Source organism: Ambystoma mexicanum, chromosome 2q (genome assembly GCF_040938575.1).
Source record: "Ambystoma mexicanum isolate Mex_15411 chromosome 2q, UKY_AmexF1_1, whole genome shotgun sequence".
In the NCBI taxonomy this organism is placed as follows: domain Eukaryota; kingdom Metazoa; phylum Chordata; class Amphibia; order Caudata; family Ambystomatidae; genus Ambystoma; species Ambystoma mexicanum.
The window spans coordinates 565,565,509-565,709,687 of record NC_090924.1 but is presented as its reverse complement, the minus strand read 5'-3'; positions in this window follow the sequence as shown (position 1 = coordinate 565,709,687).

Sequence of the window (144,179 nt, the reverse complement as noted above, 5' to 3'; positions counted from 1 at the left end):
TGCATCTGATATTTCGACTCCCGTCGTTCTCTTTGTTTGGTGGGAACTGCCCGGGCTTCCACAGCCAAAACTGAAGCTTGATGTCGGCCAAGCTTTAGTTGAAGATAATGGGTTTCCTCCATATATGGTGTTTGGAGTTTTAGGGCCCCCAGTGATTAGGTTTACTGGCACTGGTCCTGCCGTAAAAGGTCTCCATGTAACGGTACTGACAGCTCCTTCCTTTTGGTTGTTCGGGTATTTAGTCCTTTTGACTGTATATCTAGCTGGGGGGCTAATCTGAATCCTTAGTTTTGCCCCTTCATGACCTTGAGTCTTTGCCGGCTCCTCCCACAGCCCTTCGTCCTCTGCCATGGGATTAGAATTTTTTTTCTTTTCAGGACGTTTGATTTGTAAAGCTCCCCATTTGTTAGCGGCATCAGTTTGTCTGCCTTGCTAGGTTCCGTCGCTTGACTTTCATTGTTACCGGTCCTCACCTCCTTTGGGCTTTCCCAATGCTCAGTGGTTGGAGTATCCATCGATATTGGGTTCTGTGAGCTGACCAGGTTTTGTGTTTGGTCTTCCGTTTACTTATGTGCAATTGTTTGCTGTGCCTGTTTTGGCAGGTGCTGTACATCTGTCTGTAGACTGCCTGCTACAATTTCTATTTCATCCATTGCTGGCTCCATGTCTCTGGGTATTTCCCCTCTGTTCTGTGCCTCCAGCCGATTGTCTCTATATTGAGCTGTGCTTGCTCCAATTTTTACTTGTATATTAAAAGGTCACAGGGTTTGGTTAACTTGTGGGTCCTGGGCCACCGTCTGTAACTCTGCCTCCGCTGCCCAGGAGGGCGTAGAGCAGGTTAAATCCATGTCCCCTTCAGTTCCCTCCTCCCCTCTGTTCTGTTCTTGATCTCTCCTTAGGAGCATCTTTTCTTTCTACCAGTTTTATTGATCAAGATGACTCTAGCAGATAAATCTGACCTTCTTTTCTCTTCTGAAGTACTTTGACAACGATAGTGTCTGGCACTCCGCTCACCCCCCGCCACCGGACACTCTGACACACTCCGTTACGCTCCGCTTAGCTTCCGGTTTATGAGAGCAAGCGGGCGTAGGGAGGTGGAGCGTCAGTGCTGGCAGAAAGCGAAAGCAGACACCTTTGTCTACTGGCTAAAAGCAGACTCCACGAAGTTCGTAATTTGCAGTAGCAGTTTCCCATAACTTTGGGCAAAATCCAAATCTCTTCTCACAGTCTATGCGGCCACACCGGACACTCTGACACACTCCGCTCCGCTCCGCTTAGCTTCCGGTTTATGAGAGCAAGCGGGCGTAGGGAGGTGGAGCGTCAGTGCTGGCAGAAAGCGAAAGCAGGCTCCTTTGTCTGCTGGCTGAAAGCAGACTCCATGTAGTTCGTAATTTGCAGTAGCAGTTTCCCGTGACTTTGGGCAAAATCCAAATCTCTTCTCACAGTCTATGCGGCCACAATGGACACTCTGACACACTCCTAAAACAGCTATCTTTTGCCAACTTCTTGAGTCTGTTGTAGTAATCTGGCCTACAGATTAGCTGTGAGTGTGAGGTCATCTGTAGTGGAATGTTTGTGTGGAAAGTTTGAGTGGAGGTGTTCTGCTGGTGACGGTTAGAGAGGAGAGTGAAGCTGTGAGCTGAGAAGATGGGTGTGGGGGTGAGCCCGGTGTTTCCTGTGTCATCTTGTGTCCCCTACCATCCCTGTGTCTTGCGTAGGAGTTCAGGACATGGATAATAAAGAACCCTAGAACTTACCTTGATGTACTGGCGGTCCATCATTGTTACATCTGTCTTATTATTGGTTTAAGAGTAAATTATGTATCCCCTTCCACTCCAATAAAGCGTTACCTCATGTAAAAGGGCCTACGGGTTCAAACGATGTCCAGTAAAGAAATGCCACTCATGCCCCTGGATCCCACAGCGCTTAACAGACACATCACAATCAAAGTGATTATGTGTGTATGCAAGGCACTGGGGGCCCCAGGGTATTTATTCAGAGACATTTATCCTAGTGGTCCAATAAAAAATGTCATCCCTGTCCCCTGGGCCCCACAGCGCCTGAGAAGGAGAGCTGATTTTGGCTGGTGGGGAGGGGATTGTGCAACAAAGGCATTTTTAAAATGCATTTTTGTCCAACCCCCCGACCTCCCACGAGCCAGCCCAGGAGCACTCCTTCACCTTGAAAAGCAGATGAGGGAGCTCTCAATGTTTCCCTGGGTTGGCTCCTCAGCTACTCTATTATGTGCTAGGGGGCCGGAGGATTGACACTCCCTCACCCATTATGGGCGAGCCACCCCTGATTTTAACACTATAACCTTGCATAAGAATCCTCCACACTGTCTTCACAATGCACCCAAACACAGCATAATGAGATTAAGCATATAAAATCAATAGGAATGTGTTCTGTTTGCCTGAGTAAAATTACAACATCCGTATCATCTGACAAGATAAAGCCTAAAGAAGGAACAACACAATTACGACCATAACCATATAAAAATCCTGAAAACATCACGGTATAAGCGTACACAATTATAACAGAAGATGATAAACCCAGCCACCACTCGAAAACAAAACACTCCTCTGGTGTCCTATGTACCACTTACAGGCCATCCATTCGAGGCATATGCATCACATATGGAACATTGGGATGTTGAGGATTGGATTTTACTCTGGGAAAATGCCTCCACTACAGGGGTTTGTGACAAAGCAAGTGTGTTATGTATGGGCACTCGTTCCGTTCTAGACTACGGGCTCGTGTCCCTTTAAGAAACGTGAAACCTGGTGCCTGGAAATTGGCATGGCAATGCTGGCGTCTGCTCTACTCCTCCCAGAGATCACGCCGAGTAGCGCGCTGTGTTGTCACGTGACTTGCCTCCTTATTAGCACCTCCTACCTCTAGGTCGGTGCTTCTGATCACGGATTAGTGGCGTTTCGAAATCTGTCTAAAGTTATCTTGTTCTCTCTGTTCCTGTCCTTGTTTCCCTGTTTTTTCCCCACAGTTTATGATCACCTTGGTTCCTCGACGCGGATTGTTTATTGGATTGCCCTTCTTATCGCCTTGCCTTGAATTGCCTCGTCTGGTATCTTGATCACGGACCGCTACTGGACTTCTCTTGCCTGCTCCTTGGATGCCACGTTACTTCAGGTCAGACCTCGTCTGCATACGCTTTTCCACCTTCGGATTGTTGTTCTTGGAACTTCTGGTTTTCTTTACCTGGAACTTTGGAGTTTAGAATTGGTACACGGACTAGAGACTCCCTGGGTGTACTACCGTCCTCGTGCCGTCGGGTTAGGGTGTTATTAGGCGTCCTCGTGCCGTCGGGCTAGGTTGGACTGCTACTATGTGGATTGCTTGGATCTTGCCTACCTGTGAATTTCCTCTCCTGGTACGAAACCACCGGTAAGCGGTTAACCTTTTCTGATAAGCCTGGGTGGAAGAAGGGGGGTGGATTGTGTATCTTTCTCTTACTATTACTGGTGGGGTACATTTACTTAAACTCCCTTTTTGCCTTGCATGGTAAATCTTAGGTATAACGCAACTCAAATCTTGCTGCTGTGGTGTGTTGTTATATCTCACCTTTGCAGGTCCGGCTTCGAATTGCTGTTGTATTATTCATCTTCAGTCCTCCTTTGACATCCCGCGTCTCGACCTGAGTTGTTCCATTGATACTCCGGGACTTCCATCGGCATCCATTCTTTTCTCCAATAGATCGCTCTGGTTCTTTCTAAACCAAAACCAGAGGGGCACATTGGGAAGAAGAACTCATCGGCTACACTACGAGGGCAACTCTGGTATCTGACAAAGTGGGCTGAAAAGGAGGAGCAGCAACATTCAATGTACCAACACATACTTGAACTGCACTAAAATGTTACTGAACAACTGTTTAGCAAGACGGCACACTAGATGTGAAGTACTTTGAGTCATTTTATGAACTGGCACAAATGCACAATGGCTCAAGCTCATCTTCTGAAAGTGATTCACTGATATCAAAAGCTGCCTAAGTTTTTGCCCTAAGGTGTTATCTAACAACACGTTTTGGACTTGTACTTTGCTACTTTATTAGTTTTAGTTATATTCACTTCAGTTTGCATTTCCTTTCTCTTTTTCTGCTTTGTATTTGATGCCACTTACAGAAGGTTATACTTGTCACACCTATTAGAATCCAGAGTGCAGGGTAAACATGATGGCTGAGTTAAAGAAGTAGGTTCAGCATTATTACCAGACATAAACTCATCTTTATTACATCACTGATACTTGCTATTTAAGTCACAAGAAGAGTCAGGATTCTCAACATGCAATGCTATAAAGGTTGTTCTGTGTCTCTTTTCCCACCCACCCACAAATCCTAGGGTGGAGGGTACCCCACTCTGGCACTTCTCCCTCTACCCCCTTCACCATGCACGTATCACTCTTTTCATGCACTTGCATGGTAGGATTGCCACAAGGCCAACATAACTGTTTTCTGTTGTTCTACTTTTTTATTGCCATGCCACTACCCCCTTCTTGTCTTGTGGCGCCTGGAAACAACCGTGTATAGGTGCCATACACTTAATAACATATCCAGTCATCTCCCTATTTGACCATACCTCTCTGGGATTGTCCTTTCTCATCTCATCCTCTACCCTTGTTAGCCTCGCTCAACATTATCCTACTAACTCAATTCAACGATATGTTTCTTCTCATACTCCTCTCTTATTGCATTCATCTCACTCTTCTCTCTTCATCCTCCATCATGACTAAAAACCCCTTTCTGTCTTCCTCTTCTCCCATTCTCACTTTACCTCATCACATGCCACCTCTCCAACTTCATATCTCATTTCTCCCTACAGTCTCTCTTTCTCTTTACCTTTTTTCTCTCATTGTTTTACTCAGAACTCGGCTCTCATATATATCTCTTATATTGTAATTGTCTGGCTTCACCATTTCTCCCCACCTTTGTCATTGCGATATACACCTATTCTATCCCTCTCCTCTCTTCACACTCCCCATCACACTATTATTCCACTGTATCCCCTTCTGTAGGGATCCCCGTCTGTCATTATCCCTCTTCATTAACACTTGCATCGTTTGACAGTCTTCTCATGTATCCCACTCCATCCCACTTCTTTTTCTCTGAGACACATTTGCCTTGTAGGAGAACACAAGACTCCAAAATAGATGTTTAGGCACAGAAGGCAGTGCGATGTGTAATAATTTAAAAAATGCAAATTATTACAGACTATAATCTAAAATAAGTGTATTAGCAGAAATGTTTTAGTATGTTCAGCAATTCAAAGACACTATTTATAATTTATTTAGATGTATAAAATATTTGTTTTTCTCCAAAATTCAACCGAGTTAAATAAATGGCAACAAAATCACATGATAGCAAAGGCCAATCGACATGAATTTCTAAATTACTATTAAGGGGAGGATATATGAAATACTTTGAGAGAAGAGCGAAGATAATGCAGAGGGTGTGAAGAATTCAAAAACAGAGCTAGAGTGAAAGTTTCACAGTTGAGGAGCACAGAGAGAAAATGAGTAGAAACCGGACAGAGCTTAGGCAGGTCTATCATTCATATTCTTAACATACTGCAAGCAGATATTCTCCTGAACCCTACATTAAACTTGGGGTTCGTCATACAACTTCTTTCAACGCCAGGCTGAATTTGGGATTTAAATATAGCCCCATTGTGGTGCTCAGAAAGTCACTTCTAAATGCTGGTGAAATGCCAGAGCTAATGGTAGTCTACAAGGAGAAAAGACCAACTAGTGAATAGTCCACAGGGCCTGGCGGGTACGACAATAACCCTGTACTATTGATACACCGCGTGTACTTTCTTTCATATCCATGACATCATATACTTGAGGTAACAGTCACATTAAGGTGCTCATAACATTGACTTGATACAAACACTGTTCGACAAACCCGATGACACCGTTTAGAAATTGAACATTCATGTTAGTGTTTGAGTTATTGTATAAAAAGGCACACATGACCCTCAGCAGCATTCTAATTGAATCTGTTGTTTTAGGTTTGCAAACGCTGTGATTTGCCGTGTACCCTTTTTCAGAGAAGAAAAAACGCTCTAATCATACAGGACACATTCATGACATTAAAAGCTTTCCAAACAGAGGCATTTGATTTTTTCTAATGCAAATGATGAGGTAGGTAGCGACAGATGTCTGATTGCATCGTTCATGTTAATAAAGAACACTGTTGTAAACACGAGGGCAATTTGCATCTGAATGACTTAGATATGAAAAAAGATATTACATGTTTTTCAAACACAAAAAAAGATCAGATTACATATAGATATAAACTGTTCCTCAATATCAGAACCTCTTTGGCTCACTGTCGCAACTAATGCATGCATACCATTTACGCGATTAGTAGAAATAGTGCTGAATCAAAGAGATTATTAATGTGCTAAACAATTTAATGGCAACTACGAGACATATTTATTCTTCTGCGGATGTGCAGCCAAAAATCTATTACTCATTCTCAGTGCAGACTGTTGGCCACATCATAAAACAAGCCAAGAGTCATTAGCAGCAACTCGTTCCACAGTCTCCTTTGTAGGCAAAATAAACGGTTATGACAACATCTACCTATATTTTATTTAATAGCCCCGATGTATAGGCAATAATCACATTGTGGGATATTTTGAAATAAATGAAAACTCTGCGGAAAACACAACAAACAGACAAAGCCAACTCACAGATATTTGTTAACCCAACAAGGATCATATCCGGGTCACTGGGCTGTGCAATCTCAGAGAGATGAACAGAGGACTCAAACCCCAAGTTAACGATTTCTACTTCCTGTATTACTGTCACCACATGGGTTATGGTTGACTACTGATCAACAGTCATTACGGAGGACTGACCAAAGGTGATAGGATTGCAGAAGGTACCTCTGGTATCCAAACAGACATTCTCTTCCTTGTAAACTCCGGTCCTCTGAGTTTCCCTCTCCACCTTAGATCAAGGCCACCTCAGCCATAGTCATTCACACACGCTAATATGTCATGGTCTCCCACACTTCCATCTTGATTCTGTGTCTTTCTTGGATGGAGTAGGGCCACCAGGCTCTCATGTGTTTGCTCACAGACTCCTCTGGCAACCACAACTTTCTCTCCCTTCTCCTAATTTGATTTCTCTCCCTTCCACTGCTCAGCTCTCTGTCAAATCTCCTCACCATGTCTCACTCTCCTTTCTTTTCAACTGACTCCCAATACCTACGTCTTCCATTTGACGGTGTCTATAGTTGTTCTTGTAAGTGGAAGATGTTTATCAGCTGTGCACTGTTTAGAGGATGCAAAACAACTTGTCTGGTGGACCACTCGCAGCTCACTGAGGCAATGTAATGGCATTATGTCATCTTGAAGTCAGGCAGCACTTTTCTTCCAGCAGTCAGACTGGATGATGACATCTCTGTGGAGTGCAGAACAATCCTCCTAGGTGGAGCCTCTTGTTTTCCCTGAAATAGAACAAACTTCCAGGATTTGATGCCGAAAGGGTTTGCAGTGGCTTATTCAAGCTGCATTAATGAACCCGCTTCCTGCTGTCAGGCGACATTCACTACTGATACAATTCTGGGCATGGAATCCTCTAACTTAGGGCCCATAGACAACATGATCTAGAGTTCTCATGCGTTTCATTTCCAACCCTAGGTTATATTTTCTGCACCACAATGGGGGTCTCAGGAAACTATCAGTTGTTGGACCTATGAAGCTAGGCATGGGATGGACGCCCTGTGGTGGTGGGGCTCAGAGATGTTCCCTTATACTGCCTCCAATTCCAGAATTGTGGCGTGTGTGGAGGTCCCTGACACAAAGGGCTTCCCAGTTCCATCTGCTAACCTCTTCTACATACTTCCGCCACATTCTGTGGAACACATGTGGACCTATTCTTGTAAATCATAGCAATAGCAATTTAGAAAATGTACATTAGCCTACAAATGTCCTATGTCAATATATAATTGTGAAAGTGTAAGGATTGTAAGGATATTTGGTGTGTTACAGCACAGAGTACAGCACTACTGCACAGGTAGCAATTTTTTTTGATGCAGCACCACCACATGGGTGTGGTGCATTGCTATATGTGTTGCCAGAGTAACATGGACATATAAGTAAAGACAGGCTATTCAGTCAAAAACGATTTTTACATATAAGATGCAAATCTATTTTTACAGTTAAAAGCACACGTGCACATTCAAAATGCACACTATTTTTCACCTGAAATGCCTATGTTGCAGGAGACACATTTGAAAATTAATAACTAACCTTATTAATAACTAACCTGACTAATAAAACTTCATTTAACATAACCCACTAATAAAAATGTGTCTCCACTGCAGAATTAGGTCTACTCTGAAAGTGAACTTTTAAACGCACATTCATTTTTTTTTCTCTGCTGCTCTGTCCACATAACTACAGGAAGCAAAGAGCTCGAAGGAACAGGAAATCAGTTTGTTACAATTTTTACTGTAGAAATGAGCCATTGTGTAGTGAGGGAGGAGATGACATGATTGATTCTGATTGGAGCAGCGTCATAGCAAGTATCATGCTAGAGGCTGTGATTAGAGTTTTGCTGGGGAAGCTTGAGGAGAGGGGGAGAGAATCGAGATCTTGCAGAGCTGGGAGAAGGACCTGTTTCCTGGCTGAGACATTCCTGCTGCAAAAGCTGAGAATTCCAGGCAATAACCCCGGTTTGAGAACGGCAGACGCTTGTTTTCACTGGGGTTAATCTTCAAGGGAGCCAAATTCAGAAAGAAAATAGCCGGAGAAAACTCATGCTGAACAGATAAGGTAATTACAGAAGCATGTGGGAGCTGTGCGAAAGTGTGCGAAACTGTTTAGTCAGTGTATTTGTGGGAGTCCCAGTCCCTTATCAGCATATTTAATGTTACCAATTTAATATATTCTCGCAGCACTCTGTTCATTTTATCACAAATAATGTTGTACCATTTCATTTATTTCTGTAAAAAAAAGTTAAACTGTGTTTAAAAGAAATTTCTATAATACAAAAATATCTGAAAACAGATAGCTAGTGTGTATTATTTCTCTCTTTCATTTTGCATGGGAAAAGGTTTAAACGTGGGTAGATTTTTAAACAGTGCAATTGTCATTTTAAAACAGATGTGTGCATGATTATATTCAGTATGGACAGTTGTGAGTGACTGTTTGTAGCATAGCTTGTTGGAGGTACATGAGCCAACGGGAAGAGAGAATCTCTGGACATAGTTCCATACCGTATCTAAGGTAGTGGAAATTACCACAAAATACCACAATAGCCCATGGTGGCACACAACACTAACACTGAAAATGTGGTATCCCTAAAATGTAGGCCTGAGGTCTCTCTAGTGATCAAGAACAATCTAGATAAAAAACAAGGGATGTTGGATATTAGGGCCAAAAATTAAACCAACCAAGCAAATTAACCCGCACATCATCTAAATAGGTTATGAATTCTGAAATAATGCAATGTATTATTGTTATGTGTGACCCAATATGAATACAGAGAGTGATTATTGCTAAAGGTATTTTGGCGGTAAGAAAATACCGCAAAGCCCCAAATATCCACAAAATACCCAACATATTTATGGTGCGTTGCAGGCCGGGAAAGTGATCATAGAGTACCTACTGGGCGTGGCAAGCGTGTCTCACACTGCCATTTGCACATTAAAGGGAACCCATTTTACAATAGCAGTGTGCCACTAAAAACGAATTTCAGAATGTCACGAAGGGAAACCACATTTTCAGACCTAGTGCAATATTTAGAGGCAAAGTTGTTTGCACATGGGACATGGTCGTCGAACAGCACCTTAGAATGGCGCGACCGCATTCAGGATGAGGTGCAGAAAGAAAAACTAGACAATATTTTTGCAGAAGGCAGCATAATTCAGGTCTGCCTTGCAAGATTATTGAATGCAGCCGATAAAAAGTGCAGAGAAAGACTGTTTAATACGGCTATGCGGCAAAATATGGTTTATTTTGAATAAGTCTCTGCGAATGCAGGAGAATGATACCCAGCTCATTAACAGGTTAAAGAATGAATTAGATGGGGCAAGTAAAAATCAGGAAATATTAAAAGCAGAATTGGATGTATGCCAAAAAGACATGCAATTAAAATGCAGAGACTTTGATGCTCAGTTATCCAAAAGCAAGAAACAATTTGAGGATAGTGAGCAAGAATTGGTACACTTAAAAGCCTTCGTGGACCACATTAGACAGGATAAAGATGAGGTTGTTTCAGAAATGCAGATTTTACAAAAAGAACATTGTGAAAAAGAAAGTGATCTCCAGAGTGCAGAACAAGAAATGATTAAAATGATTCAAGAAAGACAAGAGAAATAAAGAGTTCAATGAATGCCAAATGCAAATGTGCGACATGCAGGAGGTGATTAATAAGATGAGTGATGAAAACAACTATTTGCAAAATGAAGCAAACAGACTCCTTAAAAAGTGTAAGGACTTAGAACAGCAAATGTGCATTCCCAGTTCCCAGGAGAGGCGGCAGGGTACCACTTTCAATGGAGTTGAGGTGAATTCTAGCTCTGCCCAAAGAGCTAGTGCTCCAGTGACTGGGCCGGTGACTGAACTTGGTTGCAGCGCCATTGGGGGATTTGATACTCCCATTGGGGGCAGCCACCAATCTCATACACCTGAAAACAGGATTGAATCACAAAAAAGTGCAATTCCATGCATTGCAACAAGTAGCCCCATAAAAATATTGAAATCCATTAAAGCCCTGATCAAACCATTTAAAAAGGGAGGTGAATGCTGCATTGAGGATCACTTAGAAGCGGTGCATGACATTTTTAAAGCACTCCAGATACCTAAGGAACAGTACAGACAATATTTTCATTTAACTTTAGATGCCCTGACGTCCAGCATGATAAGGGGATTAAATGAACAGCAGAATATGACCTGGTTGGAGTTTGAAAAAGAAATTAGGCGTCATTTTTCTCCTTTTCAGTCATTGCAGGAGGCAAAGAAAGTCGCTTACACAATTACTCTGGACCTAATACATCCCCTCGCCAATTTTTACAAGACTTAAAAAGAGCATTTTCTCGCTTTGATGTATCTTTTGACCCAAATTCCAATGAGTTTAAAACTGCATACTTCTATGGGCTACAGAAATACATCATATCCCAATTGGTCCATGAATTTGACCGTGACAAGTCCCTTGAATGGATTGTACATCAAAGCACAAAACTATATGAGGTACTCTATTGTCAGGGTAGAGAAAGTGATAAAATGAAAGATACTAGACCTAAATCTAAAGAACCCTCAGCCACAGTAATGGAAATCAGGTCAGCCAAAATGTCCCTTGAGTCTGCTCAAAGCCAAGGTAAAAATATTGTGACACCTGAACAAAGGGGTAATCAACAAAGATCGCCATTTCCTGTGCCAATGTTCCAATCACATGATCCTAGTAATAGAGAGAGCTACATCAGCCCTAGGTATTTAGGGGACAGACCCTGGGTAGGATATCGGCCTGATATGGCAGGTATGAACAATAACCAGAGACAAAATCAAGATCAAAGAAATGATGGTCCCTACCAGTCATTGGGACACAGAGCAGATTTGATCCCAACACCATGATATATGGTAATCAGGATAGACCCCGATATGTGGATCGATTTACTGATAATGGAAATCAACATAGGGGCCAGTACCCACAATCTGAGAGACAGGACATGAGACAAAACGTGAACTACAATCCACGTCAGTACAATGATTCCCCACCAGGGGACTATAATCAAAGGATGGGTGCAACCCGCTCCCCTCCACAAATGAATCAAGAGTTCAGAAACCATCCCAACCGACATCAATCACCTGAGAGGTATCAGAATAGATCCAATCAGGGGGAAAACAACCAATATCGACCTAGGCCACAGAAAGAGGATTCTAGAGAGATGGAAAGGTTCCAGTGCCTTGAGGCCCAAGTGAAAATGTTAGCTGAGCAAATAGGAAAGCTCTATACAGCGCAAAAACAACCTTCCAAAGAGGGGGCTGATGGCCATAGCAATGACCGGGGGGCTTCCGAAAAGTGACTAAGTACTCATGATAACTGCAGTGCCAAAATGACAGATTGCTCTGATATAATTTTGCATAACGACTCTGAGATGCCTAATGGATTAAAAATGAAAGTGCCAGTAAATGAACTTGTGACAGAAAATGCAAATACTTCTAAAAAAGAGGTACCGTTTAACCTAGAGCTAAATAAAACAGTAAAGATTTGCACAAATGAAAAAAAGAAACATTAGGAATTCCAAAAGAACAAAGGGACAGATTTAAGAAAAATGACTCATGCATGGGGAATACCAGTGAACAGGGAGTAAGTGGGGATGCTATAGCTCCTTCCCTGGGCAAGCAAAACAATGACCAAACACAGACAGAAAAAGAAAAAATACTCAAAAGGAGGGTACAAGTCAATCACCTGAAGAATTATTTGAGCCACATATTTTTGAAGAGGCTGAAAGGGCTGGCATCACACTAAATGATCACAAATGCACAGAATTAAAAAATGACAAATTGCTGAATGATGTTGTTACACATGTTCAGTTGGAAGGTTGTAATGTGGTCTCTGATGTTACCCAGATGGATGGGCGAACAGTGGCCACACTCCAAAAAACCTCTGATCATGGAGAAATGAATAAAGTCTCTCGCGCAGAAATGGGTAAAAAGGAGGGAAAAATGTCTTTACATTTACCAATGTGCTTAGCCAAAAGTGAAAAAGACCTCAGAAAGGTGAGCCCTGAAATCAGTAAGAATTCACACTTCTTATGTGTATTAGAGGAAGTTGAGGACAGATATTATGCACCCATCACTGTAGAAGAAAAATGCCACACCTTTGCTATGATTGACACTGGCGCACATGCCACAATTATGTCCAAGGAGCTGGTAAAGAGTATCAATGAAGGGAGACCCCCACAGAGTCAGATCACAGTGAAGGAAAATCAAGGTCCAGTGCAAAACTTTAATGGGGAGGAGGTGCCCATCATAGGTGTAACTGAGGTTGACATAAAAATAGGAAAGCACAGAATGAAACAAGAGGTATTGATCACATCTATTTGTGAAATTCCATTTCTGATGGGGACAGATTGCCTGAAAAGATTGTCTCCTCTCATAGATGGGGTGAATGGAGTGCTGTGGTCCTTAACCAAAAAACCATTGAGGCCTAAGAAACTAAAATCACAAAACAGCAATATAAATGAATGTCACACCGTTGCCAAAACAAATGATGCTGTGGAGGTATATCTCCAGAATAGCTGCATACCTAGAGTCACTGTTATATTAATGTGTCAAGACAAAATGCAGAGCGACAAAGAAAAACTACCTGTACAAATATACTTGGACCCAAGGAAAAATTGGCAGACTGCCATAGATGAGCACACATTACGTTTTTATTTAAAAGAGAAAACATGCAAACAGAATATTGCTCCTAAAACAGAGTCAGAAAAACACATTACCTCTCTGGCAGAAATACACATGGAAGATGAGCAACCATGGGTTCATGTTGGTATAAATGACTATTTTAAAACTATAAAAGCCACTTTAGCGCTTGGACATGAAAGGAGTTTCATTAATGAGAAATTGTTGCAAAAAATAATGGAGAGGGAAGAAATCCCGAAATTTAGGATTAAAAACCAATATGTTTCTGGGTTGGACAGTCCAGACTTTGAAAACCGAATTGCAGGCAGATGCATGCTTAAAATTAGCATTGGGCAGAAAACAATTTACCATAATGTATGGATAGTGAGTGGAGCACAAAATGAATTTTACATGGGCAATGACATCATGCACAGAATGTGTATGGTGTTAGATTTCCTTAATCAAAAAATATGGTCACGCCTAGGTGGTCCGGCACCTGAAATTGAAGACAAAAGAAGGGCTTATCATTGTGCACAACTGGTTCCTTATGCAATTGAATTACAAATGAGGAAAGATACTATTATTCCTGCATTTACAAAACAGTTTGCAATAACACTGAAATGCAAAAATGGACAGCAGATGAAAGGCTCTGATGCATTTGTATGCCTGAATGAATCCATAAAACAGCAAGGCCTGTATTATGAATACATTCCATTGGTAGACATTGGTGAAGGATCTGTAAAAATTATGGTAAATAATAAAGGTTGTCAGGATATTCATTTAGAGGAAAACTCCCCATTAGGAATGGCCATACAAAAATCACATTATACGGCAGATTTAAATAACATGGTGATTGGAAATATCTCTGAAAAGTATGTAGATGCCAAGGGTGAGTTGCCAGAACACCTGGACTCTCAGCCCAAAGGAATATTTAAAATTCATTCCGTGTATCCTTATGATTCAAATGAGACAGTGTGCTGCCATCAAGAGGATTGCATAATATTTAATTTAAATGAAAATGAAACAGAAAATCAGCCCATTGAAGTGGAAGCTGATATGCCAAAATATTTAAAAGTGGCAGCTTTACAAAAAGACACAGCCACACAGTTAGAGGAAAGCACCGAGATTCCCTTACCAGAAGATTTTCCAGAATTCTCCAAAATGGTAGAAGAGCAGATCTCCTAAGCGGATACGTGTGAAAGCAATGAGGATAGGGACAATCTGAGGGAGATATTTATGGAGTTTAAGGATGTATTTGCAAAAGATGCTTATGATTGTGGTTTAACTGATTTACATGTGGCCACACTACCAGAAGGGTGTAGCAGAAATCCAGTGTTTGTACGCCAGTATAGACTACCGCTGGCATGTCGAATCATTGGCAGAGATTATTAAAAATTTGGAATCGCCGGGAATCATCAGGCCCATTCTTAGCACATTCAATACACCTATTTTAGGTGTGTTAAAGCCAAATGGTCAATGGCGGCTATATGCAGACTTGAGAGAGTTAAATAAAAGAGTACCAGTATATAGATGGCCACTGCCATTCATTGATCAGGGCCTAGCTCAGGTACATGGTTCAAATGTATTTACCACATTAGATCTCACCTCTGGATATTGGTGCGTGCCATTGGCAGAGGAGATACAGAATTTATTTTCCTTTACATTTGACAGGACTCAATACGCCTGGCTTAGAGCTCCATTCGGGTACATCAATAGTGGGAGTGAATTTGGCATATTTTTGAGAAAGGCCATGCCGGATGCAGCGGAAAGAGGAACAATAGTTTACGTGGACGATGTCCTGATAAAAAATGAAAGCCTGAAAAGCCATTTTGATGAAATAAGACATGTGCTTGGCCAATTGCAGAAAGCAGGCGCCAAAGTATCTTTGCAAAAAGCACAATGGTGCAAGAAAAAAGTGAACTTTCTAGGGCATTAAGTGACTGAACATGGGCTAAATCCACAAAAGAAGAAAATAGAGGCCATACAAAGATTAAAAGATCCTAAAAATGTGAAAGGAGTAAAAAGTTTATTAGGGAAACAATTAGTGGCAGGAATAGGAAATGTCTGGTTGAAATGTGAAGGCGTCCCCAGTATAGGGATGAGGATTGGAGCTAGGAGCAGTCAGGTGGGGGAATTGGCAGCCATTTATAAAGCAATTGCTACTGCAGTTGATAAAAAGTTCAGTGAAATTGTCCTGGTGACTGATTCTGACTATGCACGGAATAGCTTTGTGGAGTATTTGTCTGGTTGGAAAGCAAGAGGCATGGTTACATACAACAAAAAGCCACTTAAACATGGAAAAATTATACAAGCCATAGACAAATTGGTGTCAGAGAATAATTTAACAATATACTGGAGAAAAATTTGTGGGCATTTAAAAACACCAGGAGAGGATAAGGAGGGAAATGATAAGGCAGACCACCTGGCTAAGATTGGGGCTGTGATGGGAGAATTGCTACCTATTGATTATTTAATGGGTGAAATACAAATTGATGCAGTGACACGTTCTAAAGCACCAAAGGAGGTAGATCAACCAGTGGTACAGTGGAGTCATGACACGCCAGACCAAGATTTGATTGAGGCACAAAAGAATGATCGAATTTTGGGAATCTATTATAATCATTTGATAGATCCTGAACAACATCCTTTAACAGAAAATGATTGCATGGTAAAAGAAGAGTTGAGGGTTCTATTAAAGAACAAAACACAAATTAGATTACAGGATGGACTCATGATTAGAGAGTCCATAACAGGACAAATACATTGGGTGGTACCCCTTTCATTCAGAGGGCTAATGCTACACCATGCACATAACTGCAGGCTAGAGGTTCACAAAAAACATTAGAAATACTAAAAGATTATGCTTACTGACCACATATGTCCCAAGATGTGGAATTATATACTAGAGGATGTCTAGTATGCGCCCAATTTAAACCTGCTTCACCAATGCATAGAGCACCATTGATGAAAAGAGGCCTAACTCTCCCATGGTCAGATTTGCAAATAGACTATGTAGGTCCTTTAGAAAGGTCGAGCAGGGGAAACCGTTATATTTTAAGTGTGGTATGTTTGATGTCGAAGTGGATTGAATGCATTCCTGCACCAGATTGTAGTGCGCAAACAGCAGCCACATTGCTGGTGAACCATGTGTTCTCAAGGTTTGGGTTGCCACAAAGAATTGAGTCAGACAGAGGAAGTCATTTCACAAGTACTCTAATGAGTAAGGTATGGCAAATACTAGGTGTGAAAAGGAAACTACATATTGCATATCGGGCAGCGTCTTCAGGTACAGTTGAAAGGAGCAATAGGTCTGTTGTGGATATTTTAAAGAAATGTGTGGCAGAAGCAGGTTCCAGCTGGGATTTACGTTTACCGTTGGTTTTGATGGCAATCAGATCAACTCCTGCCGAAGCAACAGGTGTTAGCCCCCATGAGGTCTTGACAGGTAGGAAAATGGTGTTACCACAACACCTACTATACAGAACACATGAGCAGACACTTGTGAGTGCATCCACAGTTCATGAGTACATTGATGAACTGAGGAAGCATTTGCAACATGCATTTGCTTTTGTGCAGAGAAATCTGGAAAGGGCTGCTGACAGTGCTAAAACATACTATGATAAAAGAACATCAGTGAGAGAATACAGTGTTGGGGATCAGGTGTACAAGTTTCATTTTGGAAAAAGTAAACAGAAAAATTCTAAATTTCTAGCAGCCTGGCAGGGGCCATTTCGAATTATAGATAAGTCTCTCCTGTAGTTTATAAAATTTTGAAAAATGAAGGTGAAACAGCAATAGAGCAGTTCGTCCATGTAAATCAAATCAAACCATGCCATCCCAGACATGAGATCAGGCAGCTTGAGCATGTAGAAACAGATAAAGTCCCTTGAACACAAAAAGAGAAAATGAATGGGCACAATCAGGAGGTAGTGACAGAGAAGTTAAAGAGTTGATTGTTATAATGGCACATAAACACTGTAATATATGTAAAAATATATAATATAAAATAAGTAAATAAATAAATATATAAATATATATATAATGGAAGCTCATGGTTGGTGTGCAGAGAGAAAATGTATTAAATATTGAATGCTGTTTTATATAGGCTTGTTTTCTTTTTAACTTGTGTTTAATTTCAGAAAAGAAAAAACGAAATGTTTTTACCAAGCATGTTTTATTTTTGGCAAAAGGGTGAAGTTAGTATTGTGCTATGTACTTAATTTGTTTCTTTTCTATTTGATTTAGAAAATTAACATTATTTGGTCAGAGGTTCCGGGATCAGAGGCCACGGGAGACGATGGAGTCCTGGAGTCCCCTGGATGAAGACCAAAAGATGCCTGCCTCCAGGTGGAGGTGAAGACAAGATAACCAGAATGCCAAAAAAGAGGACTCCTATGGATCCAAGATTGCCAGGATGAAAGTGTACTCGAATGAACCAAATAACATCGCTGGTCGGGACATATCAGAGGCAGACAAGAGTCCTGACATATGGAGTTCCACGTATTTATTATTTTAATTATTTATTTTAATTTGTTATATTAATTATTTGTTTTAGTTAGTTGTTTTATTTTATTGTTTTTAATTGACTTGTAAAATCGAAACTTAGAGTAATGCCACTTCCACTGAGAAGGCAAATGTAGAACATTTTGTAAACTAATGAACTCAGATGAATACTGTGTTGATTGCAACTTTTTCATTGATGCACATGAATATTCATTTTGTTGGATTGCTATATTGTGAAAAGAAAAAAAGAACAAGTTGTTTTTAGGAATTGGCTTGGATCGTAGCCAAGTTCTAAAAACAAAAGGAGGGTATGTAAGGATATTTGGCGTGTTACAGCACAGAGTACAGCACTACTGCACAGGTAGAAATTTTTTTTTGATGCAGCACCACCACATGGGTGTGGTGCATTGCTATATGTGTTGCCAGAGTAACATGGACATATAAGTAAAGACAGGCTATTCAGTCAAAAACGTTTTTTACATATAAGATGCAAATCTATTTTTACAGTTAAAAGCACACATGTGCACATTCAAAATGCACACTATTTTTCACCTGAAATGCCTATGTTGCAAGAGACAGATGTGAAAATTAATAACTAACCTTATTAATAACTAACCTGACTAATAAAACTTCATTTAATATAACCCACTAATAAAAATGTGTCTTCACTGCAGAATTAGGTCTACTCTGAAAGTGAACTTTTAAACGCACATTCATTTTTTTTTCTCTGCTGCTCTGTCCACATAACTACAGGAAGCAAAGAGCTCGAAGGAACAGGAAATCAGTTTGTTACAATTTTTACTCTAGAAATGAGCCATTGTGTAGTGAGGGAGGAGATGACATGATTGATTCTGATTGGAGCAGCGTCATAACAAGTATCATGCTAGAGGCTGTGATTAGAGTTTTGCTGGGGAAGCTTGAGGAGAGGGGGAGAGAATCGAGATCTTGCAGAGCTTGGAGAAGGACCTGTTTCCTGGCTGAGACATTCCTGCTGCAAAAGATGAGAATTCCAGGCAATAACCCCGGTTTGAGAACGGCAGACGCTTGTTTTCACTGGGGTTAATCTTCAAGGGAGCCAAATTCAGAAAGAGAATAGCCGGAGAAAACTCATGCTGAACAGATAAGGTAATTACAGAAGCATGTGGGAGCTGTGTGAAAGTGTGCGAAGCTGTTTAGTCAGTGTATTCGAGGGAGTCCCAGTCCCTTATCAGCATATTTAATGTTACCAATTGAATATATTCTCGCAGCTCTCTGTTCATTTTATCACAAATAATGTTGTACCATTTCATTTATTTCTGTAAAAAAAAGTTAAAATGTGTTTAAAAGAAATTTCTATAATACAAAAATATCTGAAAACAGATAGCTAGTGTGTATTATTTCTCTCTTTCATTTTGCATGGGAAAAGGTTTCAACGTGGGTAGATTTTTAAACAGTGCAATTGTCATTTTAAACAGATGTGTGCATGATTATATTCAGTATGAACAGTTGTGAGTGACTGTTTGTAGCATAGCTTGTTGGAGGTACATGAGCCAACGAGAAGAGAGACTCTCTGGACATAGTTCCATACCGTATATAAGGTAGTGGAAATTACCACAAAAATACCACAATAGCCCATGGTGGCACACAACACTAACACTGAAAATGTGGTATCCCTACTTCCGCCACATTCTGTCGAACACATGTGGACCTATTCTTGTAAATCATAGCAATAGCAATTTAGAAAATGTACATTAGCCTACAAATGTCCTATGTCAATATATAATTGTGAAAGTGTAAGGATGTAATGCCCAAAAACACCTTTGCATACCTGGGGTTGCCTCTTTATACCTGGCCTGCCAGGTCAAAGTGACATAGTCAGTGATCACCTGGATAGTGAAGCAATGTCTCAAGGCCTCGATTGGCCACTTAATGGCTGGACAATCTAATTCATTTCTTTCTCTTGGGAATATGAAAATAATGTCTTTTAAAGAGTAATGACCACAGACCTACCTATGAGCTACATGTTAGGAGAATGGGACATTGTAATGTTGCGTAGGGATGGCTGGAATATACAAATATGAATTTTATTGAAGGACCCCTAACTATGTCTTGTCCACCATTGTTGTTTGGGTTGGACATTTTTTGTTGGTCTATCAGGTGTCCACCTATCAATGACAATCTGGGAATTCATTGTTGATAATAACAAAACACTCTTGGAAAGAAATTAATGTCCTGCCTGTTTGTTAGAAAATAGATTTCCTGTACACCTTTGAAATCCTCTTGCTGAGGTGGCAACATTATGTTTCTGACCAGGGAACAACAATGGTTGACAGCAGGACAGGTCAGATGACACTTTGCATCATTGTTTTTTTTTTAATTTTTTTTTAATTTTTTATTTATAGTTACGAAGTAACTTTTTGTGACTGTGTAAGCTGCTGAACCCCTTCTTCTTCCCGTCCCTCCACACTCTCCTCACCTGAATCTTCAGAGTTGCCTGCGTTCCGTAGATTCCGCCGGCTCAGGTAGTCCCGTTCTTTTTTAGGTAGCACTTGCCTGTCTCGGTGAGAAGCCACAGTGACAACTGAATAGACAGCCGTCCTGGGGCCCCGTTACCGGGAACAGGCCGGAATAAAGGGAAAAAACCCACACGTGGGAAAAACCCTAGGGATACTTCTGGCAATGAGGTAGGTGAAGATCCAAGCTTGTAACCAGTAGGACTGGAAGCAGATGCGAGGTCCACAGGGTTGAACACAGGTGAGAAGTCCAAAGCGACACCAATGAGAGGTGAAGGGAGCCGAAGTCACCACCGGCCCAAGGACCTACCAGGCGCGGTAAGAAAGAGAGAAAATACAGGAGAGAAAACAATGGACAGAGAAAACAAGGGAAAACTGGAGAGCCGCGAGAGAAAAGAGCGGCAAAGAGGAGAGAAAAAACACGCCTGCCGCCGGAGCGGCGAGACTAGAAGGAAAAAGCGAAGTAGCGCCGAGGGATCGGCAAGGAAGAGGCTGCAGAAAAGAAGGCCACCGCAGAAAACTGAAATGGCCGTCAGGTAAGTAGAAGGAACTTATCCCAAGCAGAAGGGAAAAGCAAACAGAGAAAACCCGCCACACGCCGAGGCGAGCAGAGGGCAAACGCGGGGAGCACAAAAAACCAGAGCCGCTGGTGAAAGATCCAGCAATGGGTTGAAACGCAGCGACTGCCGGGCTAGAAGGGCAGATAAACACCCGGCAGTGCTGTGATTGGCCATGACTTGTTACCAGACACAAAAAAGGGACTAAAACCTATCTACCTGCCGGTTAGCCTCCAACGTGGAAGGAGCCGCCACCCGCGGTAGCGATTGCGGATGACAGTATGACCCCCTCCCCTCCTAACCGCCCCAGGCTTCCCTGGATAGCGGCGGTGAGAAGTAGCCAACAACCTTGGTGCATGAACCTGAGAAGCCGGTCCCCATGAGTCCTCCGACTCGGGGTATCCATTCTAAGACAGCAGGTACTCCAGACGTCCGCGATAATACCTGGAATCACGGACCTTAGATACCTCATACTCATCAGGCTCCGAGGACCGTGCTAGGATAGATCTGGGAATGATTCTATGGTGAAGATCGGGACAGTAAGGTTTGAGAAGAGAGGAATGAAAAACCGGATGAATGCGGCGAAGAGAGGAGGGAAGCCGAAGGCGAAAAACTACAGGATTGACTTTAGAGAGAATAGTGAAAGGTCCAAGAAAACGAGGAGACAGTTTAGAAGGCCTTGTCCATCTGGGCAGAAACCGGGTGGACAACCACACCTGATCTCCTGGCTTCCATACTGGACATTCTTTCCGATGTTGATCGGCACAGGATTTTGTCCGTCTTCTGCTGACCTCTAGACTCCGCATGGCTGAAGTCTGGGCTTCCTTAATATTCCCTAATACCTCTTCTACCGTCGGGGATTTGGTGTAGCTGGAAACCTCCGGAAACACGGCACGAGGGTGAACCCCGTAAGTGCAGAAGAAAGGAGAGAGTCCTGTAGCGGAATGCCTGGTATTGTTGTACGAGTACTCCGCCGTGGGAAGCAGCGAGACCCAGTTGTCTTGATGTTGGGATATATAACACCTTAGGTATTGTTCCAGGGTCGCATTCAGGCGTTCCGTTTGACCATTGGTCTCCGGGTGAAACCCTGAAGACAGAGCTCTTTCAATGCCCAAACGGTTGCAGAAGGCAGTCCAAAACTTCGAGATGTACTGACTTCCCCGATCCGAGATTATCTTATCGGGGAGACCGTGTAGCTTGAATATATCTCGAGAGAAGACCTCCGCCATCTTAGCCGCAGTGGGCAGACCTGGAAGAGGAGAAAAATGTGCCAACTTAGAAAAGGCGTCTACCGTGACCATAATGCAGGTACAGGATTCCGATACCGGCAGATCGACTATGAAATCGGTAGATATGAGACCCCAGGGGCGCGTTGGGAGTTCGACCTGAGTGAGAAGACCCAACGGTTTTCCCAGGCGATACTTGGCTCTGGCACAAATTGGACAAGCCTTGACATACTCGTATGTCTCCTTTCTAGCGTTTGGCCAAAGAAACGTTCTAGAGAGGAGCTCAAAGGTATTCTCAGCCCCTCTATGTCCGGCCGAGCGAGAGTCGTGACTCCACTTCAGGATTCTAGAACGAAGAGGACCCTTGGGAATGTACATTTTCTGTTTGTAGAAAAGCCAGCCACCTCTTTGTTGAAAAGGAGAGGTAATACGTAGGGATAGTTGGGGCTTTTCCTGAATGAGGGCAGTTTTCACCTCTTTAAGGAAAGAGCCAACCAAGGCTAGGATTTGGTTGCGTTTGAACATGGACTCCCTCTTGATTTCCGGATGTTCCTTGGTGGAATCTTTGCGGGATAAGGCATCCGCTAGACTGTTCTGTGATCCCGGGATATACGAGACTTGGAATTCAAACTGTGCAAAATGATGGGCCCATCTGGCCTGCCTGGAATTTTAACACTCCAAATCTTGTAGTACCTTGAGGTTCTTATGGTCGGTCCTAATCAGAAATGGATGTCTGGCTCCTAGTAGGAGATGGCGCCACTCTTCACAGGCAAGTTTCATGGCCAGGAGTTCTTTCTCCAGTACCGAATAGTTGAGCTGGCTAGGAGAAAGAGTTTTTGACATGTATGCCACGGGGTGTTCCACTCCTAGGATGATCTGGAGCAATACCGCTCCTACAGCTACCGCAGAAGCGTCGGTCTCCAAAACAAATGGTTGTGATTGATCAGGATGCTGGAGAATGGGGGCAGTACAGAACAATCTCTTGAGAGAATCGAAACTCTTCTCTGCCTCCTCAGACCAAAAAAATGGAACGGCCTCCTTCTTGAGTAGGCGCGTAATCGGGTATACTACCTCCGAAAAGTTTGAGATAAATCTGCGGTAGTAATTCGCTAATCCCAAGAATCTCTGGACTTCTCGGACCGAAGTAGGAGCTGGCCAATCAAGGATAGCATCAACCTTGGTTTGGTCCATGGCCACCCCTTCTTCGGAAAGAATGAATCCGAGATAGTGAACCGAGGGTACTGCAAATTTGCACTTCCCGCCCTTGACCAGCAACTGATTTTCCTGAAGACGAGACAGAACCTGTGTGACGTGTTGAATATGTTCCTCCATGTGAGGGGAGAAAATCAGAATGTCGTCGAGGTATATTATCACCGAGACCGACAGCAGATCTGAAAATAGCCTGTCCATGAATCTCTGGAATGCAGCCGGTGCGTTCACTAAACCGAAAGGCATCACTCTGTACTCAAAAAGACCGTATGGAGTTCGAAAAGCCGTCTTCCATTCGTCCCCATCAGTGATGCGAAGCAGATGATATGCGTTCCTGAGATCCAATTTGGTGAAGATTCGAGCCCCTTGTACCGCCTCAATAATGTCGGTTATGAGTGGCATGGGATACCGATCACGGATGGTAACCTTATTGAGGCCCCGGTAATCGATACATGGTCTGAGATCAGTCGTGTCTTTTTTCTTGGTGAAGAACAGGGAGGCGCCAGCTGGTGACTTCGAAGGTCGAATAAGACCATTCTCCAAGTTGGTATCCAGGTAGACTCTTAATACCTTCTTTTCGGCCTGAGAGAGAGAGAACATGCGCCCAAATGGAACCAGTGCATTAGGTTCGAGATCGATTGAGCAGTCTTCTGGCCGATGAGGAGGTAGCTGAGCGTGAAGATTCTCTTGGAATACCCTGGAGAATCGTGCACAAAAATGAGGAAGCGCGTGAATACCTACAAGATCTTTGGAGAGAACCCTAACTGACTGTTGATCTTCCCTGGTATTGGGAGGAAGACAATTGACCGAACAGTACGTAGAACAAAAACTTAGTCGATTTTCCGTCCAGTTGATATACGGGTTATGCCTGCGCAGCCAAGGAATGCCTAGGATTATGGGGAAATGTGCGGCTCTAATAATGTCAAACTGCAGGGCCTCTGTGTGTTGGTTGATGACCACAGAGAGTTGTTCGGTGGTATGTGTGATTAGTCCAGACGACAAAGGTGTACCGTCCACTCCTTCCACTTTCTGACCCACCTTCCTCTCTATCCGAGGGAGCCCCATCTTGTCAGCCCACAGAGTGTCCACAAAATTCCCTGCCGCTCCACAATCCAATAAGGCTAAAGTTTCCACCAGTCTTCCGTTTAGATTCAAGGTAACCGATAGTACCATCTGTCTGGAATCCTCTTGGGATTCTGAAGCCGACACCGAAAGTGTGACATAGGGACGCTGAAAAAGATCGGAGTACCCTCGGCTGCCCGTCCCTATTGACGCCGAGGGTATTCGTTTCCCGCCTTCCTCTCCGGAACCTCAGAGCAATCCTTCAGTACATGTTGATCGGAACCACAATAGGCGCACAATCCTCTTTCTCTTCTTCGCCTTCTCTCTGCTGATGACAGAGGTGCTCTGGTAGCTCCGATTTGCATCGGTTCTTTGCTCTGAGTAGAAGAGAAACGTCCAGAGGGAGAGTGTGAAGGAGGGTTCATGGGATTTCCTGATCCTCTTTGCTTTCTGCGTTCTGTCCTTCTCTCTTGGAGACGGTACTCGATGTGGAGAGCGGCAGCAAGTAAGTCCGGAAATGTGGGAGAGCGTGGGGATCTGGCTAGCTCATCCTTGATCTCATCTCTCAACCCTCTCCGGAATACCGCATATTGTGCTTGTTCAGACCATCCCGCTCCTGATGCCAGTGTCTTAAAGGAGGAGATGTATGACAGCACATCTAGAGCACCCTGTCGTGCATCCAGCAGTTCCTCACCTGCAGTAAAAGATAGTTCGGGTCGTACGTTCTGAAAACCCGAGAAATCTTGTAGAACGGCATTACTGTTAGTAACTAGCGGAGTAGCCCAGGCTAAAGCATTCCCTGTCATATTTGAGACCATAAACCCTACTCTGGCTTGGTCCGTGGAGAAGGTGTGTGGTCTGAAGGTAAAGTACACATTGCAGGCCTCCAGGAATTCCTTTACCCTCTTAGGTGAGCCATCAAATCTTCCTGACGAAAGAGCCATAGGAGGCAATTCCGGGGGATGTGAGGGTTCCCGGACCGCTACCATCTGTTTTAGCAGGGCATTCTCCGTCTTGACCCCCTGTAATTCCAGTGACATGGCCTGAAAAGCCTTCCATAACTCCTGAACTTGATCTTCGGCTGACATCTTGGTCCTTAATGGCGTTTCAATCTGTGACTGTGTAAGCTGCTGAACCCCTTCTTCTTCCCGTCCCTCCACACTCTCCTCACCTGAATCTTCAGAGTTGCCTGCGTTCTGTAGATTCCGCCGGCTCAGGTAGTCCCGTTCTTTTTTAGGTAGCACTTGCCTGTCTCGGTGAGAAGCCACAGTGACAACTGAATAGACAGCCGTCCTGGGGCCCCGTTACCGGGAACAGGCCGGAATAAAGGGAAAAAACCCACACGTGGGAAAAACCCTAGGGATACTTCTGGCAATGAGGTAGGTGAAGATCCAAGCTTGTAACCAGTAGGACTGGAAGCAGATGCGAGGTCCACAGGGTTGAACACAGGTGAGAAGTCCAAAGCGACACCAATGAGAGGTGAAGGGAGCCGAAGTCACCACCGGCCCAAGGACCTACATGGCGCGGTAAGAAAGAGAGAAAATACAGGAGAGAAAACAATGGACAGAGAAAACAAGGGAAAACTGGAGAGCCGCGAGAGAAAAGAGCAGCAAAGAGGAGAGAAAAAACACGCCTGCCGCCGGAGCGGCGAACTAGAAGGAAAAAGCGAAGTAGCGCCGAGGGATCGGCAAGGAAGAGGCTGCAGAAAAGAAGGCCACCGCAGAAAACTGAAACGGCCGTCAGGTAAGTAGAAGGAACTTATCCCAAGGAGAAGGGAAAAGCAAACAGAGAAAACCTGCCACACGCCGAGGCGAGCAGAGGGCAAACGCGGGGAGCGCAAAAAACCAGAGCCGCTGGTGAAAGATCCAGCAATGGGTTGAAACGCAGCGACTGCCGGGCTAGAAGGGCATATAAACATCCGGCAGTGCTGTGATTGGCCATGACTTGTTACCAGACACAAAAAAGGGACTAAAACCTATCTACCTGCCGGTTAGCCTCCAACGTGGAAGGAGCCGCCACCCGCGGTAGCGATTGCGGATGACACTTTTACAAAAACATCTTTAGGTTCCAACTAAAACAGTACCAGCCTAAGCTTGGTATGAACATTCATTACATTTTAGACGTGACATACAAAGACAATATTGACATTATTTTCCAACCTTTGCTTAATAACAATATATCAACATTCATTACATTTTAGGCGTGACATACAGAGACAATATTGACATTATTTTCCAACCTTTGCTTAATAACAATATATCAACATATTTAAAATATAAAAATGATGCGATTCTTCATCATGATAAAACCATTTTAGAAGTATAAAAGATACTTAAATTCCTATGAATAATGATATTTATCTGCCCTTCATCTCGGCTCATTATTTCAAATTATTCCCCAAAACCTGGATTTCCCAGAAGATTAGTTCAGGAATATATCATATTGGAGTGCCAGATAGTTTTGTGATATTACTCACGTCACAACACACTTTCAGGAACCTAACAACCGCAATCTGTAGAGTCACTCTTTCCCCATGTAACATGTCACACCACAGTAGCTCCAAGTCAACTCGCTCAGTATTGGGCACAAACTTACTAAAATACCCAATACGCTCTTCTCTGAGCCCATCACATGTCGTCAGCCAATGGCACCATGATTCCACCTTGTCCTTTTGTTTACAAAACTTACAAAAGGAGTGACCTTTATGAGTACCGTTCCTGATGTCCAAAATTTCTCCTGTTTCTAAGACATTAAATCTAAACCTCATAAAGGCTTGCCTCCAATCTCTGTTTGGAAATTTGAATAAGTATGGAGCAGGTTCGCCCATCTTTTTATGGACATTTATGATTTGAGGATAGAGCTTGGTCTTCTGAATCTCATCGACAGTAAGATTCCAATCTGCATATGCTAATAATAATTTTACTTTCATAGGATTAATGATTAGGAGGTCTCTTGAGACTCCCAGGTTGTCAAGTATGTTGTTAACTTCCTCCATCAAATCCTTCAGATAGATTGAGGAGGGAGCGCCTTTCTTGATGTTCCTTCCCAAGATATAATAAAGTGTACATTCGTGGCTCGTCATCAGTTTCCGATATAAACATAATCTTCTCCATTCAAGAGTACTCCTCAAGAAGTGAAGGCCTAGCTCGTACCTAATTGCCCCGAAAGGGATGCCTTTAGGAAGGCAACTTACCATGGATCTAACCAGCTTAGATTCATATTTCCCAACCTCGTTTCTACACCAGGACGGTACCAACTCCAGTCCATAACATAACTGTGCTACGATTTTGCTGTTATATAACCGAATGATAGGTAGGAGGGAAAACTTGCCGTATTTCAGATCAATTTTACAGAGTTGAACAATCATATTTCTAGTCTTGGTTTCCAAGTGCTCTCTTAAATTTGCTTTTTTTTATTTCCAAATATGGGATAACCAAGATATTTGAAAGAAGAACACCTTAAAAGTTTTTCGTGGTTTAGAAACCACGAGAAGTATTTGGAATTCTTCTTACTCGACAAGCATATTATTACCGTCTTAGTGAGATTGATTTTTAAGGCATTTTGGTGGATGTATTTACTAAAAGCTGAAAAGAGTCGCTGTAGACCAATCGGGGTGTGATCATATAAGGTAACGTCGTCGGCACAAGCCGTCCACATTAGCTTACACCCTTCTATTTTGGGTGAAAAGACATTAAGATTTACAAAGTTGTTGCCTAGATCTGAAAAGTATAGATTAAAAAGGGTAGGGGCATATATGCACCCTTGCCTAAGGCCATTTGTAACCTGAATCTCCTGGGTTAGGGTTCCCTCAGCACTAAGTCTCTTACTTTCAATCTGGAGTTTACATGTATGTAGTAAAGAATCGATAGCAACTGAGGCAGCATTCCCAAAAGGTCCAGTTTAGCCCACAAAATTGACCTGTCTACAAGGTCAAATGCAGTGGTCAGGTCAATGGATGCGGCATAAATTGGACTGTTGCCAGGAGTCCATGCAGTATTTTGTAGAATGTTAATTATTAGGCCTCCTGCATCAGTGCCTTCATTCTTCCTGAATCCAAATTGATATGGTGATAAAATTTTAAATTTGTCAATCCATGTCTGGATATGTTCAAGGACAATTCCTGCAAAGATTTTCGAGTCGACATCTAAAAGGGCTATAGGCCTATAGCTACCTGGTACAGTCCTGTCCCCTTTTTTATATATGGGAATAATATAAGACATTTTCCAACTGGATGGCAGAGTCCTTGTGCGAATGACGTCTTTATATAACAGAAATAACATTTTAGCCCATAGTCTAGGGTTGTCTTTCATGACATTGTTACTAAGCCGATTCGGCTCCGGCGCCCTAGAGGATGCGCATCTGGTGATTCTATTTTCAACATCTTTAACCCCAAATGTGATGTTCCATGGGGTATTTACAATGTAAGATGGGGGATTCCAGGTTCCGGTTGGAGTGGAGTATAATACTTCAAAATGTCCTACCCATTTCTCTTCACTTACGCAAGTTGTTAGGGCTTTGCTCTGTGAATACCTAGGCTTATTAATTAATGTCCAGAACTTGCGGGAATTCACTTCCTTAAGTGAAGTCAACATATCTATAGCGTCCTCCTGATATAATTGAGCACGTAAGCATTAAGCTTTTGTTTTCCATTTATTTTTTGCACGATTTAGATCCCTCCAATCTATATTCGCTAGGCCTTGTTTGTGGGCACTTAGTATGCCCCGTATTTCGCGATTTTGTTTTTTTTAAGGCATTGCATCTCTTCAGAGAACGCATGTTTATGAGGCTCTTGTCTCCTCAAAACTATTTTATTATTTTTGTTCTTTAGTTTTGAGTGAATTGCAGAAGAGACGTACCCCGAAAAAGAGTTGTGGGTATACAATGATTTTTTGTGCCCAAAAGTAGAGCAATCAAAATCCTCCTGAAAATATCTATTTATTTTGGCTATATTAGCCTTGTGCCACACAACTCTATTGTGTTGGGCGTTAAGGAGTACCTGAACATCATAAACGGGGTCCTCACCCACGCTTTCCATCATTGCCATTGTAACAGTCAGCATCTTGTGATCACTTTCCATGGAGTCAATCAGGGTGAATCCCTCAATAAGAGCGAAGGTTTTTGTACAGACGAAAATATAGCCTATAGTGGAGCTCCACTTCCCACTTGACCATGTAGTAGTGTCTCCCAATCCCTCCATCAAATCATTTGCACATCTCATCCCCCAGCCTCCAAGAAACTGTGCCCATAGATTCCCTTGAGCGGATTTTCTCGCAACCCACCCTTTATTTTTGCACATACTCCCCAGGTCAATACCACATTCCTCTTCAATACAAATTTCTGAATTGAAATCTCCACATAGGATGTAATATAGCTCATTATCCAATTCAAGGCATTCATCAATAATAGAGCCAAACAAGTCAATAGAAGACTTTAGGTCCCTTCCTGGTTGCCAATATATATTGATGATTAGTAGGTGCTTCCCTGCGCCCTTCCCGTCTACCTTTACAAGGACCCCTATGCAGCCACTATTTATCCGAAAATTCTTAATAATATTAAGATTAATGATGTTCTTAATGGCTATTAATAGGTCCCCCACAGGTCTCCCCAATGGTTGTTTAAGGGCTAGTTCTTGGAAAATAGTATATCCATCTAGTGATATGTTATTTAATGCCCATGTTTCCTGGATAGCTAATATGGAGTAATTGAGCAGGTCCGTACAGACCTTACCCAAATATAGTAGCGGACGGGATCCTCAAGAATTCCACAACAGCAAGTCCAACCTAGTAGTGCTTTAGTTGGAATTTTTCAATACCTGTATCTTCCCCAGGGCTTCCTTTACGGACTCTGCCAACATTTTGAGTTCTGCCACTTCATTTAGAACTTTCCCCGGAAAAGTATTACACTCATCTGTGTTATTCTCGTATGGCCTTAAGGGATGACCCAATTTTTCCCGGGCCCCATCGGATTCTGTACCTTTACTGAAATCAACTATATCATACCCAAATCGTTGTAGGGCTGCCCCTTCTACCAAGACAAGTTCATAGGTTACCCTTGAATGAAATACAATCCTCACACAATCATATCTTGTGGGGTGAATAAAATCTATAAGCTTGATGTCCCCCGAAGTTATTAAAGAGAGATGTGGAATTTCGTTGAACAAGGAGAGAATTCTCCCTCGATGTAGAGATGGCGGCCCCCCAACTGTAAGTACAAAGTTCAGCATCACGCTGCGATCTTCAGTGAACTTTGGTTCCCTCCAGTCTCTATTGTTTTTGAACCCTACCCCTTGAGACATAATGTTAGGTTCTTCCCACTTCATTTGTCTACCATGTCCCCCCCTACTGCCGACCCCCCCTCGAATCACAGGCGGGCTGTCGGGCTCATTATTGGAGTCTCTTACTCTTTCCCTGTCTTTATCCTGATTCCACAAGTCAAATTTTTCTCTGATTCTGTCCTCAAAATCCTTATCTCCAAAACCAAAGGTACCTCCCCCGTGACCGTTCTTATCCGGCTTGGGCGCTGACACCGGAGTCCTTTCTGGCTTCGCGTCCTGTTTTGTTACTATATCAGTTACAGTTTCCATTTCCCCAGATGTTTTTTCCTGGGTGGTTTGAGGTTTAATTGCTTCTCTATCCATAACAGGATTAACTGTTATTATCAGCTGTGGCAACATGCTCGATAAAGAAGTACCATGATTAGATGTATGCTGGAGAAGTTTGACAAGAGCTTCCTGCACCAGGTTTTTTATATCCTCACTAGGAGCCAGGGGATGCACCTTTACATTTATCTCTCTCCCATCAGTTGCACTTACATCTTCACTCCCCTCTGTCATATCCAAGGTACAGGGAGTCTCTATCTCCATAACCAAAGCCGGTTTTACACTTTCCCCTTTACCAGTTGTTTCATTTACACTCGGGGTCCTATCTTTAATTTTAGTATTAAAGAATTGTTGAATACTTTGCTTGTCTTTACTTATTTCCGTTTTATTCGAATTTGCTGTTATTATTATTTCGTTCTTATTCTTTTTAAAAACATCACTTTTTTGATTTTTTTTGCGGATTTGGTGATTTTCCCTTTATGATTCATAGCCTCTGATAGGGTGTTTGTAGCTTCCCCAAACTCAGGCCTCAAAGAGTCTACCATGATTGATTTCAAATGGTTTCCCTCCCTCCCAATCGGCGGGGTCCCTAAGACTACCTTTACTTCGAGGGCCAACTTGCTTTCTTCATTTAGTTGAGCAAAGTCAAGGATTCCGTCTTCCCCCGAGAGGGCACAGATGTCTTTGATGTTTGAGGTGGAGTTTTTTATTTTTGTAGCCGGTTGGTTTTGAGTTTTCTTAATTTGCATTTCTTTCACTACTCCCTCGCTCTTTGCCCTTCTTTTGAGTGCCCTTGCTCTCATTTTCTTTTCTCTACGAGATATAACATGCACATATGGGTAGTCTATCTCCTGATTTGGTTCTTTGTTCTGGGCCACCTCCTTCTCCATTACATTCAATAGTGTGGAGGGGCTATCAGGTTTATTCCCGGGGCTTGAATCAGGAGTATTTGTAACTGTGTTTCCATTAGATTGCGGTGTACAGGCCCTAGAGGCTTCCACCGATTTGATTTTTTCTGAATTAATTAATATGAGTCTTAACAATTCCTGTGTTTCTCCCCCCTTATTTGCCAACCATGGGTAGCTTTCCCTAGAGTCAGGGATAATTTTAGTCCGATCTAAGTTCTCCTTGGGCAATTTACAGTTTAGCCAGGGGTTTAGGGAGTATCTCATTTCCATATTCCCACCATTTGTTACCATCTCCTCTGTTTGAGACCCTACTTCATTTTTCGATGTTTGGACTATTGAGTGTTGTGGGGTAGGGTAGATGCTTTGGGCATGTACAAATCCTTCCAGTCTACTAAGTTTCCCAGAACACTCAGACAACATATGTCTCAGTTCTTGTATGTCACCATGGGTTCTTTCATGCCCTTTGTCCAAGAGGTTCAAAATCCTAGTAAGGACAGGAAAGGATTCCATTTGTGATTCATACTCCTCCGCCAAAAGTTCCTTTTCCATCTCATTTGAGGACGATTCCCTAAAATCATGTTTTTGGGAGAGAGCGGATATGGTAGGGCTTGAGCATGCATGGGAGCCTGGCGTGGTCACCCCTGTGTTATTAGGACTAAACGTGCAGCTTTCTCCTTTCAATGAATGCTCATCTGAGCACATTTCCTCCTCTGGGCTACACATCTGGGGTTTGTGAAGATGTACGTTGTCAAGCCCTGCCCCCCTTGTCCTTACCGGTGTTGAGGGGGCAATTGAAAGTCTTACCCTACTATCCAGTTCAGCTGAAATCACTGGGGCAAGGAGGGATGTATCCTGGTGTGATATACCTGGTAGGGAGTTGTCCAGATTTAACACAGACGGTCTTACTGGGGGGTCGAGGCCATTCATATACTTAAGAGCCTCAGAGTCGGCTTGGTTAATAGCGTCTTCCCTATAGACTCTTGGAGGGGTTCCCCCCGGATTTGGAAGCAGGGGGAAATCGATGTTGCTCAGATCCCACTTTGCAGCCGCCTCCTCTCTCAATTTTTCTTTTAGTTCAACGGTACTCATTGTCCCATCAAATAATACGGTTATCGAGGGATTAGGGGTATCTGGTTGGTTTGGGAATACGAAGGTTCCGCAAGCTATAGGGGTGGGTTTTTTCCCTTGTTTATTGTTTTTTTTTTTAAGTCCCCACCCAGCATAGGAATTGACCCACTCCGTAGGATTCCTACCATGCTCTGCTGTGTGTAATACAGAACAGGCTTGGGAGTAGCACTTGCTACCACTAACTATTTACAGTATTATTCCTTTCCCCTTATAATTCACAACAGGTTTCCAGCATAGGCATCAACACATACGTGCCTTTCGAACAACCCAGTTGCATATACTGTAGCTTTAGCAATGTGCAAAAATAGAACGCCCCTACTGCTAACTGTAGATCACCACAGCCGGGTGAGAGTATAACCGGACAGTAAGTCAAAATTAAAGTGGATCCAAACTACTCAGGACAACAATTCAATACATTTTACCTTTTTACACAAGTCCCAGCGCCCCGCGCCGCGCACCGCGAACAGCAAACAGTACTTGCAGTGCTTGATAGGTGCGCGCGCGGGTGCGCTGGTGCCTGTGTTTTTATGCTCCTCCTCTCAGGGTGAGCACGCACGGGGGGGGCGGAGTCCCCACACTCTGGTCGCCCTTAAACAAATTAGAGAAAAAATGAATCAGCACGATGCTAAGTAAGTTACAGCACAATGTGCGCTATAGGCACAACGTGCACAACGAGCACAACTCTTGAAAGCTGCACAACGTGCACAACGGTCACCTTCTTTTGTTTCTGCAGGTCAGGCAAGCTGGTGTAACTGAAATAGACGTCCTCTCCTCTCACTCAAGACGGCTCGGCAATGTGAGCTTGCAGTCAGTGACCCAGTCCAAGTCCAAACCCAGACAACAAGTCTTCCAAAACACGGCGGCACACGACGAGAATGCTTCCCCAGCAAACAGTACTTGCAGTGCTTGATCAGTGCGCGCGCGGGTGCGCTGGTGCCTGTGTTTTTATGCTCCTCCTCTCAGGGTGAGCACGCACGGGGGGGTGGAGTCCCCACACTCTGGTCGCCCTTAAACAAATTAGAGAAAAAAAGAATCAGCACGATGCTAAGTAAGTTACAGCACAACGTGCGCAATAGGCACAACGTGCACAACGAGCACAACTCTTGAAAGCTGCACAACGTGCACAACGGTCACCTTCTTTTGTTTCTGCAGGTCAGGCAAGCTGGTGTAACTGAAATAGACGTCCTCTCCTCTCACTCAAGACGGCTCGGCAATGAAAGCTTGCAGTCAGTGACCCAGTCCAAGTCCAAACCCAGACAACAAGTCTTCCAAAACACGGCGGCACACGACGAGAATGCTTCTCCAGCAAACAGTACTTGCAGTGCTTGATCGGTGCATCATTGTCCCTTAAACCTGTGACAATGTCCCCTGAATGACCTTACTGGTGGATGATCGGATCACTTGGGGGCATAGAGTCCACCACAAGACAGGAGGGTAGCATTTGAAGGATCGGTTGCCTATTCTACTATGCCACTTGGAGGGAGCAGGGGCCCATCACATAACACCTTATACACTTCAGACATGTTAAGAGAATCAAGAAGTGGTAGGTACTTCGTGTTGTGCATGCTTGGCTCTACTCATACAGATGCATTCTTCTGATATAAAACCACAGGGAGAAATAATGGGACCTGTGCCAGGAGAGAGAACACAAGCAGTGCATCAGACACCTCCCGACGGCTCATCACTCATAATGGTAAGACTGATTAAGATAAGGGTGCCCACCCGAGGGTATAACCAACTTGTTAGGCAAAGTGAGCACTGCCCAACAAGAGGGATGAGCCAACTCCAATTCCCTCATTAGAGCTGTAAGCAATCGTGAGATGTGGCTCCCATCAGCCAATCCCTATGCCATCTACCCCATTAAACACAACCAAAAGCCCTTACATGTGAGAGAGACTGGAAGGCAGGAACAAAGCCCAACAAAAAGCACAGCATGTGCAAGAATGCCATAAGCTGGACAGGTGAACAGAAACAGTTGGAGAACGGGCAAGAGAGCGAATATGGAAAAGCATCTGATCTGGAGCAAGAGCAGGAAATAAGAGACTTCAGGAAAGGCTCAGAAGGCTGGTAAAACAGGCTCTGTAGGTGGGGAATTACATACTCAGAGGGAATTGTACAGAAAGATGCAGGGACCTGTGAAGGGAATCACACAGACATTTTGGATGAGATTGATTAAGAAGGGCTGCTAGAAGGAAAACCCACACTACCTGGAAGAGAGTGGGTCAGAAGGCTGGGAAAAGTTATCAGACCAGAAGAGTTGGACATGAAAGGAGAAGGAAATAGAAGAAAGGGATAAGAAAGGGATCATCAGTTGTTAAAAGAGTTGATGAAAGAGTTGGAGAAGCAGAGCAACATCTGGAGTGCTCCATTGCTTCCCAGATAGGTTTTATAAATCCCATACACACATTAATAAAGAAAGAGGGGGTGATGGTGAGAAGTAGAGTGGAAATGTGGAGGAACACTCACAAGGTAAAACAGAAATCTGTAGAAGGAAATGAAGAGGAGAAGGGGGAAGGTAGTGTCATCAAAACGCAGAAGGTGATAGTGAGAAGTACAGCGAATAAGTGGAATACTGCTAGGAAGGAGGGAGACTTTACATCAGCAGACAGAAAATCGGAAGACCAGTAGTGAGAAGAGGTAGTAGACCCTGAGACACAAAGGGCTTCACCTTGAAGTGGTGTAGTAATGAGCTTGTGGTGAAACATCCAGGAGGTGCAGGTGAAACCCAGAAGGGAGAGAGAGTAAACGAAACAGACAGAGAAACAGCAAGAGTGAGCTAGAGAGAGTGAGTGATAGAGAGAGCGAAAGGGAGAAAGAGAGAGAGAAAGAGACAGAGAGAGAGAGAGAGAGAGAGACAGAGGGAGAGAGAGAGAGAGAGAGAGAGAGAGAGAGAGAGAGAGAGAGAGAGACTTGGGGAAAGACACAGAGGTTTAGAGAATAACGGGCTTATTTAGAGTATGGTAGGTGCTGAAATCTGCCAGATTTCTGCTGGCATAATGAAGGTCATTTAAACATAGCACTACACCAGCTGCACACTGGTTAGCTATTGGTGGAGAGCTGCCGGAAGATTCATCAATCCCGATTGCAATGCATTGGGTCTGTTGCATTTTCCACTAGCTTTCGGCCGGTTGAAGGCCAGTGTACACCTGTTAAAGTGCTATGTTTGAATATCCGTCCTTTCGCTGGCATCCGCCACACTTTAATAAAGCACCTAAGGTAGGTACCTGGTAAACATGGACCCTGAGAGAAAGGAATGAAATAACGTAACAAGTACCCTGTTAAGACCTCAGTGAAGTGTCCAGTCTCCCTGCAGAACTAAGATCCAGAATCAGTCGCCTAGTTCTGAAAGGGATAGGAAGTGTGCAGGTATCCCTGAAACTCGAGATTCAGAATATACGGGATAACTCAAGAAGAAGAAAAATAAAGGCACATGAATCCCTAAACCTAAGATTTAAAACAAAGCGAAGAGCCCTTCTGAAAGCTAGATGAAGGTCAAAGGAAACGCTAACATTCACTATGAAGAACACTGGGGGAGATGCCTCCTGAAAACAAGAAGTAGGGTGGCGTAACTCCATAAACCCAAGATTGAGCACACAGGAAAACACCTTGAGCTGCTGGCAAGAGAAGAAGTGTGCGGGAACCTTTTACCAATTAGATAATAGGACCACTAGTTATTGTGTTAATCTGCTTACAAAGACATGGGGCCTCATTCCAAGTTCTGCGGTAAACAAGCCGGAACAAACAGCAGGTTCCTGCCTGTTAGGCAGAATCATATGCAGTACACTTTGGGAACACCACACACAATTAAGACTACAAGTGACAGTACAAATTCTCCTTTGGTACAAGCCTGTAATACACAGTAAAGTGGTGGCGATGGCTGAGCAGCCAGACTTATCTCAAGAGTAAAGTGAGCAGTATCAACAGTTACACAAAGGACAGCAAATTACTGTGGTTCAATCAAACACTGACTGACTCAAGGTTTCTGGGTAAAATGATATACATTTATTTACACATCATTTGTAAAACAGATCACTAAAGCAAAGCAGCAGAAAATCTCAATCTTAATATACTACACAATACCCAATGAATTCTGGACAAGTTAAGCTCAAAATGAAGTGTGAGCGAAATGGCACTCCAGCAATTTAAAAGGGAGGGAAAGACAGAGTTATTCACAATTAAGCAGCACCAGCAAGTAAGTAGGCAGGGCAATCTAGGAAAGGCTTGCTACAATGAGGATTCTAATCAATAGGCCTGGGCCAATTTCTATGGTTCAGAGTCTTTGCAGAGGATCACACAGTTCAGAGTAGTTCACGGTTAAGTCTTTGCCAAGAATTTGAAACAAAGTTGGTCGGATTGGCGAAAGATTTCAAACACTTTCACTGCGATCATACGGAACGAACAACCGGGTTTGCACAGTACCTTTAGAGCAGAAGAATGCTGTAGCTGAGGCAGATGTTCCTGGCAGATCCTGCAGGCTCACGGTTCCTGAGCCACTGTCAGACTGACATGAAGGCGGAAGACTAGAGTGTCCTGCACTGCCCAGGGAAGAAACCAGCAGCAGAGCAAAGCAACGAATAAAAGGTGCGCTCCTTAAAACCCAAGCAGGGTCCTGTCCTCCTGGCTATCCAGTTCACTGTAGCTATGCACAGCAAATTCGACCAAAGGAAGGAGGCCTGGCTTGGAGTTTGGCAAACTGGTTGGTCCCACCAGCTCAAGGGAAGAAGATTCCTTGCAGATCTCCCCTGTCATCGAAGTTTGGAGATTCGTACCCGCAGCAGGGCTTCACCGGGAGGTTCAGCCATGGTAGTGGTCCTCTTCTTTCAGCTTCTCTTCGGTTCTCTCAATCCAGTGATGACTCTGCCTTCCTAGTCCCAGAGACCTGCTTTTTATGCAGTTTTCACCCATTCACACAGCCTGGCTGTCAATCACACAGCAAGGTGGCTGTCCTGGCGGGACAATCACCACAGCCAATCATACAGAGTGCAACATGGGTCTCCAATGAGACCCTGTGCAGGGAGTCTCAAACCCCTCCTTCACATCCTGTCCCCTTCAGACATTCAGGCGCCTAAGGACAGCGAACAAAGGAACCAAACCTGGTTTGGTGCACAGAGTAAAACACGTGAAAGACCTTTACAAAAAGAAATAGCGAATAAACCCAGCCGGAACCAAAATAAAATAAAAGGGGTCCAGAGTATTAAAGGTTGTGGCTACTAACCTAGCCTAAAACAGTACCAAGGCTATTATCATAGACCGCGGTAGGGAAAAAATGGTAGATACCACTGCCACCAACCAAATCTTGAAGAAAGGGGAACAAAATAATGTTCCGTGAGAAACAGACAAAAAGTGATAACTATTAACCCTTTCCAGTACTCTATGTAAGATAGGTTGTACTGGGTCTGTGAATTTAACCAGACTAATAAAGTCAATGGCAATTTTACATGTTCTGAGATACAGTAGTCAGTCTCAGAAAATGGAGTACAGAGTGGGAAGTCTGAAAAAGACAAACCTGTGTCACTGCACTAAAGGTGCTGTGTGACACACAGTAAAAAGATGATGCCTATGGAGTAGGTGAGATTCCATAGTCTATGAACACAAAAATGTAAAACACATGTAAGAGCGGGGAAAAAAAAGGTTCACACTTTTACCAGGTGAAAAATAAATCCTAGAAATCTGCTCCCTAACACTGCTGGACTTGGAATGAATTACCGCCTCCGTGATTGCCGGAATCACCGAGACATTACAGCCCGGTGACCCGGTAATTCCGGAGGTGGAATCACGTAAATCTCCATTCCCGTGCAGTCCCACAGGACTACTTAGGGATGGGGACAATGGAATGACCGGTTCCATCTATTACGGAGCCAGTGTTTTCATTTCTGTCTGCAGGTGGATGGCGTTACTCCTGCCAGGTCAGACCTGGTGGGAGTGACACCTCCTGCCTGCAGAACTTGTAATCTGCCAGTCCGGAAACAACGGTGGCAGCGGATTTACCACCACCATTGTTTCCAGACATGTCAGGGTCATAATGAGGCCCATGGACTCAAACGTACTGCTTACCTGAAGGACCTTTTGTTCGATAATTATTGAATTCCTATAGAAGCACTTTCTTTAGTTAAGTTGTCCCGAAGCATTACTCATGTGCTGAAAAATAACAATCCTGGCACATTTAGTTTAGTTCAGAACCTACCAATTTCATATGTTTCCTCAATTTGAACACAGACCCTAACATATTGCTAAGCATATTCTTTTATCTGGATTTTCATGTGCTGATCAATTTCAAACATTTGACACCACCTTTCTCAGGAATTGCGCTTTGAATTACAAATGCCTCACAAATTCAATCCACATTTAGTTGTGCAAGTAAACGCATAGGCCTGGTGAAGACATACGACTTAATCCATCAGCCAGCCCTTATGTTTTTATTCCAATCAAGGTTATACTTTCTGTGACCCAAAGGGGTTTTGAGGGTGCTAAAAGCTGTTTTACATATGACAGAATTCAATGGATCCTAGGAGATGTCATCGTTTACCACCTCCAAAGGCAGTATTGTGGAGTGGGCCCCGTTCCCGAGCTCCCAGGGTCTCCCAGTCCCATCCTGTAACCTTTCTCCTGTGGACTTGTCTCTGATGCTACAAAGCACAGCTTTCTAGTCACTCTGTCCATTGGTGCCAAACTATATATCTTGACACAATGTGAGATGGATATAATGCCCTCTGCTGCTCACACATGGAAATGTGTTTCCCCTGACCTTGTTGACCATAACATTTTATGTGCACACTTGCACATTCTCTACATAGAGTTCACCTCCTCCCAGCCATTCACTAGAAACAGAAGAGGATGAGGTCCCTGGTGATCAGCGGCTCAGACTGCCAAATGCATCAATGTCATCTGATTTCCCTCCATGGAGGATCTGATTTTGTCTACCCTAACTAACATCCGTCTCAAGTGTCTAGCTCTGATCTGAGAGTTCTTGCTGGAACTGGCAACAATTAAAATACCAAAAAAGCACCCAACCCACAGCAAATATATTTCTGTGATTAGCAAGTATTCAGTTTAGGGTTCTTAAAGGTTTTCTTAAGCAACTATGCATGTCATCAATCTAACATAATATTGGATGGTATTCTACTTCATTAGTCAATAAGAAGGATAGACTTTGATTGGTTGGTCGTTTGCTCATCTGACCTTGAAAACCTTTAAGCAGTGCCAAATGACATGGTGAGTAAGGAGAGATGGGCAAACGGCTATCCTGTTTAAAGAAGCTACTACGCTCTGTTTCCAGGCATTGAGGTCTTCACTGCCAGTATTGTTCGTGGCCTTGGAGTGCTGCCTCTGTGTCTGGATGTGCTAGGAAAGTGGCATGTGCACTTTTTAATTGGCCCTGGAATAAATGGGCACTGTTTAAGTCACATGGTAAAGTACCACTGTTCAGAGCTCAATTTCATGTATTTGTTGGATTTTCTACTGTTTTAACACGTGTGTGCTTTTTCGCGGTTTCCACTTGTGGAGATTTATATTCATTCATCATGGGATCAATTGGCACAGCTTTTTGCACATGGCATTCTGGGATATGTTTAATTCTCACTGATACTAACTTTATCTAATGTAGTTTCAGCTTGATAAGCCAAAATCCCCTCAGCACACTGACCTTCGTGTCTGGAGCTCGTCTGAGCATCGTGATGCCTGAAAACCTGTTTTAAGAAATTCTTTGTCAGGATACAGTATTTCAGAATTGAGGCCTAGCAGAGTTTGTTCTGAGTAATGGCTATACTTCTGTTCCTTCTGTACCATATTGTGTTCTTCATGTCTTTCATGTTAATGTTCTCCGTGTCTATATGTACCTGTTTTTCATGTCTATGTGTGAGTGTTATTCATATCTACTTGTGAGTGTTCTTCATGCCTGTCCTGCTCATCGTGTCTGTTGCATGTGCTTTATGTGTATGCCTATTGCCATTTAATGATTCCCTGCATGTATATTTAATAAAACGAGCTACCTATCACCCTACTTGTGTCACACAATCTATTCTACTCATAATGGCAACTACATGGCCCTTAGTGCTTTGCTAATGGTTTACTGAACCTTAATCAGTGTATACATCTGTTCCCAATTGTAAACAAGAGGGGGAACTAGGGGCCTGGCCAACACTGTTGCAAATCTCATCTCCATTACCACACCCCCCCTCTGGTCAATTTACTGACCCTCCCTACGTTTTGCTCCATCATGCCATATTCATACTTAGGTATCCATATCTTGCACCTCCCTCATGTTGTCTCCTTGTTATATGTACACTTCTGCCCCACATGTCAATGACGCAGTGAAGCAGTAATCCCCATCTCCTTCAGAGTCCATCCAGTGCTCTGCGTCGAGAGGGGGCTCAGACATAGTGCCTGGGTTCCTCATTGGACTTTCAATGACATGCATTTCAGTTTGGGTGTGTATGTGCTACACGTTATCTGTACCCAGTATTACTGTCATCATGTACTGCTCTACGGGAATTTTCCCAGTGTTTCTACACTGCAACAATATTATTTGCACAATGCAGAGGCCAGTCAATATGAATAGCAAGACTGCTACTGGTATGTTACATTTGTTACCCAGCCAGTAAGGTAACCATGAAAACAGAGTTGTAAACCAGTCTCAATTTGCAGCTTCACTGGTTTCTTGGACCATTTGTTTGTGCAGTTTTTGCAGAGACATTCTTACTTCTGTCAAGCTCCTGTTCTGCTCATCATGTGCAGGTTCAAATGTGCAGCATCTTCAGGCAATTCTTGCACATACACCTCCCTCCATGGAAGTAACGAGGTTGAGGACATACCTGTTCTGGAGAGTCATCAATCTGATGACTCTCAGCTCTTTAATTGCATTAAATCCCTTTTCTGTGGCATTAATGGCCTAAAGTAACTTCCATCTGGTTATATGCAATCATTTGGCATATGCTGACATTTGCAAGCCAGGGGCAAGAAGAGATGCAAAGAATATATATGCCCTGCTGAACAGTCTGTTTTCAGTTGTGATATTGTCTAATGCATTGAATGATTCCTTCGATAAATAATGATCTTATTTTGTGCATTGTGATCCTTTTTCCCTCTGTCCACCTTTTACAATGGGGTTTTCTACTAAATTCACCACAACACTGTGTGCAACTACCAGTGCCGGTGCATTTAACTCTGCTAGTGAGCAGATGCCTCCCCAATTTGGCGTGAGCTGCATATAGGCTTGCAGACTACAGGCCCAATAGTGATCTCTGGAGCCACTAACAACACAGCTGAACTCCTTTAAATCTGCAAGGAACTTGCCAGTACTACCGCAGTCTCCTTTTCTCCCCCGCCCCTCCCAGGCCTTATGCTCTGCATTGGCCTCCCACTTTTCCTCCAAAACTCTTGACATCCTGTCCTCTCTGTCATCTGATCCCTCATCAAACCCCTATCCTTCTTGCATCTCCTCTGGCACCCCTCCCCCATACTCACCTCCCTCTATCCCATTGCACCAGATGGGATCTCTGGAGTCATCCATGCTATGAATGTCTCCTCTAAGCAGTTGCTACTCTGCTCCTGCAGAACCATCAAGGACAACATCTGCATTCTTGCTGCCACCCTAGCTGACCTCTGCAACTACTCTTTTGCCACAGACCTTTTCCCTCAACTTATCAGGCACTGCCTTGTGCACCCTCCCCTAAAACATTTATCTGCTGATCCCTCTTACCTGGCTAACTATCATCCTATTTCTATCACCCCTTTCTTGGGCAAACACATGGAGAATCTGGTAATCCCCCAACTGCCCCGCCACACTGAACTGGATGGCTAGCTCTATAACCACAATCCAGTTTCAGGATAGCCAGAGGCACTGAAACCACTCTCCTGAATACCCAAGAAGACCTACTCTCTAATCTGGACTCTATCTGTCCATCGGTGCTGATGCTCCTCAATCTCACCTATGCCTTTGACACTGTCAACCACACCATCCTCATAAACTGTCTCTGTGATACCCTAGGTATCACAGACAGGATACTGGCTTGGCTTACCTCTTTCCTCTCAAACTGACCCTCCCAAGTTCAAATGGGTCATTTTCTGACCTCCACCTCACTCTCTATATATGGGGTCCCTCAGGGCTCTAACCTATCGCCATGACTCTTTAACATCTACCTGGCCCCTTTGGCCCACCTGATCTCCACCTACTCCCCTCACTTCCAGTGTTATGCAGATGACACACAACTCTCTTTCCAGTTGCCTTCCCCTACTGCTTCCTCGTCCTCTTCCTGCCTTATACCTGACTGCCTGACAGCTATTCAGGCGTGGGGCTCTGCCAATGATCTCTGTCTCAATGCCAGCAAGACTGAGATCCACCTCATCGAGATGCCTGCTCCCAGCTTCCCCCTCACTCTCGACTCGTTGGGTGCCCTCCCCTCACCCACTTGTGAGACAAAAACCTTAGAATCATCTTTAACTCCTGTCTCTCCTTCTCTCCACACATCACATACCTGCGTAGAAGTCCAATTTACAGCTCTATCTCATAAGGGGCATTCTACCTTTACTCAACTTTCCCCAGGGGTTCAATGTCTCCAGAGTCCTGGTTCTCTCTAAGCTTGACTACTGCAACAGCCTCTTCCTCAACCTTCCTCTTTCCTCCCTTTGCCCACTCCAAATAATCCAGAATAGGGCTGTGCGACTAATCCTTGGCCTCAAACCCAGTGGAACACATATCTCCAGCCCTAAAGTCTCTACACTGGCCCCTCTTCATCATCCACAAGGCTGTCTGAGCCCTGGGACAGTTAGGGGTTTTGTCAGAGGGCTATTACATAACTTGTGTGGTATTTTAGTATCGTGGTAAAATAGTGGTAATGTGGTAACACAGCGTTTTTATAGTAGTGCCCTATATGATGGGACAGGACTCCCCCTCTAATATTTGTATTCCTTTTAGGGTTGACTGTAAGTGCACAATAATGAACTTAGCACTCACAGGGTCAAAACAGCACTAACTGTCATTCCAGTCACTTATTTATGAAACTGGACTACCGTCTTTAACGGATTGTTCATAACACTCTTCATTATGTTCAATGATCCACAATACACACACATCATACGTTTTCTAGCTTGCTAGCTGGTTCCCAAACTTTACCTCCCACTTTTGAACATGTGGTAAAATATTTTACTGCTTTTGGTCCCACTGGGCGCTTCCCTGTGGTTTCCCCTCATGGTCAATGAATTCACATAGGCACAGAAAACACAACCCCACTGATTAAGTTTTTTTTTTTTTTTAATAATTGCTTAATACACATTAACATGTCTCCATCAGATGTATGATTAGCCTGTGTTCATAATAATGCATTCACTTCACATCGCTTACCCAGATCTTAAACTCAAAGACAGTAGGCAGAGTTTACTATCTAAAAGGAAAGACAAAAACAAACAACATAGCAACAAGACAACTTTTTCATTTTCTGTTATGTCAGAGTGTTCTCAATTACAAATGTGAGAAAGAAAAATAACATTTCTGTTAAAAAATAACAGTCTAATTCTGACTGACTGACTGATAGGTAACACACTCTCCGCACGCTCCTCAATTCTATAGATACTCACATTCAATTGTGAAGATTCGGCACTATTATCAGGAAAGACCCCTCTCTGAAGTGGATTATCTGCAAGCGGGAGTGTTGCAAATTCTGCAGGCTTGGCAGCCCAGTTAGAAGACGTCAACCTCTCTGCGACCCATCCTCTTACAATGCTGCCTGGGAGCGAATCACATCTTTCAGCACAGCCTGGCTCTTCCCTCTCTGCTCAGCTGCTCTACTGGTCTCCTCTCTTTGAAAAATAAAATAATCAATCTCCACCCCTCCTTCCAGCTAGATTTATACCCTAGACCTGTCAATCTTACTGAACCTGCCCTTTTCCCTGACGTCTCACATCATCACCCCTGCAGATTTTTCTAGAATCATGGCATTTCTCTATCCCAACACCACCTCCCAAGTATTTGTATCCATTGCTTCCTGGGTCGCATAATAGAGCCTTCTGAATGGAAGCACAGCCCATGCATTATGCATGCACGTTTAAACTTCCACTGAACAAAAACAGAATCTGTCATCTGAATCACTTTGCACTGTTTTGTTAAAGGGAAAATTAATTATTGGGTGTTATTTGATAGGAAAGTGTTAGTTAATTAATCTAGGTTAGCATATGTATTCAGTGCAAACCGTACAGATGGCCCATTCACCATAAAATGGATTATTTAAATTATGCGCAGTGTGCATGTCTATTTGCTGTCTTTATTTTTGCATTCAGCTTATTGCTTCCACTGAAAGTAATGTCATGTACTACAGCATCCTGTTTACTGCCACCACAAAAATAAATGCATTATCTTTCCCTACAGGACCACTCTACATCCAGCTTTCCATCCCTTTATAACGTTTAGCCACAACCCTCCGGTCCACTGGCTCCAACTCTTTGCAGGTCAAACATCTCTCCAATTAGAAAGGTGGAGGTAGATCCCTCTCCTACGCTGTCGCCTCCCTCTGGAACAGCCTCCCTCTCCCCATCAGACTTGACCCGGATCTTCTTAGGTTCTGGATACTGCTCAAGACCTTCCTTTTCTCATCTGCCTTCCATCTCCCCTTCCCTTGCTAAACTCTACACCTGCCGCTGCAACTGGGGCCTGGTCCCTTTTGAGTCATACAGGGACCAAACCAGCCCCCTGCCAGTCTCTCCCAGCATCCTTTGCCAGCACTTGCCATTGGGCCCCCTTTCACGGACTATCCCTACCCAGTCTGCCTGCCCACTGCACTTTGCCTCCCCTTCTCCCTCTTTCCACTGGCGCTTGCTGCCTTGGTCTGTCTAGCACCCCCAACCCAACCCCACTGTGAGGTCTCCCCATATTGCATTTCCCCTTTACACATACCCACTTGCAGTTATCTCCTGAAGCACTTGCATGGTAGGATTGTCACAAGGCCAATATAAACATCTCTTTGTTTTTCATGTTCTGTTTTTCGTATGATATCCCATTCCCTTCCGCCTTCTTGTCTTGTAGCGCTTGGAAACACATGTGTATAGGCACCATACACATGTGCAATAACTACATTATTGAATGAGTTCCCTAGATGGGGAACTCCCATCCCCTGCACACTATCATGGGCTAGTCTGCAAAATATTAAGACTTTCTTATTTCAATAAATGGAGTCTTTCTTCAAAAATGCACTTAATAGGTTTTAAGGAACTGATTCACATTGTTAAGAAAAAAGCAAACATATCCATACATCCCACCAAATGAGTCAATACAGTAGTGATTTTTAAAAAGTAGATAAACATAATCAATCATAAAATAGGGGAGGGGATTAGTCCCAGCGTGTTTCGAGAGATCCTCTCTTCATCAGGGGGTTTCTTATAATATTCCTCTGAAAACTCAGTGCTCCTCTGGCATATAGAGCATGTTGCGTATTCCACAAACAAACACTAGTGCTATTCAATTTCCTGGAAGATAGAGAGTAACCCTAATAAGTAAAGTGCATTCATGTGATCCAGTCATATTGTAGCTCAGAATGAGCATATCGATTCTCATCTGCCTTATCTGCTAGAGTGGCTTCAAAGGTCACTAAACTGATGACCTGTATTTCTTGATAACCTGTGGAGAAAAGGATTCCTAAATATATGTAGTACATCACAACTTCTCTATATCTATCACATATATAGTCTGCCAATTGTAGCTTATGATGCTATTGAGCACTCACCCGGATAGTTGGTCAGGATTGTGTGTAGATCATTCAGGGAAATTATTCTGCTGTTTTCTGCTCTATTAGGGAAACATGTGCTCTATAAACAATTACAGTCATAATTTGTTATACCTAATATCCTTGTTTTTATTATGTAAAAAATATTTAGTGGCCAGGATAATTAATAAACTAGTCACGCTCATCCCATTTCAATTTTGCATGTGTTCAGCTGGTATAGAGTGCAATGTCCTTTTTACTTGTTCCTTATAATCTGTTAGTGTAAATGTAGATAGCGTTGTATTAATATTGAATTCATGTAAAAGTGCCAGGGTCCAAGCTCTCATGTCCCCTTCGAATTCCTTAAGATGATTAACTATCTTAACAGGATTTAGTTAAAACTATTTTTATTCCTCAACTTACCTATGAAACGAGTGGAGGGAGTTCCTACAACTGTCTCTGTAGATTGCAGGATCGCAGCCCTACAAAATGGCTGCTATTTATTATTGCCTTCCATCCTTGGCAACGTCATTGCGTTGTGACGCTTGTGATGTCGATAATGTCAATAGTTCCATTGTTTATTCTGCGTCCATATCACAGGCATATGTTAGAACCGTAGGGTTCACGTATTTCCAGAAAAGCCTAAGTACACTCTTTTTTATGTAAAAATAGAAATAAAGCAAGGGCTGTAACATTTAGTTCCGCACATGCCCGCACACCGAACTTGCCACAGCTGAAAGCGTTGCATCGTGGTCTGCCAAATTTGCCCCGGGTCTGGAGCTCCCACAGCGAGGGCAAGAACTTCTCATGTTCCAGTTCCCTTTTTTCCCACTGGAGAAGTTAGGCTTCTTCCTTTGGTCTACAGCACATCAGGGTCATCTAGGCATGGGGGGCACGAAAAGACATATTAGGCAATCCTTTTGGTGGCCAGGAATCGATAGTGAGGTTGAGAGATATGTGAGGGGTTGCAGAGAATGTGAAAAGAGTGACAAGAGTAAAGTTATTAGGGAGACCCCCATGAGACCTTTGAGTGTTCCAAATGAGCCTTGGAAAAAGGTTGCAGTGGATTTGATGGGTCCCCTGCAAGATTTAGGAAATGATTTCAAGTACTTAATTGTTCTTGTGGATTATCATTCAAATTGGGTTGAGTGTAAGGCGATAAGAGAGGCCATCACTACAAAATGATTGCATTCTTCGAAGAAGTATTTTATAGGGATGGTTTCCCCACAGAGCTAGTATCAGACAATGGGGTGCAGTTCTGTTCTGACAGAATGGTGGAGTTCTTTAAGAGGTTTGGTATCAGACATTACAGAACGGCCCTCTACCAACCTAGGGCAAATGGTTTGGTAGAAAGGGCAAACAGATTTATAAAAGGAGGGCTACAGTTAGCCATGGTGTCAGGCCTAAATTGGCAGACTACTTTAAGGGAAATGGTGTGGAACTACTGCACGACCCCGCATTCAGTTACCAGGGTTTCTCCGTTTATGTCCCTCAAAGGCAGGCAACCAGGGACCAAATTGTGTCTGGGATGGTTGGACTTGGCAAAGAGTACTTATGTGGACAGAACTAAGGTTATGTCACTTTTAAGAGAGGCTCAGGATGAGTACATGGAGAGGGCGAATGCTGAAAGGAAGTCCAAAGCTATATAAAAAAAAAACAGATTGTCTCCTAAGTGTATCGAAAGCAAATTCATTGTGCCAAAAATAATTTCTGTAGTTAGAGGAAATGTAGCTATCATGGTGGGAGGTGAATGCTGGTCCATGTCAAGATTGGTGAAATGTAACAACAGTGGTTCAGTCGAGGATTGTGAAAGTGCGGAGGGTGACAATGATGATGATTTGTCATCTGGTTCAAATGCAAACAAGAGTGTAGACAATAATGCATTGAAGGATAACAATGTGAATGTGAATTTGGAGAGAGTGAGGAGCAAGCCCCTTTGGTTAAGAGATTATTATCTTGAATGAATTCGACATTGTAGGGGAGGAGATGTGTTGAGATATTACTTCTTTTATGTGTATTAAGCATCAGTTCATCAGAGTTTTACATGTGTCCATACATTCAATATTTTGTACATTGCTTCATCACTAATATGCACCATTGTGAGGTAATATATTCTTTCCAGAATGTTGTGCTTTGAGAGTGTTCTATATGTGGTCAGTTGGTGCCTGCTCCTGGAGGCAGTGCCTGCTGTCACCTTCTGTTTAGCTGAATAAACTTCCTAAAGTGTATACTTTTGGTTTGGCCCCATATTCTTAACACTATCCCTGAGCAAGTTCTACCCGACCTGCATGTGTAGAAAAAATCAATTGCATTGTTGGAGTGCTTTTGTGAGTCTTGTTCTGCTGATCTAATTGCCTCGCTGCTCTCGCCAAAGTACTCAAAACTAGTGTAATGATATCTCTCATAGGAATATATAAAGCGTGTGCAATTTCTAATGGCATATGCTTGACATTTTCCCTGTCTGATGGCAGCACATTGCCGCAGCGACCGCTTCACTAATATTGCAGAAATAGTGTCCATCCTGTGTTTCTTTTCTGATGAGTACATACATGATGTGTTGCAGAAGACATGTTTCTGTGTGCTGTGGCTTCTGAAATAATGCAATATCCTGTGCGTTTGACTTGTTAGATAATTCCTTCCAAAGATTGTATTGACAAATACAAATGTATGTCCCATATTTTTTACAATGTTCTAGGTGAGGCAACTACCCCACAATGCCAAGCTGGCCAGATGAGATGAATGAAGTGAAATGATGAGTTTACTACTCATAAGTATTGTATCATATTTAGGTTTATTGTAAGGAAGTCCCCAGGAGGGCCAACCTTCAACAGCCATTCATCTTTGTGTATGATTCTGGAATTCTAGATTCCAGAACCATACACGAGAGCATGACGCGGTTAAGGAACTATGTACATCATAGTTAACTTATAGAGTTAACTACATCATAACAAACAATATGCATATGAATGAATATTTCAATTAAAGAGCACATAAGACAATTAAATGAATATACTCAATTGATCAACATGACATTACTATAAAATTATTTTAAAGGATATAGAAAGGTGTGCTGACACTACATCAGATGGTTGGTTCACTCTAACTCAATCAATGCACAAATACGCCATATAAGTTCAATAATATATAAATTCCTGTTTGCAATTTCGCACAATTCTCCTGGATCTCAAAGACCTATACTTATTTCCCATTATCTCTCCAAATGACTTTTGACTTGTATCAACATCACTTGCAGGTACAATGTCATCTCTGACATCTCTTGAAAACATATGGTTGTCCTTTGACATCTCTCCTGTGGAACTTTGGCTTGCTTCATTTCTCATTACTTCTCCCTTCCTTGCCAGTACAACATCATCGCAAGACAACTTCTTGACATCATCTAAAAATACTGATTTCCTTGAACATTCTGTCACTCTTTGGGGAGAACGAAACTTCGAGTCTCCTTTCATTACTTTCTTGGGTTCTCTTACCCTAATCCAATCTCCTCTCTCAATCCTGCTTTCCAACACATGTTTTTGCTTATCATAATAATTCTTGTATTCATTTTGTCTTTTCTTTATCTTCCTCACAATCTCTTCCAAATTAATTTCCTTATTTTTTTTAGTACAAGCCAAGCAGGTCTAAGTCTATTGGTAGCAATTCTCCCTCTCGTAAGGGTGAACGGTTCTTCCTCCATCACAGAGTGTGGAGTGACTCCATGGCCCTCATTACAACACCAGCGGTAACCAATGGCGCTATTAGCACCATGGTTGCTGCCGGTATTGTAATGAATCCGCCAATGGTAAATGGGGAAATACCGCCCCATTCCAAGGTTGGCGGGGCGGTAATTCCCCATTTACCATTGGCCCTTCCCCATTCCCATTTTTGCCCCATTGGGCTCAATGGGACTGGGGAAGGCGGTAATTACGGTACCGCAAATTGCAGTACCATAATTACCTCGGAAGTCCCTTTGCGGGTCCCTACTTTAACGGCTGGTCCAGACCAGCTGTTAAGGTCGGGAGCCGCAAAGGGACCTCGTAATCAGGCGTTAAGGGTTTAACAGCGGCGACACCTTTTACAGCGCCGTTAAACCATTAACGACAGGGTCGTAATGACACCCCATATGTGTTGAGTGCCTCTTTGAGCGTCTCCCTTCATGGCAATTTATTAGCAATGGGCAATTGAATGATTCCCTTTATAAACCGGTTCATCCTTTCTACTAACCCATTTCCCATGGGATGATACAACGCTGTTGTACTGTGTTTGATAGCTAGCTCCTTCAAAAAATATTGAACTTCCAATGATAAGAATTGGACCCCATTATCAGATACAAGTTCTTGAGGGTCTCCTTCCCTACTAAATACCTCCTCTAAAAACTTCATGACTTTCATAGCCATCACAGATCCTTCAATCACACCACACTCCAGCTATTTGGAAGTATAATCTACCAACACGATGAAATAAACCTTCTGGGGTTCGAGCATCTCAAAGGGACCAGTTATGTCAATGGCTAACTTTGTCCAAACTGAACTAGGCACTTCTACAGGTTGTTACAGTGTATTGCGAGTCATTTTTCTTTTATCGCTTACTGTGCACGCAGTACACTCCTTGACCAAAGCTTCTAACTCACCCCACATATTCGGCCACCAGTAGGCTTCTCTCACTCTTCTCTTCATTAAACTTCTCCCCACATGGCCTTCATGGGCAATTTCCATAATTCTGTCTCTCAAAACCACTGGTGGAATTATGTGATCACCTCGGTAAATACTTGTGTTGTCACATGATATCTCATCCTTTATCTTCTCCCACGATCCAACCTTTCCTAGTTGCCATCCTCAGATGTTCTTGTTCCACATCTTCCTTCATGGCCTTGATCCATTCTTCATTTGAGAAACTGGGATGTATATGTGCTATGATACATTCCGCTCCTTGATCTTCTGTTAATTCATCAATGTTATTATGTTCCTCAGCTTCATTATCATATGGTAACCCGGAAAAACAGTTAGCCACCACATTTGATCTACCTGGGACATACTTTATTCTGACATTGTATTGCATCATTGTATTGCATGATGATTAAAGTCCATCTCCTGATTCGTGGAAATGTCAAATGCGGGTTTTTGGAATTCAATACACGTATGAGTGGTTTATGGTCCGTCTTGGGATCTATCGTTATACCCCAAATGAGTCCTTTGAAATGTTCCAAAATCCATTTCACTCCCAAGGCCTCCTTTTCAATGGTTGAATAATTCCTTTCTGCTCCTTACAGAGTTCTGGAGGCAAAGACAATAGGAACCACAAATCCTCCCTGTACTTGCTCCAAGACACCTCCCAAAACAATATTGCTAGCATCTACAGATATCATAGTTTTTGTGCTATGGTCAAACATACTAAGTGTTGGTGCTTTATTCATCAATTATTTAATCATGTTAAATTCTTTCTTGCACTCTTCGGACCAGGAAAATCTTGCATCTTTGCACATCAAGTCTCTCATCTGATTTGTCTTGTCTGAGTAGTGATCCACAAAATTGGAATAGTATTCTGTTAGACCCAAAAAACTCTGAAGCTGGTCTTTATTGATCGGATCAGGAATTCTAAGGATGGTGTCCACTAATGCTTCCTTAAGTTTTATGCCATTGGCATTAATACAATGGCCCAGGTAAATTACCTCTTTTTTCTTTATCTTGCATTTTTCAATCTTGAGTGTGAGACCCTTCTGTTGAATAACTTGTAGCACACCTAGCAATTTCGCATCATGTTCATCTTCAGACATAGCAGATACGAGTATATCGTCTTGGAAATAGTGCACTCCTTGAAGGCCATTAAACAGATAATGCATCAATCTTCGAAAAACAGCGGCTGCTGAAGCCAACCCGAAAGACCTCCTTTTGTACCTAAAAGCTCCTAATGGAGTAATAAATTATGTTAGATGTCTGGATTCTTCGTCCAGCACCACCTGATGATATGCGGAAGATAGGTCTAATGTTGTGAAGAACTTCGACGGCTTCATTGTGGTAAGCATTTCCCCAATGTTTGGTAGAGGATGGGGTTCAACCCATATGCTGTTGTTAAAGGTCGGTCAAATCAACGCACATCCTGATCGACCCATCCGGTTTTTGCACAATAACAATTGGGGATAGCCATTCAGAGCTCTCAATTGGTTCTATTATGTCTTGTTTACATAATTTTTCTAACTCATTTTGTAGTGCCTCTCTAGTGTCAATTGGTATATTCCTTACCTTATGGACAACTGGTTTTGCCCCTCTTTTAGTACAATGCGATGTTTAAATCCTTTTAAAGTGCCAATATTATCATTGAATACTTTGGGGAAGCTCTTAGCCAAATCTTCAGAGGTGTCGCAACTGTTTTCCGTTATGCTCAAAATCAGTTTATTTTCTCCAGGATGTATCCTGATTCTCAACGATGCTTGTTCTCACCAGCCAACGAGGTAGAACCCATTTTCTGCCACATATAACTTACAATAATTTTTCCTTCCTTCAAAATCCAGATGTACCCATGTGTACCCTATAATGTTGATGGGCGTCTTGCCATAACCCATTGCTTTCACTCTGGCCAAATGTAAATCCTCCATCTTCCCCTTCAAAACATTTAGAAAAGTCTCCATGTCCACCATCGTATATGGTGAACCAGTGTCAACCATAACTTGTAAAGTTATGCTGTTTATGGACATAGGTACCCATGGGCCAACAGCACCTTCACCCGACGTAAATGCCAGTATTTGTACTTCCTCTTCAAATCCATTGGTGATTGCCAGTAAACTACTCGGACCACCCAGCTCTTCCAACGCCCTTATGCTTGTCATGTTGCCTCTTCCAAAGCGACCAGGATTCCTCTGCACATTGTTCATGTAACTTGAGTTAAATCTGCCTCTCCCTCTGCTGTTTCGACAGACTGTACCAAAATGACCCATCTTGCCACACCTGTAACATTCCACAGATAGCGCACATTCTTTTTCCAAATTTGCATGTTTAAACCAACCACACTTGAAGCATCTGCCTTATGACCTATTTGTTGTATATCTATCTTGTCTAGACATCATACCAAAGTCAGATTTGACTTATTTTTTTTACAATAGCAATCAAAGCCTCTTCTTCTTTATAGTGACTTCCATCATGGGCATCTTGGCAGATTTCACTTCACAGCACTCTGTTCTGTTCTGAATCTCCCTCATACATTTCTCACCCAGTTCCATTGTGCTGGCAATTTCAAGTGCTTGTTCGAACATTGGATCTTTCGCCTGCCATAGGTGCTGTTGAATTCGGGAATCTGCTACATGTAAAACAAGCTGATCCCTTAAATATTCATCTGCTACACCTGTAAAGTTACATGACGAGATAAGACCCATTAAGGCAGCCATATAATTGTCAACACTTTCACTTTTAGATTGTTTCCTAGAAAAGAACCTGTTACTTTCCAGAACAATGTTGGTTTTATTGCCAAAGTGTTTGCTTAGTTTAGTCAATGCAGTATCATATTTTTGGCCACTACTTGCCGAGTCACCAAAACCTTCTTCAGCATCTGTTAATTCAGGTAATGTTCTAAAAATCCTCAATGCTTCTGCCCCCACACAATTTAGCAATGTGGCTTCTTTCAAATTGTCAATATATTTAGCCCCTCCAATTGCTCTTAAGTATACTTGAAAGCTGCCCTGCCATTGTTACCATGTGCAGACAGGATTACCAGGATGCGCCAAAAATGGAACTGAGGCTGCAATGTTCTGCATTTTGTAGTATGAATGTCTTGTGCATATATATTCACTAACTTCTGGTGTGACTTAACTTTTATCACGTTATTGTATATTCCCCAGGCACATCCAGGGCTGAATTGTGCTTTGCGACTTGTATATTTGTTTTTCTTCTCCAAAGTTCATATAAACTGTATCACCTCTTGTGACTCGTTGAGCAGTGCGTCTTCATTCAAGTGTTGTTTGTGATTTTTGAACTCATCAATACTTTTATTATTGCATCTGTGTCACTTTCATTCCACTTTCCTTTATTTATATAACATTGTACGAAATGCGTGACTTATTTGTGTTCTGTGCCTTTATTTCTGCCGGCCGTGTACAATCGATCCACAATATCTTTATTTGTACTCGCGTATAGCAGATCATAATACGCAACGGATCTTTGTATATGCTGTAGTCACGGCAACGCTTCCTCATTTACAAAATGGTGGCATGTAATCGACGTCGCATAGGTGCTTTACTCTAATCGCCACCATCAACGCACACATTGTCTTTAGGCAGCATCACGCAATTCACGCTGTCAGGTGCTTTATTCTAATCCTCACCCGTTGGCCCTCGTATCTCGTGCACAATCCGTAAGACGCACTTTGTATTTAAATCCTTATTAAATTTACCTTGTGTTAATTTATGATGCCGATAAGCACCGTCTTGCCATATCTTTCATTCTTTTGTTGGATACACGCGTGATGTCCAATTCACAGTTAATCTCCTTCACTCCTTCACCGTTAACCCCTTCATGGAAACTCGATCCTTAAGCAAGGCTAGGGACTTCCAAAGGTACAACTCCTCGTTGCTAATTGAAGTGAAATGATGAGTTCACTACTCATGAGTATTATATCATATTTAGGTTTATTATAAGGAAGTCCCCAGGAGGGCCAACCTTCAACAGCCGTTCTTCTTCGTGTATGATTCTGGAATTGTAGATTCCAGAACCCTACATGAGAGCATGACACAGTTAAGGAATTATGTACATCATAGTTAACTTATAAAGTTAACTACATTATAACAATGAATCAAATTAATGGAACTGAGGGTTGGGGCATTTTGCAGGCTTCTTAATTTAGCTCACTTGCTAAAATACAGAATAGTTATGTAAGCTTCATCTGTTTAATAAATTAACCAGCCACCAGTTCAATCCTCTCCAACAATCAGCAGGGCACCCTGCTAGAGGTGAGGTTCTGGGTTTTATTCTATGAGCACAAAAGTGGCCACCTAAGGGCAAGCAATGGCGGCATGTTTACTGTATTCATTGTGTGTCTTATGGGTGAGGTAGTGACAATCGCAGCTCTTTTTTTAGGGGTGACACAAAACAATAGGATCCTCCTAACAGCAGCCAACCTTCAAGGTTTTTAGTCAACATGGATTGAAGCACCCCCGTACCTCTTGCCCCCCGCAATGGCTAACACTCTGGTGTGCGTTATGTGGTGTGGATGCTAGTTTGGCATGGCAGTAAGTATCCCTGATGTGTACGTGATTACCTGATGTGCACTGTGATTTATGCACAGCAATGGCCTGCAGATCCCATGGCACGGCACATAGAGGCCTTGGCGGGTTGCTGGATGATTCCGCCATTGTGTTCCAGTACCACTGTGCTAATAATAGACTGTGCATGCAGTTAAAAGACCGAATAATAAATATATACTTATCACGTGCAGGCAGAACATTGCACAGGAGGACATTGCTCAAAGGCAACCTGCTAGTGACTACTTTTGCTCACAAGCATTACCAAAGTAAATACCGTTGGCTTTTGTTTGGGGAAATGCTTCTCTGTTTATCGGCTAAGGGGTAAGTGACGTGGAGGGAAAGAGCAGAAGTAGAAGGAATGGAATATAGGGAAGGGGTCAGGGAGAGTAGCACAAGATTTAGACATGCACTAGCAAGAATGCAAGGGAGAAGTAGAGGCTAGTGGGTCAGGGAGAATGTGGGCTCACGGGGCTAGGAGCAGCCTCATACATATCGGCACAAATGCTCCAATTAAATGATCAGGACAGGCAGACAAACAACGTTTCTAGTTACTCACACAATTAAACATTTATTGCTACCATATGCCCAGGTACTCATCTGGTGCATGTCCTGCTTGCAGTGGTCCGTCTCAATGAAAGTGCCGTCTGCATCCCTACCACCAGTCCCCTGGTATGACCATCGTCATATGTCACATCACTGCTTTTCAATTTCAATTGCTTTGTGGTTCTGTTTCTTTTGTTCAAAGGTACTACATTAATATAGAATTGTAATTGTGGAGTGTATTCATAATTGCCCTGATTTTTATTTTAAGTTTTATGGGCTCCCCGCATCCGGTCCCCATGTGAGTTAGATGTTGGCACCATTTGGACTGCTCAAGCGGCAGTATGATTTTGTAACTTCTCATTGGAAACAAGTAACTCCGGACTTTCCTTTCCCATGGTTTGTGTGTGTGCGATGTGCCCTCTTGGCTTCTTGCTCTGACACCATGATCCTGTCTAAATAATGGGTCTTCTAAGTGCGTATAAATGTATGATCTCATTGCTTGAAATGTTTCTACAATTCATTGATGAGTCATAATTGATGTACAACCTTTATTGCATCTCCAACAAATGTCATACAAGTAGTACCATTTATACTCAAAACTTGTTTTTATTGACGTGTAACACTCAAAAGTTAACATGCAATTCTATTGGTTAGGAAAAGGTAACTTTAATATAGGTACTATAGCTGTACATGGTAACGGAGTGTGGGGATTGGGTAAACACTGTCAGGTGGGCGTCTAAGCCCTTCCTTCAAATATGACTACTGTAGACATCACTAAAAGTATGACGTCCCATTGGTTCTACTAACTATAGGACCCTAGATTATTTGGTCCATTGTGATTGGGTTGGCACCAACCCCATGCATAAATTTCCACTATGCTTAGCAGCACGCAGAATGTTCAGCCAGGTGCAGGGTGCCCCTCAGCTACCCGGCCTTTCTCCAATTAAGGTTACAATCAATCATCGCTTTATCAACAATGTGTCAATTATTTTGTGGTTGGCCTCGAATCTGCATCTTCGTTCTGGAAAAGTGCTGATATCTCTGCCTGGACGGATGCCAAGCGTAGATGTGAACCCGTGCTCCTTCTCGCTCGGCTGGTCATGTGATACCCACACTGTGAATTTGTCTTGTTTCCCTCAATTTGTGTATTTGAGTCCTATTTAGATCAGCCACCTTCCTACGCTTCCTTATCTCGACCTTTCAGAGACAGGATATTCTGTTCTTACGATTCAATTAGATGTAGCTACTGTTCATTCCTTCTATTGGTATGACCTTGGCTCTCCTGGCATGAGTTGCATCTGCCGAGTTCCAATTCAGCCGTCTCTTCTCATTTTGCTAGAATATGAATCTCTGCTCATGCGGTCTTTAATAAACTGGGCTGATTCTGCTTCGTTTGCAAAGTGGAAGTGCACTTATAATACTGTGCTTTGTTTGAGGTAGATTATGTATAATGGCATTTGCTGTGCTATTCTTCTACTTAGCATAGCAAGCCACACTGTTTTCTTAGCATTCTTGCGGTTCCAAGCATATGTACAGGTGTAAACTGATCGGCTGTTATCATTTTGCTTACAGCTTAACTCTATTACGTTTTGATAGCTTTCTATCAATTTAAGCTCACAATCTCTTTTCTCGGGGCACTTCGTCTCTTTGTGTCATTCTTGGTTCGTCATTTTTTCTATCTGTGAGTCCGTCCGAGTCCTTGTGACGTCACCATTCGTCTTCCATTAAGACCTTTTTGGTTTCTTCCGGGACGGTACTTAGGCAATCTTCGTTTCGTCTCATTTGCTGGTAGGGTTTTCTAAATGGATACCTTACTGTACATGGTTTTCTGGGTATTGGTACTTCAATAGGCGTTGTTCTTCTGATAGTTACTGGGCAGAGTCCTACTGCGGCTCTCTGCTGATTTATCTGCTCATCATACGTCACATATTTTGGTGTGAATGTTCCTGGTATTTCAAAATGGGCGACTGGAGTGCAGGCTTTATTTGGGACTTCCTCTACACTTGTTATGACTGACACTCTCTCTAGATAGCCATGTTTGATCATCTTCTCTGTGCACCACCAGGGACACTGCTGACCCTGGCAGGGGCCAATCCGAGGACCTCATTGAACCATCCAATCGGTAGTTGAAACAGGCAGTTTGTACAAAGTGCATGAACTTCATCAACACAAGATTATTACCCGCCCTTGCTGGGAATTCCTAGTTCGTGTGAGTAGATTGCTATCCCCAATCCCTATCATACGCAGGGTTCAGCAGGTTTCCTGCAAGTGTCAGCAAAGGGTAGACACACAGCAATCCATTCAGTGTGGCACATGTGCATGCACAGACATCTAAGGGCTTCACAGCCCTGCTCTTGCTTGAACGTGTGTGGCTGAACACGACTTGTCCCTCTAAGAAGTTGAACACCAACCACTGGCAGTCACATGACTAGTGGGCATGGTGGAGTCTTGTTCATTATCAGAATTGACCACACAAATTGCTATGGCCAACTATGAATGGCCATGCACCTACACCCACAAAATAGACACAGAGACATCAATATGACAATCCTTTCTGGGTGAGGTTTCCCATGTTGAGTCAATTCCAGCCACAGGCTCCACTCCTTGGGTGCCTTTCCATCGATTCCTTTATGTTTCTGCTTTGCAAATATACTCAGCCCAGAACACTGAGACTATGCTTTCCCAGAAGCCCCTCAGTGGGTAATGGGAATAGCGCCACCAGATAGCTAGTCAGCATCATTTATGGTCGGACCTGTGACGGTATCTGACCGTCTTCAAACTTCAGACTTTCATTCTGGTTTGATAAATACATTCTTGGCAAATTATAAATTATACATTATACATGTTTGCACTTTGGATCATCTTGCCCCATTCCAAGAGTTACAACTCTAGAAGCACATTTTGAAGGCCCCCAACTGTCCCTCTTCATCATGGAAACCCTTCCACCAACCAAGACAATAGAAGCAGAGTCATATTCAATTAATCCGGACTTAGTTATTCAGGTGATTTAGTAAACGCTTTGGACCCCAGGATACTCAGTGAAGTGAATCAAGGGGACACTGAGAGGCTGGGTGGGGATAAACAGTTGCTCACTTCACAGAACACCCCCAGCTTGATCCCAAGATCCAACTCCATGTATTTATTTCAAATGCAGCATGTTTAAGATATGCTATTTGAACTGAAATTATGGCAAATACTGACACCAGACTTGCCCTCCGATGGATCCTTGTTAATGGATTTATTGCACACTCATTCCAATTACTGTATTGTTATTTGTGTCACAATCTCCCACAGTCAGGAGTGGGTAATGTATGCATCTGCTGCCTTCCTTGGACTTGGTAGCTGCTTCTCAGGTGCCCTCTACAGTTTTTAACCCCGATTCCCCATTACCTGTGGTTACCATTGTCGGGACAGACACTGGAATTCAAAGTTGATAGGGCAGACATCCAACTGTATGGTTGCCATCACAGGGATGCACAATCACCCTCAGGTTGTCTACAGTCACAATAGCAGCCAGGTGACCGCTGATTGGTCTTGGTCTGATTGATGCATTCATCCCAGGAAGTCAACGCTCATGGGCATGTATTGTCCCTGCAAATACCTCAGTTTTCCAAGTGACAGATGGGGTGAACTAAGGAACCATTACTGATTTGATTGTCCATTCGCAGTTTCACAGTGCCATTCATGTATACATACATGTCCATGACTTGATCCTTGAGACAGGAATGTGCTACTGGCAGGATCAACCAGGTATAACCAAAAAAGTGATGGGTGGAAGGTTTTGAATTATTCTGAACCAGTGGCATTTCTCTGGGCAACCTTCCACACCACCTTTTTATTAACCTATCTGCGCAATTGCAAAAGGGGTCCAGCCATATGCAAATCAGTCTGCACTGCCACCAATGGGAGCAGCTCTGCCCGAACTGCAAGGCCAGGTCCACTCTGCACGGAAACACAAGCGACCCCAGGCATGTTTCAGCCTTATTGGGCCTCCTCAGTGAGGTGCAGCTGCTTTCCCTATGGCGCAGTGAACACAGGGCCCACAACTATGTATATACCCTTTCTAACATAGGGAGAAAAAATGAAACCCAAATAGTCATGGGTGGAAGGCTTCAATTGAATCTGAACCACTGGCATTGCTCTGGGCACCATTCCACACCACTGTGTTTTAGCCCGTCTGTGCCATTGAAAACGGGGTCCAGCCATATGCAAATCAGTCAGGTACTGCCACCGATGGGAGCAGACCTGCCCAAACTAATAGGCCAAATCCCCTCTGCACAGAATCACAAGCAACCCCAGACATGTTTCAGCCTTATTGCGTCTCTTCAATGGGAACTGCCCTGCGCGAACTACTAGGCCACATCCCCTCTGCATGGACACAAAAGCAACACCAGACATGTTTCGGCCTTATTGGGCCTCCTCAGTGAGGTGCAGCTTGGTTCCCTATGGCACAGCGAGCAATCTACCCACATCTGGGCATACCCACTCTCACATAGGCAGACAAACTATAACCAAAAAAGTGATGTGTGGAAGTTTGTTTTCAAATGAATCTGAACCACTGGCATTGCTCTGGGCAAACTTCCACACAACCATCTGCGCCATTGCAAAAGGGGTCCAGCCATATGCAAATCAGTCAGGTACTGCCACTGATGGGATCGGCCCTGCCCAAACTGCTAGGCCAGGTCACCTCTGCACGGAAACACAAGCAGCCCCAGACATGTTTCATCCTTATTGGGCCTCCTCAGTGAGGTGCAGCTTGGTTCCCTAAGGCGGAGCGAGCAAGGGACCTATGTCTGGGGACTCTCTCACATAGGGAGACAAACTAAAATGTTTGTTTTGCGTAAGGATCAACCAGGTAGCCACACATGCTGGAGGATGGCAAAACGGGAGCTACACAACCACCATGTGCATACCTTCACACCCTCTGGGGCCATCTGTGGGACCCAAGCATCAGTGCATGCCTCAATGCATGCGGGTCGGGTGGACAGGTCAGCCACACAGTGGCTGGCAGTGCAGCCTGCTCCACCACAGAGGGGTGGGAGGTAGAAGCTGGAGCAGCTAGCACTAGCTAGCCAGACATCTGGTAGTGCAATGCATTCCAATGGGCCTGGCCATAAAGGATCCTGGCTAAGAACGAGCAGACACCATTGGGCAGGGGAATGATCAACCCACATGGGAGACAGGCACTCAAAGCCAGGGGCAGCACCCAAGGCTATCCTGGTGCTCTCATGCGATGGAGCTTTTCCCCATTAGAGAGGCACAGGGAGGCGAGAGTCAATTCTCACTGGCGGTGAGTGCAAATTTTGCACCCTGTCTTTACTAGTGATGAATGTGGCCTGACTGTTCCACATTATTGGCTCAGTGAGGGGTTTCTGTCTTGTATTCCTGTTGCATAAGGAATTGTGGTACATTGAGTAGAGTCCCTGTTCTGGTGTCTGCTGTGAGTTATGTGTTTGGAGCACGCACATATTGTAGTTTGGCAGGCCAATAGTCATGTCCCTGTCTGAAAGTGAACAGTAGATAACATACAATCAACAGTTGTCAAGATAGCTGTCTTGTATGGTGCTCTTAGAGTGTAGGTGTCCTACTGATGTACATCTGAGTTAGGTTTATTGCAAGGGTGATGTAATTTTTGGAAGGGGAGTGGCTCATGTCATGGTGATTTGAGGTGCATCTTGGTGGTGCATGTACTGTGAGGACGAGTGGTTGCAGAGTCATGGGGAATTGGAATGCACCTTGGTGGTGCATGTGGTGTGATTAGGGAGAGTAGCTGTGGAGCCATGTGCATATTGGTGGAAGTACAGGGGCTAGAAATAGTGGGTGTAGGTGCATTTTACATTTTGTAGTGCACAGATTGGCTGAAGTTCAGGGACTAGGAATAGTGGGTGTAGGTGCATTGTACATGTGATATTGGCAGGAGTAGATGGACTAGGAATAGTTGGTGTAGGTGGGAGTAATGCTATTTACATGTGTGTAATCATTGATTACTGTTTGAACTTTGGCGTGTCCGATGACACGGTTGTCATTGTGCACCTTTCTTTGACAGTGTGACCTTGGTGTTGTGGGCAAATCTGACGCAAAACTATTTTCTTTGCACTGCACATTTCAGCATGTTCATATTTCTTTGAATCAGCTCCTCGCTCTGTGCACTTGCGCCGCAAATTCTTACCTCACGTGCTCACAATACAGCACGCACTTTGCAGATTATTTTGTAAATAAGTCCCAATGAGGGTCATTACGAGGTTGACGGTCCAGAAACAATGGTGCCGGTAAGCTTGCTGGTACTGTTGTTTCCGGACCAGCAAACTATGAGTTCTGTGAGCGGGTGCTTTCCTGGCAGGTGGAAAGGCACCCGATCGCAGACCTTGATGGATGCACCAGCACCATTCATGAATGGTGCATCCATCCTCCCCATTCCCATTGAGTCCAATTGGACTCAAATGGGAATGGGGAATAATATTTTCCAGTGGCTGGCAATGGGTAATTACCGGGACGACCAGGACCAGGGCTGCAATGCCCCTGAAAGTCCCCATTGCCGGGTGCTGGAAAAAAATTACTCTGGCGGCAGCCGTGACATTTTTACTGCCACGGCTACTGCTGGACTCATAATGAGGCCCAATGTCTTTTTGCACAAGCAGAAGGTTTGCCCTAGTACTAATTCCGTTCTATTACCAGTACAGCGGAGGTTGTCCTAGTTCAAAAAAGCATTGAAAAAATGTATTTGTCCTATGGCAGACCTTGCCCTAGTGCTAACACCGTGCAAAATTGCACGTGAAATAGTGCAAGGTTCCTGTAATGTATCCTCTCATGTACTGGTGAGGGAGAAATATGGGATAGCAAATAGAAGAAGAGGCTGGTATACAGCATGGGACACAGGCGGACTGCCTGCCTGGAGCCAGATTACAGCAACTTTGCACTGGTGCAAGAGAACGTTTGCACAGTACAAACATGATTTCAGTGGGACTTTCCCATGTTAACAATCTTTAGTAAATCTATTGTTTTAGTGAAATGTTGCACCAGGGCAGAGATTGCCCTAGTGCTAATACCATTGCGTATTAGTACTAAGGCAACCTTTGCAGTGGCACGAAAATGTAATAACAAAATAGATTTTTGTCTCAGGGGAATCTTTGCCTTTGTGTTGATACTGTGCAAAGTTGCACTTGCAAAGGTGCAACCTTTCTGGTATCTGGCCGCTGGTGCTCACTTATGTCCAAACTTCTAATAGCATGTAGTGAGTGAGCCATTAAAGAGTATTGTTGCCAAACACATTCTTAATGCTCTCAAATTAACTCGTCATTGCAATCGGTTGAACTCATGTTTTTCAGTATTCATGCATTGGTAGAAACGGTTCTAATTCATGATATTTGGGGCTCCTAATTAAGCCCTGTTTCACAGTTTAAAACATATTCTGGTTGTTTTGACAGCGGTCTGCGTAGTTTATGCTTAACTGATTCACTCGGAGGGAGGGAAGGCACCGAATGGGATTTGAAATATTGTCCGTTCCCTTACGTCACTGGCGTTCTGAATAGCTTATAATGCTTAATAAATCAATCATACACGAAGTATGGCATGGTGACTCACATCGGCTTTTAGCAGCCTTTCATGTTTGGCAGGCAGAGGGCATAAAACCTTAATTTGTGTCATGCTTCAGTCAAATGGGCCGATAGAGACTGGTTCATAACATTACTTCGTTTCATAGATAGATGTAGAGATCTGTTTGTACATCACAGGTAACTGTTGTGACGCACAGAGTTTTAACTCAGCCTTTCATACTTCTAATTTTGAAAACAGTCATAATCTTATTTTAGGAAATATTTCCAGCTGTTAGAATGTTGAAGACAATTAGCCTGTTCTATGCTATATAAATTGCATTATTGTTTCTTCTTGTTTAATTTAGTGAAAAACGTGCAGTTCGTTCCCATTTTCACTCTTCTACCCTGTACATGTTTGCAAATTGCCATTGTTCCTTTTGTGTTTAAGCCTGGTAGGATAGGGGATGGGCTATAGAATTGTTCTTAGCTTTTACTCAGGTATGAGAGCACAACCTTACCCTATACAAAGAACTTCCTGTAAACTTTTGCTGGCCTAACAACCAATAGCTCGGCTCGAGCAGTCAAAGCCAACTCCTAGGAGGAACTTGGAGTACACACATATATGCTGTAACACAACATGTATTTGACTAAGGCATGGTGCACACTAAGATGTTCATGAAAGGTACGTAGTGTTTCAAATGTTTCAGGAAAAGGCAGATGCTGGTGGATACAATGGCAAGATGGTCAGAAAGGCTTTAGGACTATCTTTTGCACATATGCACAAAGTCATAGTTCTCTCTATTGGCAGCTCTGTTAACTTGCTGATGGCCCAGTGATGTCCTTGTTAGAGATGCATGTGAGTTGCGGGTACCAATCAGGATGTCTTGCCTAGATCATTTCGGAATGTCCTTCATAGCTGCTTTCTGCATGCAAGGAGAATTGCCAAGTGGCTCTGTGTAGGCAGTCTTGGATTGCTGCAGACCTTATTTCAGCCAAACGGAATTCTCCGAATATAGTCAATAATTAGACTAAATAAAGCCTGTAGTGGCATGCCACAGCTGGTGGATTTACCTGCCAACCAAAAGTAATGACCCCAGGGAAATTAAGAGGGCAAAATCAGAGAGCTAAGGGTTGTTACTGGCTAGTACGGTCAACTAAAAAAGAATGTATCACCTATCACCATTGCATTCCTGGTAAACATTTGGGATGCTAAGGCCCATAAACCAAAAAGCTGCCAACGTGGTGTGTGGTATTTGTAGGGTGGTGGTTGCGAGGGGACAGGGGCCCTGTTAAACCACCTCTACCATGCTGAGACCCCTTGGGAAAAAACATAACATGTATGCGAACTACATTGGCTTCGACTCCAAGCCAGCATACTGTTCAAGACTGCATGTATCATCTTCAAAGCACTCGCGATTAGCAAACCAGCGTACCTGTTGGCTAAGCTCCACATAAATGGCGGTACACACTCTACCAACTAGCTTGAATAACAACTCCTCTCCAAGGAAGGGCCCGCAAACAATCCTTCTTTTGTCATACACCCACCCTCTGGAACTTGATTCCGGTGTTGGCTCAGAATGCCCCCACAATTCTCCAATTACGCAAATCTCTTAAAACATGTCTCTTTTAACAACACATAACTAAGTACTAATTCCAACGGATGGGAAAGGGGAAGTCACTAATTACTGACCCGCGAATAGCATGCCCGTAATTAGCTCCCTGGTCCCTTAGCGGGACCCGTAAAGGACATGTGGTCAGACCACACGTTCTTTGCGACTCCCGCTAAGGGACCTCAGAATTGGGTGGTAAGGGTTTAACGGCACCGGTCTCCTTACCGGTGACAGTTATCCCTTACCGCCCAAGTCGGAATGAGGCCCATAGTGTCTGAATGTGCACAGATCACTCAATCTAAGGGGTGCATGGTCACTGGCAGTTATCTCCCACCTCCTGCGATGTCTGTAACTTTCTCTCACCTCAAGTGCCGTCACTGTCTCAACACTAAAAAACTTGAGTTGCGCTAAGGGGTTATCTGTTTCTCCGTGCACCTCTGTGTCACCCTACAACATTTGCACAATTCAAGACATGTTATCTGGTGTCATGACTACCTAAATGTCTGCACCTGAGTTTTGAACTACGGCACTTTCGAAGTGCAATTATTCACCTGTAGAGCCTGTATGTCTAGCCTCCCTGCTGGTGTGTGACTTTACCCTGCCAAGTGTGACTGTTATTTTCTTTAGGCCCCAAATAAGTCCAACAAAAAAATAACTCTTGTGCAAGTCTCCCACATGGCCCAGATCCAAAGATGATCTCACAATGGTTTCCACACATGTTTGCTCTGCCACCTGAGCTTGACAACTTCTTTAGTCAATTGTCTTTTCTTATACATTGTTGCCAGTCCCTCCCTGGCGGATTTTCAAAATCCTTGTTTCTTTTGACACCTTGATCTTTATGCCTCGTATGGGCTGCCTTGTACCCGTATCAGTACTAGCACAGTCAGTAATCTTCAAGTCTTCTGTACTCTTCTTTGTCCTAGTACTTTCAGTTTTGGCTGTATCCCATGCACTACAGTAATACAATGGTCTACTTTCCAGGAAGGGGCTTGGAATTGTTAGGCAGAAACCTGTGCAGTTCCCTCTGGGACCACTGCAAAAGATTTAAGACTACAGGTGTTTGGCAGTAAACCCACTTGGTAGCAGTCTGTACCACCCAGATTTACCTGGTAGCTGTGGCTGAGCAGTCAGACTTCCCTCAAGAAGAGTTAGGCAGTATATAGAGCATACATAATAGGTACAGAGGCACAGTAGTACAAGCAAACACTGACCAGAGCTAGGTGTAAAAGTATATAATTATTTATTTAAAAGGCACAAGCATAAATTACACTAGCACAGAAAAGGTAAGTAAGTCAAAACACAGTCACTATTACTTATATGTACATCCCTAGTTATTTGTTGGACAAGTCTAAGTTAACACCACTTATTTCCAAACAGAGGTGAGCGCTTAACGTTAGATGGCACTCCAACAAGTTAGTTAAAAAGGGAGGGAAAAGGCAGAAGTGATGAAAACAGCAAGGTAAAACACTTTTCAGAGATTCACAGTAAGTTTAGAAAGGCAGTCTATTGCGGAGCAAGGAAGTTCGGTTGCCAGGCCCACTCTAGGGAAAGCCAGGCGAAAAGATGTCCAAGATCACACAATGTCACAAGTCTTTACAGGTGAGTAGGAAAGGTTTAACTAAGTTTAGAAAAGTTTAGTTAGGGTGTCCCAGGTTTACCCAGGTTCGAGAGCCGAGGGCTAAATCTACCCCGTACAATCGGTGGCAAGGGAAGCAGGGCGGAACACGGTACCTTTAAAATGGAAAGGATCCTCCAGCGGTGGCAGTTGTTCCTGGTAGTGGGTGCAAGTCGCGGCGTCGTCCAGAGGAAGAGAAGATCTCGACGTGGAGGAAAGCTGAAGGTTGTTGCACTACCATGGAAGAAACCAGCCGTGGAGTTTTCTGGTTAAAAGGATGTTACCCCTCTTTCACGGTTGAGGTAAAAAGTGGTATCCCGGTTGCCAGGGTGCTTGGCACAGGCAAGGCGGCCACGAGATGCTTCAGGGAGGCGAAAAGAAGGCAGAAACTGGTTGTCCCCACCAGTCAAGGGAAGAAGACTCTCCCGGTGGGAGATCTCCTCTGTCGTTGGGAAAAGTGGTGAGAAGGTTCCGCAGGGCTCCACTGGTGATGTCGTCTTGGCAGGTCAGCTCGGCTTTTCCCTCTTCGGCTTCTTAGGTCCTGTGGCGACTTCTGAAGAACCAGTCCCAAAAACCCTGCTTTTATGCAGCAAACCCCCATTCATACAGCCTAGCTGTCACTCAAACATGCTAAGTGGTGAGCGGGGCGGCTCACCACTTGGGCCAATCACACCAGAGTGCGACATGAGTTGGCAAGGCAACTCAGTCCAGGGTGCCTAAACCCCCTCCCACACCCCCTGTGGTACCCAGACAGAATGGCACCACTTTGGAGGGCTTCTGTGCAGAAGCCCGCCAAAAGTGGAACAAAGGCTCGACTCGGGTTCAGGGTTACTGAAGTGAACCTAGACGCCATTTTGGCAGCGAGTTCTGGTAAAAAATCCCAACCGGTGAATTTATATTAAATAAATAAACTGGCGGTATCTTTAACATTGCACCAAAAAGTGGTGCATTAAAATCAATGGGAAATCCCATTGGGAAATATTCCGGTGGAATATTTCCGTGGTATCCACTGCCACCAGCCAGAACTCAGTGAGGGGGGACGGGACAGTACCCCCTCGACAACAGACCCAGGGGCAATCTAATTGCCCCTACCAGTACTTCCACAGTATGATGGTTTGTACTGGTTAAGTTCCTAAGTTAAGACTAGTAAAGTCAATGGTGACTTTACAGACCCAGGGAGACAGTAGTCAGTCCCAGGGTGTGGAGTCTATGTTTGGGGGTCACTATGATACCCCTGTGTTACTGCACTGAGATTGCTGTGTAACACACATTCAAAAACCAATGATAGCCTATGGGGAAAAATTACCCCATAGCCCATAAGCACATAGCAAGTCACAGAAACACTCTCAAGTCATGTCCAAGAGTGAGGGTAAAAGAGTCTCACTCTTGGCAGGAGTAAAAAATAAACCCCAAAAATCCAGCAAAGCTGCTGGGGGACTAACTAGGTTAGGAAATTCAGCCTAAACAGAGAATTCTCCCTAACACTCGCCCCCCCAGACTAAGGGACAGGAGGATTTAATCCACTCCTGGATGAACCTCATACCTCTAGTCGATGACATACATCCTAGAGAGTCCATCAGCATTTTGATGGTGACACCCTGACCTGTGCTCAATGGTGAAATCAAACCCTTGGAGGCAGATTGACCATCTCAATAGTTTTGGATTTTCCCCTTTCATTTGCATTAACCATCTCAAGGGTTGGTGGTCAGTCTGAATGACAAAAGTAGAACCACACAAGTATGGCCTAAACTTCTTCAGTGCCCACACAATAGCAACGCATTCTCTTTCTATTGTTGCCCACCTTGTTTCAGGATCCTTCAGTTTTCTACTGATGAAGCAAATGGAGTGTTCCCTACCCTTCTCATCCAGTTGGCTAAGAACTGCACCTATACCTACATTGGAAGCATCAGTTTGTACAATTAAAGTTTGGTGGTAGTCAGGAGCTCGGAGTACTGGAGCTTGGCAAAGAGCTTTCTTCAGGTTTTCAAAGGCCTGATTGCATTCCTCATTCCATTTGACCTTCTTAGGGAATTTTGGAGAGGAGATCACATTCAGAGGAGAAGCTATGGTCCCATAGTTCTCAATGAAATTCCTGTAATACCAAGTGAGGCCTAAGAAGGCTCTCACCTGGGTCTGAGTAGTAGGTGTTGTCCAATTTTGCACAGCTTCAATCTTGCTGAGCAAAGGCCTTATCTCTCCACCTCCTACCTCATGTTCAAGGTAGACCACTTTACTCTGTCCAATTTGGAATTTGCTTGCCTTTATGGTCAGATTGGCCTGCTCAAGAGCCTGCAAAACATGTCCTAAGTGGGTCACATGTTCCTCCCAGGAGTGGCTGAAGACTGCAATGTCATCCAAGTATGCCATGCAGAAGTCCTCCATCCCAGCTAGAACTTGGTTCACCATCCTTTGGAATGTTGCAGGTGCATTTTTTAGTCCAAAAGGCATAACCTTGAATTGGTATAGGCCAACTGGGGTAGAAAATGCAGTTTTCTCCTTGGCATGGTCTGTCAGGCCTATTTGCAAATAGCCAGACGTAAGGTCCAGTGTGCTGAGGTACTTGGCTGCACCAAGTTTATCCACCAACTCATCTGTCCTTGGCAAAGGGTGGGCATCAGTCTTGGAGACTGCATTAAGAGCTCTATAGTCCACACAGAATGTCAACTCTTTGGATCCTGCCTTTGGTACTGACACCACTGGGCTAGACCATGGACTAGTAGAGGGCTCTATTACCCCGAGATCAAGCATCTTCTTGACCTCACCTTTGATGTGGGTTCTGACATGTTCGGACATTCTGTATCCTCTGCTTTTGACTGGCAGACAGTCACCAGTGAGTATATCATGCTGTCCCCAAGGGGTCAAGCCTGGTGAAAGTGAGAACAGAGGGGCAAACTGATTCAACATAGCTTTGCACTACTCCTGTTGCTCAGGGGTCAGATCTGAAGAGAGATTAACTCCTTCAACCTTTTCGTCCAAATGTAAGCCTCTCAGGAGGTCAGGTAGAGCTTCACTCTCCTCCTCCTCTTCTGATGAAGCTAGAAGCAATGCTCCTACTTCAGGTCTAGAGACATAGGCTTTGAGGCGGTTGGTGTGGAAGACTCTGGGAGCTTCCCTGGGTTTGCCCAGATCCACCAGATAGTTGACCTCTCCAAGTTTTCCCACAACCTTGAAGAGTCCCATCCATTTGTCTTGCAAGGCCCTCTGCCTTGTTGGAAGCATAACTAGAACTAGCTGGTCTTGAGTAAACTCAACCATGTTAGCCTTCTGATCATGCCAATGTTTGATCAGAGCTTGTCCAGCTTTCAAGTTGTCACTTGCTTCTGCCATCATGTGTGACATTCTCCTTCGGAGACCTATCACATAGTCAGTCACTATGACTGGCTTGGGGGAAGGAGCACTCTCCAACCCCTCCTTAATCAGGGCCAAGGGGCCTCTGACTGGATGGCCATAGAGTAGTTCAAAGGGAGAATAAACTACTCCCTCCTGAGGGACTTCTCTATAAGCAAAGAGAAGGCATGGCAGTAGAAGGTCACACTTCTTTTTAAGGGGTTCTTCTAAAGCACCTATCATGCTTGCTCTTCATGGTTCTGTTAAACCTTTCTACCAACCCGTTTGTCTGAGGGTGGTATGTGGTTGAGAACTTGTAGGTAACTCCGCAGGTTTTCCACATGGCTTTCATGTAGTGGGACATAAAATTTGACCCCCTGTCAGAGATCACCTCCTTAGGAAACCCAACCCTGGTAAAAATACCAAGGAGGGCCTTAGCTACAGCCGGAGCTGTAACAGTCCTCATAGGAATTGCCTCAGGGTACCTAGTAGCATGGTCTACTACAACAAGGATAAACCTGTTGCCTGAGGAGGTTGGAGGATCAAGGGGACCAACAATGTCAATCCATACCCTCTCAAATGGGACTCCCATAACTGGAAGAGGCACTAAAGGTGCCACATTCTTGGAACCAACCTTACCAGAAGTCTGGCAGGTATGGCAGCTCCTGCAATATCTATCTACTTCAGCCCCCATCTTTGGCCAATAACAGTAGAGAGAGAGCCTTTCCTTGGTCTTCTTGAAACTCAAGTGACCAGCCAAAGGAATCTCGTGGGCTAGTTGCAAGAACTGTTGTCTGTTCTCTTGGGGCACTACCAGGCGTTGGTAGGCTCCAGGTTCAGATCCAGTTGGTTCACTGTAGAAGAGGCCATCTTCCCAGTGTAACCTATACTTCCCAGGCTCTTGCCCATCAGCCTGAGAAGCTGCCTGTTGGCGAAGGCCCTCCAGAGTTGGACATTCTCTTTGTCCCTTACGAAAAGCTGACCTGCTGAGTCCACCTTCTGCCAGTAAAGACTGCAGCTCAGGATGGTCAGCCGGGTCCAGGTGTCCAATAAGTTCTGGGCCTCCTACTAGCTCTTCTTCAGAGTCTAGTTCAACCAGACAGGGTTGTACCTCCCTCTCAGCCTCAGCTGGAGGTGGAGTTACAGGTGTAACTTTGGACAACCTCGGGGAAGTCCTTTTTGGAAGCACTGGAGTGCTTGCTGTAGGCTTTTTCCTAGGAGTCTTGGGTTGCCCCTTTGCTCCTAATCTGGTAGTCACTGCAGTAAGTTGCTCCAGTGGAAGAGGAGTGATTTATGTCATCATCTCCTGAGATAAACCTCGCAGGGTTTTCTCTCTTGCAGGTTTTGTGAGCTCCTGTAACCTTTTACTAGGAGGTTTAGGGGTATGTGACACAACTCCAAGAGCTTTCAGGTCATTACCCAACAGAACCCTTCCTGGTACTTCACATTGTATACTGACAGGTATCTTCACAGCCATATCATTACACTGGATGAGAATGGTAACTGGGGACACATCTGCACAGGCCCTCCAGCTAACTTGGTGAGGCATTTGGGTGCCTTAGCAACATCCTCTGCCTTGAAAAATGATTCATCCACCACAGTTATGCTGGCCCCAGTGTCCCTGATGGCAGGAGTCTCCTGACCATTCACGTAGACACTGTCCTTATAATACTCTTTAGTATTATCTGGGATAGAATTATAGACATCTAAATTATGTTGTTCCCACAACCCCATAGACACTAAAGAAACACTGGCTGAGACTCCAGTGGGTTCATCAGCCAGTAGTAGAAAGTTTCCACTTGCCATAGTGACTTCCTCCTCTGGAGCGAAGGCTAAGGAGACAAGCTGGATCCCTGAAGGTTTACCCTTACATCTGGGATCTCCTTTCACATGGTCAGTAGCCTTACAAACATAACAGGATCCAAAGGTCCTTTGGAATGGAGGCTTGTTCTGACCTACTTCTGGTTTGGCACCAGAAGGTAGACCACTCTGCTGTGGTTTCCCAGGTGGCTTACCCTTATGGTGTGGTTTGGGGCCCTCTTTGGAATTGGAATTATTAGAATTCTCTTTGGAGTCTTTCTTAAGCTGTCTCCCCTCATCCTTCTTCTGAGTTACCCCAGAATCCTTGTGAGTAGCCCTGTTGGCAACCCACAAGTCAACAGCCTTAGCTAGCTTTCTAGGATCTAATTCCTGTGAATCAGCCAAGTGCTGTCTGAGCTCAGGAGAGCAGGCATCATAAATTGACTCCATCATTACAAGATTTCTCATTCCTTCATAAGTGTTCACTTTGTAACCCTTAATCCATCCCTCTAAGTTTTTCAACCCTTCACACACCCAGGTAGCCCAAGGGGTACCATCATGCTTTTTGAGGCTTCTAAACCTCCTAAGATACTGGGAAGGGGTCTTCCCAAACCTAGCTATCAAAGCTAGTTTCACACATTCATACTCTTTCCTATCCTCCTCCCCCAACTCCATTACTGCATCAGTTGCAACAGGGGGGAGCCTAGAGAACAACCAGGTGAGTAACTCATTACCTGTGAGGTTCTGGAGCCCATGATTATACTCAAACATAGACAACCAATCCAACACATCCAACTTAGGCTCATACATACCAATCAATTCTTTAGGCATCCGGGGTCTTTTAAGACTGGAACTTCTAGAGGAGCCAGAGAGAGAAGCATTCTCAACAGACAATTTCTTCATTTCTAGCTCATACTTGAGCTCCATTTTTCTTAGCCTTAGTTCTTTGTCAGTTTGAGTATTAAGTTTCTTGTACTCTAATTCCAGTTTCATTTTCTCCAGTTCATAGTACTGAGGACTAAATGTGGGACCTGGCAAAGGTCCAGTAGGTACAGCTGGTAAGACAGAGAGAGGCCTAGAGGGAACATCTACAGCAGTTTCATCTTCCTCTTCTGGTTCTGACCCAAGATCATCAATACTTTGTTCAATATCAATATCATTGCTGTTCTCTACATTTGCTGGAGTGGTAGGTTCCTCTGAACCATCATCCAGACTTTGGTTTTCTAACAACCTTTCTATTAGCTCCATTTTCTTGCCTTTAGTCATGAGATTCTTATGCTTACAGAGAACTCTTTAACAATCAGCAGTTTTTGTAGCAAGGGACTCTTGACTATAACTTTCCATAGCAGACATGTTAGAAAATGACTTTTTCTTTTTGTGCTTAAGCTCTGTGGTTAGTTGCACTAAGGTATCTCAAAAGTACACTCAATACAAATCCCACCGCTGTACACCAGTGTTAGGCAGAAACCTGTGCAGTTCCCTCTGGGACCACTGCAAAAGATTTAAGACTACAGGTGTTTGGCAGTAAACCCACTTGGTAGCAGTCTGTACCACCCAGATTTACCTGGTAGCTGTGGCTGAGCAGTCAGACTTCCCTCAAGAAGAGTTAGGCAGTATATAGAGCGTACATAATAGGTACAGAGGCACAGTAGTACAAGCAAACACTGACCAGAGCTAGGTGTAAAAGTATATAATTATTTATTTAAAAGGCACACGCATAAATTACACTAGCACAGAAAAGGTAAGTAAGTCAAAACACAGTCACTATTACTTATATGTACATCCCTAGTTATTTGTTGGACAAGTCTAAGTTAACACCACTTATTTCCAAACAGATGTGAGCGCTTAACGTTAGATGGCACTCCAACAAGTTAGTTAAAAAGGGAGGGAAAAGGCAGAAGTAATGAAAACAGCAAGGTAAAACACTTTTCAGAGATTCACAGTAAGTTTAGAAAGGCAGTCTATTGCGGAGCAAGGAAGTTCGGTTGCCAGGCCCACTCTAGGGAAAGCCAGGAGAAAAAGATGTCCAAGATCACACAATGTCACAAGTCTTTACAGGTGAGTAGGAAAGGTTTTACTAAGTTTAGAAAAGTTTAGTTAGGGTGTCCCAGGCTTACCCAGGTTCGAGAGCCGAGGGCTAAATCTACCCCGTACAATCGGTGGCAAGGGAAGCCGGGTGGAACACGGTACCTTTAAAATGGAAAGGATCCTCCAGTGGTGGCAGTTGTTCCTGGTAGTGGGTGCAAGTCATGGCGTCGTCCAGAGGAAGAGAAGATTTCGACGTGGAGGAATGCTGAAGGTCGTTGCACTACCAGGGAAGAAACCAGCCGTGGAGTTTTCCGGTTAAAAGGATGTTACCCCTCTTTCGCGGTTGAGGTAAAAAGTGGTATCCCGGTTGCCGGGGTGCTTGGCACAGGCAAGGCGGCCACGAGATGCTTCAGGGAGGGGAAAAGAAGGCAGAAACTGGTTGTCCCCACCAGTCAAGGGAAGAAGACTCTCCCGGTGGGAGATCTCCTCTGTCGTTGGGAAAAGTGGAGAGACGGTTCCGCAGGGCTCCACTGGTGGTGTCGTCTTGGCAGGTCGGCTTGGCTTTTCCCTCTTCGGCTTCTTAGGTCCTGTGGCGACTTCTGAAGAACCAGTCCCAAAAACCCTGCTTTTATGCAGCAAACCCCCATTCATACAGCCTAGCTGTCACTCAAACATGCTAAGTGGTGAGTGGGGCGGCTCACCACTTGGGCCAATCACACCAGAGTGCGACATGAGTTGGCAAGGCAACTCAGTCCAGGGTGCCTAAACCCCCTCCCACACCCCCTGTGGTACCCAGACAGAATGGCACCACTTTGGAGGGCTTCTGTGCAGAAGCCCGCCAAAAGTGGAACAAAGGCTCGACTCGGGTTCAGGGTTACTGAAGTGAACCTAGACGCCATTTTTGCAGCGAGTTCTGTCAAAAAATCCCAACCGGTGAATTTATATTAAATAAATAAACTGGCGGTATCTTTAACATTGCACCAAAAAGTGGTGCATTAAAATCAATGGGAAATCCCATTGGGAAATATTCTGGTGGAATATTTCCGTGGTATCCACTGCCACCAGCCAGAACTCGGCGAGGGGGGGACGGGGCAGTACCCCCTCGACAACAGACCCAGGGGCAATCTAATTGCCCCTACCAGTACTTCCACAGTATGATGGTTTGTACTGGTTAAGTTCCTAAATTAAGACTAGTAAAGTCAATGGTGACTTTACAGACCCAGGGATACAGTAGTCAGTCCCAGGGTGTGGAGTCTATGTTTGGGGGTCACTATGACACCCCTGTGTTACTGCACTGAGGGTGCTGTGTAACACACATTCAAAAACCAATGATAGCCTATGGGGAAACATTACCCCATAGCCCATAAGCACATAGCAAGTCACAGAAACACTCTCAAGTCATGTCCAAGAGTGAGGGTAAAAGAGTCTCACTCTTGGCAGGAGAAAAAAATAAACCCCAAAAATCCAGCAAAGCTGCTGGGGGACTCACTAGGTTAGGAAATTCAGCCTAAACAGAGAATTCTCCCTAACAGAATGGAGGGAGGGGCTAGGGAATGTTGCATTGTGATGTAGTTCAACTAGCTGAATCCCAGGTAGTTGTCTTGTTGCATTCCCCATGCAGACCTCCCACATTAAACCACCCTATTGGTACAATTGAGCAGCGGCCGCATCTCACTACCCTCAGGGGAAAGGGCTAACCCATGGGGAGAAGTGATGATACCTTGTGAATCATCAGAATAGGCACATTCATATGCCACACAGACTGCAGGCAAGGCAAGAGTGTCCAAGGAATTCTGAGGATTTTCCCACGGAGCATATTCAATGCAACCGGAAACATTAGTATTCCATAAATGTGCAAGTGATCTGTGGTGCCAAGGCACACATCATGCATGTCAATGCCTACTACCAGGATGCATGCATGATTGCCACATCTTTCGCCATTCCCCCAGATATCAGGCTCTAGAATTGGGAACTTTTGGACACACTTGGCTTGTGGGTGAGTATCAACTATTACGCACACAAAAGTAGTCACACAACACACAGAATTACAAGAAATGACAATACATTCAATTAACAACCATATACTCCTTTGCAGGGGACAGTGCCTACCTGCTGTCACCTTTCCTGTTGACACCCATCAGGAATCTAGACATGTCAGGTGAGGAGCTCTACAACACAGCACACATAGTCAGGAGGGGCATAGTGGAGCACACATTTGGAGTGCTTAAGTCACGCTTCCGCTCCCTTGAACACTCAGATATTGTAATGCTATATGTACCCCCTGTAGTATGCCAAATCATTGTGGGATGTTGTGTCCTGCATAATATCACCACACATTGAGGCATAGCAGTAGAGGTGCAGGAGGGCATAGGGACAAAACATAACAACATCTGTGGAACACACAGATTAAAGCCACACGCCTGATGGCCTTCATTGATGCAATTGGGCTAATCCAGCTTGCCCATAAAAACACCCTGGGAATGTGCCTCTGGGATTGCCAAACTGTGTGCCCCATAACTTTAAAAATACACTGCAACACCATTGATATGATTGACATAAAGTGCACAAACAACATCCACACTCAAGTCACATTTGAAGAAAATGGTCCATGTCACACAAGAAAAATATCTGATATCACAAAGCCAGGCCCTGACTTGATGGCTCCATTAAATGTGTTGCCCTGAGTCCTATGCATAAAGGGCAAAATAAGTCTCACCTGACTGCTACTTTGAAGCTGGATCCCTCTGCACCATTACAGCTGGTCGTGTTCACCATCACTCACTACTGCCATGTACGTGCTCCTCCAATGGCCTACCCACCCTCTCCTCATGCATGTCTCTGATACCCTTAACATGTTGCTTGTCCCATCATAAAGATGCACAACACATCTCCCAGAAAGCTATCTAGCCACTCACAGGATACAAAAACATAATAACTATGCAAGGTTGCATACCCCTCACTATCAACAGTGTTTGATCATATCAATGGGTACACAGATCTCCCAGAAAGCCATCTATCCACTCACAGGATACAAAAACACATAACAACTATGCAAGGTTGCACACCCCTCACTATCGACAGTCTTTGATCATATCAATGGGTACACAGCAACAACATTACACATGGCACCCACACCTCACCAGCAATGCACTACACACTTCACTCACCATCCACATGCATACTTGTCACCTGGATCATCCACCCACATGGATTGTGAGATTCAGGTGTTTTGCATGCTGTACATCATGGATAGGGGTGGACTGGTAACCAAAAGAGGCACTGGACATAATTCTCAAAGTAGCCCCATATCACACTTCTGCAACAAGCCCAACCCTTTTCCAATGAGAAAATGTGCAAATACCACACAAAGGATGCCCAGGGTGCAAAGACCTGTTGGGAAATTCCCAGACTTCCATATAGACCAGTCCACCCCTAATCATGAAGTGGCTACTTGACATGACACATGTCAGGACATGGCATACAAGGCTGACATGACAAGAGTGCATATGTAATGCCACACCAAAAAGAACCTGCTTCATCAACCCTCACCAAACACATGTGCCCTGGAGCATCCTGAGACTGACTCTAAGCAGAACGTTGTGGAGGTGTAACCAGTAAGGCAAACCACATGTATAGCTGATACAGGAGACATGTACACACACAATTATATAGGACAACTCACATCTTCAGTGACAGTGACTGACCATTACCCAATCATCACCATATTACGTTATTCATGCAAACCCTTTGTGTGCCACTATTGGGATGAATATGTCACCAGCCATTACCTGGTGGTACAGCTGTTGTGCTGTGGATCTTTCATCACCTCCACCTAACACTGGGCATTGGTGGTAGGAGGTTAGTGTCCAGCAGAGGGAATGGGGACTCAGGTGGAAAAAGAGTGCTGGGGAGTTGTCTCAGGGAGTTTGGGCATTGGATGAGACAAGATACCTGACGTGACATTGGACATTTGCTTGGACCAAGGAAAGCAGTCTGTCTGACTCTCTGCACATATCCACAGAGGAGAGTGGTGCAAGGAGTGGTCTGCCATGGGGGACTACTGTTACCTGGATCTATGATTGAGGAGGAGGAGCCATGATAAGGGCCACCTGAAGCAAAACACATTTAACATCAGTTGTCGCACGGAGCGTGGTGCAGACAGGGGTGCGAGGAGTGGTCTGCTATGGTGTTCTGGGGTGCTTTTGGGGGTCTACAGATGCTGCTCCTCTTCCCGACTGTGGTCTCTCCTTCCCCCAGGAGCCTGACTGCAGTAAACGACTTGCATCCCTGCTGGATATCTGTACCCGTTCCATCGGTGAGTGCATTTTTAAGCTGAGTAATTTGTTAAACTTTGCATTGTATTTGGACATATCAAAGGTGCCAGGGGACGGAAATACGTTTTGTGCAGTGCATGTGTACGCATTGGCAGAAAATCCTGTAGCCAGCTTACTTATTGTATCAAGGAATCCATCTCTTGGAGGTGAATGTCCCTTGTGGCAAACATTTCATCATGCAAAGTTTGCCTCAAGGAATCCTTGTCTTGACGTTGGGATTCCAATGAGGCCAATAACTCATCATGCAGGGATAGCCCCAAAGCCGAACCATCATCGCGGATCACCTGCCTCAGTTGTTGCATGTCCATTTTCTTCTCCTGACACAATAGTCGAAGTGGAGCAGTGTGTGCTGCAATTGAGGATATGCCATTTTCTGCCAGGCAATGGATGTCCCTGGCCAACTCCTACAGGACCTTGCCCTGTTGGGCACTTGCACGCAGCAACTCCTCCTCCTCCCGCTCGAAGTGTCCGGTAGGCACACATCCACCACGTGTGTGGAGCCAACCAAGCCGGGATTCCGAAGCCCAGGCCCATTGCAGTTAGTGCACTGTCATTAGCTGGCAGTCTACAACCCTCCAACTGACAACAGCCTCAGGTGCTGCTCCATGATGGGCGAAGGCAATCTTGCAGACACTGCGGCCACCATTGATGCAGGGCTTCCCACTGCCAGGCTCAGGATCGCCAGGCTCCCCTCCGACTCAGCAGCCTCAAGCAACTCAAGGAGCTCCATGGCACCCATACTACTCAGTGGAGTACTCTCCATGTCCCTCAGTATACCCTCCACATCAGATTCAGTATTCAGCAGCTTCATTGGAAGAGTCTGCAGACAGGCTGATGATGGCCTACAATGCAAGGGGATTCTCACCAGGCACAGTACCCTGGGCTGCACTGGTGAATGGTTGTGCCTCATCTGCATCCTCCTGCTCCTTATAATCATCATCTTCTGTTTCCTCGCCTGCACAAAGTCAGACAACAATATTCAGAGGCCCAGCTACCGGCTGAAAATGCATACAGACACAATTAATCCAACCACACATACATCACACATTGAAACTGGGCATTCTGAAAAGTAAAAGGCACAGGTGACTTACATTCAATGCTCTGTGCAATATTAGGCCACCATACATATATACATGCATGTAGAGTGTGAAAGGTCTAACAGTAGACTGATGGAAGTCCGTGTTTCATTACTGAGCCTCTTCTCTACTTCAAGCATGCCTACTTGCAACATATGGAAGTATCACGTTTTCTCCTGCTGACCAAACCTGCATGCAGGCATCTGTGCTGCCAAAATTCCCATTATCCTCTTTGCCACATTGGCCAAGACCAGATTTGTGGATACTCACGTTTGCATGCATCTAAACTATGTGTTAGGGGAGAGCAACATGGATATGACCAGCATGTACTTGAATGACCACTGAATAATTGACACTCCAAATGTAGAATGAACAGCACTCAAACATCTTTTGGCCGACCACTGCAACACCTGCCTCAAATACATCCTCAAGTGTTTTCTCACTGACATTGTTGCTCACCAATGGGCCATGGTCAGTGAATTGATAACTGACATCTTACACTGCTTGGTGTTATTCCATCTAATTGAACATTTCTGTTCACAATGCACTATTCACAAGCATGACACTGTGAGTGTGTCCAATGACATGGCTTGCAGGACATTGCCACTTAGAGATGTATTAGTGTGGCTATAGAACTCTGTATACAGTAATATGCCCTATGATATCAATGTCAACCACAAACAGAGTGCAAGCATCCACCTTCTAGGATGCACAACATGTAATGGAAGTGACCATAGATTCATTATTGTACTACTCATGGATGGGTGAGAAAACCCCAACCAACTGTACCACACCATTTGATAGCATTTCATGTTTAGATGAAAGCATATATAACATGCACACATGGCACTACCTGATGAGGCTGCATTGGTGTCCATAACTCCCATGCCAATCACCTGCTCACTGCTGATGAGGCCACTAGCAACCTCTTCAAATGTTGTGATCCACCTGCAATAGGCTGGGCATAGGCTACATTGCTGCCAAGCTTCTCCTTGATCTGTCACATGAGGTCCACCACCCTTTTGTGGACATCATATGCAGTGAGCCTCTCCACCCCACTAGCATTTATGTTATCTGTGACCTCCTGACACATCCTCCACTGTTGAGTCACTGGAAGGGTACTGCCAGCCCAAGGGTATAGGTCAACCTGGTCTTTGTTGATGTAATCAGTAAGAATTGTTAGCTCCTTATCTGTAAAGCGCCTCTTCCTTGGTGGCCCCTTCTCCTTTAACTGTGCCTCTTCATGAAGTGCTACCTGTTCCTGCTCTGCAGGCTGGCCCCTCTTGGCTCTACTGGGCCTTGTAGGTTCAGGGGCACCTGTATGCTCACCACCACATTTGGCAGGTGGACCCTTCTTCTGCCCTCTTCCCCTTCCTCGTCCTCTCCCTCTCCACAGAACCCTCTCACTCATGGTGCAAGTGGCATTCAAACACAAATCTCAGTACCTCCAAATCTCTGCGGTACCTCCTCAGTAACTCTGCCTCCATGCATGGTAGGAAATCTGTGTGCTAACCCCTAACTCTTGCCACGTCCAAATCTGCATGATAAACCCTAACTCTTGCTGCCTCCAAATCTGTTCGGTAATGGTGCACATTCAGCACTGCCAAGGGGGGGCCTACCTACCAGTTGTGTGACTGATGGGGAGGAGGTTGAAGGGGCATTTATAGAGGTAGGGACATCATAGACAGATGCACATTGTAATATATGTGCTATGTGCACAGGTGCAGCTAGCAATGTCTGTGGGTGAGAGTGGGATTGGTGACACCAAGAGGGGCATGGGGCAAAGGGGCACATGGGGGATAGGGATCAGTGCAGGGGTAATAGGTAGAAGTGGCAGTGTTGTACCATCTGAACCAAAGCACAACCATTTCGTATCATAGGCCACAGGTAAGTACATTTGTTTCTTCACAGCCACCGGTCATGTTCCTTGGGCAGACATGAATTTCTCGAGCGCTCTGATACAGCGTGTGCTGGAGAAATGTTGCACGCAGGCCATTCCAAGGGGATTGTAGCCTTGGGAAATGGGACCAGCATATACTTTTGAAGTCAACGAGCCAGTCATCTGCACGATCACTGGTAAATGTAAGGATTCAACAAATAGATGCAGAAAAATAGAAGTAAAATCACAGTGGGGTAAGATGTTTCAAATTGCCCCTTGGCAGATGGGCCTGGGAAGAGAGCTGAGGGACGAGGGGGTAAACCAGGATGGGACCAATCAGAGGGAGAGTTCCAGTTTCCCTAGGATGCAACAGTATTTTTCGTCCTTGCTAATGTCCGCAGGGCATCTCATTGGTTGGATGCCATGTGAATGTCTCCCCTTAGGAAGCTCAGGTTGTCTTGTGTGACTCATGAGAACTAACTAATGGCAGGTTAAAAAAGTTCCAATGGTCAGCAAATTCACGTAATGTTAATAAATGTAATTATTGGGCAGTGTGGGAAGATTTGTGATGTCGCAAGAGGTGGCGTTGGACAGCCGGGGTCAGGATGGCCTGCTCCAATCATGAGTAGGTGCAATATGCTTAGCTACAGAGGACTGACATAGTCCCATTAATAAGCTTTGTATTATGATTTAACAACTGCTACAATTTTTGTTTATTCTGTTAGGAATGTGTAGATGGTTTGCCCTGAGTAGGCGGCATCGACAGATCTCTTCTCTCAGTTCTGTTCCACCGTGATGTTTGAACCATGCTCTCCCACCTGTGTCTGGGCCTGTAATAAACTGTGTTGCATCCTGCATTACTTCCTGCTTGGTGTATGCTCCTTTTTAGATTACTCTAGTATTCCAGTCATTACTTGACTTTGAAGGACGCCTAATACATTTGTGTGCTAAGCCCTAACTATCTCTGCATCCACACACAGAAGGGAAGACAAATTGAGGTTAGTGGCACATGTGAGCTTGTTTTTACAGAATCACATGCATATGCGCTCTGCGCGCGATGCAAAATGTACATGCATAGCACAATTCCTCTGAAGTCTAGGCGCCTGTGCCTTGCTGTAGCTCCTGCCTTGTGCCACATCTTGCCTCAGCCAGCCTTATTTTGCCTTCATACCTCAACATCTCCTGCTACATGGCAGTGTTTCACTGGCTGCTGACCACTAGCACTGTCTTACAGTGCCTGATCTTCTGTGCTGCTCCTGTCAGGGTCTGTGACCACCTTATCTGCCATATAATGACTTCCAATTCTGTCTACTATCACCACAGCTCCACAGTACGCATAGTCAAGGCCTTGCTTGACCCACCAGCCTCAGGTGCACGCTGCCTGCAACATCGACAAGCATCTCCAAGGCAAGGCTGAGGGAGGTCAAAGTCTCAGAGTGGGAAGTTGGCATCCTGGGTGATCAGGCCCTGGCTAATTATGATGATATCTTCGTTCCACAGAAGCAACTTGGAATGTGTGGCCATCAACAGATCTGGGTGGACATCCCTGCTGCAATGAACATGGAGGGGGTGGCATTCTGTACAGTGGACCATGTAAAGAAGCCCTGGTACAACCTTAGGATCTGGAGCCAGGTGAAGACAAAGGCACCCCTTGAGGCAGGTGCATCCATGGAGTGCACCGTGCAAACTGTCATCGGCTGTCACCCCTTCACCTCCGAATCCTGGAGGGGATCAACCCAGCAGTCCATGCCCAATTCCTATCAATGTTGCTGTACAAGCAACTCATGAGCTGCTTGTACAGCCTCATGGGCAGATGGGTCGTCTCCTGTCACATATCGCAGCAGCACTGCTTTCAAGTCGCCACTTTGCACAGGCCACTGCAATGGACCCCTCCTCCTCCTCCTCCTCCTCATTGGTATCCCAGTCAACCTCAACTGAGGCCTCCATGCTAGCTCCCACCATTGCCTCCTGTGCCCATATCCTGCAAATGGTCAATCTGGATGTGCAATTGGGGTGTGTAGTTATACTGCGCAAACAGACTTGGAATTATAGTAGTCAATACTTCTAAAATAAATTTCTAGTCCCATAACATGATCAAGAAATATGGATGAAGCCATCCGATATGTGAAAGGTGATTTATTCTGTGTACAGCCGACACATGTTTCGACCAGTCGGTTGTTTTCAAGGCTGTTAATGATATAGTTGCAACAGTTCAATCATCATTAAAAAAAAATATAAAATATATATAAAATTGTTAGCGTGTGATGAATCATAACCAACAAAGCATAAGTGAAACAATAATAATATACAACTACGCAAGTAAGAAGATTGTTCAGGGCAGGTATACATTGTAAATAACATCAAAACGGGTGTACATACCCATAATAAGGCACGGACAATCATGAAGGATGCGAGCAGAAGTGGGGAAATAAGACGTAAAATTCCTTAGCACATAATCAAAGTTCTATTAACATTGCATTAGTGAAATTCTCACTTTGTTAGAATAGATCAGTATCAATAATTAGTGTTACTGCATGGTTCAATCTAAACAGATTAATCCAAGTGGTGATTAGTGGGGAAATGCCATTGTATTAGAGTGTTGATGAGACCCATTACCAAGCATAAGTGTACCTATTGTGTATGTTACAGATCATGCAATATGATAATGCTGATCTCTCTCCAAATAGTTCTGGGGATGATTTCTACATATTGAGACATGGAATGAAGGAATACATTCTAAGTATACAAAAAGACTCAGATATTCATTAGGTAATGCAGAACTGTTAGATCTGGATTGGTTGTCTCTTAGTACAAGGGCGAAAGATTCTTACCATAGCTGGTCTTTTGAAAAACTTTTTAGGTGAATTGAGTTGTTAAAAAGTTGTTGCAACGTGATGCCTCTTTCATAAACCAATAATCTAGACCATCTTGGTTCGGGGCTTAAATGCCTGAAAAGATATATATTACACGGCCACAGAAGTGGCCGTGTAGTTATGGTTAAGTTGCTGTTTCCATAGGAAGAGCACTTTTTGGGCGGCTTATAACTTCGCCCCCACTGGACGAATTGTCACCAAGCATTGCAAAAACAGTATATGGGCCACTTGAATTTTTTTGCAAAGTTTGAAGATGTTTGGTCCAGGGGGGCAAAAGTTATAGGGGGGGGTCCCAAAACGTCTTTTTTTCCCATAGACTGAATGGGGGGAAAAACTTTGCGCACGGCTACAGTTAAGACCGCTGGATGGATTTTCACAAAATCTGCGGCAGGTACAGGGGCTTTGTCCAGAAAGCGTGCTTTTGTAAATTTGGTGACCTTCCGTGCAGCACTTTTCTTTAAATTTATCAAAAGGAAGTTCTGAAAAAATTAGTGATATCTATGTCCGCTTCGCGGTCACACTTCCCTGTTCGATCCACGGACAAGATACCGATTGGCTAAAGGGCTGGCGTCATGACCGCGGACATGGAAACGTCTCTGCCCATTGGCTGCTGCGAGACGTGTTCTGCGTCAGATTGTTTGTATGCGCCCGACATCTTGGATCCGCCGAAAGCGGAGCAACAACCAGCATACATATGCTCTATTTATAAAACTCTTTTGCTGTGTCACAGACAGTTGGGAAAGGTTCAGACAGTAAGACATGGGTGATCAATGCATTTGTTCTGGGGGGTCGGTCTTCATGATGTACTTTCCATGGACAGCTTGTACGCACAGACAATGAGGAGTGTAATAACGATAGCAATTCAGTCCATGCAGTGGACAGGAAACTTCTAACTGTTGAAGGCACACGCGTAGTGGTAGCCCACATTGAAATTGACAACATGCCGTGATTGCATTACTTTTCCCGATGGATATTCTTATATTCATTAGTACGCCGCCATGGGTGTCACATGCTACAGTGGTTGTGGCCAGGACCTAGAGTCTTGGATGCATGGCCGTCAGCCGAAGGCCGAAGGCCTTACTTCCAAGACTGTAGGCCCTGGCCACAACCACCGCAGCATGTCACACCCATGGATACACCCGTGGTATTGCGTTTCCATTGGCAATTTGTGAGGAGGGCGTGCAGTCTTAAGTGCATGGCCAAAGGCCATGCACCCAAGAACAAAGTTATAAGCACTAGACGTGGAAGCCACTGCTCACCCATCCCGTGTAAGATCTATGGACATACAGCTAGGAGTGAAGCCTCTGGCCAGAAGCACTGAAGGATACCACACCTATAGAAAAATCCCCACTAACACACATCACTGAGGTGGTTGTGGGAGACTCTGTAGTCTAGGGTGCATGGCCGAAGGGCATGCGCCCAATAACACACTTCTACCTTCTTCATGATGTATTTTCTATGGCCTCCTTGTACGCACAGAAAATGAGGGGTCCAATAAGGGCAGTATTTCAGTCTGTGCAGTGCACAGGGAAATTGTAACAGTTGTAAGGACACGTGTGGTGTTAGGGAACATTAAAATTGACACCATGCTGTAATTGCAATACTTTTTCCTATGGTTATTGTATTCCTCAGTACGTCACCATGGGTGGCACATGCTACGGTGGTTGCTACGGTGGATGCATGGCCGTGGGCCGAAGGTCTTACTTCCAAAACTCTAAGCCCTGGCCACCAACACTTCAGCATGTCACACCCATGGACACCCCCTTACTAATGCGTATCAATTGCCTGGTTGTGGGGAGTGTGTGTATTCTTGGGTGCAAGGCTGAAGGCCATGCCCCCAACAACAAAGCTATAACCTCTTCACTTACAAGCCCACATGGGTTTCATGCAGTGCGGTGGTTGTGGACAAGATGTGTACTTTTGGGTGCATGGTTGCAGGCTGTATGCCATACACCCAAGCATGCACCTAACAGGAAACTTGTAAGCACTGGAGTTATAAGACACTTCACAACCATATATTGAAATGTATGGCCATACACCTAAAATGTTAGGCCCTCCGGACAAACAGTGCAGCATTTCAGAGCTACAGAGACACCCCTAGTATTGAACTTCAGTCAGGTGGCTGTGGGGAGAGTCTACAGTCATGAGTGCATGGCGGCAGGCCATGCACCCAACAGCACAGTTACATGTGGTGTACTTACAAGGCACAATGGGTACAATATGGTGTGGTAGTGCATCACTCTGGCGGCTGTGGGGAGGGGCTGCAATCATGGGTGCATGGCCAAAGGCCATGCCCCCAAAAGTACATTTGTTCGTAGTGTACTTATATGTCACAATGGATGTCATATGGTGTGGTAGTAGTGGCCAGGATGCAGAGTATTTGAACAAAGTAATAAGCACTGCAGTTGTAAGTAACTATGCATTTTAAATACTGTATACCCATACATTCATAATGCTATGGCCTCAAACTCACCTCTGTAGCCTGTGGCTACACACTACTGCACCATATCACAGCTATTGGTATACTTGTACTATGCAACATCATTAAGAGGGTTGTACGGAGGACGTAGCGTTCTGGGAGCATGGCCAAAGGCGATGCTCCCAAAACCAAGTTTGTACATAGTAAAATGACAAGGCACAATGGTCCGATATGCTATGGTGTTTCTAGCCAGGACCCAGACTCTTGACTGCATGCCCAAAGGCCATGCACCCAAGACTGAAGTCATAAGCAGTGAGATACAAGTGAATATGGGTGTGGTGTAATGCGCTAGTTGTGTGGACGCCCTAGTGTCTTGCCTGCATGGCTGCAGACGGTGGTCCAAAAAGTAAATTTCTAAGTACCTTATTTACAAGGACCATGGTTATGATATGCAGCGATGGTGTGGCTACGACCTATACTCCTTGTACCTTGGTGTAAGGCGTAGATAGTAGGTTACACACCGAAGATGCAAGGGCCAGCCTACAGGCACTGCAGCATATTTGTGCCATAGATTAGACATGTAGATTCACATGTGTGGAAAATGACTGCCAATATACTTACTCCTTACTTTGTTCAGAATCCACATACAATTGTTAAATGGTTATCGTACTTGGCGGAAGTATCCCTTTTTCCATTTCTGTGATAAAAGAAACAGGTATGTTAGTCTTTGCATTTTTTGAAAATTTACTACATTGCTTTACTACAGTTTACCTTTTTTTTTTTACCCTCATATTTAGTTTACAAACCAGTGTACTGTGCATTGCGTTCAGTTTCTGTGTTTGCTTTTCTAATCCTTGGGTCTGGGAAAAAAAAAATCCTTGTTGGATTAAAAAAAACCTTCATTTACGATGGTACTAACTGCTTCCTTGTTTCCTTTGAGTGTTTCCTTCATCTTCCTGATTAATGTTATGTTTGTTGCCTTCCTGCTGATTTTTACCAACAGTTAGATACCTGTAGGCGTATTCTAACTGTGCATTTGTTCCTACAGCTTTGTGATATTCATTCATTTGTGTCGTTGTTATATCCTGTTTCCTTCATGTTTCCCATAAATGTTATGTTTGTTGCCTTCCTGCATATTTTTAACAACAGTTAGATACCTGTAGGCGTATTCTACCTGTGCATTTGTTCTCAACGATCTGTGATATTCATTTATTTGTGTCATTCTTACATCCTCTTGGGTAGTTAGATACCTGTTGGCGTATTCTAACTTTTTGTAGTCTTTCACATATATTTTTTTTTTAAATCTTGAAATAAACATTATTTTGTAAATTTTGGCTTTAAGAACATTAAATACGCATTTGTAAGATTAGCTGGCAATCTTTGTTTTAGAGTAATGGTGCTATCATTACATTCGAACCATATTTTGCAGCACTTTCATTTTACTTTTGTCTTTACCTTTTACATATTTATTGGGGAACTGATGTAAAGATTTGAACGCTTTGTTTGGAATGGTACACATTGATGTGCATGGCCATTTGTATACTGGACGGTGTGGTTCTGCTGAATCGAGAGGTAATTCTGAGTTTTCAGGGAATACATTTGTAAGCTGTGTTTCTTGTTCCATGATGGTAGTATTGATTTTCTCATACCCTCGTCCACTGCTATGGATGGCGATTGTGTTTGTTTGATTTTGTTGTATGCTTCTTCATTAAAATATGGTTCTGTGGTTGTTGTGTGACTCCATTCACCACCACAGACATGTAAGAAATTATTTTTGTTCACATTCCGTTTATTGCTGAGCTTCTTTTGTAGTTCAGTACTTAGTTTTGTTAGTGCTTTCATCCTATTTAACACTAATATAAACAACTTCCTTTTGAGAAGGATTGCACTGGCCACGAGAGCTTGTAGGATTAACTTTCTACGGTAGGTTTTAAGGGGTGAGGATGATTTCGGTCCTCTTCTTATTAGATTTTAAAGGACTCTGTGACGAAACATTTTTGATAAAATACTTTTTTTACTATGTGTTCTTGTTACACTATCAGGATTATTAGGAGCATTGTTAGCTGTACTGGTAGTAGTTTTTTTGACAACATTTTTGTGTTTTGTGAAACATTTTGATGGAGGAGGTAAAGTTTCATTATTTGAGACTTCTTTTGTTTTGCTAACCAACTGCATTAGCTGGTTTGTTCCAACATTCTCTACAAACTCTAAAACAGTTGGATGCTTACATTGGGCACTTTTATTTTTATTTGCTCTACTTTTGCGTTCCTTTCTACAGAGTTGCTTTTTGGTAGGCATTATTTGGTGTCTGTTGAAAAAAAAAGGTATACTTTGGTCTGTTGTCCAATGTCTGTGTGCTGTGTGCATGTGTGCATAAGTCTGATGGGGAAGCTCTTTGTCATGGTGAGTCTGTGTGCATTGGACTCTAGCAATGATTTGGTAAGGCTACTTTATTGTTTGTATACTACTACAATGTGCTTCAGATGAGAGTACAAAGTTGGCTACTTGTGATGAGAACCATTATTAATAAACAAAATGCCATAAACTTGGAACAGCAACTTCTTTTCTAAATCTAACCTTCTAAGGATCACGTATGTTATTTGAGTTCCAAACACACAGGGATTTGTGAGCCATTCTACCTGTTATTCTTTGTTAAATAAATGGATATTTGTAGGTAGAATGGTTTAGAAATCAATGTTTGCTTTGGGACCCAAAATAAACAAATAACCCACGCAGCCTCTTTGAGGAGTAATTATAATATAAAGGTAGTACTGTAGTTACTTTTTTTTTTGAAAATTAACCAGGTTTCTTTGGATATGTCGTCTGCAGTGTAGATGCTGTTGATTCTCAGGAGAGTAGTCTTCACTGCAGTGCAAAAAAACAAAATCAATTACTTTTTGTGTTTACAGCAGTGATGATACTGCACACATTAATTGTGCTTCTTTCATCACAGCATTCTACTTTCATATTTCAACCGAGTGCATGTGTGCATTTCACTTCACTCTGTGCAGTCTTTGCATGGTATTTGCAATATGGTACTTTAAAGTCCTTCAAAATTGCTAACTATTTTAAGTTCATGGAAATGCCTTGTTTGTTACACGGTGTATTATGTACAGGAGAGAGGTTTTTAAGCGATAGGGCACAGTAGTACATGGGAAAAAATATTCTACTTGCAAATTAAAAGAACGATGCTGAGAAATCGGGAGACCCTCAGAGGGAGATGTCACCACAGCAATCGGGAGCGCTTACTTTTCTCATACGATTACATTGCAAGTAGCATTACTGTAGCCCGTACACAGTACACAACTCCGACATTTTCACATACAAAATTGAGTTCCGCCCTAAATAGGCATGCTTGCAACGTATGTATAGGTTATGCGGAAGACAGTAAGCAGTTGTGCGGTTTGTCAATGATAAATCGGACATCTTGCACTTAAAAGGGGAAGAATTCTGGGAGACATACAGGCGACATACAAGAAACAGATAGGACATCACAAACATCATTGATGACATCACTCATGACATCACATGTCTGCCTCACTTATTTTTGTGCATTGAAAAATGTAGGCCGGGTGGTTTTATTCACTGACAATCACAATATTAAAAATGAAAAGGTGCTGTATATCTAAACGTTACCCTTTTTGTGTCTTCTTAAAGTACTTTCCTTAGGGTCTGGTCTCAGCTCCTGATGCACATGCATGGGGCAATGGCAGGCCTCAAACACACAATTAATTTGTCTACAGGAAGACAAACTTTCTCATGATGCTGTTTCTTTCTTCCTTACTTCAGTTTCCCTGTATGTGCCTCTCATTTATATGCATTGGGTCTTCATATGTATTGTTTGTACTAGCTCAAGTGTGTATTAAGTCATGATTTGTTAGCTAGTTATTACATGTTTAACATTACACAATCACCCCTGACATCTTGCTCACAACATAATAGAAAGCACCCCTTGTAGGTAGGGACTTTTCATCAACATTCTTTTCACATGTAATGTCATCAGTGATGTCATAAATGATGTTTGTGATGTCATCTTTGATGTCCTGGGTGTTTGTCTTAGCAATGCGCGTAGATGGTGCGAGTTATGGTTGCTTAGCTTACCATAATGGGGGAATGAGCAGTGTTTTTTGGTTTCGCTGTGAAGTATAACATTCCTTTAACAAAGTTTTTTTCTGAATGTACATATATATATATGGCAGGGAACGAAAACAAAGGGACTAAACATGTGATGTCGTCAGTGATGTCATCAGTGACATTTGAGATGACATCTTTCATGGTCTGGGTGTTAGTGTTAGCAGTGCACAGGGGTGGCGGCAGGTTTGGGGGCTTAGGTTACCATAACTGTCGAATTTCAGGGGTTTTTCGGTTTTAATTTGAACCATAAAGGGGAGGTTGAAATTCTTTTTTTAGTGAACTGCACAGGTTTTTGGTAGGGCAACTTAACCATAACGATCCCTCAACAACGTTTTTTTTTGTAGTGAATATGTATCTAAATTTAGTACCCAATTGGCAATAGAATACCAAAAGTAAGTAGTAATATAGAGAGAGCTGGTGGTTAAGCAGTACATCAAATCAGTTACCGTTTCTCTCACCTTAAATATTTTTATAATGTTGCACATTGGCCTGCCTGTTACAATAAATCTCCATTGAAATATTGAGGTCCCAATGCCTAAAAGAACAAAATGATGGGAAGTAAGTTAGCCCCAAAGTTATGTCCATGGTAAATTAGCCCCAAAGTTATATCCACGGTATGTTAATGAACATCTAGGTTGGTTTAGCCATACCTCAGAATCTGTATCTCAGGGATATATCCCTGCAGGATGCCTGCAAGAAATGATGACCGCGCTCGGTCGGGCGAGTAATGTTTACATCTCGCCAGCTTCTGACTTCACGCATAAACGTGTGACATCACGTGCATGTGCATTGGTGGACAATGACGTCACACGCATGCGCAAACATGAACGTTACCGCCGAGAAAAGCAAAACTAAATGGGAAAACCTGATTAGGTAAAAAGGTAAATAATTTGAATTATGTTCAGTATTTAAGTACTTAAGGATATATCTTGGAGTTGATTCTTAAACAGTATATTGAAGCAAATAAGAAGAAGGAAAATATAATGGACATTATGACAAGGAAGATTGTAGGATTTCCAAAGATCCCTAGATGTGGAATGAATAGCAAACCTTTGCAATAGGTTGTTGATGGTCTTAGGTATAAAAGAAATAGAGAAAGAATAGCAATCTCGAGCCAGTAAGCTCATATAGAGTATGCAGTGCAAGGTAACCAATGTTAGTGTCATGAATAATTATATAATTGTGACAGCTAATAGATTAAGATCAAGAATTGTAAGTGTCACATATGTTACTTATAGACCTGGGGTGATGTTTGGAGGCATCTCAACAAGGCATTAACAGGGTAAAGGATTGCAAATAATTGATTGTCAGGTCACACATTATAGATAAGGAATACATATCTAAATCATTTCTGGATGTGCCTGTGTCCCTGGTGGAGGTTGACGTCCATACCATTGCAGATGAGGTGGTCATTGAGCCTGCCAAGGAACATATTGGGGAAAAGGCTGTGGAGGAACTGCAGGCACTTGATGGCAGGGCAACTGCTGTAGTGTAAGTGATTTCAACCCGCCACTCCACCTAAGTCAATGCCTAGCACGTGATGCACAGCTGGAACCCTTAATTATTTATTTATGTCTATAAGTTATTTTATTTCTGAATGATGTACCCTTATATCACGCCCTCTCTTTGAATCCCCCCGGTCTCACTAAACCAGGCTGTTTTGCAAAGTTAAAAGATTTATTTTATGGATTTGAACAATATATATATATATATATATATATATATATATATATATATATATATATATATATATATATATATCACACTATTTACTATCACACTATTTAATACACTATTTATACATTGAACACCAATGGGGTGATGTTACAATCAACAATCTCTTTAATCAGAAAGAGTATGGATAGGAAAAATAATGCCACATAGAATAATACTTTGTGTGGGTTCAGTCAAGTGCAATGTCACTCTTTCCCCCTGCACACTACTCAATCCCCCCAATATGCAAGATAAAGAGATGGAAGGAGAGAAAACAGGTTTCAGGAATACACACTCAACAAATACAGTTTCAATCCCAATTTTGCCCAGCAAACTCAGAGAGAAACAGGAATGATTGCAAACAGGTCAACGTGCTTTGGAATGTGGCTTTGAATGAATGGGGAAATAAACACTGAAAAATGGATTTAATTCACTAAATTGGATTCAAAACTAGTGGGAGCTGCTTTGTATAGTTTCAGATAAACACTAGCAATGATTATTGAGTCACTAGCAGATTGAAAACTGAATTCTGAGATCGGATGCGGTTTTGGATTTGTTGGAAAGCTGAGGATGTTAGCTTCAATTTGACACTTAAAGTCAGTTTCTAGCATGCATGGTACGGAGGTTATGAAGGTTTTAGTAGAGGTCGGGTTTTCTCAGAAAGAGTCAAGATTTTCAAATGAAAGATGCGCTTTTGAATGTACAACCAAGATTTTCTTTACACTAGAGAGTCTATGAAGATACAAGATACCCAACGGTACAGCCACCAGATCAGTGACTCCTCTGTCTGGCTTTTGCCCGCCGAGACACTTGTCTTTCTTCAGCAAATATATTAGCGCAAAGATGATATTATCACTACCATTACCAAAGGACTATAGGAATGAAAGAAAGATTCAGGAAAGGCAAAAGATTTTCTACAATGCAGTTCTGGATATGGTAGAATGGGTTTGGATAGGATTACTTATGATAGGGACAATTCTATGCTATAGATACTCACTACTACTGTTTGGAATGGACACGTCAGGGATCTGGTCAAAGATTTCTGGACAGGAATTCTGCTAGCCCACCGGACAGGATTCAGGGCGCTCGGGTTCTGCCTCGGCACGGCACTCTGGACACTGCACGGCACTCTGGACTGGATCTGACAGGTTGGTTCTGGTTCACAGCTATCTGGTTACAGCTCTGCTCTACTGGTTTGGATCTCTGGATTCTAGCAAGTGTTATTGGCAAGAAAGTAGAAACAGCACAGCCAGGCTGTTCTTTTGGTGCCCCTTGGAGGTCTGGGGTAAAATCTGGTTTCAGGATTTTAAAAGGCCAAGCTGAGAAGGGTTCAGCTTTGGAATGGGGCCTCTCTGCTTTCAAAGTTCTGGAGTCTTGGTTTCTCCTGCAGAGTACTTCACCAGCAATCAGTTGATGGGTGAATCTGTGTGTCTGTTTCTAGGTCCTAAGCTGTCTCTATTTATGTATTTCCCAAAGGGGTGGGTAGGCTGAATTATACTAGGCACACCCTCTAGGAATACTATTGGTTAGGGTCTGTCCTCTCCCCTGATTTGAGAAGGAAATCTGGTGCCATGATGATGCTGTATTTTACAATGCAAGGAGACCCTCCCCTTTGTTTATGCACAGTAAATCTATTTTTCATATAAGGAATATTCACAATATTACCAACTTGATAGCAATAACATATTTACATCACAGATTTAGTGGAGCAAGTATCCGTCCAAGTTCCATCTCGGTGAGAGCTTGGGTTCAGATTTGACAGTTTTTCGCACTTTTGGTTGGGTGCCCAATGTCAGATTTGTCCACATTGTTATACATATATGCGCATGACATCTGGGCATAATCTTGTGAAGTTTGATATTTCTAGCATCATCATAACTGCTACAAAATCACAATTTCTGTAATCATGTCTCTGAACATACCACAGAGTTCTGAGTAGTTTCAAAAGTTGACCGTAATGTTCATGTTAACAACCCTATATTTTACAGATTTTTACAATTTTGCAGTTCTCTATGAGTCTTTTTTCGAAAAGAAACTTTTTGTAGTTTATGGATACACATATCTGTCTCTCCAGCCCCCAAAGTTTTGCTGGGCCAAGAGCAATCCAGGCCTCTCTTCCTGCTGGCAGGGGTTTCTGTTGACACTTGAATTTGCATACCCTCTCATCCAGGAAGTCTATTGTCTCTCCCCAGAGCAGCAGAGCAAATCTCCTCCCCCTCCATTAACATCCAACTGAGAGTTCCTGGCTTTGCTGAGAAGCAGGAGAGCTGCCTTTGTTGGAGCAAACTGTGGAATGTGCTTTGAAGTCCTCTGGCTGGTATCAGTTCACTTTAAAACCCAACTTGTTTAAATTTGTCTTTGATAAAATAAACTTACATTTCAAAATAGGCAAACAGATCTTTAATTCCATTCTTTTTAAAACATAGAGATTAAATAGTGGCAACCTATATTGCTTTTGATGGCAAGTCACTTCTTTTCAACAGTTTGTTTTTAATGCACAAGTTTTAAACTGCCAGTGTACTTTAATGGCAGCTTTGATACAGGTGGCCAGCAGTACTGCGCCCATATTCTGACAGGTTTCAACAAGCAAGCACACTTTTTAATGTGGATATTCTCTGATAGATTCTGCTTTTCCTGACATAGTGCGCTTATGTGGATTCCTTAAATAAGGTGATGATTAACACCCATCAAGGATGTTGGATCTTTTCTGATGTTTGGGAACCATTATTTTGCCATTTCAACTGCCAAGGAAAAATGGATTTTAGAGCACTTCTGGGGTTCCTTGCAATGAAGCACTGCCTTTTCAAGTAGTTCCATTTCCCTCTGTGGGCAGCCCAATGACAGGTTTCGGGAGTGTAGCCTCCTGTTCCCCACTGACACAGGCAAAGTAGATTGGCATCCAATTGTTCCGGTTTCACTGCGCACAGGGCTTTTTGTGGCCATTCTGTTGGTTCTGGTGAAAGCAGCGCACAGTGATGTTGCAGGGCAGAGCCTAGTGGGTCACTGCATCCCACAGTAGTCTCCTGATGCAGACGGTCATCCAGTTAAAGGCAGTACCTGCACCACAGACACATTGCCAGGCAGCAGGAGATGTTGTCAGTGAGGAGGCAAATCCCAGAAGAGATTGAAAGCATGAGAAGGTAAGGAGGTGCACACATTGTGCAAGTGAGGCATGAGGCATGACAGCATTTGCAGAGACTGCTGTCATCCAATGGTGACATGTGTGAGGCATTAGGATAAAGAGGCAGGGGCACACAAGGCGGCAATTGCCAGGGCCAAGGTCTTGGTTGAGGAACGGTGGATGCATACGCAGGCTACCTTACTGGAGGATTACTGTAGGGCAGCAGATGAGATTGAGTCTCGGATGAGGAGGCCCTACAAGCCCTCCTTCAAACGGAGGGCTTCCCACAAGAAGTGGATGTGGAAGGAGTATTGACCTTGGCTGAGGTGTTGTCTATGATACACATGAACTAGCCCGCTGACTCTTGTGTATAATTTACTAATTGTAGGTTTACTTTTGTTTTATTTATTTATTCAAGGGAACTCTTTCTGTTACCCTCATTGTACTTAGTTTTGTGTCAATGCATTCATATTTCATTGTTCAACAGCACCATTTGCCATCTCTTTGTGCCATGTCTTTTCTTGTTGGTGTATGTATGCTTTTGTGCTTATTTCTCCAAGTGCTCTTTTTTTTTTAAACACTCTTTATTGGCATTTCATAATAACAACCTAAGTAACCAGCACACCGCCCCCGTCCCCGCTTCCCCCAAACCCTTCCCCTACACACATCGAATGACTTTAAGTAAACAACATTAATAACTCCCTAACCCAACCCAAAACCCTCCACCCCGTCCCCCCCTTCCAATGTCCAGATTAACCCTTTGGGCCTGCAGTCCTTCCATCGATCACAGCATACAGATCTACAACAACCATGGTTTCCCTGAGGGTCCAACTTGTCCTTGCCAGTTCAGTCGTGCCTAACTCCACAATACCCCCTTAGCCTCTCATCCTCCCATCCCTATCTGTATATCTTCACGGCGGTCATAAATCGTTGTCCTTTGACAGGTCATTTAGCAGTTGGGCCCATTGAACCATAACATCTTCCCCTTCCATTTCTGAGTCAACCTTCTACAGAACCGTCAATTCCACCAAACCCCACCTCCGCACATGCTTACATCAGAGATTGACCGCCGGGCCCTGAGGGCACTTCCACGCTATCGCCATGCGGCACTTAGCCAGTATAAGCAGAAACCGGCCATTCTGTTGCGCACTTTATGCCTCTTACCCCCTGGGAGCTTGCCCCATAGAAACGTTTCCGGACAACGTTCCAGTCTAGCTCCCAACAAACCATTCACTCCTTTTAGAACCTCATCCCAATATGCCAATATTACCGTACAATCCCATGCCATATGCCAGAACTCTGCCTGCGCCGCCCCGAATCTTGGACATTCATCCGATAGATCCCTGTTCATTGCCCGGAGTACGGGGTCACATACAGGGGAGTTGCTAGGTCTGGAAAAGACCCGGGGCTAAGCTGATGTCAGAACTGTTGGGACTGGGGGCTAGCTAGTCTTTTGGCTGTAGTTCCTGAGATTCTATCCGGGGCTACAACCAAAAGATCAGGGGCTATAGCCCCCTTAGCCCCCCCCTAGCAACTCCCCTGGTCACATACGTCCTATGTAAAATATTGAATTGAACCAGTTGAAAACAGGTGTTCCTTGATGTCTGCCGGACCAGCCCCCACACATTCACCCATTCTGCACTCAGTACTGGGCGACCCATGTCCACCTCCCATCTCCCGATTAACCCTCAATTCCCCCTCTTCCCTCCCCTCGAGAAGGGTCTTTTAGATCTGTGAAATGTGGGCCCTACCCCCGTCTGGTCTAGCAGTACTCGGAGTACCGATCACGACTCCGGCTCCTCCAGAATTTCTACCCACAGCTCCACCAGCCTACAGACCACTGCCCCATATGCTAGAGAAAACCCCTGGGATAGGTCAAATTTCTGGCACCAATCTTCACAAGTAAGTAACTTCCCATCTTCAAAAAGATCCCCCAACGTTTCACAGCCTTTCTCCCTAAGCCTCTGTATCCCTACCCTCCCAATCGCCTGATGGAGCTTCTGATCAGCACCCCAGGGGAGACTGTCCTCATACCGCCCTCCGACCCCTCTACCACCAACATACTTCCTCCACGTCTCCCTTACTGCCTCAAACACTACCATTCTCCCTTTATCCCCCAATGGATACCAAATAAGCTCCACCGGCCTACAGTTTGGTGTCAGACTCCCTATCAATCCCTTAAGGGCCTCCCCCCGGTTGATCCCACACCAACACTGCCTGCAATTGTGCCGACCCAAAGTATCTCTCCCTCCGCAGTGTCTCCAAGGAATCTTCCTCCTCCCTGTATCCCATAATAACTCCCTAATCTTGACGTCTAGCATTTTAAAGAATACTCTCTTTGCCACATATGGTATTTTAGTAAAGAAATAGAGCAACCGTGGCAGGATCACCATTTTACATAGGGCCACCCAACCCATCAGGGAAAGGAGTAATACCTTCCAGAATTGGACGGAGTCCCCTATCCTGGACAATGCCCTCCCCGTATTGTGTACAAACGTGTCTTCTAGTTCGTGGAATACCCGTGTCCCCAGATATCGAAATGACTCAGTCTCCCTTTTTATCCCCAGCTCCGGCAGCTCCCCCAGTGGGCGACCCCGTAGCCCCCCTAACGGGAACAGCACAGACTTCTCCAGATTGATCCGGAAACCCGACATGTACCGAAAGTTCTGCAGTATCTCTAGCAACTGCGGGAGATATACCTTGGGCTCTACTACATACAACAACAAGTCGTCGGTGTAAAGGGACACTATGGGCCTCATTACAGGGACGGCGGTAAGGGTTAACGGTCACCGTTAATGGTACCGGTGACCGTTAACCGTTACCGCCTGATTACGAGGTCCTTTGCGGGTTGGAGACTTTAACGCCTGCTTTTTGCAGGCTTTAAAAACCAACCCGCAAAGGGACCAGGGAGCTAATTACGGTACCACAATTTGCGGTGCCGTAATTAGCACCTTCCCCATTCCCATTGTGCCCTATAGGGAAAAAATGGGAATGGGGAAGGGCAATGGGGGAAGAGGGAATTACCGCCCCACCAACCTTGGAATAGGGCGGTAATTCCCCTTTCCTCCAAGGCGGTGCCGGTATTTTGTCCATATAATGAGGCCCTATGTGTTTTTGACCCCCCACATTAATCCCAGCCTCCATCATTTCTTGCCTCAGGAACGCCACCAATAGTTCCAGGGCCAGGGCAAACAAAATTGAGGAAGCTGCTGCACATCCTTGCCACGTCCCCCTTCCCACTCCCATGTCCCATGTCTCAGACACCCAATTGTTTGTCCTAACCATCGCCTGCAATTTTTCATATAGAAGGGCCAACCATTTACAGATATTTTCACCAAACCCAAATTCACGCAGTACCCGAAACAACCATTTCCACTCCAGGGAATCAAACGCTTTCATGGTGTCGAACTAAGCTAGCACCATGTCTTGACTCTGCGATTTCACTAGGTCCATAACATGATGCAGACGAGAGATGTTGCCCGGTTTATTCCTTCCTCCGATAAACCCACATTGGTCCGGATGGACCAAGCTTGGAGCTACTCCAGCCAGCGTAGCAGCCAGGATCTTCCCTAAAATTTTCCCATCCACATTCAAGAAGGAAATGGGTCAATACGCTGCCCAATCCCCTCCTTTAAGATCACCGTAATCACAGCTTCTCTCATCGATTACGGGAGACAGCCTCTCTGGAAAGCCTCCTCATATACTTTCTGAAGCTGTGGTACCAGGAGATCAGCAAACATGGTGTAAAACTCCACCGGGAGCCCATCACTACCCGGCGCTCTGTCCCTCCTCATTGCACGGATCGCCCGGCGAATGTCCCCCTCCTCAATCGGGGCCTACAATTCTTCCCGACTGTCCTCCCCCAATTTCGGTAACTGCAGCAGCTCCATGAGATCCTCGACATCCTTATCTACGTAGCCTCACTCACTCGTATGTAAAGTGTCATTGATCCCCTTGTGGGTCCCAAATATCTCCCTCGTGTTTGATCCTAGCTGGGTTATAGCCTGACTCCGATTTTCCCTACCAAGCAACCAAGCCAACAGCCTGCCCGCATTGTCCCCTTCCCCGTGCAATCTGACATGCCACCTACTGTTATCAAAGTGCGACAACTCTGTCAGGGTTCCCTGATAGAGTTCCAGCTGCCGCGCCAGGGTCTCTCCCACCTCTACACCCCTTGCTGCTTCTCTATCCAGCTCCACCACCTGTTCCTCCATTCGTTGTACGAGGATAGGAGTGTCTTCCGCATTCCTAGTGTCATGGATAGGCACTTCCCTCTCACAGTCGCCTTGAAGGCTTCCCACAACACGCCCCTAGATTCCACCGAGGCCTCATTTAACTCAAAGTACGATCTAATCCCTTATCGGGGTTCATCCACAAATGCCCTGTCCTGCAACACTTCCTTCTGAAAACGCCACACCCGCCGCGGGGGTCTCTCTGTGGACCCAAATAGTGTTGCCACTAAGAGAGAATGGTCTGATAGAGTGCGCCCTAAATATCTTGTTTCCCCAAAATGATGACAATGCTCCCTCCCCGTTATAATGTAATCTAAACGTGAATATGAGCGGTGCACACACGAATAGTAGGAATATGCCCTTTCCTCACCATGCTTCTCCCTCCACACGGCCACCAGATCAAGCTGCTGCATTATCCCATGAAGAGACCCCGCCATATACTTCTTAGGCACCCCTCTGCTCCCCAACCCATCCAACCACTCATCCAGATGACAATTAAAATCTCCTCCCCATATTATCATGTCCCCCCTATATGCCCCATCACACGAAGCACTGAGGGGAAATACTCCTTATCATCTATGTTCGGTGCATATGAATTAACCAAACAGATTGTCCTACCCTCCCATGAACACTGCACAAGCACCGTTCTGCCAACCTCATCCTTTGATACGGCCTCCACCTTAATGGTGTCCCCCTTGCCATCCAAATGAGTAACCCCCTATTCTGGGTTGAATATGTCGTACCAATCACTTCCCCCCACAGGTTTTCCCCAGTTTCTCCAGCACCTCTGTACCTGCATGTGTCTCCTGTAGCAAGGCCACGTGTATCCCCGGCCTTTTCAAAACCTCCCCCACTCTCCGCCTCTTCTGGTAGTTCCCAATCCCTGGACATTCCATGTCCCGATTGTCAAGCTTCCTAGCCTACCCATCTAAGCGATTGATGACTTCACTCATGTTATCCATCCATCTCTCCCAGACCCCTTGATATCTATCCTCAGGTCTACCCTACCTTCCCCTCACACCATATTACATCTGTGTCAAATCGTGCCTCCGCTCCTTGTCCCCAACCCCCTGTCTTGCACCTGTCCCCAACTTGGTGCTTTAACCTCCAAAACCCCCCCACCCTCCTTCTCCAACCCCCCTCCCTGTCTCCTCCCCTCATCCTCCCCCCTGCTCCCATCACCCCCTCCACCCCTCGATCCCCCAACCATCATAAGTAGACACACCCCCCTGAACTGCAATCCACCACTCCCTCCTTCTCCGTAACTGTAGATCCATTGACCTACTCAACCCCAATATCCTCTCCTCCCACAGGGTTAGCGGCCAATAGCGTCATTTGAACTGGGGGTTCCATCACCTCCCCCATACCACCCCTCCAATATCATACCCCTCTATTTCACTACCTCTTCACTCCCAAATAACCCGCCTCTGTAGTGCTGTCCCTTCTCATTCAGCGTTCAACATTACCCACATTCTTCCGAGTCTGGTCCCACGTCTCCTTAGACCCCCCAGGCTGGGGATTTATCCTATGCAACCTCGTATCCAACCAGTCCCAGACCTCTCTTGGGGATGCAAAGAACCAAGACTCCCCCCCCCAGCCAAAACCTTTAGCTTTGCCGGAAAAAACATCATATATTTTAAATTGAATTCCCACAGATGGCTCCTCACAGCATCGTAGGATCTCCTCTGATGCTGCACCTCCAATGTAAAATCCAGGAAAATCTTCAACTTTGCATTACCAATCGCGTAGTTGCCCTCTAAGCGGGAGTCCTGTAGGATGGTGCCCCGGTCCCGAAAGTTCATAATTTTGCCCACCATCACCCTCGGTGGGGTACCCGGCAGGGGGGTCTCCCCGGGACCCTATGAGCTCTCTCCGCAGTGAATAGATTGGATAAGCCTTTGATCCCCAGTACTTTTAGGATCAAATTTTCCACAAATAGTTCTGCACTGGGGCCCTCCACTCGCTCCGGAATCCCGACCCAACATATGTTGCACCGCCTTGAGCGGCCCACCGCATCCTCCGCTCTAGCTTCCAGAACTCAGCCTGCCCCCACTAGGCCGATTTTTGAGCTTTTGGACTTCATCCTCCACCGTACTGCCCCTCTGGTCCACTTCAGTTACTCTCTTGCACACTTTGCAAAGGTCAAACATCCACTGCCACCTCTTTGAAGCTTTCTTGAAGGGTGCTTCTGGAGACCTGTATCGCCTCCATTAGCGAGTCCAAAGTCACTATGCTTCCTTCCCCTCCTGAAGATGTCTTCCCTGCCTGCCGATCTAATCCATCCTGTCCACGTGGCCTATCCTTTGCTGCTGCATATTTTTCGATTTGTTGCTGGCTTTTGCCCATGTTGGACTCAATTACCGCAGCTCTGTATCCTGCTGGCGATCCAGCGGCCGACGCTGCTTGCCGCATGCTGTACCCCCCCGCGGTGCCTCAGCTCCCTGACAGGCCTCCCCTGTACTCAAGATTCCACTCTCCACCACACATCTCCCCCTCACCAAGACCACGGCTCCAGGGGGGCCTCCAACTCCAGTTCTTGTGAAAGTTACTGCTGTAATCCGTGTCGGCGGGCCACTCAGCTGCCTCCCAGCCCGGTCTCTTGCCTCCACCAACCCCGATGGGGATATCTTCCACCTCCTCTTCTTCTCCTCCTCTACTATACCACTGCCTCAGTCCCTGGGGGCAGCTACTGCGTCCACCCTTAATGTCTGTTCAACAGGTGCCACTTCCATGCACCATCTGCTCTTAGCTGCGGGACAGTTCTAATGGCAGGGACACCATGAAACGTAACACTTAGGTTTCTACTGCCCTGGCTGTTCTCCTCAGCCCCTCCACCGCCTCCAGGGTTCCAGCCCTGTGTTACATGTATTCCTCCACTCCCGCGGGCTCCTCTGCCACACACGGCTTCAAGGCCACCTTCCCGCACCGTCCGTACCGCTGCACTCTTCTTCACCACCGCCACTGCAGTTCTCTCCTGCCTTGCAAGGGACGGCCGTTCCTGCCTTGCAAGGGACGGCCGTCTCCACCCCGGAGGACGGAAAGGCTCCTTTTGTTTGAACATGATCTCCAACTAAGTGTGTCCTATATCTGTCATGCATGTTCGGCCACTCTCTGTGAGTCTTATTGGTACTGGTCTACTTGCTGTGGGACATGTGTGCATCCTTCAAGTGAGTATGATGTTTAGTGTGCTGCCTTCATGGCCAATGCCCATATTTGGACAATGGTAGATGTGGGGAGATGATATGTTTGGAGTTGTATGTGTTTCATGTGGTTGTCAAAGGTGCAGAGGGCAGGAGCCTCCACCATCCCAATTTGGGTGCTACCACCATCACCACTAAAACCATGCAGCATCCTCCGTAAAATCACTGCTACCTGCAACCCGCCCAGATCAGAATACGAGATCGCCTTGCTGCATTGAATTTAGTTGAGTCCTCACTCCAACTGAGCCACCTGTTTAATTTTATCAGCTTGATTACCTTTATTCGGCTCAATCAGCTCTCTGTGCGTGGAGCTTGGCCCTCACTCCTTGCTACAGCAATATTCGCCTGCTCCAAAGATGGCGGGTGTGATACAGCGCCAGAACAAGGTTGGCTTCGCCTCATTGCTTAGCTACTAGGGTTTCCATTATTTTTCCAGTTCCGACGGCAGGCGGAAAACCGGCTACAGTAAAAGGCCCTGTTACACCCTGTTCACCACAGGACACAGCGGACCACCCGACAAATTATTTTAATCCTCTCCTCTTCACGTCCAACCTATAACCTTAAACTGGCCAAGCTTAACACTGCGCATCAGGAATTGTTACTCCTCAAGCAATCGTACCATGCCTCAGAAGTCTGGGTTTACCCAGACAAGATGGTCCCATGAGTGAGACGCCTTGTGAGTAAGTGGGTGAAATTCAAATCTTCGGCCATTGTGCCCATTGTACCCTATTATTGTTTGCGGCGTCGAACAGCTTCAAGCCATCCTGAGAAAGCTACTTTCACCCATTCTACCAATTGTGCCTCATTATTGTTTGTGGTTTTTAGCAACGCTCCTGTGAAAGTTGCTTTTTGTCCATTTTGTTACAATTGTGCTTTAATAGTGTTTGTGGTTTCTAACCCACTCATGCTGCACCTGTGATAGTCACTTTTTGCCCATCTTCCCAATTGTGCCTCATTACTGTTTGTGGTTTTTAGCACCGCTCCTGTGAAAGTTGCTTTTTGCCAATTTGTTTTCCAATTGTGCTTTATTAGTGCTTGTGGTTTCTAACCCACTCATGCTGCAACTGTGATAGTTACTTTTTTGCCCATTTTCCCAATTGTGCCTTATTACTGTTTGTGGTTTTTAGCACCGCTCCTGTGAAAGTTGCTCTCTAACCACTTTCCCAATTGTGCTTTATTAGTGTTAGTGGTTTTTAGCCCACTCTTGCTGCCTCTGTGAAAGTTGCCTTTTTGCCAATTTTTCCATTTGGCCCGTATCATGATTAGTAGCCTCGAGCCCACGCACAGTCATGTACCGTGTCCCAGCTAAGTTTCTCACCATTTTAGCGTTCAGTATCATAGCCAACACTCCCACCTTCTTTATGTCCATTTTGCCTTACTTCACTGTGCCATCTTCCGCCCTAGCGGCTCTCACCACTATGGCCTTCTCAAACATGACGTCCAAGCTCCTGTCTATGCAGATACCTCTACCACCACCCGACTAGATCAGGCCAACATACTTTCTACCACCCATCACTCCTACACCACAACAAACACTCTCAGTCAGCAAACACACCCAACACATATCAGAGATATTATCACCAGCTCAATGGATCCATCGCTTTGCACGTAACCCAAACCAAACTGACCTTGTCCTACTAAATGGTGAAATCATAGACTAGGTTCTAGGCTTATCAAAATGACTACAGAGCCAATGTCTTGCACCATCAAACAGAACTCCAAACTTAGTAAGGCACGCGATCACTTATCACCCCCCACTCAACTCAAACCAACAAAAAGACTAAGGAATCCCACGAAATTAGAGGAGCACTCATCAATGCCAGATCACTCGTAGCCCATACCACTGAAATCGCTGACATCATTACTACCAATCAGCTTGATTTCCTAGCTGTCACTGAGACCTGGCTCCACAAAGCAGCTGGCCCTGCCCTCTCCCTAGCTGTCTCAGACAACTTCACCATTATCAGACAAGACAGAGAAACCTCTAAAGGAAGAGGCATAGCATTAATACGCAAAACCAGCCTTGACACGAGAGCAACAGACTCCACCCCTATGCTCTCCACTGAATTACTCTCAGTCAAACTATAACTATCTGCCTCTCGCACTGTCTCCATAAACCTGGTTTACAGCCCCCCAGGTTCACTAGGGACCCTCAAAGAAGACATAAGAACTCTCCTTAATACTAACACCAAACCTGGTTCCCAAACCATTTTACTTAGAGACTTCAACCTAGGCTTGAACGACCCCAAGGACACCAATGCTACCATCCTATCTAATACCTTCACAGAAGCAGGCCCCAATGGACCAAAACACACAAAAGGTTGCACCCTGGATCGGATCGCAGACATCAACTGCTTATCCTGCATAACAAATACCAAACCATGTGTTTGGACAGATCATCACTTGATCTCATTCACCATCCAAGACAGCCCTCAAACTAACTCGGCCAAACCCATGGCCCCACCCGCCCTAACTAGAAATAGGAAAAACATTACAGTCCCCAACCTACTACCCCTACTACACGCTATCACCAACCCTGTGAACCTACCCACCAATCCTACAGATCTGGTTGACTTGTACAACAATACCATTAACTCTGCTGTTGAATCCATTGCACCCATTAATTTAAACTCAGCAAAGATAAACCTACAGCTCACCTTAACTTGAGGTTTACTCCCAGCCTAAAAACTTTATGCATTGAGAAAAGACACACTGAGACCAGATCGAAGAATAACCCAAAAGATCTGAACAAGCAGCACCTTCACACCTCCCTGGCTAATAGGTTCGAAAAAGAAATAATTCAAACTAAAAAAGACACATTTAATGACAGGATAAAAAAAGCTATCTCTAGCACTAGAGAAATCTTCTCCATCCAAAGGCAACTGAAATCTCTGATCACCCCCAGGGATACTTGTATCAAAAATAAATCTTGGTGTACAGACATCCAAAACACCCTCAACTCCTCCTTCTAATCATGTTCAGTTCCCACCAATCTCAAAGATGCCTGGGTACTACCCCTACTAAAAAAACCTAACCTAGACCCCAACACTCCCACCAATTACAGGCCAATCACAACCTTCTTTTCTTCTCAAAATCCTTGATAAAGCTGCCTATCTCCAGATTCAAGCTTATTCTGAGATTAACAACCGACTGGGCACTCGCCAATCTGGCTTCAGACCAAGACATAGACCAGAGACAGCGCTCACCGACCTTAAGAATCAAATAGATGATCGGAAAGACAAAGGAGAAGCCTCCATTCTTCTCCTGTTGGATTTATCTGCTGCGTTCGAACTAGTTGACCATAATGTCGCGTGCAATCACCTTAAACCAGCTGCCCATTTCTCCAAGGAAGCTAACACTTGTATAAACTCATTCTTGGATAACAGATCCATGAGGGTCTTCTCACCCTCCTCCGCTGCAGACCCAGTTCCTATTACTTGCAAAGTATCACAGGGCTCCTGTGTCTCCCCTACCCTATACAATATATATACTAAGCCCCTCTTCGACATACTAGACAATCTCGGTGTCTCATGCACCAACTATGCTGACAACACCCAGGTTCTCATCCCCATCATCGGAGACTACGACAAAGATGTAACCATGATCCATAAAATCTATTTAATTATAGAAACATGGATGGCCACCCATGGTTTGTGCCTCAGTGATGAAAAGACAGAGCTTTTAATCGTGGGGTCCCCCAATAGATTGACTAAACTCTCTTCCCAATACAACTTCGTCCTCATTGATGGAATTAAGATTAAAGTAGGTAAGGAGGTTAAGACCCTAGGCTTCTATCTGGATTTGGCTCTCAACCTCAATAAACAAATCAACACCACAGCTTCGGCCACCAACTATACATGCAAACTGATTCATGCATGTAAGCAATTTCTGTCCACAGAAAGCTGTATTACAATTGCAAGGGCCTTAATCCTTTCCAAAGTTGATTACTGCAATGCCCTATTGTTAGGCACCAGAAAACGCAACACCAACAAACTTCAGAGAATCAAAAACAATGCCCTAAGAGCAGCTCTAGGCATACCCAAAACCCAGCACATATCTCACATGAGACGCAACACCAATTGGCTCTCCATAAACAACAGAATCAAGTTCAAATCTCTTAACCTTACCCACAAATGTCTGTCCAACAAGGCTCCCCTATACCTCACTGACAGATTCACCAAATACACCTCTGCACAACCAATCAGAAAAGCATAATCCAATAGCCTCACAATACACAAGTTCAGACTCAAAAAAACAGGAGGCACTAGTTTTCCAGTTCTGGCTTTGCAATTATGGAACTCTGTCCCTGATTCATTAAGAGCCATATCTCCCTTCTAATGCTTTAAAACCAACCTCAAGCTGTGGCTGCATTACCGAGATCTATGACCTTTACTCCTAAGTAAGAAACCACATCCCAAGAAATCTATCTGTTGTAAATATGTAAATATGTACAAAATATATCTGTATCTGTAGCTGTATTTATCTGTATCTGATGTCCATGTCTTGTACAACTGTGTAACTTTGTAACCTGCACTGCGCCCAGATGCCTAAGGGCCCGGTGCGCACTATAAATAAATAATTACAAATGAACAATTACAATATGCATTTATTGCTTGGCAACTTCAATGCTTTGAAGAACAGGCATGTTTGTCATTAATGTGCATGTGTCCGTGGGTGTGTAAACCGTGTATGCTGTGGGTTGCATGACACTTCCTATGCACATGTGTTCATTGGTGTTGAGTCATGTTGGGGGTTGTTTGAGGTAGGCATGGTGGCATTTCTTTGATTGACTTGGCCATATAGCCTTATGGACATGTGTTTCACATGTAGGGAAGGGACCATCTCAAGAGTGTGGGTAGCAAGCAATGGTTGCCTGATGTGATTCCTTGTGCAGTGGCATTGCATATTTTCTTTCAGTGTATCAGTGTTGGTTGAGTAGGTTTTGTATTGTGTGTATGATGGTGGCGACGTGGGGATACATTTGGAGAGGAGAGGTATATTTCATGATGATGTTTTGTGTCCCTTTTTGAGGATGGGTACTAATTCATGTAGGTGTCCGTCCAGATTTTCCATAGAGCAGGGATGTTTGGAGTATCTGTTTGCAGATCATTCATCTCTGCCCACTTTCTCCTCAAGGTGTTATTTTCTTGTACATCGAGTTCCTTCATGCTACAACAGCTGTTTAGGGATCCCTTTGGCATTGCTCTTTGGCACTTGCTTTTGCATGTGGATGTGCTCAAATTTACCAAACAGGTATAACTTATTGGTATTGGGGATGATCAGAAAGGATGTGGTCTTAATCTGATTCACTAGACTAAAGACCTCACATTTGGAAAATGTCACCTGAACATCAAGATACCAAAGTGTAGAAGCATTGTGCTTCAAGGGGAAGCTATGGAAAGGTGGCTGTCCTGGATTGAACAGCACTGATTCCAAGTGATCATGTTGGGGAGGATGTCTGCCAGGTGTACTTCATGGGAGACAGAGCCCAGAAGAGTTGAGTTGGGTAAGTGCTCCACAGTGAACTGGGCCATGGTTGTTCATGATGCATAGCTGGCAAGTGTTGTTGCAGTTACAACAATAGTTTGTTTAACTGCAACATCATACAGAACAATGCCTGCAAGCCTGTTTGTTGCACTGAAGGGACAGTGAAAGGCTATGGTATTCACTCCTGTTGGTTATGAGACTGCACCCTTTTCCCAACAGATCATGAGTGTGTCTCAGTACACAGTTTTGTCTGTTCAGCAGGCAACATCTGTGGGTGTCTGATTGTTGTGTCACTACGTGCAAGGGGTATAGGGCGAACATCCAGTGAGTTGTTGTCAGGCAGGTGTTGTGGCCAAATAATGTGGGAATGTATGTGATCTACTTAGGTGGGCTGGGTATTTATCATGGTTCTCTGCAAGCAAGATGGTGCATTGGATATTCAGTCAGATATTTCGCATTTCATCCAACTCCTGGTTTCAGTAATGTGCAATGTAAGAGTAAGAGTGGGCTTTGGGGTGTTGTGTATTTGGGGAGCATTATTGTGATGTGGCACGTTGTTGGGGCAAGTACTGAATGTGAGAGGAGTGAGTATTGAGTGATGAAGATTTTGGGGTGCAGATTATTGGGGGTACTGAGACAAGGGCAGATTTGTGGGTTCTGTCTTGATGTGGGGGGCTGGGGCACAGGTTAGGGGATCTACTGGAATGAGGGTGTGTGTTTGTTTGTTTGTTTATTTATTTATATGGCGCACCTTACCCAGGGGCAACAGGGCGCAGGCAGAAGATAATTCGAAGCTTACAATGTTGCAGAAATATACACATTGAGGTAGTGATAGAGATAACCAAAATTACAGAATAAGAAATGTACAAATCTTCATACATACAAAGTCAATATCTATGCAGGGGTAAATATACAAATATACAAATATGTACAGGGCTGTTAGAGGCGGGTACTCCTGAGAAAAAAATATTCAGGATTACAGGATTACAGGAATAGGAGGTATGGAAATGTATACAAATCTTCATACATAAAAGGTCAATATCTATACAGGAGGAAAGTGTACAGATGTGTGCTGTAAGGGCTGTTAGAGGCGAGGGCGAGGTCGCGAGCAAGGTATCACTATCTATACCTAGGTATAGAAAGTGCAGCTACAAACAAGGGTTATTGGAGTTAAGGTGACTGATGAGGTGTTTTCTAAAGTGTAAGTATGGTTGGTCAGCTCTTAGGTTGTGTGGCAGCGAATTCCAGAGCATGGCAGCTTTCACCGGGAAACTGTTCCCACCAATGGTGGAGAGTTTGAATCTGGGAATTATCAGGCGGTTGGAATTGATAGTTCTTGTTTGTCGGATGGAGGACTTTCTCTTTACCTTGTCCATCAGGTAGCTGGGGGCGGCATTGTTGAGGGCTTTATGGGTTAGGGAGGCCAACTTTAATTTGATTTTGTTGTCTGTGGAGAGCCATTTCTGTTGGCGTCTGGTGGTAGAGATATGATCTCTCTTATTAATGCCGAGGGCAGCTCTCAAGGCATTATTTTGAAGGATTTGAAGCCTGTGGATAATGGATTTGTTAGCGCCACTATAGAGGGCATTACAATAATCGAGCCTAGATAGGTTGTACTTGTGGGTGCCATTTTAATGTAGGGAACTGGAGCGCAGAATAGTGAGGATACTGGAGCGAGGGCGGACTTGGAGTGCTGCCTTAATATAGGGGTTTGGGACTGGGGTGGAATTGTGCATGCTGGCTTAATGTAGGGGGATGGGGCGCAGATTCATGTACTGGGCAGGGGTGATGCTAGGTCTAGAAAAGATCTGGGGCTTTGCTCATTTTGGGACTGTCGGGACTGGGGTCTAGCTAGCCTTTTTTGGTTGTAACCTCTGAGCTTCTTTCCAGGGCGACAACTAAAAGACCTGGGGCTATAGCCCCCTCAGCCCCCCCAACCCCCTAGCAATGCCTCTGGTACAGGAAGAAGACTTGTCAGCCATAGGAGAGGAGCAGAAGTAATGGTGATTGCTGGTAAGGAAGCCTTGATTACTTTTTTCCATGGGTCCTGAGCAAAGGTTTTTCCGACAGCACTATGTTCTTTTTGCCATGGGGACGTGCTGTGGGTGTTCCAGGAGCTTTTTTGGTCAATTAGGTAAATGTTGTCTTGAGTAAATAATGAAAACAGGAATGATTATGAAGGAATTCAGCATAAGAGAAAAAAAAAGAATTGAGGATAGTAAAAGCATGGTAGAAGAAATCATTGACCCACACTAGAATAATGAAATATTATGGAATATTTGGAATATGCAGGCACATGGGTGCAAACAGAGGCAAACAGGGAGTTGTGATGCTCTTAGAACTCCTGCCCTTTGAACAGGCCATCTGGTCGAGGGGCACCCAGGGAAACCTTGCTACAAAGAGAGAGGAGGACAAAGTGATGATGTCACGGCAGTACCCACGACACGGTGGAGGCAGTAGTGTAAGCATAATATATGTCATAACATCAGTCTTATGTGATATTCTGTATAATCTGAATTTTCCACTCTCAACAGGAAATAATGTGAAATTTCGACATATTGGACACTCAATCACCATTTTGAAATGGGATTGATTTTAACAGAGATCCTTCTATTGGACCAATTTCTTTTTCAAAAGAGTCCCGATCTTATATTGGGACAATATTCCTACATATGCTATTTTACCATAAATTCACACTTTGTATAGTATCACTACAATATTTTAAAAGTCCATACATTTTGATCAACAACTCCACTATAACCATTTGTTCACAAGAATTAATACTGTACATGTGTTATCTACACATTAATGATCCGACTCTGAGATGTTTTCCTCTTATTTGCCCCTATTAGTCCATTTGGCTATTCAGCTGTCTTGCAGTGTTAAATTAACACTACCTTACGGTTTAGATCCATGGGCCTTAAAGTCTTCTTCAATGGATATTATTCTAGGCAATTACATGCTCTGATGTATTTTGAAGTAGCAGAATTTCCCAATCAACTGTCTCATTCAAGCCTCCAAGATGTGAATGTAGGTGCACTCAGGTAAAGCCTCTGAATAGTGATTGCCTGCTACCAACCAACTCTGTGATTTTCATCTCCCTAATAGTCATGGAGAAAATAATTGCACATGCGTGCTATGCAAGGTATTAATTGTGACTCTCTCCAACCTAACAGTTACCAAAAGATGGAACACTCAGTTATAGTCACTCAATAGGAATCTCCTTCCTCCAAACAGCTCTGGAATGTTCTCCTCAAAAGTAATGCTTTCAGTCTTTTGTAAAAAAAAAATTGGCAACGACAATTGGAGTCACGTTATTACATCTACTGCCTCCAACCAACTCTGGCCTTTTCTACTCCCCATTAGTCACTGCCAAGAAATGTCATGCCTGTGTTTGCCGCGGAAAGGGTTCACCGTGGATTTCTCATTCTCGAGAGTCACAAAACAAGGCATACCATACTATAGTCATTGAATAGTAATCTTCTGCCTCCAAACAACTGTGGTATTTTCGACTCTGAAGTATTCTCTCTGCCCTTGTAGTCTTCTCCATAATAGTCGTTGACAACTGCCATGCGCATGAATGTTATTGAATCATGTCATTAGCATTCTTTGCTCCCTTCTAGCCACAAAAAGTGTGCCTGTGCGTTAATATTGTGCCGGTATTAGCGTATACTGGCACATTACCCCACCAGAACACTCTAGGTTTGCCGGTAGGGTGGTTGATTTAGCTCCAGCTGTGAGCTGAAGGTATATCGGCCACTCTACCCTCAATAAACTGCCGGTATTACCAGCCCAGTAATACCAGTGCTGGTTATACCGGCAAACCCTCACATGGAGGCCTATCGGACTCCATGAAATGGGGATTTACCAGATTTTCTGCCACTTGGAATATGCCTGTAACTCCGGCAGACCAAGTGCTGGAAACAGTATTACAGTTTGCCGGTAACCAGTGGGAAACCAGCAAACATGTAATGAGGCCATTAGAGACACACAGAGTAATCTGCCTCCAACAAAATCTGGGATTAAAACAAATGATCAACCCATCCTAAGGCTCCTCCCCCAACTACCTTAAGAAAACTCAAGGTAAACTGCCATCCCTACCTTCCAACACTATCCAAGCACCGTGCAAACTCTAGGCTCTGCCTCCAAAACTGATCACATACTCCAACCAATCATGCCTTTTATAAACATGTGGGGCTGAAACCGGGCTAATCATTTGCCTTAACCTTGGGGAAGTTTGGTAAAGGACGACCTGTCCGATTATTTAGCCATTCAGGTGTATCTGTGTTACCTGAATACATTCACCTGGGATTACCAAAAACACATACAATCTTAAGAGAAACTAAATTATGATCATAAGAGCATGCATTTAATAGACGTGAAACACATTTTGTCATAACATTAATAAAACATAAAAAGTAGGATCTGAGCAATGATTAACAGGACATTTCTTGAGGTTCCTAAAGTAAACAAAAATGTAACATAATGATACATTTTGCATTTAATGAAGAGAATGCCTTGGGGATAGTTGTATGTACTTCGGTTCCTGCTGGGGGTTTATATGTTTGGTTAGCCCCAATCAATGGGTCATCATTTTACAGCACAATATGTTCTTGGTCTTCCCTTCCTCCCTGTATGTTTGATACAAGAATAGACTGGAAGAGGATGTTTTTCAAGCAATTTTAACAAAGTCTAATGTATACATGTTTCAAAAAATTCAAGTGCAATTGTATTGTTAACAACCAAGTGTAATTGATGAGCAAAATAGATGTTTGTACGCCCTGAGGACGACCTTGGAAGGTTGAAACACGTGTTGGCGTAGTCGTAGTCCATTTTGATGTTTATAACATAGCCCATATTGATGTACAAAGGAGTTTACAACACTCCATACAAAAGTACAAGGGTGTATACAATACTTGCATTGATATATGTGATTTACATATGCTACAGTTGAATCATCAATAAATTAAGCACTCACCTAGTGCCTTTATGTATTAACAATGGCTGGTTAAACTTACTTACAAGAGGTGAGCGCAGTCAATCAGGGTAACAATTTAAAGTAAACTCACTGGTGTTGTTAAGCCCATGAACTCTTTAAATCCCCTTGACTCGGCCTCAAACTGTTCCAAGGATCTAAACATCTTTGAGTATAGTCACCAGATCAGTATATTATAATGTGATATTCTTTTCAGCATTGCCCCTCATCTCCCAAGCGTCTATCATGTAGCTTGCTGTTGCTTATGTCGGCAGTGGATATACATTTGTCAGGTGATAAAAGACTGACATTCTGGTGTCCATAGTGATTATCCTTCTTTGATCATGCTGGAAGGTACAACAAAATGTGGCAATTGTGTTAGGTCCTTTAACTGCAGTCTTGGCATGGAAAGATGCTACAGCTCTGGTATTGTCTTTTCACCAGAGATCTGAAAATGTTAAGCTGTTTTCTCTTTCTCATCCAATGAGATATTTATCCTGTATGTTGGCAGAAGACAAGTTCTCTAAGGCAGCAGCCACCTATAAAACTGCTATTACGAGCGCCAAAAAACAAATCTTCAACTTGAGAATACACAATGCCAAATCCGGCACAAAAGAGTTATTCGCCATCCTAAGAGAACTGGAATCACCAGTGCCTCCCACAGATTACTGCATCAAGGACAAAGCTTGTGTAATAATATCCAACAGGCACTCCCGAGCACAAAATAGCTCTTCTACAAACTAAGATAGAATCAAAAAAAGCTAGCCTTTCCTCCAAAAACTACCCGAACATTAAAAAGGATTAATCCAGCCCTGTTTGCCTGCCTTTCTACTTCTCCCCAGTAACCGAGGATGAAGTAATGAACATAATTGCCACCCTTAAACCCTCAAACTGCCAAGGCGACGCATGCCCCGCTTCAGTCATTAAGGATGGAGCTAAAGACCTAGCCTCCTTCATCGCCTCACTGATCAACTCTTCTTTCAAAAACTCAATGGTATCCAACAACCTTAAAGAGGCATGGGTCCTACCTCTCCTCAAAAAGCCTAACTTAGACCCCAACATACCCACTAACTATAGGCCCATCACTACTGTCCCATTTCTCCTTAAAATACTAGACAGAGTGGCATACCTCCAAATACAACAACATTTGGAAGACAACAACCTCCTAGGCCTGCAACAATCTGGCTTTTGACCCAGGCACGGGACCGAAACTGTCCTCCTGGATCTAAAAATCCAAATGGATGAAGCCAAAGACAAGGGCAACCTGGCGATCTTGCTCCTGTTGGATCTCTCTGCAGCATTCGACCTAGTTGACCACTAAATTCTCACCCAACACTAATCTACGGCTGCTGCATTCTCACAGAATGCCACCAATTAGATTCGGTCCTTCCTGTGCGATAGGTCGACTAGGGTCTTCGCACCTTTGGCTGCAACTGACCCTGTCCTAATCCAATGTGGAGTACCTAAAGGCTATTGTATCTCCCCCACGCTTTACAACATATTTACCAAGCTCCTTTTCGACCAACTGGATGAACTGGGTGTCACCTATATTAATTACGCAGATGACACCCAGGTCCTCATCACACTCTCTGGTAGCTATGAGAAAGATGCTGCAAAAAATAATGAGATCTACCTTGAAATTCAAGCATGAATGGCCACCCATAACTTCTGCTTGAATGACGAAAAGACGGAACTGCTCATAGTGGGATCCCAGGGCCGCCTTAACAAACTGGACCCTAGATACCAATCATTCACCATTGATGGTAATATAATTAAAGTATCTAAAGAAGTTAAAACGCTGGGTGTGTACCTCGACTCCAAACTATCACTCAAAAAACAAATAAACACTACCATCTCTTCCACGGCTTATACCAATAAACTCATTAATGCATCCAAGCCATTTCTTTCAACCACTAGCTGCCTTACACTATCAAGAGCATTGATATTGTCCAGATTTGACTATTGAAATACTCTCTTCCTGGGCTCCTCTAATCACAACCTGAGTAGGCTCCATGTTTTACAGAACAATGCCTTTAGATCCGCACTCAACCTTCCTCGCAAGGCCCACATTTACTCCATCAGTAAGGAAGTCCATTGGTACCCTAACAGGGATAGAATCAAACTAAGATCACTCGTCATCACACATGAATGTCTCTCACTGACAGCTCCATGCTACCATTCTGACAAATTCTCCAGACATAGCTCAACCAGACCCACAAGAACCCTGTACATGCACCAACTGAACATCCCTAAATTCAATTTGAAATTGGCAGGTGGATCTAGTTTTCCGGTACTAGAAGCACAATGCTGGAACGCTCTCCTCACGATAATCAGAGCCGAAGAATCATTCTGGTCATTTAGAGCCAAGGTGAAAACGTAGCTCACCACGCAGTAACAATACTACTCCTACATGCATGTAATGTACTGTGCACTAATCGATGTAACCATGTCACGGAGCACATTGTAACCCGGTCCTCTTGCCACACTGTGTACTCTCCTAACGTGTTGTGCAACCTATCTGTAACCTGTGCTGCTTATCAAGTGTAACGCACCCAGTTACCCCAGGGTTTGGCTGCGCTATATAAATAAATAAACTAAACTAAACTAGAGCTCAAGTGATACACTTGTGATAGGTATGCAATCTGAAATCACCACTCTAGGGAAGTGCATTTAATTTTTGATCTTTTTCCCTTTCTTCCTTTTAATGGGGTATTTGACAGTGTTTGCCAGCACACAGCTTAATACTGAGGGCAATATGTGGGTAATGAGAACCATGATCCTTGGAATGTCAAATCCTATTTCAGTGCTTTGCCAGTAACGTCTTTTTGCAAAGAGAGGAACGTTTTCAAAGCTCCTCTTGCTTGGCCTATAAGGATTGCATCTTCATGCAAGCCTACCAACTTTACATCATGTGAGATAAGCGCATATATTTTAATCTGCACTATTATTTCAATGTGTGCTGAGAATGCATTTCCATGTTCTACGATGAACCTTGCTTAATCATAAAAGCAAACCTCTGATTTTGCAGTCACTAACTTTAAATGACTTTCAAAGAAATGTCAATAGTTTTGCCGATATCAATGTGGAGACATTTTTACTTCTTCAATAGCTTCTGCCAGCTGATGGGATTTCACTATTCCTGCAAAGTTGTCATATAAATGTCATATAAATTATGTCATCTTTGATGCTAAAGTAGTCACCAACTTGCTTTCCCCACTGTATGATCTGACTTTCAGATTCATGTTGGGCTTGTAAGGCATACTGTGTGTGAGCCATGGTGATGGAGTTGGTCCCTATAGCAGCCATATCGGCATGTGTCCAGGCCTGCATCATAAGTAATGTATTAAGAAAATAGCCAGAGTGCACGAAGACAACTTGTGAGAGTGAGCTCTGAGGTAGAAGTGTATTGGTGTATCTTACTAAAGCAGAAAATAAATGTGTTGAACAAGTCCTGGCTTTATCCCAGAGTACCCTGTTGATTTGACTATGACTCGAGGCAGGTTTGCAATCTATAGAGCTCACTATCTTCGACAAAACTCTTTTGCACTGGCTATGCCTACATAAGGTTGGAAAACATTCCCTCCACAAAGAAATGCTATGGGATGTTTTAAATATATATGGGGGAAATCTTGGATTTGGTATCCTCGTGTCACCTATTTATTATCTTTGCTTAACTCAGATTGCTTGCTGGATAGAGATGTACAGATAATCAAACAAATCTACAAGGAGATTAAACGGAAGCTAGAAGTCCTAAATATTGAGAGGGACATGGTGGCTTATGTCTCTTTGTTGAGATTTCCTGGCAACATTATTCATAAAATAGATCTTCAGAGAAATATATGAACGAAATGTACACTGCTTAAAAGAGTTGTATTCACCAAATTCCGTCTTAAAATGTTTCTGGTAGCCAAATGTGTATACAACTCAACTACTAATCCATTGAAGTGCTGCCATAGCATAATAGAATCAATGATGCACTTTTTGTTTGAATGTCTGATTATAAATAGTTATGGAAAGGATGGATTCTTCCCGTTTTATAGAAATATCAGGCTTGTTGTTTTAGAAATTCCCTTGTTATGCGTAAAAAAAAACACTTTGAGGAGGTGGTTTTTGTAGTCTTGCATTACCTGGACAAAGCCTGGCGGGTAAGATATAAGGCCTGAGGGTACTTTTAGACTAAAATATCCCATGGTTTACCTTGATTAGAGGTTGTGAATTTAATTTTTACCCAACCTTGTTTTAGGATTGTGTTTCAATCCTACTATGCGTATATCCACTATATTTGATGTCTTTATTTTTGTATAATATTGCATTTGAACTTGACCGAAGTTTGAAATAAAGTTTTATAAAAAAAGAAAGAACTACATGAGTGAAAACAACACCTACATCCAGATTACCAAACATTTCCACCATTGACATAATTGAGCAAATCCCTCTATATTAAAAACTGAAATTCTGTTAGTTAGTTTGTTTGTTTCTCATACAATTCCACACAGTTCAAACAATCTGTACCAGATGTTGCACAGTTACCTATTTGGAACCTTTGCATGTCACTGGCTTCATTACATGTGGACACCCCAGCCAGTTCCCTGGATTTCAGCCCCTGCACACATGGGACAGTTGCATGGAAGTGTAGAAACATCAAGGTGGGCGTTAGTTTAAGCATCTCGATTTGAGGCACAAAACTTAAAGGTCCATTCTGGACCTTAAAGAACCTTTTTTCAAGGCCCTAGAATTGTGGGATATATTGACCCACTCAACGGCATTGCCTCACCTCACTAAACTGCATTTGCGCAAGAAACAGCAACTTGGCTGCGTGGGCTCCTGTGCACACAAGGACCGCAAAACTTCATTTTGGCAGCAACAAAAAGATGGCTGCCCCATCCTGCCTATCACACTTGAGGCAAAATGGAACAAGGTGGCACACTGAAAAAGTATGCCAGTGTGTTCTGAAACCTATAAATGGAATCAAGGGAAAAGGAAAGCCTGCCATTGCTGCAAAAGCCAAAATTCCCCTTTCAAAATGAAACAATTTCACCCTTTAAAAATGCTGTTTTGACGTTAGTTCCATCTGTTCATTCTGAAACCACTGTGATTAAAAAGGCCCTGTCATGCTCAGGATATGTCACTGTGCTTCACCAAAACCAAGCATAAGTCCTGAGTGACAGGCCCAGTCAAACCAACTCTCAGAGAAATCAATAAGCAACTTCATTTACACTAGCACGGCAACACGTGTTTATTTCTTGCCAAAAAGTATCCAGGCTCAGCAGTTCAAAGAGATTTTAACTCTATGAGCCAGGTCAAGGGTAAATGTATCTATACTTTAGATAAAACAAACTCCTACATTCAAGGAAATGACTACAGCTGCAAAGACATTGTGGGACCCTGAGGGAGCTGTCAAACCAAATTTAAAGAAATAAATGGTAGCAGCTTTTAACACTTGTGGAAAAATGGGCTTTGCTGACTGAAGGAAAAAAAAGGCCTGTTTAAAAAATAAATTGTTAATGAAAGCCTGCTTACTTAGCAATGTAAAGGGATTATGTTAGTGGTGATAATGCACACATAGGCTATCTTCTTTCACAGATTACTTTTAATTCAGGACTCAAAGTAAGAAATTAAGGAGTTTAAAACACATGGGCTGGATTTGCAAGCTCTCAGAAAAGCCAGTCATTCCAGTTGCCAGCCATGAAACTTCCCCAAGGAAGGGAGACACACCAGAAACTTCCAGGACACGTAAGTGAAAATTGCCAGCTTGAAAAACTTTGAATGCTCCAGGACAAAAAGTTCACACGCTCGTCAGACATTCGTCTGTGCTCCAGGCTGGGACAATAGAAGTCCTGGGACACTAGCCTGTCAATTGAAGGGGCAATAAAACCTTCAATTAAACTGGAAACCCCCACTTTGCCTTGAAGGAAATGACAGTTGGCAGCAGTAGGGGGAAAGAAAAAAAAAATGACCCAACAAAGGAACTGACTTTTGGTTCCAAAGACTATTTTATAAAGAAGCTCTGAAGACTTTTATTTCTGCAGCAAGAATTAGCAAACATGTAAAAAGTTTGCAGTTTCAAATCTAATGTTCTGGGCTGTCTTTTAAAACTTGGTAGAACTCATTGCTGCATGGGGAACAGAAGTTACAAAATATGACAGATTACGAGGAAAGTATTTATGTTGCAAACATAACATTTTGCACATATATCCCTCTGTATAAGGCTCATATGTGTATAAAGTTACATAATTTTAGGCCAAATCTTTCATGTTTAAAATTACCAAAATGTATCAGAAAGGCAAAACAAGGTCCCACAAACCTGAGGATTGGACTTATCTGGGGTGCACATAATATGTAACCTGTGTGTATAATTTGCCAAGAGATTGCAAGTTTATAAATGTATGTTTTTGGCAAAATCGTATTTTAAGTAAATTAAATGTGGGAGTTTTTGAACATTGTAAAACTCACCTCAAAACCCTGGCATCATTCCCTTGGAATTCCAACCAGCTGAGAGCGAGGCGGAGGCTAGCACCCATGTCCAATCCCTTTGTTAGGGGTGTGTTTAGTGAAGCCTGCTCCAGTCATATACTTGGATGATGTCATTAGGTATTATAGATGAGGGTCCCTGACAAGACTCTAGGACACACACTCTTTCTGATTTCCTGTGCTGCGTTCCTGTACTCGTCATCTTCCTGATCAAGACTCCAACTACAAGGCCAAGCATTGCTGATCCTACTCCAGGGCCCATTGCAAAACCCAAGCAGTGCTGATCCCATTCCCAGCGAGGCCTACAATATAAACAAACCCACTCAATTTCCCATTAACAAGGGGAAACTGTGGTACCATTGGCATCCAGATCCAGCTTGGCTTGCTGCCGCCATCCTGCTACCCTGATGACCTATATTATCCAATGACCAGAATTGCCAGTCCAGAAGTGCTACCCGGTACCCAGTCCCTGCACAACTGATCCTGTCCCGCTGATTTTGTCTGGCTGTACTTTGTTAGACCAGATCCGTGTGGTGACCAGAACGTTGACTGGCCAGAATCCAAAAACTAAAAAGTAGACTGTGAGTATCAATGGCCACCCCACCTAAAGCCATAGCCTTTCTTGTCTTCAGCCTCATCCCACTCTCTAAGCCAAACTGTCACAATCATTCTTGCCACCCTGCCATTGATTTCTAGTGCTAGCGCCAGCTTCTTTTATAATTTTGTCTTGTGAAATCCTAAGCCATTCATCCTATTTCTAGTGATAGGACTGGTTCTGCCAGGGCTGGCGCTGGGGAGCTATGGGTGAATTGACAATTCAACCCTGGAGCTTACTGTGTCTCTCTTTGGTGGTCTATCCTGAATACTCAAGTGTAGAGTAAAACTGTTCTTGTCAAAACTGATTTCCTTTCCTTTTTCACCGCACCTCACTCTATCTTGCATAACTCATTCAATTTACCAGCTGGAGACCTTATATTACTTCCATACTGTATCTATGATCTATAGCTACACCCCAACATAAACACAACACTCTAAATCAGTGTATTTCACCCGTTTTTATCAAAATCCGTTTTGATAATTTCATGCGGGAATTGCAAAAGTTTGCAAAGTTTCCAACGTGTCATTTGCAGCAACATGTTTTAAAACACTCCACTCTTTTTTGAACTGTATGCTCTTGGTTAATCCTTGCTTGTGATTGTTAGTACCTTTACATTCGTGCTTAGTGAAGAACTGTATTTGTTTCAAGGTTTTTGCACACATTCATTATTTTATTCATCCATTTCCGAGTGTCATTTTTAGCATTGCCAGGGTTTAAAATCTGTTTTTCTCTCTTGTTTGGGGAGGGAAGGTCCAATTTCAATTCTGTTTTCCATTTGTCATTCCTGATTACCTGTTGCTTCGGTTTATCCATGCCAAATTGATTATTTGTGGGTTGAGGGGTCTTTGCAGGGCAAAATTCTATCTTGAATGCTAGCATTCATAAAATCAAAAAGAGGTTCTATTCCCTGGTGTTTTCTAGATGTGTCAATAGAAGGTTAAACTAAGTGCATTGCTTACATTCCTACTGTTATTATCACCACATTGATGATTGCTGCCCCATATTGAACATTGTATGAGTGCTTTTAATTTTCCAATAAATAAATAAATAAATATTCCATTTTATCAACCTGCCTGGTTCATGGTCCATTGTGACCCGGGGTATTTGAAAAGGGGTGTGATATGAGTGGTGTACCATCTCAATATTGAATATAACATTAAAACATAAGCATTTCAATCGTGTGTTGCATACTAGGCCGAGACCAAGGTGTGCGTCGCCCGATTGAAGTCCTTAGAAAATTTGGTGGCTCAGCCGGGATTGAGTGTGGTTTCCACCCATGAAAGTCTAATACAGCACACTTAACTGCAGTGTGTGTGAATACTGTGTTACACTGTAGAAGCTCCTCCCCAAATAAATACTCTAAGCACCAGGCCTGTGTCTATAAAAGTAAAATTAAATCAACCCCGAAATAATTCATAAAGAAAGAACATTTCCAAAATGGTTGTTCCCGTAGAGATCAATATGGCTAGTGAGCACCTTCTGCACAAGCAATTTGTCAGAGGTGAGTGGCCAGAACAGGATGAAAACGTCTGGCTATAAGAAATAACGCAACAGGTCGCTGCCATGTACCTGGATACATGGCAGGACGGTGGCCTATTACACCAAGCTCTGAGTGAGCTATATATGACCCCAAAAATTAAAGACGAGCAAAGCAAAATTGCCAGAATCACGGCCTAGCTGTATCTCCACACGGGAGTGATGCGGGAAAGGCAGGAGGAAAATGACCTTTTAGCGCAGAATCAATCTGAACTGTTAAATAAACTCCGGATTGATTTACGTTTGGCAGAACAAACATTACGAAAGAGCCAAGAGTTGGACGTAGAATCTCCAAACTACATCATAAAATTAAAAGAGGATTTGGTTTGCCAACAGAAAAATAATGCAGATCAAGAGGCCCAACTAGAAGCAGCAACAATAGAGTGTCAGGAGAAGGTTAACTCGATAGCAGAGAGTCAACAGAAGCTGACTCAACAATTAACCCATAACAAGGTCTGCTCAGGACAAATAACCATGTTGCAAAATCAGATAGATGAATTGAAAAAGGAAAATAATAAGTTAATCTTGAGGGACCTCCACTCTCAAACAGAATTTGATCAGGAGCACCAGAAATCCAATGTCATCAAAAAACAAAGGGATGACCTAGCTGAACAGAGTGGCACTCTAAATCAAAAGAAAGACGCCCTAGGCCAGGAAATAAGCAAGCTAAACACCAAGTTACAGGGGAGTGAATTAGCCGTCCAGGGGCTAAATGAACTGAAAAAAGAGTATAGGAAGTTACTGGAGCACGCCAGATGGGTAGAAGGTGCTTTGGAAGAGAACACCCAGACCAAAGATGCTAAAACTCAGGAGGTGAGTCTCTTGCAGCAGAAATTGTCTCAGTACTCCCAGACCATACAGGCAGCGTAGAGAGACAATGAGGCTCTCTGTGAAAAGAATGATGGGCTCAAACAACAAGTGGCAGCACAAGAGTGAGTCGTAGAGGCCAGTAAGGCCTTGATAGCTGTAAAAAAAGCTCAGATTGTTGCTTCTTATCTAGAAGCAGGGGCAGAAAAGGAGAAACTAGCAAGATTGGAGAAAGATGGTGCAGATTTCATCTTAACTGGAGAGACCCTGAACAGGTAGGGAGGGACAGGGTAAACCCGGATCATAGTATACAGACCTCTATGCTAAGAGACTCCAATCCAATTAATACTGTGAACACTGCCAGCTTCATGTCTACCAGTTCACATGAGCCAGAACCCATGAGGCAGAAAGAATACCATAGACCAAGCAGATCAGCACCCCTCAGAAAGAGATGGAAGGGTGTCCCTGTATAGATACCCTAACATTCAGGCTGATGTCTCTGACAAGGAAGTCTCCTATGAGGGGAGGGTCAGGGAATTAGATCCACCAAAATATTACTTTCTGAGGGACCAATTGGTCTAATTTGATTTTTAAAAAATGATTAAATGAGGCCCAAAAAGAGCATCCTGAAGACCTCTACCCAACTAGGGCAGTGGGAGGAATACTCTGCCAACCCTGGGAGTAGGGAGGAGTCAGATGACTACTCTCCTGCACCCCACATGAGTGGAGAAACTAGGCCCCACCATTCTGTGAGCCCCTCTAAAGCTCGCAGAATCTGGGAGAGCCTAGATGATCATGCAGGGACCTCAGCTAGTAGCGCCTCTGAGTTTGAGAGTGAGTGGACTCAGGTGACTAAGCCAAAGAAGGCAAACAAACTCAAGCGAGTTATGACCAAAGACCTCATGGCAGATTAAGGCCCTTAGGAGTGTCATAACCCCCTACCATAGAAATGCATAATATTCTGTTTGGGAACACCCGGACCTTGGCCCTCCTCCTACCCCCACCTGCAAGGCTAAGAACCTCAAGGTCATCTTTGACTCCACCCTTTCCTTCTCGCCTACAACTCTGAGGTCTCAAAAAGGCATATTCCCCACTGCACCTCCTCAGAGGTAGTCTGCATTTCCTCTCCTTCCCCCAGAAGCTCATGGTATCCCAAGCTCTGGTTCTCTCTAGCTTGGACTATTGTAACAGCCTCTTTCTAAATCTACCTGCCTCTATTCTCCGCCCTCCGCAACCATTCCAGAACAGGATTGCAAGACTTGTCCTTGGCCTCAAGCCCTGGAATCGTATCTCTCCAGCTCTGAAATCTCTCCATTGGCTCCCAGTGGATGCAAGGATTAAATTCAAAACCCTCTGCATTGTCCACAAGGCTTTCTGGGGCCTGGGTCCCAAATACCTACAGCTATCCCTCCGAAAATACCTCCCCTCTCAAGCTCTTTGCTCCTCTACCTCCAACTCACTCATGGTCAGTCGCTTTTCAAAGAAACGAGCTGGGGGTAGATCTCTGTGGTTGGCTGGGGACTCGCTCTAGAACAGCCTCCCTGCCACTCTAAAACTTGAGGAGAACCATCTCTGGCTCTGGAAGCACCTCAAGACCTTCCTCTTTTATTCTGCCTTCACTCCCCCTCTCCTCTGCTGATCTGTTCTCTCTTGGCACCTGTCCTCTGGGCCCAGGTACCTGCTCACCCTGCCACCCTCCCTCACTGGCTCTTGGCCACCCCTTACACTGGGGTCTGTATTTGTCCCCATACAGCCCCCCCTTTTTTCTTGCTGCACTTATCAGACCTACCCTGTCTGCTGCCTTACACCTAGCACTTGCAAATTGCTGGCTGCACTACCACTGTTTGTTTCCTTTATTATTTATTTGTTGTTTTTATCTGTTCCTCCTCTGCTTCGCACTTTCCACTTCTCCCCCCTTCCATGCACTCCCCCCCCTCCGCCATGCACTTGCGTGTTCTCAATGTCACTGGGCCTAGTAAGATCGCTGTTTTGTTCTCCCCTGTTACCCTCCCTTGCCTTGTCGCGCTTTGAAACACTTGTGTACAAGCGCAATAGAAATAAAATATCAATATCAATATCAATGATGGACACTTTTCATATGAAAGACAACCACAATTGTATCGAGTATGTAAAGTGGACATTCTCCCCTGAATACTCCAGTTTCTTTGCTGGACTGGAGGACCAGAACCATTCAAGATGGTCCAACTATATGGTGGCCATCTTGAAACATTTTACCGCCCACAGAAATCCCCAGGAGGCTCACAAAGTGGCCTACAATCTGCAGTGCAGGGAAGATCAGGCCCCACAAGAGTTTGTACAGGAGCTGAAACACGCCTTTGCACAGACAACTAGGAGGGTCCACACAGATAGCGGGGAGTTTGTAACCACCTTCTTTCATGCACTCCCCAAGTATATTATGGCCCAGCTGGTGAGGGACTTCCACGAGAAAATAACGCTGGACTGGGTCATAGAGTAGGCGACCTGCATTTATGAGATCCAAAACCTGCAGAAAATAAAAATCTGAATAAAAACCCCAAACCAGCCAACACCCCTGCTGCTGCTAAGGTTGAGGAGGTGAAGGTTGCCCCCATGTTAGACTTAGAGATGGGGAGCCTAAACATACACCTGCACAAAGTCAGCAGAATCCAAGACCCAGAAGGCCTTCTGGCCAGTCACAAACAGGTGGTAGTCAGGGAGGTAATCCCACTAATGGGGCCCCTAACTCCCCTGATTATATCAGCCTCCAATACAAGGGCAACAGATCAATCCTGGGCTATGTCTGGACTCCCCCGGCCCAAGGGGGGATCCAACCAGGTAAGTGTTGCCCCGGGAAACTTCCCTCCTAACTTCCCTCAGGAGGGCAGGAATTTCCCAAATGCTGAGTTAAGCTTCTTCCACAGATATTCACAAAACCCCAACCTGCAGGACAACCCTCCTTTCATTCCCTGCTTTCAGGAACCCAGACAACCCAATCCAGGAGAGGGGAGGCCAAGGGTGGAGGGTTACCAGAATTCACCATATCCAGCGTACTATGGGAGAAGGGATCGTTACCCTTCCCCTGATCCACCTAGGGTGGACCAGAGACCCCCATCCAAGCTGGAAATGGTATCCCAACTGGAGCGCCAGGTCCAAAACCTGACACAGGATCTGAGTCGCATGTTGAGGGCTCAACAGAACCCTGGCAAACAAACATGGCAGTTCAGAACCCCACAAACCAAGGATCTGGCCCCCCAGAACAATGAAGTGGCGAGAACCTGGATAACTCACTGGTTCCAGAGGAGGAGGCACAGGGAGCCAAGGGGGGTGTAAAGCCCTAGAGGAAGCTTCCTCCCTCACTCGTGAAAAGCCCCTGGACACCCAGTAACTGGAACAAAAATCTCCTGCCCTCGAAAACCAGCCACCTAAGGAACAGAGGGCGGTAGGAGAAATAAAGAACTCAAAAAGACACAGTTTGTGGGGGAGGTTAGTGTCCTCCAATTTGAAGGGGAAGAATCCTCAGAGGATTCTGGGAAAAAGAACTTCTCCTTCAGGTAAGGAGGGACTCCTCCTAAAGAAAAATGGGTCCCAAGGGATTTAAATGAACACTGGGTGGGAGTGGGGACTGATTCTAAATGGCCAATCCTAGAACCCCAGAATGAGCATCAAGAAGACAGAATAATAAAAGGGGGCAGCCCAGAATCAGAAAAGGAGGAACCCGAAACTCCTTGTATCTTCGAGTGCAAAATGTTTCTTTCAGATTCCCAAACTCCTACACAGAATTATGCCCAAACTACCCCTGTGGCGGAGTCCAAAATAAGGAAATTGACCACCCGACTTGCCCAAAATACACATTATCTTTGCCCCCTGGAGGAGAAGGCGGGTAGATTTTATGCCCCGGTCCAGGTGCAGAGGCAATGTACATTTTCGGCACTTGTGGACACTGGATTCCAAGCCACTCTTCTGTCAAAAAAGGCCTTTGATCAGCTAAATTCAGGAAGGGGGAGAGATACCAGATCCCTCTCACCCCACTTCCTGGACCACTCCAGAACTTCGATGGGAATGAAATTCCTGTCGAGGGGACTGTGGATTTTGAAATAAAAATTGGGCGACATAAGGTGAAACACACTGTCATAGTCGTAACTCCAGAGGGCACACCCTGTCTACTAGGGAATGACATCCTGCGAAGGTTGTCCCCCCTAATAGACTGTGTGAACAAGGTCCTCTGGACTCAGAATAACAGGCCGCTAAAATTGAAACAGAGTTCAACCATGTTAGTCTAAATGGCAAATGCCAAATGGTTGAACAAAAATCTGATCATATTGAGTTGAATTTCCAGAATAACGAAATACCTGACGTGACAGTAATTGTTGTAGGACAACAAACTGGTGATGGGAACTCTTCTCCATTCCTGAAAATCAACCTTCCTTCCAGTCTCAAGTGGCATTCCGCAATGGAAGAAAATAAATACTCTGAAATTCTATACCAATTCACAATCTGAAATTCCCAATTCCATAGCCAGAAGTGATGAGAAACCAGCTCAAAGTTTAGCTGATATACAGAAAATTAAATTAGAGAACAGTTATTAATCCCTATTCAGTTAAATGAGGGGAAGGAATCTGTTCTCGCCTGAGTGTGCGTGAAAAACGGTAAGAGCTTCTTCAACGAAGCCATGTTCGGACAGCTCCCAAAAGATCCAGCCATTCCCATATTTAAATTGATCAATAAGTGGGAAATGGGCCTGAAAACTCCCACTTCCAAACATCTCCTGCCTAACAGGTGTATGCTCAAAATCTCTATCAGAAACAAAAGCATAGTACATAAATGTTGAGTCGTGCAAGATGTCCCAGCTGCATTCTATTTAAGCAGCAACATCCTTAATCGTTTTGCCATTAACTTGGACCTGATCAATTACAAAGCCTGGTCCCGACTAGGGGGCAGTCCCATGGACTTTGATGATTCAGAGAAAGCATTTCGGTCAGCCCAATTGCTACCGTATGCAGTTGAAGTTCAAATTGGCAAGGAGGTCACCATCCGAGGATGGATACGACTATTCCCACTCGAATTAAAAATTAAAAGAGGACAGAAACTGCAAAATCCTGACGCATATGTACCTCAATGCCCATCTTCAACAGCAGGGGTTGGGATTAAACCCAACACCATTAGTCAATGTAGAACACAACACCATTCCAATATTGATGGATAACAGCGACTTAGGAGTATCACTCAGGGCGCAGGCACCTTTATTGGAATGGTGGTTGATGACCGACATTTTTCCATGGATCTAGGTAATGAACTGATAGGACCAATCCCCAATGACTGTTTTGACAGTGATAGTGACAATGACTTACCATCAGACAGGATCTTCACCCGGCAAGGGGGGAATTTTCTGGTGTACTCTTCCTGCCCTTACGACAAGAAAGAGGTGACCTGTGACATCAGCCAGAATGAGGTGATCTTCCAGGTCCTCAATGACAGCCTCGCCTACCTGAAACCCTCTCTCCAGGTCAATACTCTCACCACGGACCTCTCCACCTAGCTGGAGGAGGCCGCTGAGATAGAAAAAACGGAAGTCTTTCCAGGCTCCAGGCAAATGGTTGAAGAGCGAGTCAACCTAGCTGATGCCTGTGAGACTCTGGAGCAAAAGCAAAAGTGGAAACAAGTTTTCTTACATATTCAAGATCTCTTTGCGGTGGACTTGTATGACTGGTCACACCGAAATCCATACAACAACAATTTACATGGACCCTGGAATGAACCCAGTGTTTGTGAAGCAATATCGCTTGCCTCTGGCATCCATGGAGTCCCTCACAGAAATAATCAAACACCTTGAGTCGTGTGGGATAATTAGTCTAGTCCACAGCACCTTCAATAATCTGGTGCTGGGGATTTTAAAACCGAACTACCAGTGGAGACTCTGTGCTGACCTAAGGGAGCTGATAAACGGGTCCACATGTCCAGATGGCCTCTCCCCTACATTGACCAGGGGCTGGCCCAGATCCAGGGGTCAAAGGTATACACTGCCATTGATCTGACCAATGTGTACTGGACCGTGCCTGTCAGTAGGGAGGACCAATACAAATTGGCATTTACCTTTGGGGGGTGTTAGGGAGAATTCTCTCTTTAGGCTGAATTTCCTAACCTAGTGAGTCCCCCAGCAGCTTTGCTGGATTTCTGGAGTTTGTTTTTTTCTCCTGCCAAGAGTGAGACTCTTTTTCTCCCACTTCTGGACATGATTTATGGTGTTCCTTTGACTGTTAATGTGTTTTATGGGCTATGGGGTCCTTTACTCCATAGGTTCTCATGTGTTTTTACTATGTGTGTTACACAGCACCCTCCGTGCAGTGACACAGGGGTGTCATAGTGACACCCCACCATAGACTCCATACCCTGGGACTGACTACTGTCTTCCAGGGCATGTAAAGTCACCATTGGCTTTACTAGTCCCAAATTATTAACAGAAACCGATACAAACCATCATATTGTGGACGTAAGGGTCGGGGCAATTCGATTGCCCGGGGTCTGTTAGTCGAGGGGGCACGTCTCCATCCCCCCAGATCGAGTTTTGGCTGGTGGCAGTGGATACTACTTTTTATATTCCACCGCAAATATATCCCTATGGGATTTTCCCATTGTTCGAGGCTACCAACTTTAATTATTTAATTCTCATAGCCTCGAACATACCGCCGGTTTATTTATTTAATATTAATTCACCGGTTGGTATTTTTTGCCAGGACTCGATTCTAAAATACTGTTTGTGTTCTCTTCTGTGACTCCAACCCAAGTCGATGTCATGCCGCCGGCATCTAGTCGCCGGTGGGGGCTATGGAACGCCTGGCGTTGGCGGCACCATTAGGTCGCCCATTGTTTTCCTGTCCATTTCTGGGTTCTCCCCGCTCTAGTCTTTCTCCGTCTCCCTGGTTTCGCTACTTAAGCACCGCCCACGTCCGGGTTTGGCGCGTTGCAACTTTGTTTCTTTTCCTTGTTGCTTGCTCCGTGTACTTTTTCCTCCGTGCTTACCTTGTTTACCCTTGGGCCTCCAGTCGGCGTCTCTTCGCTGTTCTTTCTCTCCTCTTTTTCGCCCGCGGCTCTCTTTCGCCGTTCTGGTTCTCCTGTCTTTCTTTCCTTTTCTCTCTATGCCGCTTACCCTCTCCGGCTGGCACCAAGGTTCGCTTCTGTTCCTTCATTGTTTCCCTCATCCACCTCTCCTGGAAAACTTCTAAGGACTTACTTCGCCTCCAGACCCCTGTCCAGGATCCTTGCATCAGACGTCCTCCTTCTGACATCGGATCTGCCGGTTTTTCATCGCTTCACTCTCCGGACCTGTTGGACTGTTATCTTGTTCATCGAGGTTTTTTTTAAGCATCCGCTTTTTTCCCTCGTCTATTCGGTCCCTGCGGGAAGGAAGCCTCTTGCTTCCCTGCTTGGCAGGGAATCAGGGTGGCTTCCCAGCGTGGATGGCCCTACCTCTTCTCAAAGAAGAAGAAGATCGGAAAGAAGGCTAACCGCCGCAAAACTTCTTCAGAGGATTCAGGTGAGGAGGAAGGGGAGGAGGTAGTGGATATAACTGATACGCCTTCTAAGGCTGCGGAGGTTGACAGTTTGCAACGCCAACAGTTAAGAACAATGGCCTCTCCCGAGCAGGTGCAAGAACTGCTAACAGCTGTCCATAATCTCACTCAAGAATTACAGGCAGTAAAAAGGGAAAACACTACCCTCAGACAAAGGTTGGACCGCTTCGAGCAGTCCCGCAGTGACCTTCCTCCCATGCCTTTATCCTGCGGCAAATACGACGGATCACCCAACAAATTTAAGGAATTCATGGAGGCTTGCGTGATTTATTTCACATTTAGACCTCACTTAGACCACACTTAGACCGCTGCAGACCAAGCCGCATAGGGTTCCTCATCTCTAATTTGACCGGAAATGCCCTGTCATGGGCAGCCCCTTTGGTAACCAGTGCCAGTCCTCTCCTTCAGGATTATGCTGGGTTCACCGCCCAGTTCAAACTGGCGTTTGAACAACAAGAGACTACATTAGTAGCCAGTGAACAGCTACTAGATATCCGTCAGGGAAGCATGGACCTTCTGTCCTATAGCTCCCGCTTTAAAAGGGTGGCCGCTGATGCGGGTTGGCAAGAGAATGCTCAGTACACTATTTTTCGTCGAGGTCTGAGAGAAGACCTTAAGGATGAACTTGCTAGGGTTAGCCGCCCTTCCACACTCTCGGAGCTCTGGGCTACTGTCCTCCAGCTCGATTTTCGGCTATCCGAAAGACAGTCTGAGCGGCGGAGACAACGTGGGTTCCCCATTTCTGCTAACCCAGCTCCATCCTGCTCCGTTCCCTTGGGTTCAGCTAAAGACGAGCCCATGCAGATCGGAACCACCAGGGGACCTCTTACCCCCGAAGAACAGAAGCGGCGCAGAGACCTCAATCTATGCATGTACTGCGGTTCCAACACCCATGTCTTAAGGGACTGTCCAGACGTACCTCCCCGCAGGTCGGGAAATGCCATCCTTCGGAACTAGTGGGGACCAGTTACCGAGGGGGCTATTCCGGTCCCTACGTCTCTCTGTCTATCACACCTACCATCAACCCCTCCGAAGATAATCGCCTCATGGTTATTGCAGTCCAGTTGAACCACTTACATCAGACATTCGTAGTCCTAGCGCTACTGGACTGCGGGGCAGCTGGATGCTTCATGGACGTCGTCTGGGCTGACAAGACTGGCATCAGCCGTCTGGAGAAAGAAGAAGACCAAAAGGTTGAGGGCGTTGATGGTACACCCCTAAGCTCCGGCCTCATCACTCATGCTACCTCTCCCATGATTATGAAGGTTCTCCATCATGTTGAGACCATCCAATTTGACTTGATCCGAGCAGCTCATTTTCCCGTCATCCTGGGGGTTTCCTGGCTCTGGAAGCATAACCCTACTATTGATTGGACCAAGAACCAACTGTCTTTTTCTTCTAGTTTTGTAAGAAGTTCTGCTCGATACAACCCATGGCTGCAACGATCCACACTCTTCCGGATCCTCTTACCCTGACGGATGTTCTATCCATGAACAATATTCCTAAGGAGTGTCTTCGTTATCAGGAAGTTTTTCATGGTGAAGGTCCTCAAGAACTACCTCCACATTGGCCTGAGGATTGCCATATCACCCTGGTGCCCAATGCGGTGGTACCGTTTGGCCGTATGCTTTCTCTTTCCCTCAAGGAGAAGAGAGTTCTCAAGGACTACCTGGACTCCAATTTACAACACGGTCTCATTCAACATTCCCACTCTCCTGCAGGGGCATCTCTGTTTTTTGTTCCGAAAAAAGGTTCGGGTGAATTAAGACCGTGCATCGACTACCGGGGCCTCAATCAAGTGACAGTAAGAGACCGTTACCCCATGCCTCTCATAGAGGATATTCTAGAGGCGGTGCAGGGAGCACGGATCTTTTCAAAGATCGACCTTCGAAGAGCCTACCATCTTCTGCGCATCCATCCTGGGGACGAATGGAAGACTGCGTTCCGGACTCCATTCGGTCATTACGAGTACTGTGTAATGCCGTTCGGCTTGGTCAATGCGCCGTCTATCTTCCAGCGCTTTATGGACAGAACATTCTCTGATCTTCTTTTTCATTGTGTTATAATCTACCTTGATGATATCCTGATATACTCGAAGACCGCACAGATTCATAGTACTCATCTCATCCAAGTTCTTAAAAGGCTACAGGACCACCACCTCAAGGCCAATGTAGAGAAGTGTGTCTTTGGAGTTCCTCAGGTAACCTACCTGGGTTTTATCCTGTCCGCGGAAGGCATCCGCATGGACCCAGCTAAGACCGGAGCTATTTTGCATTGGCCTACTCTGGAATCCGTGAAGGATATCCAAAGGTTCCTTGGTCTTGCGAATTTTTATCGCAAATTCATTCAGGGATTCTCAGAGACGGTTCTCCCCATTACCAGGCTACTTAAGAAGACTTCCAATCCTTTTCCTGGACTCAAGAATCTGATCTAGCCTTCTTACTGTTAAAGGAGAAGTTTTGCTCTGCCCCCATCCTCCGCAACTGGACCAAGGATTAAGATTCATTGTGGAGACCGATGCCTCGTCAGCTGCTTTGGGTGCAGTTCTCTTACAGGAGCATGCTGGACTCGAATACCCAATAGCCTATCTTTCCAAGACCTTGAATGTCAGTCAATCACATTACTCCGTCATTGAGAAGGAGCTACTGGCCATGAAGACTGCTTGTGAAGAATGGCAACATCTTCTGCAGGGGGGCATTCATCCATTCGAGATAAGAACGGATCACAAAAACCTCAAGGTCCTGCAGAATATGGAGTGCGTCAATTCACGCCAGGCCCGGTGGGCCCATTTTTTCTCTCAATATGACTTTCTCCTGACCTATCTACCGGGATCTAAGAATATCCTAGCAGATGCCCTTTCTCAGAGGCCATGTTCCGGTGGTACAACCAGAGAACATCCCAGTTTGCTTCTCACGGACGTAACATTCATATGTACAGTAGATGCCTTCTTGGAGAGGGTACGTAAAGGCACACAGTCTGAGGGTCTTCCACTTACCGTCCTCCACTCAGATGACATCACCATCCAGAATGGCCTGGGATTCTAGCAACAACTTCTCTACCTGCCCGATTCCCAGACTCGACGCACCGCACTAAGATGGTGCCACGACGATCTTGTGGCCGGTCACAGGGGGGCGAAGAATACCCTGGAACTTCTTCGACGGAGTTTTTGGTGGCCAGAAATGTCTAAAGAGGTGGACTTGTATGTTCGCTCCTGCCCTATATGCTGTAGATCTAAGCATTCTACCCAACGACCCATTGGTTACCTTCAGCAGAGTGAGGTACCAAAGAGACCCTGGAGTACTATCTCGACAGACTTCATCGTGGAACTGCCTGCTTCAGAGGGATGTTCCTGTATTATGGTCACGGTTGACTGTTTCTCTAAAATGGCCCCTTTCACACCCTTGGCTGGGTTACCCACAGCAGCGGAGATGGCAACCGTGTTTGCCAGAGAGATCTTCCGCCTACATGGCACTCCCAGTAAAATTATCTCAGACAGGGGTTCACAATATACGTCACGCTTCTGGAGTGAACTTTGTAAGAGGCTGGGCATTGACCGTGCCTTATCGTCAGGTTTCCATCCCCAAACCAATGGACAGACAGAAAGGACAAATGCCACTCTTGAGCAATATCTACGTTGCTTCGCCAACAACCAGCAGGACAATTGGGTTAGCCTTCTCCCAACTGCAGAGTTTGCCTACAATAATTCTGTTCACAGTGCCACTGGTCTTAGTCCTTTCTACTGCTCTTATGGATATCATCCCAGCTTTACTCCTTCCCTGTCTCTTGCTCCTGCTACTGTTCCTTCTGTGGACTCTCTTCTCCTCACTTTGAAGAGGCCCATAAAACTGCCATCGATAGTCTACGGGCTAGTAGCCGGCGCTATTGTACTCAGAGTAACCCCAAGCTCTTGCCCTCCCCCGCTTGGCAGAAGGGGACTAAGGTATGGTTATCCACCAAATACCTCCCGCGTTGGCTTCACCCCTCTAAGTTGTCTCCCAGATTCCTGTGACCTTTTCCCATACTGCGCAGGATCAACCCTGTTGCCTATCGGCTTTCTTTGCCCAAACACATGCACCGCCTGCACCCTGTTTTTCATTCCTCTCTTTTGAAGGAGTTTAGGCCAGATCCCTATCACCGCTCCATTCTGGCTGTACCGCCCCCGGTTGCTTTGCCCCCGGAGGAGTATGAGGTGGCCTCCGTTTTGGACTCCCGCTTACGGGGTGGTCGCCTGAAATATCTCATCCATTGGAAGGGGTACCCCTATTCTGAGGACACCTGTGAACCTGTCTCCCATGTCCATGCCCTGTCTTTGGTTCAGAGGTTTCATCGTCTCTTTCCGGGCATGCCAGGGGGGTTCTCCATTGGAAGGGGGCATACTGTCATGCCGCCGGCGTCTAGTCGCCGGTGGGGGCTATGGAACGCCTGGCGTTGGTGGCGCCATTAGGTCGCCCATTGTTTTCCTGTCCATTTCCGGGTTTTCCCCGCTCTAGTCTTTCTCCGTCTCCCTGGTTTTGCTACTTAAGCACCGCCCACTTCCGGGTTCAGCGCGTTGCAACTTTGTTTCTTTTCCTTGTTGCTTGCTCCGTGTGCTTTTTCCTCCGTGCTTACCTTGTTTACCCTTGGGCCTCCAGTCGGCGTCTCTTCGCCGTTCTTTCTCTCCTCTTTTTCGCCCGCGGCTCTCTTTCGCCGTTCTGGTTCTCCTGTCTTTCTTTCCTTTTCTCTCTATGCCGCTTACCCTCTCCGGCTGGCACCAAGGTTCGCTTCTGTTCCTTCATTGTTTCCCTCGTCCACCTCTCCTGAAAAACTTCTGAGGACTTACTTCGCCTCCAGACCCCTGTCCAGGATCCTTGCATCAGACGTCCTCCTTCTGACATCGGATCTGCCGGTTTTTCATCGCTTCACTCTCTGGACCTGTTGGACTGTTATCTTGTTCACCGAGGGTTTTTTTAAGCATCCGCTTTTTTCCCTCGTCTATTCGGTCCCTGCGGGAAGGAAGCCTCTTGCTTCCCTGCTTGGAAGGGAATCAGGATGGCTTCCCACCGCGGACGGCCCTACCTCTTCTCAAAGAAGAAGAAGATCGGAAAGAAGGCTAACCGCCGCAAAACTTCTTCAGAGGATTCAGGTGAGGAGGAAGGGGAGGAGGTAGTGGATATAACTGATACGCTTCTCCACAGAAGCCTCCAAAAGTGGTGTCACTCTGTCTGGGTACCACAGGGGGTGTGGGAGGGGCTTTAGGCACCCTGGACTGAGTTACCTTGGTAACTCAAGTCGCACTCTTGTGTGATTGGCCCAAGTGGTGAGCCGGCCGGCTCACCACTTAGCATGTTTGATTGACAGCTAGGCTGAGTGAATGGGGGTATGCTGCATAAAAGCAGGGCTTTGGGGACTGGAACTTCAGAAGTCGCCACAGGACCTGAGAATCCGACGAGGGAGAAGCTGAGCCGACCTACCATGACGACACCACCGGTGGAGCCCTGCGGAACCGACTCACCACTTCCCGACGACAGAGAAGATCTCCCGGCTGGAGAGGCTTCTTCCCCTGACTGGTGGGCAGAACCAGTTTACCTTCTTCTCTTCGCACCCCAGACCGGCTTGTGGTCGAATTGCCCGTGCCAAGCACCCCGGCAACCGGATAGCCACTTACCACTGGACCGCGAATTAAAGGACCGCTCCTTTTACCTGAGAAACTCTGTGGCTGGTTTCTTCCCTGGCAGTGCAACAGACTCCTGTCTTCCTCCCCGACGAGATTTTCTCCTCCCCCGAACGAAGCACCGACTTGCATCCGCTGCCAGGAACAACTGCCCCCGCTGGAGTATTCTCACCACTTTAAGGTACCGTGTCACCAGGCCTCCCTTTCTAAAGATTGATACAAGGTAATAATAACCCCTTAACCTTCTGGACGGGGCTGACCGCCTTGACCTTCTAACTGGTCCCTTTCTGTGGTCCAACTCCTTTTTGAACCTTTTCAAGACTTTTGTGCACTGCAACCGTGTGACCTTGGACACATTTCGTTTGATCCTCTTAAAGTGGACCTAAGAAGCCTCCTTGGACTGACTAATTAAAGTAGGAAGTTCATTGAGGATTATGTTGGGATCACAAGACACCTGATCCATCTGTTGAAGGGGGGGTCAAGAAGGAGTGGGGTCCAGAACAAGCTGAGGCAGTAAAGCAACTCAAAAGAAGCCTCTCACAAGTGCCTTGTCTAGCTTACCCTGTCAAAAACAAGTAGTTCTTCTTGATGGCAGGGTTCTAAAATGCATGCTTGACAGAAGTATTATTGTCAAAAGCATGACAAGGTCAATAAATGAATCTCCTATGCAAGCAAGACTTTATGCTCTGTAAAGGAAACATTAAACAATTGTGAGAAGGCACTTTTGGCAATGGTGTGGGCATTGAAAATGTACCGCCCGTTCATCCAGGGGGAACACATCATAGTGGAGACTCCACACCAGCCTTTGCAATATCTCCAAAGTGACAGAATCCATGCCGGAAATGTGACTCATTCCAGGATTATTTTCTGGATTCTGTCAGTGCAAGGCTTTCCTGTGGAGGTCAGATATGGCCAAAACAAGAAGTGTCCCCTCGCGCAAGGTCTGGCTGACTTGCATGATTGTGCCAGAGAAAACTGTCTTGAGGACGAAAGTCTTAAAATTCAGGACAACATGGAGGCATACCTGAATTCCGCGCACAAAGTCTATGAACAAGACAAGTGCGAGGGAATGCCCACAGTTTTTGACAACAACAGGGAAAGGGAACTGGGGGCCAGTGTTGGGAATGCCTGGGTGAATGATGCCCCGCAACCCTCCACTGGGTACAAAATCGGTCCCCACAGTAGTCAGGTGGCAGAGTTGATGGCAGTTTATCAAGCCATCCTCACTGCCGTCCAACACCAACTCCACGAACTAGTCATAATCACTGATTCAGATTATGTCCGGAACGGGTTTGTGGAGCATCTGGTTAATTGAAAAACGAGAGGCATGCTATGTGCTAACAATACACCACTTAAACATGGCACACTCATCCAAAATATTGATGATCTGGTCACCTCTAGTGGGATGACCATCTATTGGAAGAAGATAAAGGGTCATTCCAGAATAGAGGCGCCAGACAAAACTGGAAATGACCTAGCTGATCAATGGGACAAAACCTGAGCCATCCAGGGGGAGCTCTTCCAGATCGAGTCCCTGTTGGGGGAAATCCAGGTTACTGCTATCACTAGGTCCCAGACAAATACTCACAATGAACCCTCAACTGCCCAACCGAGTAAGGAGACACCAGATGCTGATTTAATTATGGCACAAAAAGGGGATCTTATTATTGGTAAGTTTTATCAACACATTGAGGACCCTGAGAACTTACCCCTGACGGATACTGATCACATTGGGAAAGAGGACCTCAGAGTTCAGTATCCAGGATGGTTTGTTGCTAAGGAGATCCATATCTGGCTGTGACCAGTAGATGGTCCCTACCTCATTCCGAAGCCTGATGCTATGGGGCAGGACCTCGAACAATACTTGAAGGGGTGTATTGTGTGTGCACAATTTCAACCAACTTCACTCACACACTGAACTCCCCTCCAGAAGAGGGGGATGACACTGCCTTGGTCAGATTTACAGGTAGATTTCATCGGGCCTGCGATTCACTCCTCTAGGGGGAACAAGTACATGTTAACCGTAACATGCTTGTTCACCAAATGGGTGGAATGTCTCCCGGCCCCAAATTGCAAGGCAGAAACAACAGCTGCCCTGATGATCAATCACATCTTCTCGTGTTTTGGCCTACCCCAAAGGATTGAGTCAGACTGAGGTAGTCACTTCACCAGCGAAGTGATGGCAAAAATGTGGGCAATACTTGGGGTAAAAAGAAAACTTCACATTGCATACCACAAGTCCTCTATTGGAGGGGGTGAGAGGTACAATAAAACCATTGTGAGCATTTAAAAAACGTTTGTGGCAGATTCTGTGCCTTGTTGGGACTTCCGATTACTGCTCGTCCTGATGGCCATCAGATCTACACCTTCTTCTGCAACTAAGATGTCTCCATTTGAGCTGATGACTGGATGAAGGATGGTTCTACCTCATCATCTGATCTATAGAACACAGGAGCAGACACTGATTAACGCCGCCACAACTCATGGGTATGTTGACTACCTAAGAAAACACCTTCAACATGGTTTTGCGTACGCTCAGCGGAATCTAGAAAGATCTGCAGAGGGAATGAAGACTCAGTATGATCTAAAGACCACCAAAAAGGAATACCAAGAAGGAGACAGGGTCTACTTGTACAATTTCCAAAGGAAATAGACCAAAGAGCGCATATTTTTGCCTAGCTGGCGACGACCTTTTTGAAAGTGTAGACAAAATCCACCTGTCGCTTACAGAATCCGCATCCCCAAAGGCGAATTGACAGAAGAGAAATGGGTCCATATTAATCAGCTAAAGGGTTGTTACACCAGGCACACAAATTGAGGATCCCAGAGAGAATCAAACAGAGGAGACATTGGAAACCTGAGAATAAGCGAAAGAAGAATCAGAAGGGAGCCGATAGGATTTATAAATAGGATCATGTAACAGTGAGTATTTTCTTCATTATCAATTGTTATTATTAAATGCCTGTGTATCCCACTGCTGTCAACCCAACTGGTGGGCAGTTAGTGGGAAATTGTCGTAACCAGTTTGTGTTCTCTTTTATAGATTCGTACTGGTTGCGCCTATCTAAGGATCAAGGAGATCCTCCCCGGCAACCTGGAAGGGAGAAACCAAAGGAGATCTGGAAGTGTCACTCCACACTATGGGCTTCATCACGAGTTGGGCGGTAACGCCGGCGCTATTAACCCTACCGCCAAACCCTCCGGCGCTATTAGCGCCGTATCACGGGTTTGGCAGAACGGTTAGTGCCCATTCCCCATTGGGCCCATTCGGGAATTCCTCATTCCCCATTGGGCCCAATGGGGAAAATGTGCGCTATTACCGCCGGTGGTAATAGCGCTGAAAATCGGCAAATTTACCTTTGATTTTCCCCTAGCTCAGAGCTGGGGGGAAATCCGTCAAGGCCATGATCTGGCGGACCCTTAAATGCAGCGGTAATAGCGCTATCGCCACATTTAAGGGTTACTGCCAGACTCGTGATGAGGCCCTATGAAAGGAAGATCCCAGGGAAAGCGGGGGTGTTGTTTCACATTTCGACCAGAGACAACAAGAGGAGCAGGACGCACCGTTCTCTGATGGAAGAGGGACTCATACTTGCCTGTTCCTGTTGTATCCCATGGAGAAATGTCACTTGCCTGACTCTCCCTCAACTTGGAAGCCCAGTAGAAGTCGGCGGGGTTGGGATATATTGACCCACTCAACGGCATTGACTCACCTCACTAAGCTACATTTGTGCAAGGAACAGCAACCTGCCTGTGCAGGCTCCTGTGCGCAACAGGACTTCAAAACTGTGTTTTGTCAGCAACAAAAAGATAGCTGCACCTGAAAGGGGCCCCTAGGGGTCCCTCGTGATATGGAAACAAGGCAATGACCATACACGAAAAGATGCGCCAGACACGAGGTTTCAAATTCCCAATGCTAGGGTTTATTGCAAGCAAAAGATAGTATCAATTGGCCAATTCTGATCTCACGCCCCGCAACGTGAGTTTCCTAGACCTCGAGGGACGCAAGAGAGCGAATTACGTACATCAGTTACATATATACAAAATTCATATCATACAATCAGCAAAGTCATGTTCAACAGCCCTCTGTATTAAGTTCCTTTGAACTCGGGATGACGATGGACATATCCGACGAGTATGACGTTTATAATGCTTTCGATGTCTATTCTAGTAACAATGTGCAATTTAGAAAGTGCAGAGGCATCTTTTAGAACACGGTGGTTCTGTTCTTGGAAGCAATCTGTACACGGGGGAAGAGCCACATTCCAAGCTTTGCTATCTATGAGGTACTATTCGTGTCCTGGGAGCCGACACGTTCTAAAGGGATTTGCGAAGGGGGGCCGTAAGAGAAGCATAATTCAAGCCTTTAACTGTATTATTCTAACATATTCTACCATCGTACGAGACTGGCTGGCAGCTGTGAAGTGATTAAATGCCCTGCAGCTTCCTCCCAAGGCTACAGAGAGGGAGCGTGGGCATTCCTCTCTGGGCTACTCATGAGGAGTTTCAGCAAACTCTTCAGTCCCGCGACCTTGTCCTTTCATATTCAGACAACAATGTTAACAGTTGAGCAGAGTAAGCAGAATCCGCAAGAATTGCAAGCTTCAAAGCAGTTTTTAGACAGAAAGCAATGAGCAATGGTTAACAAGCAAAATGGCGATTCTTACTACATTTAAAATGGCCGCTCATCGGTCAAGCATAGCAGTTCATATTTCTCCAATTCGGTGCATAAGACGGTTGGCCCACGGCCATCAAGTTACGTCTATCATTCAAATGAAGGGTATTCATTTTTTGCAGATTGACAAACCCTCCTTTTGGCCGTGTGCCAAATGTCTTATTTATTCATTGTATCCTCCTCTTCTGAGGAGGAGTCTGGGGTATCTGCATCTGAATCATCTCCATCATTAATGTCTATCGCCATGAATTGTTTTACTATTTTTGTTTCCTCAGTGTCTCTGTTATTCCGGCCATGCGTTTGTTTTCCTCTCAACACCATGTGCATACATCCCTTAGTACATCCATCAGTTATTTCAGTGCATATCATTGGTAAGCATTGTATGCAACAGCAGCATGTTATGAATATCCCGAGTACCATCATTAGTATGGAAATTAACTTCCATCCCCAAGACCGCAATAATCCCCATAACCAGGATTCTATCCCCCAACCCCCTGCTTCAGTAGAGAGTGTGGAACTTATGACATGTAATTTCCGGATCGCTTTAAATATCGTAGGGCAGTAGTCATCTATATACACACAGCATGCAGTTTTTACGAGCTTGCAAACTCCCCCACGATCAACTAATATTATATCGAGAGCCATCCTGTTTTGGAGTGCCATCAGTCTTATTCCTTTTTCTTCTAACGTCAAATTCAATAAAATATCCGTTGTGGAATCTATTGTTTTTTGTAATATTCCAGACAGTTTTCTTATATTGTAAGAGTTTTCTATTTGGGACAAGAACGGTATAAATGATTTGGCTATGTCCATTGCTATCATTCCATCCTCACTACTCCTTTGAGTTCTACCTTTTGTTCGTCTGGCTACTTCTGCTGTCTCCAAGAGGAACACTCCTGGAAACAGTAGACCTAGGTAGCATGTACCTCCCCAGTTCCTAGGTAACCATGGATATGCTTTTTCTCCACATATAAAATAAACAGGGTCTCCCACGTACACGGGTTCTATTTCATGTTTTAAAACCACTATGTTCAGGCAGTTGCTAAACGTTCCTACTTTATAGGAACCCTTTTTCTGTAGACATAGGGGAGCAGTTTTGGGGCTGTGATCCACTGCATAGGCAGGGGGCACAGCATCTTTGTTCCATTCATCCCTCATCCGAAATGTCATTATTGATGTTCTTTCTGCTGGCGGGGTTGGTCTATTCTGCCTATGTAATCTATCTAGTCTTGTTATTTTTCGTGTATTCTTTCTCACGGGTTCTAGTGCAAATACGCAAGCTTTTTGGAATATGGAACAACCCACAGGTCTCATGATTAATTCCTCAAATTCATTCATATTGGTCTCATCTAGCTGACCCGTGTTACTTTTGTTCCATTTCCCAAAGAACATTGCACTTAACGTTACTTCACAGGAATAAATCAATGGCAATGGTTGTGCATATCAGCCTATCCCTTTCCCACCATGCTGTGGTAAATGGGCGCAAACCCAGCAATCTTTTTTTTTTAACACCGCATGGGTCATGTTCATGATGAGCCACAATGTATTGTTGCCGTAACCTTCTCTATGTCTTTCTTCCATTGGGGCAAAGTACCAGTGATTACATGAACCAGGCTTTCAGTAGCTGTTTTTGGCAAAAGTGTTTCTAATGGGTGTACGTACTCCAGGAACCATAGTGTAATAGCTGTTATTGTTGGTACTATCATACTTAAGAAACATAGGACCAATGTCCAAATCAGTACCTTATTCCTTTTACCATGCTTTTTCCCTAAATTTACAGTCTCTAAATCTATTATTTTTTAGCAGGGGTGCAGGAGGAGGCAGTTCTTTATTGATAGAGTACCATGTGCATCCAGCTTGTCCCGCTCTGGCTTAGGACACATGTACTCTATCAGCCTTAGTACTTATGTGCGTCCAGCTTGTCCTGCTCTGGCTCCTGACACATGTACTTTATAAGCGCACAGAGGAGCCGTGAGTTTTGAATTGTCCGACTTGCACAATTCTCACACTTCTCTCCTCTACGCCCCTGGTTCCTACTCCGTCCGTGAGTAGAACCAAAGGCCAAAAAGAAAAGCACCAAAGATCTGTGGATCACTTTGCCTGTCGAGGCCGCAGATTATATCGATTCACTCCTGCTATTGTATGATCCGTGAATAGTGCCCTTGCATTTCCAGTATCAGGCTCAGTGTCAGCCTGTGGCACAATGATGGGCAGCGATGGGCGTCGTGGCAATGATGTAGTTTCTTTCTCTGGCTTTGGTGCATTCGCGTGAACTGGTGGGCGCCAAAGAGGTGCACGCGTTGTTTCTGCTCGTGTTTGCAATGCAGGGTTTGTCTCGTTCGGCAGTGATGTTGTTTCCGCTGAGCAACGTTCGGACACTTTTCGCCCTTCCCCCTTACTGGCAGCCTCCTCAGGCTCTGTTTCGAGTTTCACTTCTCATTTGCGCTTTGTTTCAACTTTCACTTCTCGCTCAGGCTGATGCTGTGGCACTGGACTGGCAACAGTTTCTTTCATTTCCGAGACCGTCGTCTTTTTCTCGTTGTCTGGATCAGGCAAAGTTTTCAGTGACGCTGGGAACCTTTTGCCATGGGTAGCATGGATCCATGCCTTGCGTCCGTCCACTCGGATGGCCGTCTGTGTTGCCAAAAGTACTTGATAGGGGCCGCGCCACCTGGGTGCTAATGCTGTCTTCTGTTCAAGGTTTATGATTAGCACCCAGCTCCCAGGCTCCAGTGAGTGCCCCGGTCCTGTATATCGTATCGGCAACGCCTCCTGCACCTGCTGATGAATCAAACGCAACTTTTGTATTAAAAGTCCACAGTAAGTGCTTAACATAGGATGCTCGACCTCACATAATTTTCTGGGCTGCGGTACGCACCATACATTTGCTGGTCTCCACATTATAATCTCATAAGGGGAGAGCCCAGTCTTAGCCTGCACAGACGTACACATACACAATAGCGCTAGGGGTAATGCATCCACCCAACTCAACTTGCTCCCAGCGCAAATTTTTGCTATCTTTGACTTCAG